The 120,000-nt window shown below is 39.7% G+C and overlaps 15 protein-coding genes across 18 annotated transcripts in view; 12 read left to right on the top strand and 3 right to left on the bottom strand.

The window, feature by feature from the left end:
• LOC111324087 (aprataxin and PNK-like factor) overlaps positions 1-2,416 on the top strand; it is a 12,498-nt gene extending 10,082 nt beyond the window's left edge. Inside the window, exons 8-9 of the mRNA XM_088763377.1 lie at positions 1,379-1,566; positions 1,887-2,416. Coding sequence (XP_088619503.1) covers positions 1,379-1,566; positions 1,887-2,155 — 457 coding nt within the window. The 3' untranslated portion in view covers positions 2,156-2,416. The remainder of the gene's footprint in view (positions 1-1,378; positions 1,567-1,886) is intronic.
• Positions 2,417-3,142: 726 nt separating this feature from the next.
• On the bottom strand, positions 3,143-6,949 carry LOC148728588 (uncharacterized). The gene is made up of 3 exons (XM_088763378.1): positions 6,774-6,949; positions 4,437-4,571; positions 3,143-3,718 (listed from the first exon to the last, which is right to left on the bottom strand). The coding sequence occupies exons 1-3, from the start codon at positions 6,894-6,896 to the stop codon at positions 3,626-3,628; spliced, it is 351 nt and encodes a 116-aa protein (XP_088619504.1). The 5' UTR covers positions 6,897-6,949; the 3' UTR covers positions 3,143-3,625.
• A 4,053-nt stretch (positions 6,950-11,002) lies between these two features.
• On the top strand, positions 11,003-15,004 carry LOC148728587 (optic atrophy 3 protein homolog). Its single transcript, XM_088724715.1, has 2 exons — positions 11,003-11,184; positions 14,269-15,004. Exons 1-2 carry the CDS (start codon positions 11,043-11,045, stop codon positions 14,586-14,588), a joined length of 462 nt encoding a protein of 153 aa, XP_088580841.1. The 5' UTR covers positions 11,003-11,042; the 3' UTR covers positions 14,589-15,004.
• Positions 15,005-16,701: 1,697 nt separating this feature from the next.
• On the top strand, positions 16,702-40,354 carry LOC111324040 (WD repeat-containing protein 81). Of its 3 annotated transcripts, XM_022927524.2 has the most exons (17): positions 16,709-16,913; positions 19,434-19,627; positions 21,439-21,622; positions 22,159-23,856; positions 24,017-24,195; positions 24,387-26,433; positions 26,754-27,210; positions 28,500-28,971; positions 29,212-29,279; positions 29,701-29,763; positions 30,205-30,428; positions 32,878-33,008; positions 33,892-33,956; positions 34,823-34,962; positions 35,315-35,411; positions 38,610-38,716; positions 39,432-40,354. In XM_022927524.2, exons 1-17 carry the CDS (start codon positions 16,797-16,799, stop codon positions 39,558-39,560), a joined length of 6,372 nt encoding a protein of 2,123 aa, XP_022783259.2. In that variant the 5' UTR covers positions 16,709-16,796; the 3' UTR covers positions 39,561-40,354. The 3 variants fall into 3 exon arrangements, 1 of the variants encoding a protein (XP_022783259.2); XR_015988572.1 differs by lacking the exons at positions 35,315-35,411; positions 38,610-38,716; positions 39,432-40,354 and having other exon boundaries at positions 16,706-16,913; positions 32,878-33,130; positions 34,823-34,894; XR_015988573.1 differs by lacking the exons at positions 32,878-33,008; positions 33,892-33,956; positions 34,823-34,962; ... (1 more) ...; positions 38,610-38,716; positions 39,432-40,354 and having other exon boundaries at positions 16,702-16,913; positions 29,192-29,279; positions 30,205-30,282.
• A 15,647-nt stretch (positions 40,355-56,001) lies between these two features.
• Positions 56,002-79,988, top strand: LOC111324072 (uncharacterized). Of its 2 annotated transcripts, XM_088724710.1 has the most exons (4): positions 56,002-57,599; positions 59,148-61,120; positions 63,850-64,171; positions 70,632-79,988. In XM_088724710.1, the coding sequence occupies exon 4, from the start codon at positions 74,869-74,871 to the stop codon at positions 76,303-76,305; it is 1,437 nt and encodes a 478-aa protein (XP_088580836.1). In that variant the 5' UTR covers positions 56,002-57,599; positions 59,148-61,120; positions 63,850-64,171; positions 70,632-74,868; the 3' UTR covers positions 76,306-79,988. The 2 variants fall into 2 exon arrangements, with proteins under 2 accessions (XP_088580836.1, XP_088580835.1); XM_088724709.1 differs by lacking the exon at positions 63,850-64,171 and having other exon boundaries at positions 56,003-57,599.
• LOC148728586 (uncharacterized) lies at positions 65,440-67,432 on the top strand. The gene is made up of 3 exons (XM_088724991.1): positions 65,440-65,816; positions 66,222-66,617; positions 66,700-67,432. Exons 1-3 carry the CDS (start codon positions 65,440-65,442, stop codon positions 67,430-67,432), a joined length of 1,506 nt encoding a protein of 501 aa, XP_088581117.1.
• LOC148728585 (uncharacterized) lies at positions 67,502-67,930 on the top strand. The gene has a single exon (XM_088724990.1). It carries the CDS (start codon positions 67,502-67,504, stop codon positions 67,928-67,930), a length of 429 nt encoding a protein of 142 aa, XP_088581116.1.
• LOC148728584 (uncharacterized) lies at positions 67,970-69,532 on the top strand. Its single transcript, XM_088724989.1, has 2 exons — positions 67,970-68,992; positions 69,095-69,532. Exons 1-2 carry the CDS (start codon positions 67,970-67,972, stop codon positions 69,530-69,532), a joined length of 1,461 nt encoding a protein of 486 aa, XP_088581115.1.
• LOC148728583 (uncharacterized) lies at positions 69,553-70,062 on the top strand. Its single transcript, XM_088724988.1, has one exon. It carries the CDS (start codon positions 69,553-69,555, stop codon positions 70,060-70,062), a length of 510 nt encoding a protein of 169 aa, XP_088581114.1.
• On the top strand, positions 77,114-78,635 carry LOC148728582 (uncharacterized). Its single transcript, XM_088724987.1, has 2 exons — positions 77,114-77,546; positions 77,752-78,635. The coding sequence occupies exons 1-2, from the start codon at positions 77,114-77,116 to the stop codon at positions 78,633-78,635; spliced, it is 1,317 nt and encodes a 438-aa protein (XP_088581113.1).
• Positions 78,732-79,193, top strand: LOC148728581 (uncharacterized). The gene has a single exon (XM_088724986.1). The coding sequence runs from the start codon at positions 78,732-78,734 to the stop codon at positions 79,191-79,193; it is 462 nt and encodes a 153-aa protein (XP_088581112.1).
• Positions 79,989-84,520: 4,532 nt separating the features above from the next.
• LOC111324071 (putative FERM domain-containing protein FRMD8P1) lies at positions 84,521-113,969 on the top strand. Its single transcript, XM_022927562.2, has 14 exons — positions 84,521-84,670; positions 86,265-86,448; positions 86,694-86,861; positions 104,528-104,629; positions 104,734-104,792; positions 105,126-105,164; positions 105,465-105,592; positions 106,873-107,061; positions 108,688-108,820; positions 110,344-110,508; positions 110,784-110,836; positions 111,800-111,816; positions 112,467-112,517; positions 113,017-113,969. The coding sequence occupies exons 2-14, from the start codon at positions 86,271-86,273 to the stop codon at positions 113,097-113,099; spliced, it is 1,365 nt and encodes a 454-aa protein (XP_022783297.1). The 5' UTR covers positions 84,521-84,670; positions 86,265-86,270; the 3' UTR covers positions 113,100-113,969.
• Positions 86,868-89,898, top strand: LOC148728580 (uncharacterized). The gene is made up of 2 exons (XM_088724707.1): positions 86,868-87,633; positions 87,705-89,898. Exons 1-2 carry the CDS (start codon positions 87,368-87,370, stop codon positions 89,476-89,478), a joined length of 2,040 nt encoding a protein of 679 aa, XP_088580833.1. The 5' UTR covers positions 86,868-87,367; the 3' UTR covers positions 89,479-89,898.
• LOC148728579 (uncharacterized) lies at positions 89,781-91,748 on the bottom strand. Its single transcript, XM_088724708.1, has one exon. The coding sequence runs from the start codon at positions 91,507-91,509 to the stop codon at positions 89,974-89,976; it is 1,536 nt and encodes a 511-aa protein (XP_088580834.1). The 5' UTR covers positions 91,510-91,748; the 3' UTR covers positions 89,781-89,973.
• LOC111324073 (uncharacterized) lies at positions 99,511-100,194 on the bottom strand. Its single transcript, XM_088762961.1, has one exon. It carries the CDS (start codon positions 100,192-100,194, stop codon positions 99,511-99,513), a length of 684 nt encoding a protein of 227 aa, XP_088619087.1.
• Positions 113,970-120,000: the final 6,031 nt, after the last annotated feature.

Here is a 120,000-nt window from a genome sequence, read left to right as displayed (position 1 = left end):
TAATACAAACAAGGTTGGCATATTGCTGAAAACATTGCATTTCTATAGTTGAACAGAGAGCATCTTAACTTGAGTTGCTTCCTTCGATCATGCAAAGAAGGAAACCCTCTGTTATCACAAATTTGAAAATTATTCATCTTGTTTTGCTGGAGACAAAAATAGAATGCTTGCATGAACTCCATTTTTGATTTTACAGCCTTATCAAGTGAATGATCACAAGTTTGACCTGTTATAGCAGACATTAAGTGCTGACTAGCTTAAGCTTGCTAAGTTGTCGGCCCAATTTATTGAAAACTGCACTGAAGTTTTCTAGTTCTCTAAACATTAGGTGATTTGGAAAGCAACTGATTTGACAAGGTTTGCAACATGGAAAGCCCCTCTATGAAAACACTGCAATTGTGGTTTTTAAATAAGTGATGTCATTGTGTTAGCTTGAAATATATTGTGCAGTCTGAAACTCATCTCAGTTCAGTAAATCATGCTAGTGAGTGTCACCACTGCGTTGGCCCAAATTGATTTAGTGTCTTTAATACTCTGACGGATCAATTCTACTTCCTTTTCATTTGTTCCTTTGATGATAGAAAGGAACTTGGTGATCTCCATTTCTTTGCCCATAATTTAGTCCGCAGATTATTATATTAATCTTTCTGCCATGATGTTATAAAAAAGTGAATACTGTTTAGAGCTTCCTTAAATTATTAAGAAATATACGGTGGCTGTGAATGGCATGTATAGATTTTTTGAAATTTTGCACAAAAATATACACATCATTTGATGTGCTGATTGCAGTTCAGTAAGAAAAACTGGGTTTAATCGACTTGTTCAGGAGTTTTAGGCAGATAAAGCAAAAAAATAAGGGTGACTATAAGAGACTGTTGTGGTGGCCATGCTGTGGGAAAGGTAGATAATTACATTTTGTTGAGCAATAATTAGGCATACAGGTAATTGGGCATGTTTTTACCACCCATCTCAAGAAATCTCACAAAATATAATATAGGAAGCTACAATCCTACAAATAATTTTTGTTTCAAAATAACAAAACCATTGTGAGCTCCCACGTGTCACAGACTCTGCCTGTCCATACTACACCTGTAACGGTTATGGATTGTGAAAGAACCCACAAACAGAGGCTGGATGTACATGTAGACCTTGGAGTGCTGGTGTGGCCAGCTTTACTTGTATCCATGCTATAGTGATGGACTGACATCATAGACAAATAGCTAGTGGCTTCTGAAGTTGCCTTTGCAGCCCAGAAGTTAGCTTCACCTAATTAATTTTGTAATTGTTACAATTTAACTAATTTGAAAAGAAAATGTTTGGAATGAGTTTACTATCTTAAGAATAATATACAATAATGATATTGCTTTTCTCTAAACAGGAAAAATCCTTTGCATTTCAAAGAGTATTTGCACCCTGACAAGGGTAGCAGCGATGATAATGATGATGACAATTATAAAGTGGCTGCAGATGATAATGATGATGACAGACCTGTTTGTCCTTATGGCTCCAGTTGTTACAGACAGAACCCCCAACACAAAAAAGATTTCAAACACACAGATACGTTAGGTAGGCTGGGAAGTGTCATGATGCCATGCCATTTTGGTGAGGTGTAGTTTCATAGCAGCTACATGAATGTCTATTCATCTAAAAAAAAACTACTTAAAAGAACTTTTATTTAAATATGATTGCAATCAATTCTAGCAGAGATATGATAAGGCTTAGTTGAAAATTGATTGAGGATGAATTTTTATTTTGCCAATAGTTTCAGTCATTACATGCAGGCTGAAGTGATTGTTCCTACAGTCTGAAGGACATAAGGTTTGATTGAGTTTGGATTCCTTACTTTAATACTGTGTTCAATTTTCATTTTTTCCCCATGATGAAAGAACATCCCAAACATAAAACAAGAAAGAAAAGGAGCATTCTTGATGGCACAAGTGATGATGATGATGATGGTCCCAATACATATGATTACAATGACAGCTTCTTAGCTGATGATACCAGTGTTGTTGAGGAGGCTAGTAGTAGCTACTCAGGGTCTGATGACTCTGACTGGCAGCCAGTACATGATGATGATGATGATGAGGATGTCAATGAGTTGCTACATGAGGCTAAAGGATTTCTACGCAGTAAGAAAATGACAAAACCAGTATGATAAACTTATACAGTATATAATTGTTAGATAACCTAAATTGTAAGTATTTATTAAATAAGTACATATACCTGCCCAGTAACTTAAGCAAGTAGAAAACATTTGTTGTAATTTGAGATCATCTTTTGTACACTTGTATTTGAAGTTCAGGAAAAGATACAGAGAAAGGTGCTTTTTGTGTTATTCTTTATTCAGAAGTTAAGTGGAAGTGATTTACTTGTATATGTGTACAAAGTAATGTAAATGAACTCAATCTGAACAGTCTGAGTCTGAGACACTTCAATGATGTTTTTTTAATGAGTTTACTATAACAGCATATAGGTCATTGTACAAGAAGATGAGCACACAATAATGCAAATTTTAAACCCAAGCTAGGCTTTAATGTAGGGTTACAAATTTTGCTTCACTTATTCTACCACCAGAGTGTTAGCCCCAAAATTGCTGGCAAAGTCCTAAATTTGAACTAAAATTTGTAAATTATACAAGAAATCAGAGGTCATGCATTTTACATCATCCAATAACCTTGTCCACTGCAAAGTAATACCCTAGTTATGACAAGAGAGGTATAAAGCATATCTCTCAAAACTTGCTTTTTTTACATCATAACATGTAAACAACTACGTGAAGGAGAAACAAGAGAAACTGAAGTGCTTTTGAAGAGATCTCTAAGAAGAGCAAATTCAACTACAAATTAGTGTAAACACTCCAATAAGCCCCACTTTACTTTACAAATACTCTAAAATATGACCCAAATGTAGGCACAAGAAAATGCTGCAGGGGAAGAAGGAACACTGCATGTTGTTCTACTACGTAAGATAATGGCAAAAATAGTCTTACCTTCAAGTTGGTCTTTTGGCAGAGGCACAGCATTACACTTTTTGACATGTGGACATTTCTTTACAGTCATGGCATTAAATTAATTTGCATATGCATCAAAGTGTCACTATAAGATTATGTCGTCATAAAATTATGACAATGTAAGGCCATGGCTTGTTCTAGTACCAATCAGTTTATTAAATGCATATCTTGTGTACATAAAATAATTTTCCATCAAAAGTATTCAACAGATATATTGCAAAATGAAGAAACAATCAAAACTTCCTCAGCTAGTAGGTGTAACCTGCCTGTACTCAGTCTGGACCCCTCTGTCTGATGTCTAGATTCATATTTATTACATAATATAACTGATGAATAGTTACAACCTGAAGCTACTAGCTGCATACAAAAGAATGAACCACAGAACATGCAACATTTCTCAATAAGGGAATTTATAGCAGTTAAACCCTGCTGTAAGCTACAAGCAGTTGATAATTGAAAATGCTGTTGAATCTTTCTGAGTAAGGTTACAAATTAAAGTTTGAAGCTCTCTAACCTTAAAGCCAAGTTTCTTCCCATGTGTACAACAAGAGAAAGTCACTATGATCTGTTAACAACCTCATGGTTGTTTTGTTTTGTTTTTTTTTCCTTATATAATTACCCATGCCTCTTGCTATCCTGCTCTTGTAATTGTTTCACCACACATCCCTTGAATGATGTCAGCCGCACATCTATCTCACCTTGCTCAAGCTTAGGAAAAAAAAAGACAATTAACCTTTTGAATGGCTATGACAAAATATGTGCATAAAAGAAATTGGTTTTCCCCTCTTTCAACAAAAAGGAACAAGAAAGAAAAGTTGCTAAATGATGTAACATTAATTACAAAATTTCTGCAGCAACCACTATACTGTGTACAGTTAGAAATTAATTGGAGCCCAGGAATAAGCAAACTGTGACTAGGGCCAGTGCTCTCAGCAAATAATTTATTTAAGACATCTCGAAGGCAAATCTTCCATATATAAATTAATTTAAAAAGCTGAATTATACAGGCAGTTTGACTCCTATTTACTATACTTATGATCTATCAGAGGACTGCTGCATGCATTGAGATGATGTCAATTAAAGCATTTTGGTTTTTTATCATTAGAAAAAAAATTGATTTTATGTTGGCATGGGTCTGTATAAGTAATAGGTCAATAGCACTAGTGACTACATTTGACATCATCTGCAAAATTCTACTGAACACATGCACATTTTCTTATGCTGTTACTTTAAAGCCTTAAAAGATAGCATCACTCTAATTTGTTTGGTATTGAGTTCCATAATTTGGCACAATATTCCTGCACAATTTTAAGATATCCAGGAAAAATTCAGTACGATGACACTCATGCACAAATCCATGTAAAGCAGCCCTACTTCCATTACATTTAACAGTGGTAACACTATCATATTGAACAAAGATACTCACTTCATCCCAGGCATACAACTCATTGTAGCAGAGTTGTGATATACACTGCCGTGTACATTTAGTAAGTTCCAACCCAACAAACCCTTGACAGGTTTTAGTTTCACAATCTTTTTCCAAGGGAAAATACCTCTTAGCCTGAAAAAGAGGACCGATAGAAGAATCCTTGTGAGACACATGGCATTTTATTGTTCATATAATTAGTCATTAATGTCTAGATTACATGTGGGATTAAAAAGATAGAACTTCCAGAGTTCTCTGGAACTTCAAGGAATTACCATAACTGCATGATTAGTAAGACAGTTACCTACCTGTCATTTGAAACATTTCAATCAATCAATCAATCAATAAATACTTTATTTACCCATGTAGTGTCAAGGAGCTCATAGAGCTCATTCAAAATACGTACATGCCTCTAAGAATAAGAATCTGAAAAACCTAATACATACTGTCAAGAGCTAATTGATTAGAAATTGAAATAACTAACAATTAACATTGAAATTTAAGTTTGTACAATAAAATTCAGTCACTTAAATACAGGTATAAAATGGTGAAGCAATAGCTTAAATAATTTAAAATTAAGATTAAAAATTAAGTTTGTACAATGAAATTCAGAGTCACTTAAATACAAGTATAAAATGGAGAAGCAGCTAAAATTTCAATGTTCTCAACAGCTTCTTAAAAAGGTTGATATTATTGGCCAGTTTCACACTTGTAGGTAATCCATTCCACAGCTGCGCACACATATAAGTGAAAGATTTTTTCATAAAATTTAAATTAAATTTAGGTGCGTACAAATTAATGCTGGTTCCTCTCAGATTATACATAGTTTCCCTAAAACTAAAAAAGTCTGTGATATATTTGGGACCATCGTTATGCAAAAATTTATATAACAGAATGAGGGATTGTTGTTTCCCTCTCTGGTCTAACGTTTCCATATTCAAGATTCGCAATAATTCATCATAAAGGGTACATTTGCCATAACCTAGCAGTGATCTAAGAATATAATAGTTTGCATCTTCTAGCTGAATCGCTGGCACTTTTCCCAATCCAAGAAAGAGGGGGCAACAGTATTCAAAATGAGGAAGAATGAAAGTTTTATAGAGCCTTAACATAACATTGCCAGGGACAAAACACCTTATTCTCCTAAGTGCGCCACTTTTAGCGTATACCTTTTGAAGCTGCTTAGTATTGTGATCCTTGAAAGATAGCATGCTATCAAGTTCAACGCCAAGTATTTTGATAGATGGCAGTGTCTCAATGACAGAGCTATGTATGGCCAGGTCATAATTGTACTTACAGGGACCAATGGGTACTGCTTGCATCTTTGTGTTGTTGATCACCAGATGATTCTCTTGAAACCATGATGATAACTGCTCAAGACCATTATTCACAACAAATTTGAGAACCATGGGAGACGTCTGAGGCATACATAGTTGTGTCGTCCGCATATAACCTCAGAGATCTGGTATGGCATAGTTCAAGTCATTTATATAAATGTTAAACAGCAGCGGTCCAAGGAGGGACCCTTGGGGGACGCCCACCATTACTTCTGAATAGCTGGAGTAAACACCGGATAACTTAACTCGCTGTCTTCACCCCAACAAATAGGAAGAAATCAAGTTTAATGCAGACAGAGAGAAGCCATATGTTTTTAATTTAGCCAATAGGAGGTTATGGTTAATAGAATCATATGCTTTGGACAGGTCCTCTGCCACGGCTATAACTGCCTCCTTTTTGTCTAGGCTTCGCCTCCAGTCCTCAGTCATCTTGAAGAGAGCGGTGCAACGAGAGTGTTTCTTCAAGAACCCAGATAGATTCGGAGAAAGATGTTCATGGAAAGCGCCGTACAGCTGGTCAAACATAACCTTCTCGTACACTTTAGAAATGGCGGTAAGAATGGAAATAGGACAATAATTTTCTTTGCGTGTATCCTCATCCTTTTTAAAGACGGGTGTCAAGTTCCCACTCTTCCATTCGGTTGGCCACGATTGGTTCATAATCAGGTAGTTGATCAGCTGTGTTATCTCCTCCGTTAGAATGGGAGCAGCGAGCCTTAAGAGACGCGGAGAAATTCTATCTACGCCAACAGCCTTTCGGGGATTTAGATTGTCTAAGACTTGACGAACATAGCTGCAACTCACATGCTGGAAGACAAACTGATCTAGCAATCGCAATTTATTTCCTAAGTAAACTTCTGCAGTGGAACATAATCAAACAAACCGAAAATGGGGTCATCAAACTGAAGTTTTCTTTCAATTTTGTGAGTACAAAGAAATTTTGGATTAGTTTCAAGTTTCTAACCTCGTGAATTTCTTCGCAAATTTAAGCAATACTCACTTGTCTCTGCTTTTTCCTGAAAGTGTAATGCTTGTATCGAAAATCTTTTGAATCAGAGAACGTTATTAATAATGCAATACAAAGTAACAAAACCAAAACACTTTGAAGCTTTCCAGCAACCATTTTCAGCGATCCTCCATGTTTGTCTTACCGCGGCAGGAACCTGGGATTCAGTCGGTTTTTTGGTCTTGACTAGTTCCCAGTGATTTTACCTTGACGGTCACCTCTACACCCGATTCGCTCGAAATTAACCGCAATCGCGAGTCCAGGGTAGTTTTGGCTCTTTGTCAGCGGTAAGGTCGCCAAACTATTGGCGATGTCACGAGATGTCTAGCCTTCGTGTAGCGGTACGTACCCTCCTGACAAGAAGAATCGGGAGGGAGGGAAATATTCCGCACACAAATGCACAAAAGGTAAACAAGTCAGACAGTTGAGATTACTTACAGACTCGGAAATAATCGAAAAATACAAGGTCTCCCGTCATTTTCCGAAACACGATGTCCCAACCAGTAAAAGAAATCCTTCCTTAGGTCCTATGCTTAGGCGTCTCAAATCGATCGGCTGAACTGTTTACATGCAAACAATTCATTCGAAACTGCTGACCGATTGCTCTTTCCAAAGATGCTTCACAACAAATGAAAACTTTTTTCAACCACAATCTCAATGGCGAGAATTAACTTTGGACAGGAGCCCATTAGACAATGAGCTCCTGCTTTGGATAACAATTAGTTTCTGACGTCCACAAGCAATAATCTTTTGTCCACGACAAATAATAGAGGATGCCATGCATGTTATTTGCCCCAGTCTCTTATTTTAATTCACCTTAAGCGTTCTGGGTATTCCCAGAGAGGATTTGGTTGTAGTTTTAAAAGTTTTCACAACTTCGCCTGTTCCTGTTCGCCTGTTCCTGTTCGTAAGTCCGGCCAAGCCTCTACGGTCATCGGTCCCCGTAACTTTGGCTTATAAATACAGGCGTTTAGTTATACTTGCAAAACTCCCTGAAGTCTACGACAGTTAGACGAAACGCGTCGGAAAATAAAAACAGTTTTACAAAGTACTGTTCGCAGAAGTGCTGCTCACTGGTTTGAAAAGAAAAAAAAAAAAAGGAATTATTTATTTTTTGGAGGGGAGGGGGGGTGGGGGATACACATATCACTGGCCGCCATATTGGAGGGGGTACACACATATCACCAGTGATATGTGTGTGGGGATACACATATCACAGGGGTACACATATCACTGCAACACCGATCTAGAAAAAAAAGGTACACACAAAGAATATAAAAAATTGGCATATAAGACACAGCCATATAATAAACATCTTATTAACCGAGCTAGGTCGGTCTGGTCTGTATGGGAGAATCTTGACCTCGGTCGCTAGTGCAGACCTCACTGCGTTCGGCCTGTACTGGCGACTTCGGTCAAGATTCTCCCATACAGACCTCCCGCTCGGTTGATAAGAACTAAGTATAATTTCAGAGCTGAGCAAAGAGTTTCCAGGAATCTGATTAGTTGAGCGCCGCGGTTCCTTATATGACGCTATATAAACCGCGTGGAGTGGTTTATATAAAAAGTTAAAATAAATTGTCAATAAATGTACTAAAATGTTATGATTTTAGAAATTTCTCTGTTCTTTAGCTCTGAAATTATACTAAAACAATTATTCGCCTCAGGTTCAGCGAATATTGTCGAATAGTCCCGGTTCCCCTCGACTTCGTCTCGGGGATTATTCGACGATATTCACCTCGCCTTCGGCGAATAATTGTTAAATAGAATGCGGTTTTTTTTCTTCCAATCAAAAGGCGTTGTGAACGTGTCTTCTGCATGTCTCTTCCCAACTAGGGGAGGGATGTAATGCAAAATTGTGAGAAGATCGTTAAAGGGAAAGTATGGTCTAGAAAACGTTTATCTCAATTAGAAGACTTTTTCCTCAGGAATAAAGGCTGACAGTTTCGAAAGAAACTGTTTGGGGCTGCGTCGGTGGGAGTAACGAAATAATTTGGATATATCAACAAAGTTGAAATGGTAAATTGGCCACCATAACGATTACAAAATCTGACGTTTCGAGCGTTAGCCGCGAGTGGAATGTTTGTTTTATTAAAAACATTGAATTAAATTATTTAATTTTATTATATTTTTTTAGCTCCTTTTAATTTTAAGGTGATGCGTACGCTTACGATATTTGTAGAATATGGTATATTGGCTCATATACCATAATGGCTGAGCCAATAAAGAGTCTTGAATTGCATTATCCAGTGATCCAGTTTTTAATAATACAAATTATCCTTCGTCAGGCAGGCGGCCATATTTCACTATATCATGTCGATTCGACACGATAAAAATAATATGAAAATATTTATGTCTTGCAACCAACCACTTGACGTCATTATGCAGTGCTTATGCTTTCAAAAGTAATCGAAAGTTTCATTTTAGCTTCAATCATATCGAGGTAATTTCTAATGTAAACACTGTATGACAGGGGCCATTTTCCGGCGCGCGTCGAATATAACAAAGCTCCAGCTACTTCTCACAAGTCGCGACATTTCAAACATTTTAGAACAAAAAATACTGCGTTGAAGCTAATTCTAAGCAATAAAGATGAATAAAAATTTTGCAAATTAAAGGTAAATGCTGAAACAAACAAAATTTAATTCGTAACAATTAACTTCTGCCTTTTGTCAGCGTTAATTTTGGCAACTAAGTGTTTGTAATCAATTTTGTCAGTGTTTACGCATACGAAGAATGATTTTCAAGTCTATCATTTCTAACTTGTTGCATACCAACTGGGGCTGTTCTTAGTTCCAAATGGCTCGTGTTCCGTTATACACCGAAGCTGGGTTCCTGTAACTGCAAAAATAGTTCGTCTCATTCCGAGGTAGCAGTGTAAAATGAATCCGTAGCGGGCACTGCGGTCTTCTTTAGCAAAGTAACTATCACTCCAGAGCTAGGATTTGTTTGAGGAAAAAACCTTTGCCCTTCAAATTGAGTCGGTGACCTAGTGCATTTAATTCTAAGGAGGATGCATTCTCGTTTTCCATAGGTTTCTCTTGACAGTTACCGCAAGAGAACCACTTGCGATTTCCAAGACGTGAACGACTGAGCGGTCGACGTTTCTTCTTGAAATTCATTTTCTTGACTTTCTCTCTGTCTTTCTCCCCAACAGAAGTAGCTCCTTCCCCTGAAGACGAGCCATGTTTTGTTTGAAACATAAATAGATGTACCACATCCTCTCGCTAGATTAAAATCCATGTTTGACTATTGCTACGTCATAACAAAGATGGCGGATTTCAATTTGAAAATGACGATTTTTGGAACGTAATTGTTCGCAACTAAAACGCTTTTAGCTCAAATGAATAGCCAGTTAGGACAATTCAAGCAAGGAACTTTTGATCTAAGTAAACTTTTCCTAGATCGTCCTTTCCCTTTAAGATTTCCACGCTCGGAGTTTGAGAATTTCACGGGATATCCCTGTTTCATGGGCTATCCTTGATGCCTTTTGGGACACTTCGGATCGTTGAAAGATTAAGATTCTGGTTGCGTTTTTTGAATGCGAAGTGGCGAAATTTTCTTCGATACGTTGGAAAGCTTTGGAAGACGAGAATTTGACATTGCCTCGTGGCTTCCTCTACCACTCTGTCACACGCTCTGTCACAGGCTCTTTCACATTGGATTATTATACGGTTTGTATAGTGGTTTAGTTGGACTTGCTTTTGAGCCCCGTAAATTTAAAGTTGTGTGAAATAATCAAAGAAATAAAGTCTTACCCTCATAATGAGTAATCTGTGCCGTTCTTGTCGCGATTTGAGGCCGTCAGGACGTTGAGCTGAAACACAGCAAAACGGCCTCAAATCGTGACAAGAACGGCACAGACTACTCATTATGAGGGTAAGACTTTATTTTTTTGAGTTTTTCACACAACTCTAAATTTACGGAGCTCAAAAGCAAGTCCAACTAAACCACTCTACAAACTCTATAATAATCCACCGTGAAAGAGCCTGTGACAGAGCCTGTGAGCCTGGGCCACCTATGATTTAAGATGGTAAGCCTGTGATAACGGCTACGTAAATGCCACAGGAACCCCAAACCATAGAAACCCGAAACCACAGATATTTAAGATGGTAAGCCTGTGCCCTGTGTGACCCGGCTCCAGTGTGACCCGGGACTGGGTTTTTTGCGGCCGGAGTCGCCTGAGTCTGAGTACTACTAGGAGGACAAGTTCATTTCGGCATACATTACGTAGTAACCAACACAGGGGAATGTATTTTCGCTATGGTTGTCGGTGCATTTCCGTTGTTTAAGTTGGCAAGTTTAGCCGTGAAACAAATTTCCAAACCTATAGCTAGCAGTTTAAAGACCACAGCGAAACAGAGCGATTTCTTTAGGAAATATGTGTGTATTTGGCCTGGGCAAGGTGAGAAACATTTAAATGGCGCTGATCTCGATCCTCATGATAAACTGCCCAGCGAAACTCCTGACTCTGACGTCCTTGACCTAGTTAAATGGAAATCATTAGGCTATATTTACAAACGTAGACTCGCTTCTATAATGTATCAAGTACATTATAATAGTTTACCTGATCAACTTACTGCCCTTTTCACAAAACGCAACATTGATAGTAATTATAATCTAAGGCGTATTAATGACTTTCCGCATGTACGGTGTAACAGTGACCTTGGTAGAAATAGTGCAAGGTACAGAGGGCCCATTGTATGGAATTTGCTGCCTAAAGCCATCAAGGATGCTTCCTCTCTACAGCTTTTTAAACAAAAACGTAGACAGGCCTCAAGGACATTAGATCGCATTCAATTCGAAAAGGAGGCCTGTGTGATAACATCAAAGCAAACGGATTTTTTATACTTTTAAGCCCTTGAAATTTCTTTACTTTTTCCTTAGAATTGTCCATATATTTAAGTAGTTCCTTTTTAGTTCCTGGCAGGTCCACACCAGCCTTTGGGTTGCCACAAACCGACCTGCCTTAACAAAAATTATATGTATGTATATATGTATGTATGTATGCTATCTCTCAAGATCCGTGCTCAGCTCATCGTATTTTTCTTCCCTAATACTTCTCAGTTTCGTTTGGTTCTTAAACATTATCCAATATTTAAATTTTACTTCCAGAGTTAAGTTATGTGGTCGCGAAAACAAAACATAGATACAAGCTTCTGGCATGTAATATATGTCTTATTGAATCACAATAATAATTTCTGTCGATTGACACTGATCATCGATCAAACAAAGCTCGACCAAAATTGTTTAATTATCAGTATTGGCCATACATGTAGCTGTAGCCTTGGGAATGTAAAGTCATGAATTTTCGACCCACTTTTGACTCATATCCAAGGCAGACAATTTTCGATGTCTGCAAGGCATCGTCTCAACACATACATGAGCGGTTAGGAGAATTTGAGACGGTTAATTGCAAACACTAGCAGGCTTTGCATATCTTTTTAGAATTCCAGTCCCTCAAGTGTTTCAATGAGGCTATGTAAACGTGGGAAAAATCTGTATATTTTTTGTGTTCTTTTTCTTAAAAATATGGGTTAATCTAAAACATCACATACAGAGCACTTTATTTAATTTGCTGGCAAAGAGTTAGATCTTCAACCACATAGCCTTTCATTGTGATGCTACAGAGAGCACCTCCCTGAGGGGGGGCTGAGGGCATGCCTCTCCTGGAAAATTGGGAAAAAGTGAAGTAGCTAAGATGTTCAGTTCTTTATTCTGAGCAGGAATTTCAACTGTAGGAAAGTGTTTGAAACAACAAATTATCTAAACTGACAAGGAGTATAAAAAAGGAATGCCATACAAATTATCTTATTCAGGTCCATTTTGGCCAATGTCCTGGAGAACAAATATTACTCTTCTGTAAAACATTTGTTTCACCAGAATGATTAATAATCATTGCCTAGCTTTTCCTGTTTTTCTTGTGGTATATGGGTTTCATTTATTCAAAATTTTTTAAGTATCTCAAAGCTATTGAGGCATTGTTACATAATTTGTGGAATAAATAAAGCATGGTATGCACTGTGGGGTAGCATGAACAAGAAATTAAAAATTTAACAAGTCCAATTTTTGCAGTTAGAGAATCAGTTGTGGGTTTTGATATTTTCTTAACAGACAGTAACAGCCTTTGAAACATTCTATAAACCACACTACAATTCTGTATTGATCAAAGCAAGAGGTCCAAGAGCGCTTGGCAAAAATTTAGAATGCAGGAATTTTAGTCTATGGCAAAATCAAACCAGGAAAAATAAGCCATTTTCAACTGAAGACTAAAAAGTAAACAACTTGTTATTTGACAAAGAGGAGAACAATTTAAGTTGATTTGAACTTTACTTGTGACTTGAACTTGACAGGCTTGAAGTTGACTCCTGACATAGTGTAACTCACAAGGAGTAAACTTTATTGAGAAGGATATTAATTAATTTTATAGGTACTAAATGAAAGCAGTAGTTTGCTCAGAATCTACCATGTAAATCAGAAATATTTAATGCAGGAGAAATATAGTTTTAGGGTGAGAAGTTATACTGCAGTTATAGAAATGTATTTGTGCATGATCCTCGCAGTAAAGAGCACTATTTAAGCAATAGTGAAAATCAGACCTGAAAAAATTCAGGCCTGTACGGGATTCAAACCGCTGACCTCTGTGATACTAGTGCAGTGCTCTACCAATTGATCTAACAAGCCAACTGGGAGCAGGTTGGTTTGTTAGCTCAATTGGTAGAGTGCTGCACTAGTATTGCAGAGATCAGTGGTTAGAATCCCGCACAGGCCTGAATTTTTTCAGGTCTAATTTTCACTATTGCTTAAATAGTGCTCTTTACTGCAAGGATCTTGCTCAAATAAATTATGTGATAGTAATTTTGAGCTCATTGAATTGTTAATGAGAGTGTGGGTAATATCTGTTATCATATAAAAGGTGATCCATTTCCTGTGACTTTAAACCAACTTCCTGGACTGTTTCTTTGATACCTTAAACCTGACAACCTTATGTGGTAGAAGAAATGTAATGCAGTTGCATCTCATGGTATGAAAGGAAGACAGACATAACCTGAGCAACATGTGGAACCTCTAGTTCAGGGAACAAACTTCAAATAAACTATTGTTGCCTAGTCACCAAGTATTACAAATGTTAATGCTGTAGAAAAAGGAAAAAAACAGGACCCAGCAGTGGACAATTATTTTCATGAAACATGACAAATTCAACAAAAATAAAATAAAAAACTTCACAATAGCAATAACAAAATTGGGACTCTTTTTTTCTTTTCTCACTGTGACTTTAAACTTGAGCTCCCAAAATGCATATATAAATACACCCAAAAACAAAATATCTTGACAATGGCTATGTTTTGTCCCATTTTCACCTTCCTTATCATATGGTAAGTGGTGACAGATACTGTCTTGTAGCACAAGAGAAACTATCCGCAAATGTACCAATCGTATTACAATAATTCTGAATTAGCTGACAAGCTAGCCAATATTTAATCCCCAGGCTATCACTGGTTGGAGACAAAGGTCAAAATGAAGTTAATGGGACTGGCTGGTCCGGAGAAAGTACCACCGCTGAGTGAACAAAAAGCAGTAGATGTTGGTGCTGAGCTCTTGGGTGAATCACTGGTGTTTGGTGTAGCAGCAGCTTTGCTTTTTCTAGAATATAGACGAGGACAGAAGAAAGAAGAGGCCAAAGAAGAGAAACAAAATGAAAAGTTGGTTGAACTTCATAGTCAGGTCAAAGAACTTGAGCTTTTGGTAGAGACTAATGCAGCTCAAGTGCGCGAGCTAACAAGACTGCTCTATAACAAAGATAGTTAACTAGTACCAAAAATATGACGTTGTAATTAATGAATTCTCATCTACAGTTTAGTTAGATGTATTTGTGAATTACTGATACTACCCCAAAAATCTTTTAAAAACCAAGTGAGGAATGCTCTGAGTATCCTTGACGTGAAAAACACTACAGAATAAGAATATTTTTGTTTCTTACTTCCCCACAATCAAATAATAAACTAATATCTGTATTGCTATCTTTATAGATAAAATGAGCTTCAAAAACTATCATTTATTTTCCTTTAACGTTTGAATGCCTTTTTTGTGTGCTGTTTTGTGTGGGACTTAGTGGTGGCATTTGCACTGAATTATTTTTTAAGAAATGTTGAAAAGAGAATCAATCAAGAAGACTTTCTTTTTAACTAACTAAATTTTAACTAATTAAAATTTAACTAAAGGTTTGAATGTCCATGTACACTGTGTAGTTAGCTTATAAATATTTTGAGGGAAGCTTCAGTCAAGATTGATGTAGCTCAACCTTTTAACAAGGTGTGGGAAAATGTTGAGATAGAAGAAGTTTTTTTCCTTCCTTTTGTTAGAGTTCAGTAGACGTGGAATTGTATGCCCCCTTTTGTGCTTCTACCTGTCCCCACCAACCATATTTTTATGGCTGGATTTGCCATAAAAGAGAAAAAAAAATACAAATCATTTAAGTCCCACCCCCCCCCCCCCCCACCCCATCAAAGTCACTAAAACATATGGAAAGAAAGCCAGAAATGAATAATGATAATTACAAGCAAAAAATAACAACAACAATGATGATGTGAATAATAATCAAATGAGAGGAAAGCATATCTGCTTCTGAGGACCATACATGGCTCATCAAAATGATGGTTGTATACTGATTACTCATTTGGATGGTTGTGTTTAAAAATTTCCTGAGATAAAGTAGGAATACTAAGATAGTGGTTTTGGCAAAGCAAGGAATAGAGATGTCTACAACTATCAGATTCAACATGGGTTTACTCCAAGGTCACGTACGTTCTATTTCAATGTCTCTTTACTTTGTATCTGAACCCGATTGCTTGGTTTGTGAACACAACAGAGGGGTACATTTTATCCAAGCCTCTATTGATTAAGATGATGCACCTACTCAAATTTTACCACCATAATGTATTTGCTGCATCTGATTCTAAGTTAATTATGATTTTGCGATGGATCTGTTCAGCTATCCAAGATATGGGTGTATAATGGAACCCCAAGACATGCAGTGTCATCCATGTCAGGAGGAGCAAACAAGTCCAAGCCATGCACAACCTTAAGCTTCATGAATCATTGGTTGTCAAGAACCCAGAGCCCAAGTCCAGTAATAAGTGCACTGGTATAAAAGAGTCTGTTATGCAAGATGAGAAGTAAGCCCTTGCAGATGCAACTGAGGTGTACCTGAAGGGACTTTTGGTGATATAAACAAGTTCCTGTTGGATTTTAACCACATGGCCACTACCAACTAGTTCTCCTTATTTGTGATTATGTTCATATATTCAAGATTTTTCGATAGACCTATGTTAAAATTCCTGTTTCAACAGATAGGTCTCATAGTAACGCCTTATCTTGTAAGTATTCTATGCATCCGGAAGTTACTACTGCATATAACAATTTCAATAATGTTAAGGAGAAATATAATAATGATCATAATGATGATAAAGATAAATTGCAGAACTATAACTATTCTATTGTTAATACTTAATTGATTCTCTAATTTAAAAATGAAGAAATGACCTAAAAACTATGCAGGCAGCTTTCCACTGTAACATACTCCTGACGCCGTGACGCGTGAGAGTGGGCTACTAAGTTACCTAACCTACCTCCACAAATATGAATTAGAACGGGAAACTATTCAGATTGAATATGAATTTTCTGCAGTCTGCCTGTTGCGTGACTTTTGTCACGCTAACCTAATTCGTCGATTTTATGAGATAACGACCGGCTGTGTGCGACTGTAATAATGACCTAGGCAACATTTCTTTTCGTTTCTTTTAACAGAAGTCATAGATACGTGTTCTCGTTCTCACTTTCACGATACAGCTCCAAGGTTATGCTTCGAGTCATGTCTCCGATTACATCAATATTTTAGTTCCGCAAAGGACTGGGGCGACAAATCTGGATAAATTTAGTAGTCCATGACCGAGACAAAGATTTCGTGTCACTTCTTACTCTTGGACTATAACGATGTGTTAATTATTTGTGTATTTTATGGAGAGGAGTTTAAGTTCCGAGGAAGTATGTAGACTGATTGAGGAGGAACTTGGTATAGAACGATCGCGTATTCGACCATGTTTTGACCAAAGTGGAAGTCGTGTCGGCTGTTTGGTAAGTATGATTTACTCGTCTAATCTTGACGTACCGTGAAATATGTTAAAGTTATCACAATTCTTGTGATTTCTTCTACAGAGGAATTTAAATATCACGAGGTTATAATTTTAGGGGGAATTCTGGAAGCTTAAATAAGGCTAGAAAATGCGATGCAACATACGTTTAGGATTAGTGCAAGCTTATGTGAGCTTATATTAGGTTTTGATTGTACTGGCCTTTTTAAATTTCCAAAAGCTGAAACGATCGAACACGATGTTTCATTTTCTGATGGAAATCGTGATATTATGAAATTCTTCCTTACCTCATATTTGCAGGATTCAATTTAAGTTTTGCTCAAAGTTTTAAAGATCTGGTAGGCATTTAGTGAAAAGTCGGATTCGGCGAAACACCAAAGTTGCTATTTGTTTTGGTAGCTAAGAATAATATGAAGTTTATTCTGGTTCGCACAGCTATATATTTCCCATAACCGCCTCCCGGTTAGCTCAATTGGTTGAGCGCCGGACTGTTGTGCGGGAGGTCGAGGGTTCGAGCCCCGGCCGGACCAACACTCAGGGTCTTAAAATAATTGAGGAGAATATGCTACCTTTCTATAACATCGATCAAGAAATGGTTAGATATTCTAGTCTTCTCAGATAGAGACGATTAAATGGAGGTCCCGTCTCCTGCATCTATTAATTAGTTAATCGGGTTATATAGGCAGGGGACGTTAAAGAACCCACTTAACGAGATTACTGTGATGTGGTCTGGCGTGGTTACTGGGATCTGGGGGGAGGGGGCATCTGTTATATTCACCTTCATTTGATTGTAAACTGCTTAGCAGTCTGGTAAAGTCCCCCCCCCCCCCCCTGTACAGTGTTGTAATGCACAATTGAAAATTTACATTGATAATTGCACAATAGAAATTGATAAAATCATTATTAAATTATTAATTACTACTTGGTCAGTTGTCCAGTAAAATGTGTTATCAATTTTTTCTTATTTGTAAAATGTAAGTGTATAATTGTTTTCAAGTTTCATAACTTGCAGGGAGACAAATATGACAGTTTTAGTGACAGTAAACTCCTGTCATAGATTCTCAAGAGCATTTCTGACACAATTTACATGGTGGGCTCACTCACCTGTCCAAGCTGTAGAGTAAACAATCAATGTATGAGGATTATGTGATATTAAATCCAAGATTTTGCACATAGTCAAAGGAGCAAAACAACCTGGTGAGAACTATCTCACCACGTATGAGATCACAGTACAGGAGTTGAACAGCAGAAGTCATGATTTTCAGTGCTATTTTCATTTTCCTTCTCCTTCTGTTGGGTCCTAATGTTTAGCTTAAGTGTACAATTTCTTCATTTTAGATTTAATTTACACTATGTGTCATATGATTTAAAGGTGTGATTGCAATAAATCTAAAGTAAATGTAACAGCATGGGTTTTGGTTTAAATGTTGTCCTCTTGATTGTCTTCCAGTCGCAGTCAAGAACGGGTATATTGCAATTAAGTCAATTATTTCTAGTTGGACGTCAAAGAAGTTTAAAAGCATTTTTCTATTAACTTAATCTTTTTTACATCCAAAAACGTAATTTCAAACAGTGTTAAGGTTTTTTTTACTAATTTATTTACTTTTTATTACAAAAAAGTAATGGTTCTGCAGGGTCCTCTGGTTACACAGGTTCTGTGGTCTGTTGAGCTGCAGTTTAGTAACACCCAATGCATAAGAAGGGCACATTCTGGAGAACTGCAAGAAAGATTGAACACTAAAAGCTTTAATTTCCTTAATTTGTTTGTTTCACAGCAAAATACTCACAATTTATGGAAATAAACAATTTACTCCCTGTTTATTCAAAGTATAAGTCCACTATTAGAATTTATGCTCACAGAAAATGCAACAGAGCTGTGAGAGTGGAGGACCAGGTGGCTTTTTGCACCAAGCCACCTCAACCTCATGTGCACAGCTCATGTGATAAAAATACCTTTTTAATTCATGATGAGAACACCAACCTAATATGGTTGAATTTAACCCAGACCCTCAGCTTTTATGAAAAATCTTTTAAGAATTATCGAGAACTATTTTAGAAATGGAATACTTCCAAACATAGAGAAATGTGCCATAAACACACATTCAAGGCATGTGAAAAGGCTGACCAGACTTAGAAGAAGTCTGCTGAAGAGAAAGAGAGGTTATGGCTTCTTCTTTGATGTTACAAATTTGTGGGAATTTTAATCAAACTGTTGCAACATTTTACTTTTTTGATGTGAAGTTGAATGAATTCTAGCCAATTTGAATTTGGTTCAGGCCTCTGGAAATTATTTGTAGAGTATTTTGTTCGTTTTAGTATTTTATGTTAGGTATTAAATACTATATTATATTGAATTTTTGTTATGCTCAAAAATTGAAAGCTTACATGAACAGAATCCTCACTCTTGTGGTACGTAACATCACACATATAATTTTGCCAATTAAAATTAATAGGAATCTTAGATTCATAAATTTCTGTTCTCGTACACCCTTTTTCTTTCCAGGTTCATGATGGTTGGCTTCAGAGATACATTTGTGGGGTCCCATTTTATGAGGAGTCAGGACAGGTATCATTGTGGAGCCCCTATGAACATCAGCTCATTTTACAGCCCTCACACCCTGAGCCAGCTGCCCCTTGGATTCGAATCAGCATTCATGTTATCAAGAAGCCAGTCAGGAGGGCATTGTTACGGAAAAGGTTTATCTAATTATAACAGTGCAATTATTTTAGTTACTGTAATAATATTAAACATAAATTATCAATGGTTCACCTGACATTGCAGTCACTTTAGATGTGAATGCAGTGTGTTGTTGCATATTTCTAGGCTTCTTCAAGTAATAAGGTTACTTGCCACCCTATGAAGCAATATGCTCCGCTATTAGATTGGTTGATTTTGAAAACAACACAGTTTACCACCTCAACCTCTTAAGAGATAAGCAATTTCTCAAATAAGTACAAATCACACACTCAGGTGAATAGTGTTGTGTTAGCTTACATGTTGCATTGTTCAAGATAGTTACATGCAAGATGCATGTTGGACATTAAATATAGTGTCGTGCAGTAGACGTGTTGTTCACTGAAGGCTACTTTAAACCCAAATAACTTAAAAAATAGAGCTTTTTGTGTGTGCTGATTGGCTGATTTTGAAAGTGATTAGCAAATGCTATTCACCTCCAAGTAGCTGAAGACTGAGACAAAATGGCCGGCATCAATTAAATTTTGGCAGAAATAATCTATTTTTTTTGGTTTCTGTTTGGTATATACTGTTCAAAGCAATTATTTTCCTCAGTGTCGCTGAAAGTGGTAGATGTTAGCCTAGCCGCTTCATGGAAAGGTTAACATTTACAGACTGAGTTTATTCAAATTAAAGAGAGAGGCTTCACCGAAATGTTTTTATTTACATATTGGTAATTAGGCTTCCAAGCAAAATTTGAAACATTTTTTCATTAATTGTAATAAGTATCTGTCATGATCTGACACCTGTCAGTTGCAGAGGAAAAATTTAAGCACATTGTACTGTTAATGTACTGGTATGGAAAACACTCAGAGATCTGATGGAAAGTATCATTCATTTCTAATGCTGATCACTCCTTGAAGATTTTCCTCAGAGTCTGTTCAGTTTTAAATGTCATGGAGCATTAAATTGTAAGTGAATTCAAATATGTGTTTTGAAGTTGTGAGAGTCTGCGTGATTGTTTTCTGCAGTGGTGTGTGTATTAATCTTGTCTCTCTGAAAACTGAAGTCAAATGAGATGCTTCTCCTAGCTAGACACAAAGGGATTTAGTGTGACTTCCTCCATCGAACTCCTTTGGTTTCTCAGGTGAAATTTAGAGTAAAAATAACCAAATTCAAGGAACTTGCACAATATAAGCAGAAGTGTATTTATAGAAGATCTCAAAACTTCACTCAACATTTCACAAACTAACAAATTGTTTTAGAGAATTCAGATATTAAATGAATGAGAGGCACATTGATTGATTTTGTTTATAAAGTCATGCTAGAGAACGCTCAAAAGAAAACATCACATGCTGCATACAGTAAGCTGTTAGTAAACACTTTTACAGGGCTGAGTTGCAAAATGTTTGCAGGGTAATAAACACAGTAACTTCTATTTTGGATGAAAATATGCTTCTGTGTTTGTCCTGAAGCATTATCTGTTTCTTGAAGCTAACAGTTCTCCTTGAGGTTTGCTTTCAAAAACTGCTGCATGCTTATCCCTTACACTTTCAAAATTTAAACATATATTTTCTGCACTGTTTCTATACATTTCTCTTCATTTTTGTTTCAGAAATTTGGTGGTAAATCAAACAATTAATCCTTCAATTTATATTTTGCTTTGCCAGAAAATGTGTTGATAATAAGTGGAGAATTATTCCTCTTTTGTCAGTCCTAAGTGTTAATTGGTTATTTGCTCCTTGGTTATAAACTTATAAACTGAAAGGAGTGGTAGAGGTCTTACAAGAAGAAATGAGAATGTTTGAAATATGTGGTTTATGTGGTTTTTCAGCTATTCTCATGCCCTTGGAAGTGGATTGGATAGTGAAGGAAAATGCACTGTATTGTCATATGCTGAGCTGGTGCAATGTGTGGCTGTACATAACTTGCAATACAGCTGGGAGAGTTCTTTGGATACTTACCCTCTAGCTGCACAGTGTGTTCAGCCCACTCCAGCTAAAAAGGAATCAGACAAGGTAATGCCATATAGAAACATTTGTGTAAAAGTAATCCAGATACCTTTAATCACACAACACCTTAGATATCTGCTTTATCAGATGTTATCTCTTTGTTCCTAAGATCCACGTCAATTGTCCCACATGATGACCATACATTCCTTGGTGGGCTAATTTTGGGATTTTTCAGTTACGCTGATTCTTTTTAGTAACTGTTTTGTTAAGACTGACAAAAATACTAATACATACTGATTACTCCATTTTCCTCATTACATGAAATGGAAAATTTGTATTGAAACGGCTGGCCACTTCCTCTAGGGTTAAGAGAGACAAGCTGGAAAGTGAGCGAGAGAGAAAAAAAAAGGTTGATGGATTAAAGTAACCGATTTCCGTCGCCTTACATCCACCTATTTCGGCCTGTCCGCTATTGCGCTCGCCACCATACTGATCAAGCGCCTGACTCAGGCCATTTTCCCACGGACAGAACTAGACATACATGAAAATAGAAAACTATAGAATAGTACTTGGTAAATGGACGGTCGTGTGTTTTCTTCCAGAATGTTGTTGATGAAATGCTCCTGCAAGCTTATGGTCTGTCAGCACGGAAACTATTGCCAGATACAGAGGGTGCAGAACAAAGTAATTTCAGTTCCACCGCTGAACGTGATGCGTTTGATGATTTCAAGGAGGAATCAGAGGGCTCGTTATTATCTCTTACAATGAAACAGAATGTTGTTCCATTTATTTGTGCGCTAGAAGGACACTCTGCTTACTTCCTCATAGAACCATACTTCCAACACAGTCTCCACGACATGGTCACATTTAGTCCGTCTGTGCTTTCAGGCTCAAATATGAGGCCCTTGTTTATGATTTACGAACTTCTTCAAGCACTTCACTGGTACCACAGCCATGGCATAGCACATGGGGCATTAAACTTGCACAGGATTAAAGTGAACAAAGGACTATGGATTTACCTTGAATCGCCAGACTTTTTTCATGGCTGCCAGCCAGATCTTGAAACATTAGAAGTGGAAGGGGTTGCTGGCAGTAATGTTACAGCAGCTCGACAGTCAGATGTGAGCAGATCACTGATTTCGAATTACACAGTAGATGATTTACCTCGTCTTGTTGAGCTATGGGTGCATGGAAAAATTAGCAACTATGACTACTTAATGGCGCTGAACTTCCTCGTGGGTCGTAGACTTGGCGATCCCAATTATCATCCAGTGTTTCCGTGGGTGACAGACTTCTCCGTCCGAGATGGTGGATACCGGGACTTGAAGAAGTCCAAGTTTCGCTTAAACAAAGGAGATAGACAGCTAGATGTGACCTACAAAGCAGCTTTGTTAGACAGCAGCCAGGATGGTGCACCACCCCATCATGTGTCGGATGTACTGTCTGACATAACATATCACGTGTACCTGGCACGCAGGACTCCGAAGTCCGTTCTTTGTGATCACGTGAGAACTAACTGGGTCCCAAATGAGTATCCACCCAGTATGGAAAGGCTCTACCACTGGACACCTGATGAGTGCATCCCACAGTTCTTTTCTGATGCAAATATCTTTGAATCTATCCATGAGGATCTCTCAGATCTGGAGCTGCCATCATGGACGCGTTCTGCAGAGGAGTTCATTTGGTGGCATCGATCTGTTTTAGAAAGCGACACAGTGTCTGCTAATTTGCATCACTGGATTGACCTGACATTCGGGTACAAGCTTGCCGGTAGAGCGGCAGTGAAAGCTAAGAACGTTTACCTCCATCTGATTGATAAACACCAGACGCTAAGCAATCATGGTGTCGTGCAGCTGTTTACAGAGCCCCATCCAGAAAGGGCGCAACCCTGCTTCTCGCACACAAATACCCTATTTCTTGGGCGAAGAGATCATGAAATCGTGGATGGAAGAATCACACGGAATTTTACACATTTAGACCTTGATATGATACTAGAGAAATCGTCTGCACTTGAAGAGTCTGTTATGTCCGTGGATAGCACAACCGAGAATGATTTTATTCTTGGCCATCAGCCCAGAACATCAAATGAGGGAAAAGAACACAACAGCAAACTAGTTCTTGCCCAAGGTAAAGAATCCATAAACGAAGATGACGTGCCTAAAGGTGCTCAGTTTGAGCCAATATCCGTTCCAACCAACTACAACCCTCTTGAGATGTTGGAAAGATTTGAAGCTCTGGAGAAGTTTAAGAACCAGTTTGGTCCTAGAAGTGAAACGTCTCTTAACAACCGTGAAGTAAAGGTGAGACTTCATAAAAGAAAAAAGAAAATGTGACCGTGTTATGGAGATAGCGAACGTAATTCTTCTTTAACCCACCAAGCAAAAGTTTGGATTTAGAAGCCAAAATCGAGATTCTAAGTTGTGTTATTTCTAATGTTGTGCTTTCTCTCGTTAATAACAGTCCGATGTGAGCGCGAATTTTGCCAAGCTGGTTCAAGCAGACATGGTAAGCCTTGGATGTGCGATAGTGGAGATGCTTCAACCTGGTAAAGTACAACTGGCTACCTGTGGACTCACCGGGAAACTGAGAGAAGCTGCCATTATACAGCTTTGTCAATCAAACGAAAAACTCCTACCAAGGTTTGTGAAGCCGTGTATGTATTTAACCTTTTAAAGTGTGGTTGTTGATTTAATTTCTCACTTAATTTCTCGATAAAAGAATATACGGTGAATGTACAGCCTTTTTAATAGAATGTGTTACCAATCTGCCGTAACTTTGCGGAAGACCAGATTTGGAATGTTAAGTCGTGTTGTTGTTGTTTTTTTATCAGGTTTTCTCGGGCTGCTGTCCAGGCCCTTCTCAGAGAGGGAAGCAAAGATTCTCATGATGCTTTGCTGCCTCGCCTCACAGCGGATCTATTGCTCCAGCCTCACCTTGGCTTGTTTCCGTTTCCCTCATATTTCAATGCGCTACACGAGTTTTTGGCTGCATTTTATCACACAGGTAGAAAAATAGAGGCAAGCATTAGCAAATCCAAGCCACAGGATAGTTTGGTATTTTTGAGAAGAGAGGCTGGATATATTGTTGAGCAAGTTGACATAGCAGCCTCCTTTCTTCCCGATTTGCTCTCCATTGTGGATGATGAAGGTATTAAACTGCTTCTTTACCACCTCGAACCATTATTCACTAGTCTAGAGACTCGGCTCCATGCTTGTACTCAGCTGTTTGACATGCTGGCACAAGCTCTTGGGCCAAAGAACACAATCAAGTCGTTTCTGAAGTGCCTGGTGAGCCTTTTTGATTCCCATGCGTTAGATGTTTACGAAGTTATTACAAAGCAGACGTTTTTGTCTCAGATCATTGTGCGATTTGGATTGGATGGATTTCTCAAACATGTCATTAGCTTCGTTGTAGACGCAGTTTCCTTCAATTCCAAAATGGAGTCGAAGGCTGCTAAAGTTGATAGGATCTCTGTCCACAGTTCAGAGGACATAACCTCCGGAATCGCTGGTACAGAAATGGAGTACAGTACGAAAGATGTTCCTTTAGACATAGATGATCTAGATTTGCCTGGTGAGTTCCTTCGAGAGGGCTCTGAGGATCAAGATGTTCCGATAGGCAGTTATTCAGTTGGTATTGAAGAATTTGAGACTGAAGGGACATTAGCAATTACCCACCAAAATTTTGGTCAAGCTCGTGGCGGCGAAGGGAAAGACGAGGTCGAGCAAGTAACGTTGTTGCCAAGAGGCATTAGTGACGATGAAGTAGAAGGAAGAATATTTCAAGGACACATTTCAGATGATGAAGATAACGCTGAAGATGACGAGCCAACAAACAGGAGACGTGTAGGCAAGATTGTTGCCATAGAAAAGATTTGTGAATTTAGTGATAGTATAGTTCTCGATGGTGGAGTAACGGAGGTGGAAGACAGGTCTTTGGCAACTGCTATTGACACTGACCGGGCCACTGCTTGTAATGATGACGACACTGTAAGCAGAGAGCCTAAGGGTGTGATTGACAATGCATGTGAAGCCTCTGAGAAGGAGAAAAATTTAAAAGAACTGGATGGTTTGGAAGTGGATGTGAAAAATGATGTAAATGAAGCACAACTTCGAAGGTGTGAAGCATCGAAAAAAAATGGTGTTGAAGTCCCTCGGGAGTTAACAGGGGAGACTGGTATCGAAACAGGAAATGAAGATAGAACCCGGCCTAGTATTACGGCACAGTGCAGTAGTAGTGACAAAGGAGATGTCGTTAGGGAGGAAAGGAACGAAGGATGTGCTCTTGGCAGTCCTCTATATGGTTTCACTGGTGAGAAGAATGGAGAATTAGCGGAAACAGAGAAAACTGATAATGGTAATGAGACTGGAGATGATAGTCTTGAGAACTTTTCTCTTCCTGAAGGAGATCCAGCGTCTGAAGAGGAAGATGCAGCGTATAGCGAAGATGATATACGAGATAATGAAGTAGACCGTGAAGAAAGTGTAACTAATGAGAGCAAACCATCAACCTATGAGATAAAAACATTCTACAATGACACCAACGACGCTTGTAAGCCTGTACAGTATGAGAAAAAGGTCTTAAAACAGCACGATGAACTGACTCCTGGGACTATATCGGCTATTGCCGCTGAGAGCATCGTTTGGTTGGCCCCGCGTCTGGGACCTGTGCTAACCTCAAAGTACATTTCCAATCAGCTTTTGACTATGTTACCGCATTGCTATATTGGATACGTGGGGACGAATGATGACGACGACGATTTGAAGACAGTGAGCGACAGCAATGCGAAATGGGTACTTTTTTGTTTGAGTAATTTCTGTACGCTTTATGGAGAGGCATTTTTGCTGAGTCAATATTTGCCTTACATTAACAAAACGGTGAGTTTAAAACGTTAGAAATTTCTGCTTAATTAGGGATCTTAAAGAATTTAACTTATGATAAGTGATTTTTTGATTTCGTGTCAGTTTTCTTCGTTATGTATGAGTACGTTTAGTCCCTTCCAAGGAACTTTCCGGAAACTTCTCAGTTGTCCCCTCAAATTTTGAAATAATGTCACTATCATTTTGAGGGTTGTTTGATGAGTTAGCCGATAGTTTTCTCATGAGTCTGTTAGTACCTGGGTAACAAGTGTACATTGTGGAATGTTTTCAGCTTATCTTATAGCAGTTCTGCGCTTTTTCTTTTCCACTCTTTTTAGATCAGAGGAGTTCAAACCAAGGTAACCCAAAGAGGAGAAGCTGCTCTGGCGGGGGTTCTTTCACTTCTCAAGTACTGCATTCCGTACTTATCCCGTGACACTCTGGCGTCAAACACCGAATCTCAATTGATGACCGGCATCTTTCAGCCCGTTATTCGCATCCTGTCATCGTACACCTTGAAATTTCCAGGCGGTTTTTCAGCGCGCCAAGCAATCTGTCGCAGCTACATCGATGTTTTAACAGTGGTTTGCTTGAAACTCGAAAGAGAATTTGCACGAGATTACATGACTGCTCCTCTTCAGCAGTTTTTCTCATGTTTTGAGCTGGAACGCATGAAGACCATGAAAATGAATGAGAAAAAACATGGTTTCTCTCCTTTGGCGAATTATACAAGTTTTAACGATGGCTTAGAATTGGATGGAGCGTCTGAGGAAAAAGATGAAGGACACATGTCAGGTTGGTTTTGTAAGTCGATGACTGACACTTAACGGTATATCGTGAACTCCTTTAGCGCGCTTTTAAACCACAGTTAACACGGCTTATCAAAGTAAAAGTTGTCATAGCGAGGCGCCAGCGGGAACTGAGAGTAAACACACCAAATTTGTGTCAAGTGCGATCAGTTTTAGTTTTACCTCTGGTTGATTGAAACAGTAAAAGAGCAAAAGTGAAGCAGTCCTGGACACTTTCAAACCTCAAATATTACGAAATAACTTTCATCACCCTACAATGCTGCAAATAACTAACGGGCAGTCGCCGGTCACGTTGTCCGGTCAAACATGCTTTTGCTCGGACACTACCCGTTTTTGGCCGGTCAAATTTTAACAGTCCGAACTCTTGCGATAGTGAACCCAGATTGCACAGTAATCCTTTTACAACTAAAAAAACAACTGAATCCAAGTCGGTCTGGCAGTAAAAATTACAAGTCAATAATTTTACTACTCTTTACTGCAGAAGCAGCCTCGCATTGAGTACGTGGAACGGTTACGCAAGATACAACCGCAATTGTCCGTTTTACTTTACATCTGGCAAAATCACTTATAATTAAATATTACACTCAGAGCCCATTTTTTTAAAGTTACAGTTTTGAATTTTTGTTAGAGTAAAAGAGTGGTCGGATTCTCCAGGTTTTGGGCCTTTTGCTCGCTTTTTGCACTTTGCAACAAATGCTACTTGGAGTATTCTCGATGCAACAAGATTATTCTTCGTGAGGGTGCTTTCCGATCATTCAATAGATCAAACAATCAATCACTTTCTTTAAGAGTAAATGATGGTATCTAGCCAAAGGTAAAACCCACTACTAACTGGGAACACTTAAATAAAGTAAATAAAATAACGGAAGACACGATGATTTGCAGTCGCGACAGGACTTGATGACATCGCGGAAATTTGCGACTGCCGGGAATTTCTCGACCACTAATTTGTCTACTTTTATATTGGTTTTTTTTTTCTTTTGGAAGCATGACGTTGTCCCTTGTGATTAGCAAACAGTTAAAAATTAAAATTTCTTTGAGCGAGTCGGTAAAGGACCGGACAAGATGTCCGGCAAACCAAGGATTTGTCCGGTCAGTACCCAATCTTGACCGGACATTGTCCGTTGACCGGCCGTTATTTGCAGCCCTGCTCTACTTGCAAAACAACTTCATCTTCAAGGATTTCGAAAGGTAAAATGACAAGGTTTCGAAACACTCACAATCTGTTATAAAAATCAGGCGAAACTCAAATTAAGTTTGTCCTGTCTATTTTAGCCGTGCTTGAGAATGTTGACGATAAAGCAACCGAAGGAGACCTTTACAACTCGCCAGTTTATGAGGAGTTATGCCACACATTCAATCCTGCTATCGCTCACCACGCGTTTGTTCCACTCTGCGGCATCATGGGAAGTAAATATATGGAGACCTCGCTGATCAATCATGACCTTATATGGAACTTGTGCTGCAGTTTCGATGCTCAGCTGTCTCATCCTACTTGCGAAGAGAACAGGGCGTCTGAGAATGAAGAAGATGAAGAAGAAAATGAAAACCACGGGGGGAATATTGGAATATCTGAGTTTGATTCTGAGACTGTGGATGGGTCCCGTGGGGTGGATAACCCACCAGAGGAGCAGTTTCCAGACAAGAAGGGGAGCAAAAAAAGTGAGAAAGTCAAGAAAATGCCCAAGCCACCCATTTGGTTTATTGGAAAAAGACTTTCTAAGACAAAGGATGTACCCACCAGCCTGTAAGTCACAATTTTTTAAGTAAGCACACAGCCCTAAATTAGACGATTTAGCCGTCACTCACATATGTAATCGTATGTTAGTATGAGGGATTAATGTGAAGGATCCAAAAAAGTGTAAAGAAACGTAGGATGTTTTTTACTTAAGACAAAATTTAATCTTACCTCCTTGCCCCTAACCCATCTTCAAGTTAGCTAATCTTTCTTCTTTGAAATAACACAGATTTCTCTTTGGTTCGTTAGACCGTCCTCTTCGTCCTCGGACCAATATCTACGCGGTAGCTGGCTAACGCACTGGGAAAACCAACTCAGTAAGTAAACCTCAATTAATTTTGGGTAACTGTTGCAGTTTTCATGTCTGATCTTTGTCTCTTTTTGTCATTGGATTGACAAAGGTAATTTATTTAGGTAATTTATTTACATGGTGTTGCCGTGGTTTTTCTTTCTTTCCTGTTTTCTTCTTTCTTTTTTGCTCTTTTTCTCTTTGTTGTTTTGTTCTTTGCCACTTTCGGTCCCATTGATCTCTTGAAATGATTATTTTTGTTTAATAAAGCATTTTCCAAGTCCCTACAAATTTCTAAAATGAGGGGATAAGCGCAGCTATTTAAACCTCCCAAGCAAGAGGGTAACCAATTTCTTTGTACAAAATAATGAAAAAATTTCCTTTTTTCGTGTTTTGTGTTTCTTAATGCTCTTGTTCTTGTTGTTTCAATAATGCTCTTGTTCCTTTAGGTTTGAAAGGAAAGGGAGGAAACAAATTCAATCTCCAACAAGTCAAACTGCAAACCTTTACCGGTATGGATTCTTTTTCTTTTTCTTTAGGGGCAGAAGGGGGGGCTCAAAGAGCAACATGATGTTACACACATTCTTGAAATAACCCTTTAACTCCGAGAGTTGCCCAATTTGAAAATTTTCTTTACGACTTCAGTACATTATCCAGTGAAAAATGGTGATAATAGACAGACCTTAGGTTACTACCTTGTTATAACATCACACTCTCTTGACCACCTTACTTGGGAGTGTGGGAAAGCTAGAGGGAAGAATTGTTAATTCGATCGTAGGCATTTAAAGGTGAACATGAAGATTTTCGGGCTGGGTTTGTAAGAATGTTTCGAGACTTGTCAAACCTGTGCTCTTCTCAGAATGACCCTGACCGAGTCGCCGTTGCAAATGCACTTAGACAGCCTCACCAAACTCTCAGTGACCTCTTCAGTAACATGAATATTTACTGCACAGGTCACAATGGACCCGTTCGTTCAATCTACGTTCAGGACAGTGAGCATTGTTTTTTGTCGGCTAGTAAAGATAAGACTGTTAAACTCTGGTCGCTTAGCAACCATGGTGATGGCACTGCCCAATCAGCAAGCTCGTGGACGTATGCTCGACACACACGACCCGTATTCCACGTGAATATGGTGGAGTCCGTGCGACAAGGCATTTCATGTGATGGCAGCCTTCACGTGAGTCATGATTATTCACTTTTTTTTTTTCTTTTTCGCACCCTGAATACTTTTATTAATGTTAAAAAATTTGCTCGTCAGTGTTTGTTTCTGTGAGTGCTTTGAGTCATTGTTTTGTTCGTTTCAGTGTACACGAATTGATTTGTTGTTGATAAAGGCTGATAGTTTCTAAAGAAACTGTTTGGGGCTGCGTCGGTGGGGTAACAAAATAATTTGAATCTATCAACAAAGTTGAAATGGTAAATTGGCCACCGTTACGATTATAAAAGCTGACGTTTCGAGCGTTAGTCCTTCGTCGGAGCGAATAGGGGAATTGTGGGTTGTGTGTGCTTTCAAAGGCAGAAAAGGAGCTACGTGACTGGTGGGAACATGGCAACGAGAAAAACACGAATAAATTAGTGGAATGAAAAGCGTTGATACCTGTGGGATTTAGACTGCCGGTTTGAAAGATGAGCTTTTGTTCAAGAGTTTTCCGGCTTTCCGTGCAAGGAAAGACCGCAGATTGCCTTGTGTTGCTTAGAATGGTTAGGTAAATTAAAATATCTAGCGACTGGTTTCGATGTGTCCTTGTCATTCCTCTCCACGTTGCGAAGGTGTTCTCGGAATCGGTCACCTAGTCTTCTGCCTGTTTCGCCGATGTAAATCTTTTTACATTAAGTACAGGTTATTGCAATAGATTACATTGGCGGAGGTGCACGTGAAGTGATCGGTGATCTTAATAGATCGCTTGGGTCCCGATTTACATCGGCGAAACAGGCAGAAGACTAGGTGACCGATTCCGAGAACACCTTCGCGACGTGGAGAGGAATGACAAGGACACATCGAAACCAGTCGCTAGACATTTTAATTTACCTAACCATTCTAAGCAACACATGGCAATCTGCGGTCTTTCCTTACACTTAGGTAGCACGGAAAACCGAAACACAACCCACAATTCCCCTATTCGCTCCGACGAAGGGCTAACGCTCGAAACGTCAGCTTTTATAATCGTTACGGTGGCCAATTTACCATTTCAACTTTGTTGATATATTCAAATGGTTTGTTGTAGGTCGTTCAGTTTGTTGGTTTGTTTTTTTCGCATGTTCATTTGTTCACCCTAGAGCCTTAGAGCACTTCCATCGGCTACTCGGTTCGGTTTTTTCGTTTGTTGCCCCTTCGCTGGATTAGTTCGCTCCTGTGTTAGCGCTTACCTGTTGGTTCCCTGGGTCGATCCCTCCGGTCTCATGTAATAATGTAGACTCGTTCGCTCAAATTGAACAGATAGATAGATAGATAGATAGATAGATAGTTTATTTAAATATACCTAGCAGCCTTGCGGCTGAATTGCGTATATTACAATAATGTAATTAAATAAATATATTATATAACGTATACAAGAATATTCAAAATTATAACAATTAAAAAATCTATGAGCTAAAACCTATCTATATTTAAAAGCTATATTTACATTATCTACATAGGTTTCTAGGAAACGGTCGTTAAATTAACTGTTGTTGTTATATTTAATGGTGGAGGCCATCATGAAGGTGTTTTTAAAACGGTTTGTCCTCCACCGGGGGATTTCGAAACGCCTGTTACGTCTTAAATTGTGCTTTGGATGGTTGGCACAAGGCAACAATTCACGAAGCCCGTGATTATCTTTTCCGATAATGTTGCTAAAGAGATTGCGGCAAATGTCTTCCATATAAGCCATAATCGGTGGAATGCCGGCAGCCTCTAAAATCTCGTGATAGTCTTGGCCTGAGCTTATAATAGAGAAAGCTCTTTTTTGAACGCGCTCTAACTCCTGCTGCAAATATATAGGTAATGCATGATAGAAAACAGGAGTCGCGTACGTTAATATAGATCTAATACAGGCCACGTAGAAAAGCACGAGGTCTTTAAAGGCTACCTTTGCACGCTTTAGCTGAACCAAAAAATAAAGTCGCTTTGAGGCCTTCTTAACAACGTTGTTTATGTGTTCATTCCACGATAAATTGCTTGAAATTGTTACGCCGAGTAATTTTGCATGCTGGACAACCTCAAGCCCTTTACCATTGACAATGACTGGAGAAAACTCCGTCTGATTTCTAGCAAATGAAATCCATAACTCCTTACATTTATCGCTATTAAGCTTCATTTTGTTCTCGGAAGACAACGACTTGATCAGCAATTTGCTGTGCTTTACTTTCTCTGCCTTTGATTACAACTTCCGATACCGTCGTGTCGTCGACATATTTCCAAATGCGAGGCGCGTTATGATCGCAACACGGCGTGGCAGACACAATGTTTCACAACTGCAGTTCAAGAGTCTTATTTGCCGGCTCTGTTGTTCTCCAGTTGTCATTTGAACCATTTTCCCCTCGGTTGGTTTTTTAATCTTTATATCCCAACTGCACTTGTGGAGCAGCTATTTTTTATGTAATCTTCAGTTTATTCAGGCTTAAGTTTTTCTTTATTCTCGCTCAAGTTGTGGGACGCGGTCTCCGATCGTTGTCTTTGGGTCGACGACTGCCCCAGGAACAATCCTATAGTTGCCATAACAACACTTCCGGCCCCCAGCAAGTGTGTGGTGGCCGCCATGGCTGAAGGAACTGCAAGGTAAAGATAGTAACGAAAATGGGTGATTTCATTTGTCAAGACGAGGGGCTCACTTGACTTCCGATTGGAAGATGTGGGTTCAAGCCCTAGCTTAGGCTGCAGAGCAGGCGTACTTTTGGCAGGCGAGTGCTCAGTATTTTCTTAGCGAAAATTATGGCCGTCATTTTTTAGTTTAATGGAAGCGAAAGACTGGAGAGAGAATTGAATTTGTACCAAGGGGTGAGCGATAGTAAAACAATAAGGAGGAAGTGAGGTTGGGGGAGTGAATATTTCGCCCCTTTCTGCTAATAAGTGTAAATGGGAAACAGAAAACTGTCAGGGAAATAAGAACTATTTCTTCTGATTACCTGCGATATACAACATCCCATGTTTGAGGAATAGTAATACCCTTGATTAATTAACGCCCTGAAAACTGATACCAGCCTGAGTGAGGGTCATCTGTTTTCTTTGGCTTAAATTTCACTTTTCACTTTTCTCTTCACGGAATTACTAAGAAAAGTCTTCAATCAATTTATCATCAGAATCGAAAAAAACAAAAAACAAAAAACAAGGAAAATGCAGGGCCAGTTTATCTCATTGAAAATCGCAATTGATATTTCGATAATTTCTCCTTGACCTTTTTATTATATGTTGGCCACATGTTAAGAATCGAAAAACTTTTCTTAACTTGAAGTAAACAAACTATTGCTTCGGCACAAAATAAAAAAAGACGCTGGGGCTATGATAAACCACGAAGGAATAAGGAAGGTTAGGGAATGAGAAAACTTACCCTTTATTGCAAATGACAAACGTAAAAACCTCAGGCTGTATTTTATTTATCTTGACGTAGTTTGTTGCAACAACAACAAAAAACAATTATTCCTTATGTGATTTGTTTTGTCAGGTTTCTTGACGTCCGTCAGCATAAATTCGTCACAGAGTGGAAAATAACAACCAGTAGTGTACCAGGTATTTGATCGGCTACTTTCGATACGGGTGGACACAACCCAGGCAAACTGGGTCTACATGACGTCGAGACTTACTGGTATAATTTCAGGGAAAAAACTCGAAAAAACTATCTTGCTAACTTTTATGTTCATGACACGGCTGGAGAGCATTCTCGAACAAGAAATCTATAATACAATGAAAAGAAGGGCAAACGTAACAATTCTAAAGACTAAAGAAATCATCTTTTGCTTATTCACAGGCAAGTTGCCTTTAAAATTATCATCACAAGCCGTGTCTTGATGTATTCGACCCAGCTTTCCTAAGTCAGCTCTTATTTTCCTTCAACAGAGTCACAATTTCGCTTTCCCTACACTTGCATGAAGATATTTCAAATGTCATTTGTTCATGAAATAAAAGAATTGCCTTTAGAAATTTACCACTGGTCGAGTATAACCCGGAACGTAATGGCCACTCTTTTCACCACACCACCGATTCAACAGTTGCCACATCGCGAATTCTCAGACGATGTAAAGAAAACACAAGTATATCATGTTTATCTAACCTTGATGTAGAAGCTAACCGCTGGAAACTGCAGCAATTAAATGCTAATAACAACCAAACTCTAACATTAAAAAGAAAACTTTGGCTTACGGCACCAAACAACGTACATTTTACAATGCCATCGAGGAATTGATTGTCCTCCTGGTGGATGGAATCCAGTGATCACCGTGTCCTTACCCCGTGTTCAAACCTAACGAAGGTTGGCTATTCAGTGATTCAATTGTGCATGGGTTACCTTCTGACGGCTACAAAGATCATACTTTTCAGGGTCTTTCAATGTTCCCGTGGATGAATGATGATGATTTGTTCTGTTTTGTTTTCTTCAGGTACTGTTCGTGATGTTTGCTGCAGCCCTGATGGGCGGTGGATCGCTTTTGGTTTCTCAACAGGGCTGGCATCTGTGTTGGATATCAGAGGTGGGCTGCTTCGTAGTCAAAGGCGCGCTCACACTGGCGACATCTTTCAGGTATAAATCATTTATTCACCTCATAGTGATGTGAAGAAATCATTTTTGTGATCATGTTTTGCAGAGTTATCGTCCGACTTTGTTGGTTTGTTTCATAAATAAATTATCCTTTTGTATAACGTTAATAAACAGTGTTATTCAGTTACAAGAACTTTTCTTCCTCAACTGTTTCACCCCCTCGCCACTACAAATGGCTTGAATTTATGTAAGTCCCTCCTTCACTTCCCTGCTACTTGAAATATCTTCTGATGCTTTATTTTTGATAATGATGTTGTAAAATAAATGCTCCAACCTGGAAATACTTCATTTTCTCACGGTATATGCTCTGAATTTTTTGCGAATGGTTTCGTAGGTCAAAGCCTCCTCGAGCTCGTCTTTTATAACATCATCTGTGGACTCTGGTTTATCTCTGTGGAAAGATGACGGTCTTCGCCTGAAAACACTCAAAGGTAACGCATTTGATAAACCGCCAGTGGTAATACTTTTATTATTTCTAGTATTAGTTGCCTTAGCTCGCTTCTACCCAGTTCAGTGTTGAACGGCATTGAATTCAGTACATAACAATGACCTTTATTGAGTAACTTCATACAACCCAGAATCTAACATGAAAGTGTATAAAAAAGTAGGAAAAAAATCTTGCAAGTTACAGTTCTCTTTTTAAGAAAAAATATCACTAACCTAAACTACATAATTATATGGCTATGAAAATAAAATTATAATGTGTTGTCTAGGTAGTGTATATCTTACTTTAAGTCTCCTGACAAAGGAAATGCAAAGTCTTCAAACGTTCAACGGAAAAGAAAAAAAAATTACTTTAAAAATAATCTATAACTGATGAGTTTAAGGAAGACTTGCTCGACCCTTCTTTACTTCCAGATCCCTGTCTTTTATGTCTAAGTTCCTCCTTCTCAGGGTTCTGGATCCCCTTAGACATAGGAACGCGCTCCGCAAAATTACAAAGGACACTTTCGCCCTGACCCCGGCATGAAATTGTTGTGGCGTAGCTCTCTTGCTTTTTTGCAGATAATAGCTCGGCTAATCTTGAATGGTACCTCAGGCATTCATTCGTCAGCCATTCCCCCCGTCGTTGTAAATACCAGTGGGGTGAAAGTGCCTTGCTCTACTTCTGTGACACGGGAGTTGTATTTTCGCTTCTTTTCAATTTCATGAATCCTGTAAATCTGCTTGGGGCTAAGGTCTCTGTATGAGTCTGCATTGGATTGACACACCCTTATATCGAAAAAAGCAGCCCTCTGTCGCTCCCAGAAACCCCTACAGTGGACGTCGAGGCGTGCGTCAGGGGCTTGGTTAGTCCCTCTGGCAAATTCTTCGCCTGTAATAGGTTGTAAAGCCGGTTCCACCTGCACATCGTAACAAACCATGTCAAGCAGCTCAGCCTGTAGATCGCGTATTTCATTGTGACGCTGAATGACTAAGCCTCCACGCTGGCAGATCGTCGCGTGGTTCTGGGGTCTCATGGGATTGCGCCTCTATTTTGCTTACAAGTGGAGCACTTACCCAAACAGACGCTGAATACTCCGCATCCGCAGTATCAGATGGATTAATGAGCCCAAGGCCTCCCATACGCACCGGTAATGTTACTAGACTACGCTCTTCCTCAGAACAGTTACGTTCTATGAGCGACGGTATAAGTACATCCGAGATTTCACGCTCTAAAAGCTGCAGTAGGTTCTCAATTTACGGCAGTGTTCTCATAAAGTTCGTCCACCGTTGTCGAAGCCCAAATGCGAATGCTGCGCAACTAGCTTGTGGCTGAGATCTTGCAACCTCCGCCAACCTCGTCACTTCTTTCACCCAATCTTCTACCTTGCTACCCACATATTGCTAAAGATGAGACCGAGAGCCCAGCGTAGCGCCAAGGTGTTTGCGTCCCTCGGTGGTGATGTTGATACCAGTCCCTGCAAACATTTCCTTCGCGCGGCCTTCCTTTTCCGGCTTGACAACAAGCCAGAATTTTTTGGAGTTAGGATAGTATCCAAGGGGCGGAATGGCCTCTCTCAACTCATCCCACCATTGCTTAACCTCTTCTAGGGATCTTGTTCCAGTGACGTCATCCGCGAACCAGCATTGTTTTGCAGTGCTTCGATTTTGAAGTAACGACATTAACTAGACTAAGTGCATGCATTGACATAGCTAAGAGGTCTCCCTGTGTGCTTCCTTCTGCAGATTTAAGCATTTCCATTTTCTCTATCGTTTTGGTTGTTTGACTTTCATTTTGAATATTTTCATTACTAGAATATTCACTTGTAAATATGATGTCCCAAATCCTTCACTCTTCTCTCTTTGATGGTTAGATCCGTTCCATTATCTCTTATTTTCTCTAGCCTCGAAAGACAGACAGACAGACAGCCTTTATTTTAGCACGATAGTAATGAAAGCTATGCAGCCTGGTCCCGTAAGTTTTGGCTCTTCAAATGTAAGTTCTTGTATCCCATATCATCCCACAACTCTTTGATGACGCCAATATTTCCTCTCTTCCTTCCACTCTCATTGCAAGGAGGATTCTCCGAAGAAACAAGCTCCAGCACCTTTTTCTTGCACTTCAAAACGTGTTTGTTTATTTGTTCTGTCCATTTTACTTTCAGCTTTCTCGCCTTACTTGACATGGCTGGTGGCCTTTGAAGATATTTCGATAGTTTTACCTTGCTTCTCTTGCCAGGAATAATCAGCAGAGGATAAATCCTACCTTCGTCCACATTTCCTTAGTACAATATACTTTTAAAGAGGCATTAGCGAGGATATAAAGATAAAAGAGTTTAAAAAAAGTTAAAAAATTGCGGACAACACGTCAACACGTCCGCTCACGTCCGCCCCGCTCACCTCACTGAATTCAGTGGTAATACTTTAATTATTTCTAGTACGAAGTGTTAGTTGCCTTAGCTCGCTTCTACCCAGTTCAGTGGTGAACGGCACTGAATTCAATAACCTTGTAACGCCTCTTTCTTTCTCTCTCTCTTTCAAATGATTATTAAAGAGAAGTAAAAGACAATCAAATTCCCGTGAAGAGAAGTATGAGAGGGTTGAGTTCCCTTGAAGACCGCCTGATTCCAGACGTAACCCCTCCTAAGTCTTATCTTCTACGAGAACTTAAAAATGACAAATCCTGTTCCTTGTATTTTTCTTACATGGACATCTCACGCAGCATCTCCGTTCTTTAACAAAATATCCAGTGAATCTGCTAGAGGCTTGGGATAGAGTACGCACGCAAAACACGTGCTTCTCTCTCAACCAACAAATTGTAAATTAAAACTAATCGTGATCATGTGATCGTGGTCACTCGTGTTTTCGCACACTTCAAGCAGTTTGCTTTTGTTTTTTTACTGCGAGTTCTCACATGTTCCTCCTGACATCTTCCATAAACATTGGTTGTTGTGATTACTTTGTGTTTGGGTTTACAACGCTCAATCAGAAAGGGATAATTTCTTTTCAGATTATTTAAAGAAAATATTAGGAGGTACCCTGCACTAAATTTGATATCGAATCGCTTAACTAAGCTTTCTTTCCTTTGTTTTCGTTTCACTTGTTGTGAATGGTAAACTCACAACCTCGGTCTTTCCAAAATCATTCAACGTAAATGTAATTGATTAACGATCGCAAAAAAATTATCATTACTCATTATCTGACAGGTCCTAGCGATCCTCTCCCTTCTCTTCTGGTGTGGGGGGATCAATTGATTTCAGCTACTGTTGGCGGTAGAATTGGTGTACACAGCTTACCGGAGGATCATTCTGAGGTAAAGCTTTTTTAGCAGTTTTATTTTCATCTGGTCTTTGTCCTTATCGCTTCTCGGTTTAGTCTAGATCAGCCCAGTTCAAGTCAACATTTCATAAAGAAGATTGAAAAATATTGTGCTGTAGTTGTGATGCACGTGTATGTATGTCACCATAAGGATGTCTTAATCGGTGGCTGAGTACCTCTTTCCTGTTTTTTACAATCCAGTTAAAGTCTATAGAGGTTTTGCACAGCAGCCATGTTGGATGGCAGGAACAATAGATCATTTTACCCATGCGAACAATTTTTCTTTCTTATGCAAACTGTTTTCATTGTTCCTGCCATCCAACATGGCTGCTGTGCAAAACCTCTATACCATGGTAATTCCTGTCAGCTTGGAATGTAAGGCTGCAAAGCCAGCGTTAATTCAAGGTCGCTATTTTGCAATTCACTTAATGGAAATACGAAAGGACACTTGGCTTATTACTACATAAAACATACGTTGACACTAAGATTTTGCTGCCGGACCTTTTCATTCAGTCAATAAGTACATAATATTTTATTGACAGACTGACCCTTAACTAACCTTGTTCCTTGTAACATCCTTTTTACCCTGTTCGCAATCTCGTCCCCAGGGGCTTCTCTGTCATTGTAAATGACAGAAAGACCTGTGGACACAAGGTTGCAATGATTTTATTTAGCCTGACGCGGTTTTTTTCTCTGTGCTCTTATCACAGGACCTTTACATTAGCCACAAGCTGAGCAGCGATGTGTTCCGCGGCAATATCACATGCCTTGGTTACCTACCACTGAACAGGCTGCTTTTGATTGGTAGCGACACAGGGAACATTGTGCTCTGTTCCTAAGCAACGGTCCTTTTAGGAAAGAAACCCAAAGCCAAATTATATCTATCTGATCCTTTCAAGAATAGAATGAAAAATTGGTGAAGCTGCGGTGGTGAATATAAGAATAAAGTACATTTCATTTCGGATTTTCTGTAGACTGTCAACGTAAAGAATTTTTCTTGTTGCGACATTATATAAGTCCATCAACAGTAATCAGTCACCAGAGAGCATTTGAGGGTATGGACAGGATTGCATCTATAAATCATTCCACTGAGTGGTGAGACTTACTAGGAGCCCTCAGAGTTAATCAGCTGATTTTGTTACATCTGTCAAATTGTTGCATTGCGTACAACGTGATTCTTTTGAAATGAAACATAGTAATAAATAGTTACTTATAGCCACAACTTAAACAGGAACGTTTGAAAAGCTACAAATTGGCACAAGATATGCTTACTTTCATGCAATCTGTTCTTTTACTAAAACGTATTTGCTGAACATTTTTTATGCCGTTGTTGTCCACATTTCATGTAACATTCTTTTAGCGACTAATTCTTACCTTACACAGTTGAAGTCCTCCTTTTCTTGTGGTACAATGAATTACGTTTTGCGCAAATATATATTACGTGTAAGCAATGTCATTCGTGAAATGTTAATTACAGTTTATGAGAAAATTGAACCAAATAGTCAAAGAGAAAAAAATTATTAAGATTTATCAAAGTGGAGTTACGCAAGATTGTATAAAAAAAGCTTACAATTGACAACAACATTAAAGAAACTATATCTTTATTAATAAAGGGATATTTTCGTTGTAAGAAGTTTGTTTTACAGTAGTTAACCATAGATGAACTATCCCTAGACCCTCAAAGCGTCAGACTGATCTGTGAGAGCACACAGGTGAAGAAAGCTTAAGAGCCAAGCGCTCTACGAATGGCTTGCGCTTAGCCCGATCTCTGTTACGTGAATGGTCGTTAATTGTATGAGGTGCCATTCCCGCCAATTTTTTTCGTAAATGGTACTTGCATTTTCGTAAATGACGCTTACACATCTATTATATGGTGCCTCGATTTTATAAATGGAGCCTATGGTATTGTAAATGCTTTTAAAATGGTGACAGTTGTTTTCATAAATGGTGCCTATCGTTTCCTAAACGCTGCCCCAACTTTAAATGATATGAGGCTTTTTTCCCCAAATGGTGCTAAGAATTTCCTTAAATGATCTCTTTACTTTTGTAAATGCTGCGTTACTTTCACCCTTCCGTCAACATGGTGGACGACCTTGTGAATGCGGCGAGGATGCTGTCAATAGCCGTTAAAATGTTTTTCATAGTTTAACAAACCCCGTAGAAACGTTGGATGCCGATGAAGCACCAGAGAACATAGATCAAATCTTAAACGCTGTTAATTGTTTGGATTCTCTGATAAGTTGGCCAGATGATGTGTATCGAAACATTTCCTCAGCAAGAAACATTCTCAAAAACTTAAGCCCAACGTCAGCGAGAACTCGTAGAGTCAACACTAGTATTCGAAGTCGCCCATCATATGACATTTCGCAAGATCAACTACAGTCACTGATCGGCCTGAGTTTCACAGTTCCACAAATTGCCGAGTTCATCAACGACAACCATCGAACGCCGCCTCGCTAAATATTTGCATCTCTCTTTATGATGAACGAGTGCCTTCACCTGTGCACATGAGGGGTTTTCCAGAAGTAAATATTCTTGAATGTGTAAAGATTCTTTTATTCGAATAACCGCTCTTGCTACAACGACCCGAATCTCACAACCTCGTGCTCTATCTCTCAACCCTAGTCTAACCAAAACAACATAATGCCATATATGGTGGCGATACCATATACGTACATAGTAACGACATTACAACCCTCTCCTCTTTGGAATCAAACAACGAACACAATATACCAAAAATAAACATAACTGAATACAGAAAAAGAGTCACAGAAAGTGTTCGGGTCCTAAAGCCCTAAAATCCTTATAAAAGAGTTCTCATATAGACGAGTGTCGGTCAAGAACATAGTTAGCAAGCTTTGGCTGGACGAGTTCGCGCACGCCGGGGGTAGCGTCTTGCAGGTGCACCAAGCAGCTACAACGGAGGACCGTCACCGTAGGAGTTCTCTTGCCCTTCACTGGGGGTCTTGAAGTCGGGCACGCTCTTGAAAATGAAGGATTCCTCGTGATAGGGACGCCTCCTGCATTTTCTGCCGTGACCATGGACCCTTTGGTCTCGATGACAGTCCGCGGTATTGGGTTATGCGGAGTGTCACCTTTCTTCTTTGTCTCGTCTCTCTTGACCAGTACAATGTCGCCTTCTTTGATAGCCGATGGCTTGACGTACCGCTTGTTGTCCGCGCGCTCCTTCATTTTAGCCTTTGCCGCTGCTTGGTCGGGCTGGCCGATAGCAGTGTCTGAGGAGGGCGTGGCGCGATAGTTCCTCAGCATTCTGCTTAATTCTTGCTTGTAGCTCTTGTGCTCCAACCTTGCTGTCTTTATTACCTTTTTTACGGTGCGCACAAATCTTTCTACTTCACCAATAACGTAGCTCCATTTTCTGCCTTTAAAAAGCACAGACAACCCACAATTCCTCTATTCGCTCCGACGAAGGGCTAACGCTCGAAACATCAGCTTTTGAAATCGTTACGGTGGCCAGTTTACCATTTCAACTTTGTTGATACATCCAAATTATTTCGTTACTCCCACCGACGCAGCCCCAAACAGTTTCTTTCGAAACTATCAGCCTTTATTCATTTGTATTTTGATTGCTGTGACTACTAACTTTTGTCTTAGCATTTTTCTATCCACAGCATTCAGAACAACGGACAATGCCGAGCCTCAAGAAACTCACAAAGGAGCTACGCCAGGAAATCGTAAGTTATCTTTTCCCTTTTCCCCCTATTAGTAAAGATCTAGGATTCCGTTTAGCCATTCTCACTTTCGCCAAAACTAGGTTTTGTAGCCACATAAACTTCATCGGTCGTTGCCTTCATTCTAAAGTTATTCCCAAGGGTTTTCGCTCCAATTTTCATGCATCTTCATTCACCAAACAATACCATCACCAAATTCAGTGCGCCCAAAATTATTTTTCACGTAACATCATGAGAATTACCATTAGAGCTATGTGCCAAAAACGTAATCACCTCACCGAACAAATCCTACATTGCCGCTCTGAACTTTCCAAAATCTGTCCAGCAGTTTTATTACAATCTATCCGCGCCAAAATCCAGGAAACTAATTCGAAACTTTTCAATCATTTGAACCAAATTAAGGCCCAAAACTTGACCAACTTATCGGTCCCCAAATCGCTAACCACTCATCACCAGAAAACCTCAAAACTGTATTTACCATTCCAGAAAACCTCTCACTTTCCGATCCAGAAAAATCCGTCCTCAGTAAGGGCTTAAATTTCGTTCCCATTTCCAAAACAACGGACGAATTCTCAATTAAACACGACGTAGAAAATTACTTCGCCGCGTTCAATTAAAAGCCTTTTTTCACAACAAAGAGGATGATTCTAACACCTCGAACAATGACACTTTCGAAACACTTCAGACTCGAAAGTCTAAATGGACTCCCCCAGAGGGCCAATTCGCATCATTAGACTTTTTTATCAAAAAATGCCGCCACGATATCAACAAACTCAATTTCAAACGTATTACCTAATTTTCTAATCTCTCTTCTGAAGAGAGGTCGGCTCTAAAAAGTCTTAGAAAACGCAAAGACAGTTATCAAAGCAGCCGATAAGGGCGGCTCAGTCGTTGTTTGGCGCATCGACCTCTACCAAAAAGAAGCTTTGCGGCAACTTTCTGACACCTCTTATTATCAAAAGGTCGACAAAGACCTCACTACCAGCAATCAAAACTCCGTCAAGAATACGATCAACCAACTCATAACTAAACAAGAATTGCCGGCCACAGCAAAAAATCTCATCATAACCACTCCTAGAACTTCTCGTATTTACTTTTTACCTAAAATTCACAAACCTAACAACCCGGGTCGGCCCATTGTCTCGGCTTGCAGTTGCCCTACCGAACTTATCTCCAGCTATCTAGACAAAATTATGGCTCCCATCGTCAAAACTTTACCATCATATATTAAAGACAACCAACATGCTCTTCAAATTTTTCGAGACTTTAATTTCCTTGGCCAAAACAAACTTCTTTTCACCATGGATATTACGTCTCTTTACACTGTCATTCCTAATGGCGAGGGCCTTCTGGCCCTTAAACATTTTTTTGATCAACGTACTGATAAGGAACCTAAATCTGAAACACTACTACGCTTAGCCGAATTAGTGCTCACACTCAATTGTTTTTCATTCGGAAACAACTTCTTCAAACAAACCAATGGTGTAGCCATGGGCACCAAAATGGGACCTAGCTATGCCAATCTTTTTGTAGGCTTTGTCGAACATCAATTTTTCAGCCAATACGACAGGTCCAAACCTGAACTCTACGGTCGCTATATCGACGACCGTATCGGCGCTACTTCCTCTACCAGAGAGGAGCTCACTCAATTCATAACCGCAGTCAATTCTTTTCACTCGGCTCTGAAATATACCTGGAAAATTTCTGACAATTCTTTATCCTTTTTAGACATCAAAGTTTCAATTGAAGGTAACGGTTTATGCACTAGTGTGTATTACAAACCTACAGACTCGCATAATCACTTGTTATATTTGTCTTCGCATCCATCTCGCGTAAAGAATTCCATTCCTTTTTCTCAGTTTTTAAGACTTCGTCGCTCATGTAGTGATGACTCTGATTTCCACCACAAATCAGAGTCAATGTGCCAGGTTTTCGATAAACGTGGTTACCCTGTTTCTGTCGTTCAAGCGGGTCACCACCGCGCCAAACTTATTGATCGACATTCAGCACTACAAAAGTCGCATAAGGAAGATTCCGACCGCATTCCACTCACTCTCACGTTTCACCCTCACAACCACTCAGTTTAATCCATCATTCTTAAAAACTTTAAATTACTTCAAAACGATCCAGAGACAAGCACTATCTTTTTCGCAGCCTCCGCTCGTTTCATTCAAACGCGACAAAAACATAGGCAATTTTTTGGTCAGAAGTTCTTTTCAGACTAATGACCAACCAGGCACTTTTAAATGCGCTCGTGCACGATGCAAAACGTGTCCTTTCATTCACAACACTGATAAAATATCGGAACCTAAACGATTCATTAAGATCACCGATCACTTCACGTGCACCTCCGCCAATGTAATCTATTGCATAACTTGCACTTATTGCAAAAAGATATACATCGGCGAAACATGCATAAGACTAGGTGACCGATTCCGAGAACACCTTCGAGACGTGGAAAAGAATGACAACGACACATCGAAACCAGTCGCTAGACATTTTAATTTACGTAATCATTCTAAGCAACATATGGCAATCTGCGGTCGTTCCTTACACTTAGTAGCACGGAAAGCCGTAAAACTCTTGAACAAAAGCTCATCTTTCAAACCGGGAGTCTAAATCCCACAGGTATCAACGAACGCTTTTCATTCCACTAATTTATTCGTGTTTTTCTCGTTGCCATGTCCCCGCCAATAACGTAGCTCCATTTTCTGCCTTTAAAAGCACACACAACCCACAATTCCTCTATTCGCTCCGACGAAGAGCTAACGCTCGAAACGTCAGCTTTTGTAATCGTTACGGTGGCCAATTTACCATTTCAACTTTGTTGATACATCCAAATTATTTCGTTACTCCCACCGACGCAGCCCCAAACAGTTTCTTTCGAAACTATCAGCCTTTCTACTTCACTGTTTGCCCGTGCCCACTTTGGAGTCACCTTCCGATGCTTAAAGCCAAGGTCATCTGCGAATGATGTAAACTCCCTACCGTTGAACGAGGACCCATTATCAGATTTCACTAAATCAGGGATTCCAAACTCTGAGAATACTTTGTCGAGCTTTGGTATGACCGTCGTTGCGGCGGTTGATTTCACAATTTCTACCACTGGGTACGTGGAGTAGTCGTCAGTAATCAGAGGGAGATACTCTTTGTTTGGGATCTCAGCAAAGTCAAGACTAAGTTTTTTCCATGGCGCTGCCGGGAGTGGTGACGTCTGTAAGGGCTCTCTTTTACATTCAGGAGTAGCAATCATGGAGGCCTCGCAAGACTTCACCTTGCTTTCAACCAGCTTATCAATATGCGGGAACCAAACTCTCTCTCGTAACAGTGATTTGGTCTTCACGAGCCATTGGTGGCCTTCATGTGCGAGGTTGATCACGTGGTCTTGTAGACTCTTCGGGACGACTATGCGGGTTCCACCTAGAATAAGGTTGCCAGATGAGCTTACGGTAAGCTCATCCTTCACCCTCTCAAGAGGGCGAAACTCAACAGCATCAACGCAGGGACGCTTGATTTCACAGTGCCAACTGCCCTTCACAATGACTTCTGCTACAGCTTGCAAAGTTGCATCATCCTGAGTGGCTGTCTCTATTTCTTGTGTCTTCAAGGCTTTGGAAGTAGAGGAGGTTGCGAGGTAGCTGACGTACTCCTCTGCGACTTTCTGTTGCCGGCTCGTTTCAGCCTCATGCTTTGCTGGGTGACGCGATAGGTAGTCTGCGAGATTAACTTCTCCTCTTCGATACTTGACTGTGATCTGGTATGGCTGAAGTCGTAGAGGCCATCTCTCGATTCTCGCAGGTAGCTTGAGACTCGGATTTCCGTAGATAGACACTAGGGGCTTGTGGTCAGTGTAGACTGTGACCGGCTTCCCGTAGATGTACAGGTGTAAACGTTCACAAGCCCAAACTACAGCGAGGGCTTCGCGCCCTGTTTGGCTGTACCGCTGTTCGGTTGCTGTAAGAGAGCAACTTGCGTAGGTGATGACATGACTGTCCCCAGTTTTCGGGTCCACTTGAGAGAGGATGGCTGCCAAGCCAACTGGACTTGCGTCGACAGATATCTCCGTATTCTTCTCTGGATCAAAGTAGGCAGTAACGGGGGCGCTTACAAACGCTTCTTTTAATTGGCTGACCGTATGGTCGTGTTCTTCCGTCCAACGCTACGATTAGCCCTTGAGGGTGAGTTTGCGCGGGGGCTCTGTCTTGGTAGCGTAGTCATGGATGAATCTTGAACAGTAGTTTGTCATCCCCAGAAGGCTGCGAACTTCTGATGCTGTTGACGGTGTCTGAAGATTTACGACATCTGCAACTTTCTTCGGGTCCGGCGAGATCCCATCTTTGGAGAACACGTATCCAAATAATTCCAACTTGTGTTTTCTCTCTAAGTCTCTGGAACACAGCCTTCAAGCTCTGGTCGTGTTCTTCGAGCGTCTTTCCAAACACTAGTATGTCGTCACTGATGTTAATTGCGCCGTCAATGTCCTCAAGCGTCTTGCGGATTACGTTTTGAAAAATCTCAGCGACACTTGAAATACCAAAGTTGAGACGTTTCTACCTCATGAGGCCCATGTGTGTGCTGAAGGTGGTGTTGTACCTTGATTCGGATGCCAGTTCAACCGCCGCCCAGATAGCCCAATGGATAGTGCGTTGGACTGTTGTGCGGGAGGTCGAGGGTTCGAGCCCGCCCAGCCGGACCAACACTCAAGGCCTAAAAATAATTGAGAAGAATTTGCTACCTTTCTATAACATCAAGAAATGATTAGATATACTAGTCTTCCCGGATAGGGACGAATAAATGGAGGTTCCGTCTCCTGCAGGTTTGGGGTAGGAGGAAGGAGGCGTTAATTTCCCACGCACGAGATTACTGTGTGATGGATGTCCTCCTGTGGGGTGGGATGGGTGGGAAGGTAAGAGCCATATGTTAGAAAACTCGTGTAAAGTTAATATGTTACCCTCGTTAAATAAAGATGTATTAGTATGAGTATGAGTTGTAGCCCTGATTGAGGTCTAGTTTGCTGAAAACTCTGGCCCCATTTAAGTCGCCGATCATTTCTTTCACCGTGGGGGGTGATACGGCGTTCACGTTTGACTGCCTTGTTTGCCTGACGCATGTCAACGCACGCTCGTACCTTGCCTAGAGATTTCGGTTTAGGTGCGACGACGATTGGGGACACTTAATTGCAAGGCGTACGGCCTTCGATACGCTCTATTACGCCTAACTCTTCGTCTCGCTTTAGCTGCTCCTCTAGCTGCTTACAAACATGGAATGGGACTCTTCTGTGTGGCTGCGCAATGGGTGTTACCTCCTTGTCGATGTGCAATTTTATCTGATAGTTATTGAGTTTGCCTAGCCCATGAAACAGGTCGTCATATTCTGCTAATAGACCCGAGGGTGTTACTGTTTCCAGTTTGGACGGTAGGAGTTTGACTTGCTGAACTGTCTGAAGCAGACTAAGATCTTGTGAAGTCTTCCATCCGAGCAGGGAGCCACTGGATCCCTTCACTGCATAGAACTTGGCGAGCAGCTTTTTCATCTCCGACTCAAGCGTGGTACTGAATTTTCCCAGGACGCCAAGGGGAACTTTTGGCTGGTATCCGTAGATTCTTACATTACTCGGTTCAAGCTTGGGACAATTGGGTAACCTGCGGTATTATTTTTCATGTGGGATGTTAATGCTCGCTCGAGAGTCAGCCATAAGTGTTTCTGGCATGTCAAGTACCTTGATCTTGAAGAGAGGCTGATCCTTCAGGGTCTTCGTGCTCAGAGAGAATGTGTATACTTCACCTTCGTCACTTGATTCGTCCTCGTTCACTTTGTTCACTGTGTGCCGGCGTTTGTTTTGGCCACTCCCTTTTCCTTTGGATCGACATACTACTTCAAAGTGGTTTAACTTGTCAAAGCCCCGGCAAGTGGCCTGATGAGCGGGACAGGACGTTTTTCCTCCAGGAAGGGGGTAGTCTCCACCGCAATTTCGGCAGTTATCACTTAATTCCGGATCTTGTGACTATCGCCGCGCGACTTCCGGTTGCGTGACTTCTTTTCAGTTGCACGTCCGCCATCTTTGTTTGTGTCAGCTTTAGCGTTCCAATTTCGTGGACTTCAACAGCTACCATGTGAGTACAATTTGTTTTCGTTTTGAGCCTCTTCTCTGTTGGCGCCTTGTTTTTGTGATAGTTCCATGGCTCTTCCGGCATCTAACGGTTGCGTCAGAGTGTACGACGGATTTTCGAGCGCTTTTGTTCGAAGCTTGTGGGAACTACCACTTTGAACAATCTGTGTTTTTATCTCGCGGTCGACGTCGGCAAATTCACAGGTCGCTGCTAGTTGCCTTAGTCTCGTATGGAAGGCTGAAATGCTCTCGTTTGACTCTTGTAAGCACCATTTGTGAAAGTGCAAACACTATTTACGAAAAACAGAATTTTGGTGGTAGTGGCACTTCATATGTAGGAAGTAAGTAAGTAAAACCTTTATTTAGACACGATAAGTATTGAAGCTGTGCAGCTTGTGGGGTCGTGTATAAAATAAAAAGATACATAAACAATAATTGTAATACAGGATAAAATAAGACTTATGTATAAACATAAGATAATGTTTATATTAATAATTGATAGTATTACCTAACCAATAAAATTATAGACCTAAAAATACTTCCTTTAGGGAGGAGCTATCTTTTACAGAATAAATTAGAGAAGTCAATATCCCTGACCAAAGGAAGCTTCTTAATTTTCCTGGAGAAACTTTTGACACTATGCGCGTTACGGCACTCGATTGGCAGATAATTCCACAAAACTGAACCTCTATAACATGGAATGCTTTTTGATATTCGATTTGAAAGGTGGGATTTCCAACTTAAGACTGTTCCTTAAATTATATGAGGTTTGCGATTTCACAATATGTGCTTTCATACAGGATGGTAAATCATTGTGGTTCATCTTATAAGTTAGTTTCAGGACAGATTGGTTATAGAAAGTTCTTAGAGAGTCCCATTTAGCCCTGGTAAGGACTTCCGCTGACTGTATATCCTTAGCGATTTTGTAAATGACTCTTGCTGCCCTGCAGTGTAATCTTTCCACTGAATCGAGGTCGTCTTCTCGGTTAGTACCTCCCCATATAGATATGCCGTACGTTACTGCAGGAATTACAACTCTAAAATAAAGATTTAAGAGATCCTGTTTAGGTAAGAATCTGCTCTTCTTTATAAGGCTTAGTTTATTGGCAAACCTCTTCTTCAGTTCCTTTATGTGAGTGGACCAGCCAAGCTTATGATTGATGGTCACACTCAGAAGTCGACTATGTGTAACCCATTCTAAGTTGTTACCTCCGAGGTATGTGGGTGGTAGAGGGCCAGTGAACGATCCTCTATAAATTAGCATACAATCTGATTTCTCTGGGTGTGGCGGTAGCCTGTTCTTCACGCACCAGTCATACAACTCTTTTAGGGATTGATTTAACGCAGCTGCCACTTCGTCTATAGTCTTCACAATACATCATACGGTGGTGTCGTGGGCATACATATAAACAGACCCTGACTGGATGGACGCAACAAGATCGCTTGTGTACAAGGTAAAAAGAGTCGGCCCAAGGACGCTCCCTTGGGGGACCCCAGAAGGCGTTAAGCGGAGGCTGGATCTTTGTCCGTTTAGGACCGTATACTGTAACCTGGATGTAAGGTAGCTCGTCAATCAGTTTAATAAGGGTCCGCGTATTTCAAATTGACATCGAAGCTTGTTTAGTAGGATGCCGTGATCTACGCAATCGAAGCCTTTATTGAAATCAATGAATGCCACGCCCACCACATAACCAGTGTCTATTGAATGTCTCCAGGCTTCCGTTAAATGGGCGAGCAGAAGCTCAGTGGAGTAGCCCTTGCGATTTGCCTATTGATTGTCTGTTACCAGGCGATAGTTTAACACATGGTCGACAGTCGCGTCATTAACACATGACTCTGAGATCTGGCTTAGCACGCTGAGGATGGAGAGAGGGCGATTGTTTCCTCTATCCGTTTCGTCGTCTTTTTTATGTACTGTCGTTAGCTTTGCTGTTTTCCACTCCAGGAAGACAACGCCTGTCTTAAAACTTGACATAAATAGGGATGCCAACGGGGGTGCCATAGTCTCTTCCAGAAGCGTGAGGAGCCTTGGGGCGACTTCATCCGGGCCGGTTGCTTTGTTCGTTTTCAAGTTCAGTATTTTACTTTTGACTGTGCCCTCATGAATGTTAATAACAGCTAAAGTTGGTATGTCTGTTGGGTCATCCGCTGTGCCTGTACCGATTTGTGGCGCCGACAGATATGCCGGTAACTGTGCCGCTAGTTCTGTGCCAATCGAGGAAAAGTAAGCATTCATCGTCTTGGCTTTTTCCACATCGCTAATGGCTAGGCTCCTATAATCAAGTTTAAAGGGCCCTATTGATTTTTAACATTTTGACAAATTTGTTGCGTCTTTCACGAGTCTCCAGTAAGCAGCTGATCGATCGTGAGGTTTTAACCTCGTTGACTTTTCTTCTGAAGAAATCCGCTTTTGCTCTCCTAACAGCAGCCGTGATCGTATTTCGCAGGTATTTATATTCGCGCCACTTTTCATTGTCATTCGTGTTAAGCGCTTCCTTGTAAAGTTTAAATCGCCTGTTCATTTTTTTCCTGATGTCGTTAGTGATCCATGGAAGTGATTGACTTCTCACTTTTATTTGTTTCATCGGTGCGTATTCATTTACAATTTGTTGGAATATTTTTCTCCACAGCCATAGCGATTCGTCCGGGTCGTCGAAGATCGTAGCTACGTGAAAAGGTGCATTTTCCATATCGCGTTTAAAGCTGTTCTCATTCAATTTTTTATAGTTGCGAGTCTGCACGAACTTAGGTGGTGGACGTTTGCAAACAAGCCTGGCAACAGCGTATACTAGATTATGGTCTGAAATTCCCAAGGGGTAGGAGCCCGCATTTCTGATCAGGTCTTTACGCGTGGTGACAATAAGGTCTCTGAGTGTGTTCCAAGTAGGTGTCACGCGGGTGTCACTAATGATCACATTTTGCATGTTAAATAACTCGAAATTTTGTTTTAATTTTATCGAATTTAACGGCGCCGCCGTTGCGTTTGAAGTCAGAAGGGACTTCATAATTGCAATTGAAATCGCCCAGTAGGAAAACATTGTTCGATTTCAACCAAGCTGCTTCAAGGACTGCGCTTAAGGTTTCAAAGAAGTCTTGTTGGTCCGGTAGGCCATACACGACCGAAATAAAGCATTATTCATTGGAAGTTTCACTTCAATCCAAATAGCTTCTATGTCGTTGTGGTTAAGTTTCTTCGATGAATTACTCTTAAGTCTTCCCCGTAGTAAAGAACGCGTCCGCCGCCTTTGAGTCCAGTTCTGTCTCTGCGAAGGAATTTCAGACCGTCTCTGTTGAGTTCAGAATTACAGTCTTTGATGTGAAGATGACTCTCTGTGATTCCAATTATGTCAAATTTACAGAGTTCCTGCAAACTCTCAGTTCATCCAACTTGTTTCTGAGACTACAGATGTTTCTGTGAGCAATTCTCAAACATTTTGGAGAATAGTCATGGCTGGTGAGTAGGTTACCTAAATGGGACTCTGTTGATTTGACATCTGTAGTACTTTCGTTCGGAGTGTTGTGCTCTTCCAGCTCGACGCTTGACAAAAATGACTTATTCGATAAGGTGGCAAATGGTAGTGTAGATTTAAGTGTACACTGTCCACAAACCCAATTTCGTGCGTTCTCTTGAATGCGGTTAAACTCGTCTGACTTGACATTTCCACATTTCAAATGGTAATTACTTCCACAGGTCGCACATACAAGCGATCGATGGTTGATCGCTACCGTTGTGAAACACTCCTGACAGCACGGTTTCTTGGAAGGTCCGGAATTTGGGCAGATATCTCCTCTAATGACTAAACGACTAAGGTTAAATGTTGAGTCGCTGTTCGGGTAGCGACATGCCCTAAATCCGAAGTATCCCTTGACTGTAAATCGAACACGTGCAACATGGCCGCAGCACTTGAGAGAAAACTTACACCACAATGAGCTATAATAAACGCGGACCGTGGAGGTTGGATTTTGTTGACAAACACATTCAAAAGAGGCAGGTCTGTTACGCCATGAGTCGAAAATACAGAGACCGTGCAAGAAAAGAGCTACCTTCAGTAGAGAACAAAGGGAGATGCGTCCGTTCAACATCTTGCTTGCAATGTTGATGTCAGTGACTAGGAGCACCGATATTTCCTGTTCCCCTGCTCTGTAAAGACCTTATTTCCTCGAATAAGCACCCACGCTTTAATGGGCACCCCGGCGATAACCACAACTGATGCTCTAACTGCTAAGAAATGGACTCGTTAACCTTCAACTTCTTGTTCATGCATACGAAAACGCGTTTATCGTGCCTTATGTCTACACATAATGTAACAAGAGCACAACAACTGAGATGCTACAAAATTTTTGAAAAATTGAAACCCATGTATCACGAGAAATACAAGAAAGTCTGGGCATGATCATTCTGGTGAAACAAACCGGGCGACCCTAAAGGCCGGAACGGTGGAATGGCGGAATGGCGGAATGGCGGAAAACGACCCCAAATCCTAAAACCAGGAACGGCGGAAAATGACCCCAAATCCTAAAATCCGGAACGGCGGAAAATGACCCCAGATCCGAAAATCCGGTACGGCGGAAAATGACCCCAAATCCTAAAACCCGGAACGGCGGAATATGACCCCAAATCCTAAAACACGGAACGGATGACAGGGCATGTTGCACAAATTTTGTACAATGACAGTCAAGTGCTTGGCTCATTCATTCTCACGACGATAACGCGCGTAACCGAACTTAGAGCAAGAGAGGATTACATGGGGTCATGCGCGTGGGAATTTATCATGGCGTGAGAAGACAAAAGAAAGTTAAAAGAAGGAAGCCGTCAAGAAAAATTTGAAGAATTTCTCCGCGACCAGGTGTCCAAAACTACGGAGCCCGCAGTTACGTGACGAGTTATTTGACGAGTTATGAGACAAAGTGGTCCACGTGCGCGTGCAAGTAGGTCTGAGATGGACATGGCAGATACATTATTCAACGAGGTGTGTTTAACACAGCTTCTTACGGAGCCCGCAAAGGGCCATTATCAAACATAATTATTTGACGAGTTACGTGACGAGTTATTTGAGAAGTTACGTGACGAGTTATTTGACGAGTTACGTGACGAGTTACCTGACGAGTTACTTGACGAGTTACGTGACGAGTTATTTGACGCGTTATGTGACGAGTTATGTGACGAGTTATTTGACGAGTTATGTTTAACACAGCTTCTGGTACATTTGCTGGCGATAAATTCCACTGAACTTAAAACACGAAGATTTATGGGTTGTCGCGTTTAACTTGATGTTGGAGCGTCGCTTGTTAACTACCGTCGCAACATTCAGAAAATTATTCAACATTCTGATAATGCTTTGGCTTTTTACCCATATTTTATCTCTTGCAATAAGGTGGACTCGTTGTTACCACAAATGTAGCTTCCATTGCGGGCCTATGTTTACGTAAATATCCGGTCAATCGCCCATGTGCTTTGAAAGGGAAAATCTTCGCGTTCATTTCAAAAAGTGTTTTGTTGCCGTGTATTGTCGTTGTTTGTAAACCCTAAGCTCGAACAGTCGGTGAGTTTTCATGTCAGTTGTTTATGTTGTAATTTCGTTTGCTTTAAGTGTGTTTTCTGTTTGCAGAAAACCTCTCCCTTACTGGTTTAGTTTAGTTTTCGATTTCAAGCACTATGTGTTTCTGTGAAATAAACAACAACAAAAAGAAATGGTTCACCTGTGTCCACTTCTCTGGAGTACAGGGTTTTGCAATTATTTTGGATTCCACGTTAGAAAACATCTCGCAGAAGGCCTAGTTCTCTCAAAGCTGAACTTGCACGGTATTTCATCCCTTGCCTGTTTATCTAGAAAAGCGTCTCCAACGTCTACAGAATGCGTGTGCTGGCTTTGTCACAAGAAAATTTGCAGGTCTCGAGGATATTATTAAGTTAAACTGGTTACCAGTTAAAGAAAACGTTGAATTCAATATTCTCAAACTCGCTCATAAATCATTGTACGACAATAATAGCTTTCCTGAGTACAGTGCGACCTCTATAAAGCGGCCACCCTCCATTGAGGGGCCACTTTCCAAAGTCCCGATTTATTTCTCAGTTAACTGCTGTATTTGATACCTCTTTTCAACGGCCACCTCTATTAAGCGGCCGCGGCCACCTTTTTGCTGTCACAAGTGTACTATTTAAATGGTTTTTTACCTCCATTGAGCGGCCAGCAAATTATCTTTCCAAGCGAAATGGTGACAGATGATATTTAACAATTATTCCAAGAGCGCGCGTTGGATATGAGATGATAGATAGCTATAATCATTTCATATCCAACAAGAGCGAGTGGAATAATTGTTTTATTGAAAACGTTAAATTAAATTATTAAATTTTACTAAATTTTGAGCTCCCTTTTAATTTTAAGCTGACGCGTACGCTTACGATATTTGTAGATTATGGCATATTGGCTCATATACCATAATGGCTAAGCCAATAAAAAGTCTTGAATTGCAGTATCCAATGATCCAGTTTTTAATAAAAGGTGATAACTGATAACAAGAAAACAAGAACTGCAATATAATCTCCACCATAACAAGTCACAAGCCACATACACGTGCAAACTTTTCACATCCGGCGCTATACAAGCATGCCAATAGCTAACAATAGATAGAGCTGAACCACTGTTTTGTTACCACCAAAATCTGTACAGGAAAACTTTATTACTACTGCACTGGTAATCTACCAAACTCCATGCTCCTCAAGTTTTGATTTTAACCATTGAATTGAAAACTCGTCTCCTGTGAAGCAGTACTCGCATGGAATTTCTAAACCATAGCCGGCCCCTCTGTTTATGTGCTTGCCTTTCACAACAGCTCTTCCTTTGTTTGTTGGCCTCTTGAGAAATTTTGTAAGCCATAGGGCCATAAGCCCTACGTGCCCTCTGTTTTAGAGCTAGAACTATGCATGGGCTGGAAATGCACTTGATGTTTTGTTACAATGAATTTTGGATTTATCTTCATATATGTTCACTTTTTTGCTATATAGAGTCAATAAAATCATGTTTTCTGCCATTCCTATCCAATTAAAATTGTACCTCTATTGAGCGGCCAACCTCTATTAAGCGTCCACGTTTCAAAGTCCCGAGGGTGGCCGCTTAATAGAGGTCGGACTGTATCTGAAACTGACTCTCCATGAAGTAACTGCTTATAATTTAAGATCATCAACAGCATCCGTACTTTTTACTCCTAGAGAATCAGGAACTTTCCAGCACTCGGCGGCAACGTTGTTCAATAGACTCCCGATAGCAACAAGAAACATTCTAGAACATAGTGTTTTTTGCCGTAGTGCTAAGAAACATTTGTTTGCTAAATATCGGTCATGAATCCACATAATATGTATTGTATATTTTAATATCTCATGATAAGTTACATTGATTAATTTTATTATTGTTATTGTACTTTTAATTAGTTACTACATATCTATTTATACTTAGATTAGATTAGTACTGTTACAGAAGAGGAGCCTCTTAATTGTTGGAATCTATAATGAATCAATAAATTAAAAAAAATTAAAAATTCTTGGTTACACTTTAATCCATTTATCGGCAGCTTTTGTCTTGGGTGGCAGATCTGGCTCAAGTAATGAAAGGCTGGATAACTTTATCCAGTGGATGAGTCACTATCTACCGGCACTACTGTATGGTCAGATAATGGAAAGATTGCTATATTACAACATCTCACTAGCAAATATAGATCACAATCTACTTAGCCAAGCACAGGATACTAAAACCTTTACAATTTTTTTTTACTAGCAGTGCTTTTTAAAAACTGGTTATTGACTTGTCCGCCAGAGAATGTTATCCAGCGGTCAGTGTAAAACGCAGACTGTGGACTTAAGACCGGGGGTAAAATGCAGACTGAGGGTATAATGCAGACTGCAGACCAGGGGTAAAATGCAGACTGAGGGTATATTAATAATAAAAAACGAGTCTTAAGGATGAAATAAAGAGTGTTCGTACCCGTAAAATAATGTCACGTCAGGACTCACGAAACACACAAAGTCCGCTTCACGCAGTATCATGAAAGTCACGTCGTCCCCAAGTCACATGGCACTATAAAATGTCGGAAAACGAGGACGACGATCTCATGGTAATTTTCGATAATTTGCGTTAATGTCTTTCACAAACTATGCTCGATACCTACAAGTTTACCTTACCTTGTTGTTGTGCTGTCGTGTTTTGCTTGCCTTGTCTTTCAAACAATTCCAAGGTCATATGAAGAATTTGAACGCTGAAAGAGTTACTCGGTCCCAGACCTATTCGCGAAAGCACAATTCAAAATGGCCGACATGTAAACAAAGGTAAGATGCAGTAGCATTGCGAGCAGTTTGGGCGCTTTTGGGGAACTTGGTTCAACAAAATGGAGAGCGCAAGAACTCGAGGTTGATAATATGCTTGACTAGGGTGAATAAACGCCTATTAGTTTGAGTTTTCAGAATTTTGAAAAAAAAATTACAGGTACGGGTAGGAACGGTCAGCATTAGATTCCATCCACCAAAACGGTCGGCATCAGATAACATAGGGTGAAGTAGACCTGAATGATTAGCATTTTCCGATCATCGTAGTGACGTCATCTCCCGACCGCACTGTAAACTTCGGAAATTACATGGCGACGTAAGCGTGAAACCAGTATGTGGCGGGCGATTGTACGCTGTAAGCTCAGACCAGGGGCCTGTTTCTCGAAAGTCCCGGTAACTTAACGGGCACGAAGCCATGTTTTAAAAGCAAAATTTAAAGGATAGGAAAGCAGGTTCTGGCACCCAAACCAGTCCTTTTTGTCTCTTTAGCCGATAGTTTTATTGTATCATTTTCAAAACTTTCGAAATCCCCATCTTGAATGAAGACAGAACAGCTTTACGGGCCCGTTAAGTTACCGGGACTTTCGAGAAACAGGCCCCAGGCCACGCATCGTTTTCGTTTACGTTTACGTTTGTAGACCAAGCAGTTCGTGGGACAAGCAGATGGATGTTTCCGGAGGAACTCACGAGCCGACCTATTCTCGAGCTACCTCACCCGATGTTATTTGGACCTTTTGCACAGGACAGTACATAACATAGGGTGAGGATTATTGTTATTATTTTGAGAATTCTAAGTTATGTAGTTCAGTGTCTATCATATACACTCTGTTTTTGGCCTTCTTTGTTTAAGGGATGGAGCTTTATGCAATATTAGTGTTATTTTTCTATGCCAAAACTTCCGTCAATTTTAACAAGTTTACATTTATCTTAATAATATTAATAACTTGAAGAACATTTTTTGAAAAATTGGTTAAGAGCAACAAATTCAGAGCAAGTTATGTACCAATCAAATCATTGCTTCTTCACCTTGATTGTATGCCCTCTGGGCAACCCTGAATCTAACTGATTGTTATGTCTCTGGGGTATGGATGTTGTATTGATAATTGTATGAATGTGAATGTTACATAATGCAACTAATGATTTACACTACAAGTGATATTTTAAATATTCTCTCAAAATTGCATGAGCTTTTAAGCGAGTGCAATTTTAAAGAATTTTCAAATATTGCAAGTAGTGTAAATCCTTAATCATTATAGCTTTCTGTTACGATTACTCATTTATTATATGACTGAGAAAATTACAAACATGCTTGCATTCATTAGCAATGCAGTTCAAATTAAGAATTAGTGATAAATTTGCCTGCTATCAGTCAATCATAAAGAGGTAATTTTCTCAGTCATATAATAAGAACTGAAACCTTCTGGTGTGCAATATTTTTAAAATCAACTTACCCCACACATGAGACCTTATGGACAAAATGGTGTGAAGAAGCTAGGTGACAAGTACTTCATGTGTGCCATTTGTTGTTGTGATTGTACTGGCGAAATGTCTTAGTGTGGAAAAAGTGAAACAAAGAAAACACAAAAATGTCTGCATGCAGACTAGAACAAACCTTATTCCAAATAAACAGCTTAAGAGAAAATTCTTGTTACAACATAATAACATTCTTCCATAGGAATATGATCCTGTTTTATCATTGAATAAACATATAGAAATTCTTCTTTTTTTTTTTTTGTAAAGCATATTAATCACAGAATATGTCATGCATGTACATTATATATATATGACACTGCATACTGTTTTGTAAATAACATGGTGTGGTTGGCTCATCAAAACTTTAAATGCACCTCAATATTTACAATATACTCTGGCCTAGCTTACTGACTTAAGTGAGTGATATGTCAGATTTTCCCAGCCAAAATGAATTTTTTCACAAGTCAGATAATTCATTTGTTGTTTAGGTTTTGGCAAAAAATTGTTAGCAAATATACTGTTGCATGCTTCATTGGAGCTCACAAATACTGTAATTGAAACTCTCAAAACTGGTGGCATTGGAAAAGTTCAATTAGATACATTTTAGATATCTACCTTTCATCATCCACACTTCGATCAGGTTTCGCATTTGCGAAAGCAAATGACAACTAAGCCCAGTTTGATTTTTATCAGAATGCTGTTTGAATTGCACCACAAATGATCCAACTACCTGGTAGTCACCATTTGTGCGCACCACAAGGAAAAACAGAGGTAAAGCATAATGGGTAGTTTTGTATGTGGCATCCAGTAGACAAATGTTGCCATATCTTTTCAGGAGTCTGTGCTGCCAGGCACTTTGATGGACAAACAGAAGGATGTGGGGATCCTGTTCTGTAGTGTGGTCTTCTCCATCTGTTGTGGCTGAAGAGACATCTCCACATGGCTGGAAGTAGATGAAGTCCTCCGGGCTAGATGCTTTCCACCGGATAACTTTTTCTGCCACATTCTCTTTATCACTTTTTGAGAATCTGTGCTTTATGGTAGCTTGTTACATGTGGCTCCTTATATCACTCAGCTTAGGATAAAACCTCTGGTTTGAGGGAGATGGCTGGATTTCATCCTTTGCTAATATATTTCATTTTTTATGTAGACAGTCAGGTGTCTCCGTATTTCATGGGTGTCTTTCATTCCCTCATTGACAAGCTTTTCAATTTGTCTGATGATCCTGTCAGCCACACACCTCATTAAATACCGGAAAGAAAGCGAAATTTTTTTTCTGATTAACCAAACATTGATTGGTACTGGCAGTTGCAGGTGGACTTCATACCGTCACCTTCTATTATCTTACCTCTCCCATGAGATGATGTGCATGGTCAGTCTCAGTAGGAAACTCTATGTAAATTCTCAGCTCAGACCTCACATTTCCTTTTGCCATATCATCTCTCAATCGTTTTGATTCTTTTGATCTTTCATGTTTTGTATCTTTTCGATCTGCAGTGAGTTTTAAATTTTAATATTAAATACTGAGAAAGAACCTTTTTAGTGTATTTTAATGTCTCATCCTGACTGCGCTTCAAATTTTAATGTGGCAATTTATTGTTGAAAGAGATTATTAGTTTTACTCTGAATGCACACATACTTGTTTACAAAGAAAGATGAACTACAGCTGGTTATAAAACCAACTGAGGAAAGCAAAAATAATGATGAAGATTGTGTATGTTCAAATAGCAGAAGCTCTTCTATTGAGTGGATGATGAAATTCTTAAATGAAGATGGAAGTTTATGTTTCTGTATGAAAAAAAAGTCCTTGTCAGCCTTGTAACTGGAAAATTTTACGGTGTTCGTCGTTTCATATTTTGAAATCATCTTTTTGGCATGATCCAAAGACTAAACGTAGCCGAATGTTTCGGAAATTTCCACGGACAAAAAAAGATTCTTTCGCTTCTTCCATTGTAAACATAGGTACCACATTCAATTCCCCCGCCAGATTTTCCCACTTGAACAGGCAGCTCATCGGAAGAGGGGAGTTCAAGTTCAACTGGCGAAACCATCAAGACTGAGGGGCGAGGGGATGGAAGGTTACTCTTCTTTATTTATCGCCTTTTTATATGTATAGCTGGCTTTTCGTACGGCGTAAAACGGTAAACCTCAAAGATACTCTCAACACTCGCAATTCTATTTTATATTAGTTCTGATGTTAGCCTTCGATGGGATAGTAAGGATAGTAGTTGATTTTAAAGTACACATGTAGCCCAAGCACATAATCATGAATAAATGTGCCTTCGCTCAAAGTTAATCCTCACCCTATGTTATGTACTTATGTATTGTCCTGTAGTACTGAAAAGTAACATCGGGTGAGGTAGCATAGAGTCCTTCATTTAAGTAAGTAGGTCCGGAAACATTCTTCTGCTTGTCCAGCGAAATGCTTATCAGTCTGCAATTCCGTACACTAAAAAGATGCCTGGCCTAGTCTGAGCTTACAGCCTGCAATCGTGCGCAACACGAACTACTGGTTTCACACTTACGCCGCCATGTTAATTTCCGAAGTTTACAGTGCGGTCGGAAGATGACGTCACAACCCTGATCGGAAAATGCTAATTATTCGGGTCTACTTCACCCTATGTTATCAAATGCCGACCCACCAAAACCACCTCGGTCGAGAGGGACTGAGATGGAATGATGGACACCTCATGACCGATTATACTTCTCAATAGTTATGAAGCTACGAAAACATGCCGAATTCATCCCGATGACTTGAGTGGAATATTTGTTTGGAAAATTGCGTCAAAACTTTACACCCGAGAAATGGTAAGTACTAATTTATTGTTTGATGGTAGTATTATAAAACGTTTCGCGCAATTTTAGGCAGATACTTCCGATATTTGAAAGGTGCCAAGGTATTTGGTAGTTTTGGTGGATGTCGGGCGTGGACATCCACCAAAACAGTGATCAAAACCAACAACAGTACTTTTTGAATTCTATCTATGGCCAATGTTAGACCTTCAAGGAAGCAAAAGAATTATATTCCCCAAAACATTAGCAGTTTACTTTCTGGCTAATTATTTCTTATAATGCACAATTGCTGACCAAACGTTCATAATGAAATCATAAGACATGAAATTAGATTAAAGTAGTTTTGGTGGATGTTTCTCTCTCCATCCACCAAAACCACCATCATGACAATTTCTGTTACTTCCATTAGAGAGGAATGGTTTGACCTGCTACTGGAGTAATTAACCACAGTTTATTTCTTTGTTCATAGATATTTTTGCAAAGTTCTTAAGTCAGCAGCTTTTATTATTGAAACCATAATCATCACATGGTGTTCAATGTAGAATACAAAAGGTTTTGGTGTGGCAATCATGTACTCTTGAAATATGATAAGAGAGAGTTTTTAACTGATTTCACAGATGTTTGCAACAAAATTCCATATCCAGAAGTTTCTTCCTCTACTTCCTCTAAAATCATTACTTTAAAATACTAAAAATCAGCACATCAGTAATTGTTATCAGGAGTCTGAATATCTTACAAATCTTTCACATTGATTTCAAGTAACCTATTTCACATGGATGATTAATTATACACTCAAGATGTAGAACAGTAATAGTTTAATGTTTGTAGTGCACAAAGCCATTTACATATGATCAAATGCGCATAACAATTATAGAATATAAAAATTACATCAGATAATGAATTACTGTAAGACCCTTATCAAATTTACAAAACTAATAAAAACCTTATCTAAATTGTAAAAAACTATTAAACCATGCACAATTCAATCCTAATTAAAGGCTAAATTAAAAAGGTGAGTCTTAAAAGATCCCTTCCAACCACAATACATTGCGCGCGCGATATGTGAAATCCACCATTTTCTCTGCCATCCGGTATTGGACATGTCGTGAAGTGGAAAGAAATCCTCGTTCATCCGAGTACATTTGCCTCACTGAGGTCTTGAATTTCCTCAATCGCGTTCCAAATTTATTGTTCTTTCTATCTGACTAGTTATTTCTTAATTATTTTTTCTGTTTGGGTGCGCAGGGTATTGTGGTTGGAAGGGATCCTTTAAGTAAAATTTTAAACTTCCTAAAATCAGCCTCGTTACACACTTTGTAAGGAAGACTGTTCCAAAGTTTAGGTGCTACACACATGTAAGCACGATCGCCTAATGTTTTCTTTGTTATGGCATTTGGTGCTTGCAGCATGAGACCCTTACTACTAGATCTTAAGTTTTATGGTCCCTTCTGCTGCAACTTAACAAGATCTTGTAACTAGATTAGACCATGTCCATTAATTGCTTTGAAAGTGATCATGATAAATTTGAACTGTATTCTAAACTGAACAGGTAACCAGTGCAGTTCTCATAGAACTGGTGTGATGTGACACATCTTTGGGATATTAAAAATAACCCTTGCTGCCGAATTTTGAAGGCGTTGGAGCTTAGATAATTCTGTAGCTGGTAAACCATATAAAATACTATTACAGTAATCTATCCGTCCAGTTACTAAGGCATGTATCAATGTTTGTGATGCTTTCTCATCTAAGCATCATTAGCTTACATTTTACAAATTATTTCCCCTTTTAATTTATGGATAGACAGTGAAAGGCCTTTGCCACTTTGGTAAATAAAATCATAATATACCATGTATTTTGTGATAAGTTATTTACCACAACATAGGACAGTTGTTGCTGAATGTTTTTTGTTTGTTTGTTTTTTTTGCATACAACATCCAAAACAATGGAGGGGATAAATTTAAATGGAAAATTTTATTAGTGGTTAAAATTAAAGAACATTGGAAGATCAAATTAACTTTATTACCCAAATTAACTTTGATTTCTTGCTTATGCCAGGCTCCTAATATTCAAAAGCATTATTATTTTTGTGTTCTTTTGTGTAACATAACCTGAAAAATAAACACAGAGAAAGGCAAACACAAAGGAATAAACTTGAAGCAAATGTAAAGTTTGATTTGAGCCATAGCTGATTGAAATACTGAGCACTTAACCCATTTGGTAAAGTTCATGTTTTTGTCAGCCAACTTGTCACAAGTCTTCCCCCTCTCCTCCAAAAGTCTCTATAAACAAATTTTACTGTGTGGTCCTGCCATGATGATAAGTATATTACAGCTCCTCAATTTCCTTCTCTCAAAACAAAGTAACTCTGAATTTAATAATGTAATGGACTTGATAAAACTCTACCAATAACTGACTGCTACTCGTAACATTAATTTCTTGTGGAGCGGCCGCTGGCCATCGCAACTGTTGTAACGCTATACCCAAGACTGCTTGCGCGAGAACACTAGAATTGTAACGTTGTTGTGTTTACGTCATAAAATTAAAATTCTCGTTTTATTTGGTCTTACCAATTTTGGTCCTTTCGACCCGGATACAAATCAGTCGCTCACGATGAGCAATAAAGAATCGTGACACTTGGTCGACGAATGTGTGATATCACCGCTTCACAGCAGCCTTGAAGTGACTCCTGAAGATTCCGTAAGCCAGGTCGATTCTGGTCATTCCAAAGCGCTTTCTCGTACTAGTTCTTCGTCGTCCTCGTCAAAAAGAAGAAGAGACGCTGAAATAAAGGCCTCCATCGCAAGCCTTCAAGCAAAACAGCTTGCCGAACGAGTTAAGAGAGACAATGAAGTACGTGAACAGGAGTTTCAAGAAGAAATGGCTCAAAGGGAACTAGACTGGAAACTTGAATGTCGAAAACGAGAGCTCGACCTACTACGAAAGAAAAGAGAAGACGAAATGGCTGTGATTTCCGCTCAAAATCAAGCTGAGGTGGCAAATCTTAAGCATGAAATACTGGGTCAAGAATTTAACGAAGGAAAGGCCTCTAATGATGAAATCTTCAAGGTCAGTAAATCTTCGCCATCTTTGAAACATTATGTAGTGCCCAGTCCTAAAGCAACCTCTGAGGTTGAACGCAAAGATAGTCCCTATACTGAGGTTGAGCCCGGGATTACTAAGGGATACGTTTTCCAAGAACTCAAGGGAGATGTTTACACAGAGTCATCTCTGGATAGAAAAGTTGTCTCATTTGAATGCTCTCCATTGCGTGCAATTTCCAAGCCCTTGCCAGTTAAGGATCTAGAGTTCCATGCAGCTCATAGGAATAGCCTCACTTTAGGCTCTACTCTGGTACCAGTTGCCCAAGCAAGTGAATCAGATATGTTAACACTCAGTACTGCAGTGCAGTCGCCTCAACGGGGATTATACAGTCCTGAAAGAAAATACTCGTCTCAAACTGCTGCTACCCCTGTTAGTCTAGCCTTGAGGCCTCCATCTTACAGAGATTTGTCTTCACCTGGTTATGTGACCGCGTCCCCGCGAAAACCTGCGTCATTTGAGAATAGTAATACAGCTGCTCTTGCAACAACCTCTGTTACTTGGTCATTTTGCCGTGGGCCTGGTAGAGAAATCCCTCCGACAGTTAGTGGGAGGATGGCAGTTTTGTTCTGGCATCAACGCCTAGTGGTAGTTGCCATGACAACTTAACCCAAACTCCTCGCAAGTCAAACTTCACTGCCCCATCAAACCACACTCGACCATCTTACGTTACACAATGGGCCCCAGCCAGCCGGAGCACATCAACCTCTCACTTTGGTGGACCTAGTAGAAATGACAGTCATTCACTACAAGTAGAAAAACCGGTTGATACATTTATTGATAAATTGAGAGAAGGCCAGGAAACAGCCTTTCAGTGGTCCTTTACTAGCTTCCAGACACATTCAAGTGTAGCTCTTCGAGCTCAAGAACAGCAGCGATTACCACCGCTTGAGCTCTTCAAATTCACAGGAAAACCTATCGAGTGGCCTAAATTCATTGAGAGGTTTCGTGGTCAAATTCACAACAAGACAACCCTCACCGACTCAGATAGAATGGCTTATTTATTCCAAAATCTTGACGGGGAAGCTAAGAAAGCAGTGGAAAGTCTAGGTGTTACAGTTCATAGTTACCCGACTGCCCTTAAGACTTTAAAACGTCAGTTTGGGAAGCCCAACAGTGTGGCCACAGCCTATCTAAATGACATGCTCAACAGTGCCTATGTACCCTCAAATGATAGGCAAGCATTACGTGACTACTATTACCAAGTGAAAGCATGTACGTCATGATGTGTAAAGATGGGTCTGTCAGCTATTCTTCAAACCCCAGAGTATCTCAGCAGGGCAACTATGAGGTTACCTATGAACCTCCGAGTAAGATGGTATGAATACATGGATGGATGCAGTGATAGATCCACCCTGGTAGAGTTTGAGAAGTGGTTACGCAAGCGAGTAGAAACACTGTTTAACCCCCTTGAAGATTTCATATGCGAAGAATGGAACAAGAAACAAAGGTACCCTAATGCAAAGCCAAATCTTAAGTTAAATTCCCTCGCCACGACAACAGGAAGGCCTCCTGACGCCCCAAGCAACAGCAGCGACTTGTCAGATTCCAAAGTAGCCCAAACCCAATCATTGAAAAAAGAGCAGGAGAAAGTCCCATCCAATGAAAAGGGGTGTGTTATCTGCAAGTACAGACACCCTGTTGCCTTTTGTCCTTTTTTTAAGTCTAAGCACCCACAAGAAAGGCGAAAAATTGCAAAGGAACATGGACTTTCTTTCAATTGTTTAAAAACGAACCACCAAGTCAAGAATTGCCCGAGTACAAAGCGTTGTCTTAACGAACGGTGCGGGCGTTCCCACCACACCCTTTAACACGAGGATCTTCGAGTAGAGTCGCGTCCTAGCCTCACCAGCAACGAAAGTAGCTTTATCCAAACATCGGCTTCTCCAAAGGAAAATGCTCGTAACCCAGAACCGGTGTCAAATTCGTTGCCCATCGTCCAGACCAACATCAACCAAGTCTGTTTTCAACCTCAGCGGAAGGTCCTCCTTCAAGTGCTCCCAGTTCGAATTCATAGTCAAGGGAACACGGTTGACACATATGCTGTCCTTGATCCTGGAAGTGACTCAACCCTGATTAGGAAAGACTTAGCTGAACGCTTACAACTTGTTGGCGAGACATATCGCCTTAACATTAATACAGTTGGCAATGAAGCTACTACTCAGAACTTAGACAGGGTAAGCTTTAGTCTTTCCTCTAAAGAACAGCCAGACCCGGTTATGGTGCATGAAGCTTGGGTCATCAAAAAACTCAACATTCCATCTTTCAAGTTGTCGAAAAAAAGGACCGTCGAGCAGTGGAATCACTTATCTGACGTAGATCTTCCTGAACTCCAAGGTGGTGACGTGATGGTTCTCATTGGAGCTGACATGGCTCACTTATTGATTCACCTTGAAGTCCGCCAGGGGCGACGGTATGAGCCCATCGCAGTAAAGATCCCTCTTGGATGGACGCTGTTTGGAAATGTGAATCAAGGCACATTGTGAAACAATTAGTGCAAACTTTCTCGCATCAGATAGAGAGACTACATTGCAGCATCAAATCGAACGATTTTGGGAGATCGACTCTTACGCAACCAAGCGAGTTCTCTCTGAGTCCACCTTGTCAGTTGAAGACAAACAAGCTCTGGCCATCCTTGAAAGCAACACAGTCAAGGAGGAAGGCCACTACAAAACGGCACTGTTATGGAAATGTGAACCAGTCTTGCCTACCAATTATGCTATGGCAGTTTCAAGACTTCATTCCACTGAGAAGAAACTCAAGAAAAACCCAGATCTAGCAGAGAAATCTCAGAATGTCACCAACGATTATGTCACTAAAGGACACGCCCAAAGGATGACAAAAGAAGAGGCCAAAGTGATAACCCCAAAAACATGGTACTTACCACACCATGCAGTTGTTAATCCAAACAAGCCTGGAAAGGTTCGTGTGGTCTTTGACGCCGCATCAAAATTTGATGGTGTTTCCTTGAATAACAAGCTTCAGACTGGCCCCGACCTGTTGAACAGTTTGGTAGGGGTCCTTATGAGATTTCGAACAGGAAGGATCGGCGTGATGGCGGACATTGAACAAATGTTTCATCAAGTGAGAGTTTGTGAAGAAGATAGAGACTCTTTGCGCTTCTTGTGGAGAGACTTAGATGAAACGAAGACACCAAGTGAATATAAGATGACTGTTCACGTGTTTGGCGCTGTGGATTCACCGTGTTGCGCAAACTATGCGTTGTAGAGAACTGCTCGTTATCAGCAAGGGAAATTCAGCGAGGATGCCATCAATGCTGTTCGACGTAATTTCTATATGGATGACCTCCTAGCATCGAAGCAAAACTGCGATGAAGCCACAGGTCTGGCTAAAGATTTGATAGGAATCCTAGCAACGGGCGGGTTTCGCCTAACGAAGTGGATGTCAAACAGCCGAGAAGTGCTCACAGCAATCCCTTCGTCAGAAGTGGCGTGCGACATTATTTACTTAGATCGTAATGGATTGCCTCAAGAAAGAGCCTTAGGCGTCAAGTGGTGTGCAGAGCAAGATCTGCTGAGTCTTGAACCAGCGAAGAGTAAATTCCCAAACACCAAGCGAGGAATATTGAGTGCCACGAGTAGCGTATTTGATCCCCTAGGCCTTGCCGCGCCCTACGTAATAAAGGCGAAAGTGATCATCCAAGAGTTGTGGAGACGTCAGATTGAGTGGGATAGCGAGCTGCCCAATGATATCCTCCAGAAGTGACAAGGTTGGAAAGAAAGTTTGAAATCCTCTCAAACGATCATGATTCCCCGGTGGTATGGCTTCCACCGCGACCGATGCCTAAAGGTACAACTACACGTGTTCTGCGACGCGTCAGAAATCGCTTACGGAGCAGTTGCGTATTTCCGTTTGGTGACTCGTGCAGATGTTAAAGTGAGCTTTGTTTTAAGTAAATCTAGACTTGCACCAATCAAAGCCTTCACCATTCCGCGTCTGGAGTTACAGGCTGCCGTTGTAGCCACTAGGCTGAGGTCTAAGATAGTGGGAGAAATCGACATTGAAATCAATCAAACGCATTTCTGGAGTGACTCCAGGATAGTGCTTCACTACCTCAGCAACACCCAGCGGAGATTTAGCACGTACGTGTCTCACAGAGTTGCTAAAATCGGCTCGAAATCGGACGTTAACGACTGGCATCACATTCCTGGCAAAATGAATGAGGCCGATGACTGCACGAGAGGGAAGGATATTCAGCAGTTGATTCCGAAATGTCGATGGATCAGTTGTCCAGAATTTCTAATGTTACCTGAAGCAGAATGGCTAAGTACTAAGGAAGTACCAATTGTGGATGAAACTGAGCTAGAAATTAAGGGCTCAGTCCTTGCTGTGTCCACTACTTCATCTATAAACATGGTGCAATGGAAGAAGTACTCCTCTTGGAGAAAGCTAAGTCGGCAGTACGCTTGGTGGATGAGATACAAATTCATTCTGAGGTGTAAAATAAAGAAGATGAATTCGCCTCCAGAACGTCAAACCATGTGTTTGAGCGCCGCCGATCTCGAAGAAGCCTCGCTAGCCTTGTGTAAACAAGCTCAAATTGATTCGTTTAAGGACGACTACGAGGACCTGCAAGCGAACCGAGCTCTCTCGTCTAACAGTCCACTACTTCCACTGCAACCAGTCCTCGTTGATGGAATTATCAGAGTTGGAGGTCGGCTAACTAAAGCTCCGATACCATTTGAAGCAAAACATCAAGCATTACTTTCCCCGGTACATCCTCAGTCTAGATTGTTGGTTCAAGACATCCACGAAAGACACTTCCAGGTAGGAAGGGAGCACACACTAGCTCTCGTGCGCCAATAGTTCTGGATCCTCCGAGGAAGGTCATTTGTTAGAAGAATCATCAATGAATGTCTTCTTTGCAAGAGAAGGAGAGCTAAGCCAACCGTTCCTGTGATGGCCTCTTTACCCAGAGAACGACTCGCCCTTAGCGAGCCTCCATTTACCAACACGGGTGTAGATTATTTTGGTCCAATTACTGTCAAGAGGGGAAGAGTAACTGAGAAGAGGTGGGGGTGTATCTTCATATGCCTTACTACCCGTGCGGTCCACCTGGAGGTGGCAGGCGATCTGAGTACTGATTCGTTCATCATGACGTTGAAAAGGTTTCGTGGGAGAAGAGGCAACCCAAAGACAATCCGTTCAGACAACGGAACTAATTTCGTGGGAGCGAACAGAGAGTTAGGTGAAGCTTTGAAGTCGTTGGGTCAGGGACGAATCACCGGCGAGCTGGCCCGAGAAGTGATCACTTGGTACTTCATCCCGCCGTCGACCCACACATGGGAGGAATATTCGAGTCAATGATCAAGCAGGTCAAAAGAGCTATGAAGACTGTCATAACTGACCAGGTATTACCAGAGGAAACACTCCATACAGTCCTTGTCGAGACAGAGGCTATTGTTAATAGTCGACCCCTCACTCCCGTCAGTGATGACCCCAACGATTTCGAAGTGCTGACGCCAAACCATTTTCTTATTGGACGAGCCTCGCCAAACAGTCCAGCTGGCCGATTTGAGGAGCGAGAAATTAATAGCCGCAAGAGATGGAGAATGGTCCAAGCGCTAGCTGACATGATATGGCGGAGGTGGCGTAAAGAATACTTCCCTACCTTGACAATGCGCCCAAAATGGAATAAAGAACGAAGGAACTTGAAGGAAGGAGATCTTATTCTAATGAAGGTTGATGATGCGCCTCGGTCACATTGGCCCCTCGGACGAATTCTAAAGACATTCCCTGGGAAGGATGGTAGAGTTTGTATGGCAGAAGTGAAAACTCCTAACGGAACCCTGATTCGACCTGCCGGAAAGTTATGCGTGTTGGAGGAATCTGTTTGAAGAGAGCGATGTTGAATTCTGATCTAATTGAGAACACTTGTAGCCTTTTCACGGAAACTGTTTGTTGTCTGTGATCCAGGTTCATTTAGGTTGTTTTTAGGTTGTCGTTCGTCTTATTGACTCACTGGGGGGGGGAGGATGGAGCGGCCGCTGGCCATCGCAGCTGTTGTAACGCTATACCCAAGACCGCTTGCGCGAGAACACTAGAATTGTAACGTTGTTGTGTTTACGTCGTAACATTGAAATTCTCGTTTTTTTTGGTCTTACCATCTTGATATTTAAACCAAACTGTTTTGAAGTTTTAATATTCTGTGATCTTTACATTTTTACCATTGCCATTTCCTCTTTGAGGTGATTGCCCACTCTTGTTCTCCCCCCTCTTGAGTGAGACGTACTTCCTCATCCAACTCATCTATAACAACAGCAACAAAAGAAAGCGGTATGGTAAAATCAAGGGATATCTCGTCAAGGCGGGGCAAAGATCACAGATATACCATAAACAATACGCTATAAATAAGAACCCTAATGCATCATTTTGCAGTGATCACCTTCTTCTTTTTCATTTTCAGACCAGACTGGAACCTCTTTAGGCGTGTTTACTTGTTCTGAGTGGGGACAAAAGAAAAAGGAATCAGCGTTGTAAACTTTTCTCCACTTATCTGTCTTTATGAGGACATTTGCCGGGTCAGTTCTTGAAATGCGGTTTGTAACCGTAGCTCGATACATGTGCGTGCGCAGGTCAGATACATGCGCAGGTCAGATGTCCTAGGGAAGTATCGTCGGTTTGTGTTTTGTGCTGATCATCTCGAAACAAGACCTCTTTCACAAAGATTTTCAAATGCCGTCTCTTTTCATATATTTCCTTAACTCCCCCCCGCAACGAGCTCGTGGATCCTCTTGATGATCTTCTCATCAAGGGGTTGAGATATTCCAGCAACCTATAGAAATAAAAAACTCGAACTGTGAAAATGCTCGCTATTTCAAGTGGGAACGCCCCAGTAATACACACCTATACGTTATTTACTCCTTTGCCATTTTTTTGTACTATATGAATGTTTGAAATTGTACTTTAACAACAACAAAGAAAACGAAATCATGGCAAAAAATGTACAGGCACTTTTATGTCACACTTTGACCGGCTTGCCCGCTGCGTAATTTTTTTCATTGACCGTTGCATTAATTCGTGTTGAACACTAAGTTACCTCGCCAACAAAGTGATTCTGATGGTCAGTAATGAGAGTTAGTTCAATGTAAATCCTTCTTTCGTACTTAGCGATCCCTTGTAAAGCTTTTCGCAAATTTCTAGACACAGTCTCCCATCTCTTTTTGCTGTCTTCTTGAATCTGAAAGACTAAAAATCACACATTTGAAGGAAAAAAATGGATGCCTTGTAACAGTAAACTGAATGCCTCTGATGCAGTGCACAAATAAGCTTTTCCCGCTGCTTCAACTCAACTTTTCTGTCAGGTTTTAAAATTGATTCATGGCGTTTATGTGGATGAAAAGACAACTTGGTGCTGGCAGTGTGTTAGCTTTGTTTCAGCACACCAACTTCCAGACAGAGAAAAAAAATCAGGAAGCTCGGAAGTGTCTTGAATAATCAAAAACGAGACCACCCAGTTTCGTTCCAGTCAATAAGCCGGTGATTATGTAGCATGAATTTTGGACCGTGATAACGCCTATCGGATTTATTAAACCGAATTCGTTCTGTCAATACGCGAGTGGAACTACCTTGTGCTCTGCAAAAAATAAAATTTCTCGCATTTTTATCTGTACTTTGCAGTCAAACTTCCGCGTGTCTTGAACGTGAAATCTTTTCTTGAACACGAAATCTTTGTGACCAGCCTTCTGTAAAAGACAAGTATATCAGCGTAAGATGAGTGATAGTGCATTTCTCAAGCTGTATATTTTTCGGAATGTGAAGAAACAGAAGTGTCATTGCGTGATGCCTTGAAAGATAAGGAGCCGACATATGACAGCTTGATAGAAATAAAAATGCGTAGAATTGCGTTTATTTTCTCTTTTGTCAGCAGCATACGTCTGTGAAAGGTTTTTATAATTGGTAAGTTCTAAACCATCTTCAATTTAGCCGAGACTGAAGTGTTATCGCGTTTGTCATAAAAGTATTCTGAGATCAATGTCATATGACCCAGTGATCGATGTGTATCTGACCTTTCGGGTTCACAAGCCATAAGTGACAGTAGTAACACCAATGTCGTGGATGAGAAAAATATGTGTATGTACAGTGCAATATTTCATTTACTTCTGCGTCTTTTCGTTTCCTTTTCTCTCCAGCTTTTCTATCTTTGCCGTGCTGACAATCGAACACTTTCCTTCCCAAAATTATGAAAGGCACACCATTAAAAGGAATTTTTTGTACCTTTAATGTCTGGTGGATATTCCCAGAGTAATTTGTGACTTCTGTTCGAGTGATCTGTTGTTAAATTGTGATGGAAGATAGGATCAGTAGAGCAAGGACGAGAGTGATACAAGCTAGCACGACGTAACGCTTTCAAATATATATGGGCATACCAGTGTTTCCGAAACCTTTGTCAGCCTTAAAGCAAGCAAACTTCGTCGTCGATCCTGTTTCGAATTCCGCAATGAGTTTATACGCCTCATCAACAGAATTTACGTATCCAAAATTATCCGCATCTTTACCATCAGGCACGCTTTAAAATTCCCGCCATATTGTTTCTGTTTGTTCTTCGGGTGTTCGGCTATGTCTCCGCGCGGATTTCCAAGAATCTTCGGTTATGATTTGCAAGTTGTTAAGTATTCCACCTCAGTCCCTCTCGACCGAGGTGGTTTTGGTGGATGGAATCTAATGCTGACCGGTAGGAACACTCCAAAGTCTTGTTTTTTATTATTAATATTTTATCTTACCCTCAGTCTGCATTTTAACCCTGGTCTGCAGTCTGCAGTCTGCATTTTACCCCTGGTCTGCAGTCCACAGTCTGCATTTTACCCTTAGTCTGCCGGTCTGCAGTCCGCAGTCTGCGTATTACACTGACAACAGTCCAGCGCTCTATCCATTGAGCTAACCGGGAGGCCTGCGCATATCTTTCCTCTTCTGAAGGAAATAGGTACTAGAAAAAGAAAGATCGGTGAGGAGAGCACAAAAAAAAATGTGTGTACAAATTTTTCCTGGTTGGAGCGGCCGCTGGCCATCGCAACTGTTGTAACGCTATACCCAAGACTGCTTGCGCGAGAACACTAGAATTGTAACGTTGTGTTTACGTCGTAATATTAAAATTCTCGTATTTATTTTGTCTTACCAATTTTGGTCCATTCGAGCCGGATACAAATCAGTCGCTCACGATGAGCAATAAAGAATCGTGACACTTGGTCGACGAATGTGTGATATCACCGCTTCACAGCAGCCTTGAAGTGACTCTTGAAGATTCCGTAAGCCAGGTCGATTCTGGTCATTCCAAAGCGCTTTCTCACTCTAGTTCTTCGTCGTCCTCGTCAAAAAGAAGAAGAGACGCTAAAGTAAAGGCCTCCATCGCAATCTTTCAAGCAAAACAGCTGGCCGAACGAGTTAAGAGAGACAATGAAGTACGTGAACAGGAGTTTCAAGAAGAAATGGTTCAAAGGGAATTAGAGTGGAAACTCTAATGTCGAAAACGAGAGCTCGCCCTACTACGAAAGAAAAGAGAAGACGAAATGGCTGTGATTTCCGCTCAAAATCAAGCTGAGATGGCACATCTTGATCATGAAATACGGTCAAGAATTTAACGAAGGAAAGGGCTCTAATGATGAAATCTTCAAGGTCAGTAAATCTTCGCCATCTTTGAAACATGTAGTGCCCAGTCCTAAGGCAACCTCTGAGGTTGAACGCAAAGACAGTCCCTGTACTGAAGTTGAGCCCGGGATTACTAAGGGATACGATTTCCAAGAACTCAAGGGAGATGTTTACACAGAGTCATCTCTGATAGAAAAGTTGTCTCATTTGAATGCTCTCCATTGCGTGGAATTTCTAAGCCCTTGCCAGTAAAGTATCTAGAGTTCCATGCAGCTTATAGGAATAGCCTCACTTTAGGCTCTACTCTGGTACCAGTTGCCTAAGCAAGTGAATCAGATATGTTAACACTCAGTACTGCAGTGCAGTCGCCTCAACGGGGATTATACAGTCCTGAAAGAAAATACTCGTCTCAAACTGCTGCTACCCCTGTTAGTCTAGCCTTGAGGCCTCCATCTTACAGAGATTTGTCTTCACCTGGTTATGTGACCGCGTCCCCGCGAAAACCTGCGTCATTTGATAATAGTAATACAGCTGCTCTTACAACAACCTCCGTTACTTGGTCATTTTGCCGTGGGCCTGGTGGAGAAGTCCCTCCGACAGTTAGTTCCCTAGTGGAGGATGGCAGTGTTGTTCTGGCATCAACACCTAGTGGTAGTTGCCATGACAACTTAACCCAAACTCCTTGCAATTCAAACTTCACTGCCCCATGAAACCACTCTCAACCATCTTACGTAACACAATGGGCCCCAGCCAGCCGGAGCACATCAACCCCTCACTTTGGTGGACCTAGCAGAAATGAAAGTCATTCACTTCAAGTAGAAGAACCGGTTGATACATTTATTGACAAATTGAGAGAAGGCCAGGAAACAGCCTTTCAGTGGTCCTTTACTAGCTTCCAGACACATTCAAGTGTAGCTCTTCTTCGAGCTCAAGAACAGCAGCGATTACCACCGCTTGAGCTCTTCAAATTCACAGGAAAACCTATCGAGTGGCCTAAATTCATTGAGAGGTTTCGTGATCAAATTCACAACAAGACAACCCTCACCAATTCAGATAGAATGGCTTATTTATTCCAAAATCTTGACGGGGAAGCTAAGAAAGCAGTGGAAAGTCTAGGTGTTACAGGTCATAGTTACCCAACTGGCCTTAAGACTTTAAAATGTCAGTTTGGGAACCCCAACAGTGTCGCCACAGCTTATCTGAATGACATGCTCAACAGTGCCTATGTACCCTCAAATGATAGGGAAGCATTACGTGACTACTATTACCAAGTGAAAGCATGTACGACATGGTGTGTAAAGATGAGGTTACCCATGAAACTTCGAGTAAGATGGTTTGAATACATAGATGGACGCAGTGATAGATCCACCCTGGTAGAGTTTGAGCAGTGGTTACGCAAGCGAGTAGAAACACTGTTTAACCCCCTTGAAGATTTCATATGCGAAGAATGGAACAAGAAACAAAGGTACCCCAAAGCAAAGCCAAATCTTAAGTTAAATTCCCTCGCCACGACGACAAGAGGGTCTCCTGACGCCCTAAGCAACAGCAGCGACTTGTCAGATTCCAAAGTAGCCCAAACCCAATCATTGAACAAAGAGCAGGAGAAAGCCCCATCCAATAAAAAGGGGTGTGTCATCTGCAAGTACACACACCCTGTTGCCTTTTGTCCTGTCTTTAAGTCTGAGCACCTACAAGAAAGGCGAAAAATTGCAAGGGAACATGGACTTTGTTTCAATTGTTTGAAAACGAACCACCAAGTCAAGAATTGCCCGAGTACAAAGCGTTGTCTTAAAGAACGGTGCGGGCGTTCCCACCCCACCCTTTTACACAAGGATCTTCGAGTAGAGTCGCGTTCTAGCCTCACCAGCAACGAAAGTAGCTTTATCCAAACATCGGCTTCTCCGAAGGAAAATGCCCGTAACCCAGAACCGGTGTCAAATTCGTTGCCCATCGTCCAGACCAACATCAACCAAGTCTGTTTTCAACCTCAGCGGAAGGTCCTCCTTCAAGTGCTCCCAGTTCGAATTCATAGTCAAGGGAACACGGTTGACACATATGCTGTCCTTGATCCTGGAAGTGACTCAATCCTGATTAGGAAAGACTTAGCTGAACGCTTACAACTTGTTGGCGAGACATATCGCCTTAACATTAATACAGTTGGCAATGAAGCTACTACTCAGAACTTAGACAGGGTAAGCTTTAGTCTTTCCTCTAAAGAACAGCCAGACCCGGTTATGGTGCATGGAGCTTGGGTCATCAAAAAACTCAACATTCCATCTCTCAAGTTGTCGACGAAAAGGACCGTCGAGCAGTGGAATCACTTATCTGACGTAGATCTTCCTGAACTCCAAGGTGGTGACGTGATGGTTCTCATTGGAGCTGACATGGCTCACTTATTGATTCACCTTGAGGTCCGCCAGGGGCGACGGGATGAGCCCATCGCAGTAAAGACTTGGATGGACGCTGTTTGGAAATGTGAATCAAGGACACTGTGAAACAATTAGTGCAAACTTTCTCGCATCAGATAGAGAGACTACATTGCAGCATCAAATCGAACGATTTTGGGAGATCGACTCTTACTCAACCAAGCGAGTTCTCTCTGAGTCCACCTTGTCAGTTGAAGACAAACAAGCTCTGGCCATCCTTGAAAGCAACACAGTCAAGGAGGAAGGCCACTACAAAACGGCACTGTTATGGAAATGTGAACCAGTCTTGCCTACCAATTATGCTATGGCAGTTTCAAGACTTCATTCCACTGAGAAGAAACTCAAGAAAAACCAAGAGCTAGCAGAGAAATATAAGAATGTCATCAACGATTATGTCACTAAAGGACACGCCCAAAGGATGACACAAGAAGAGGCCAAAGTGATAACCCCCAAAACATGGTACTTACCACGCCATGCAGATGTTAATCCAAACAAGCCTGGAAAGGTTCGTGTGGTCTTTGACGCCGCATCAAAATTTGATGGTGTTTCCTTGAATAACAAGCTTCTGACTGGCCCCGACCTGTTGAACAGTTTGGTAAGGGTCCTTATGAGATTTCGAACAGGAAGGATCGGCGTGATGGCGGACATTGAACAAATGTTTCATCAAGTGAGAGTTTGTGAAGATAGAGACTCTTTGCGCTTCTTGTGGAGAGACTTAGATGAAACGAAGACACCAAGTGAATATAAGATGACTGTTCACGTGTTTGGCGCTGTGGATTCACCGTGTTGCGCAAACTATGCGTTGTAGAGAACTGCTCGTTATCAGGAAAGGAAATTCAGCGAGGATGCCATCAACGCTGTTCGACGTAATTTCTATATGGATGACCTCCTAGCATCGAAGCAAAACTGCGATGAAGCCACAGGTCTGGCTAAAGATTTGATAGGAATCCTAGCAACTGGCGGGTTTCGCCTAACGAAGTGGATGTCAAGCAGCCGAGAAGTGCTCACAGCAATCCCTTCGTCAGAAGTGGCGTGCGACATTATTCACTTAGATCGTAATGGATTGCCTCAAGAAAGAGCCTTAGGCGTCAAGTGGTGTGCAGAGCAAGATCTGCTGAGTCTTGAACAAGCGAAGAGTAAATTCCCAAACACCAAGCGAGGAATATTGAGTGCCACGAGTAGCGTGTTTTATCCCCTAGGCCTTGCCGCGCCCTACGTAATAAAGGCGAAAGTGATCATCCAAGAGTTGTGGAGACGTCAGATTGAGTGGGATAGCGAGCTGCCCAATGATATCCTCCAGAAGAGGCAAGGTTGAAAAGAAGGTTTGAAATCCAACGATCATGATTCCCCGGTGGTATGGCTTCCACCGCGACCGATGCCTAAAGGTACAACTACACGTGTTCTGCGACGCGTCAAAAATCGCTTAGAGAGCAGTTGCGTATTTCCGTTTGGTGACTCGTGGAGATGTTAATGTGAGCTTTGTTTTAAGTAAGACTAGGCTTGCACCAATCAAAGCCTTGACCATTCCGCGTCTGGAGTTACAGGCTGCCGTTGTAGCCACTAGCCTGAGGTCTAAGATAGTGGAAGAAATCGACATTGAAATCGATCAAACGCATTTCTGGAGTGACTCCAGGATAGTGCTTCACTACCTTAGTAACACTCAGCGGAGATTTAGCACGTACGTGTCTCACAGAGTTGCTGAAATCGTCTCGAACTCGGACGTTAACGACTGGCATCACATTCCTGGCAAAATGAATGTGGCCGATGACTGCACGAGAGGGAAGGATATTCAGCAGTTGACTCCGAAATGTAGATGGATCAGTGGTCCAGAATTTCTAATGTTGCCTGAAGCAGAATGGCCGAGTACTAAAGAGGTACCAATTGTGGATGAAACCGAGCTCGAATTTAAGGGCTCAGTCCTTGCTGTGTCCACTACTTCATCTACAAACATGGTGCAATGGAAGAAGTACTCCTCTTGGAGAAAGCTAAGTCGGCAGTACGCTTGGTGGATGAGATACAAATTCATTCTGAGGTGTAAAATAAAGAAGATGAATTCGCCTCCAGAAAGTCAAACCATGTGTTTGAGCGCCGCCGATCTCGAAGAAGCCTCGCTAGCCTTGTGTAAACAAGCTCAAATTGAATCGTTTAAGGACGACTACGAGGACCTGCAAGCGAACCGAGCTCTCTCGTCTAACAGTCCACTACTTCCACTGCAACCAGTCCTCGTTGATGGAATTATCAGAGTTGGAGGTCGGCTAACTAAAGCTCCGATACCATTTGAAGCAAAACATCAAGCATTACTTTCCCCGGTACATCCTCAGTCTAGATTGTTGGTTCAAGACATCCACGAAAGACACTTCCACGTAGGAAGGGAGCACACACTGGCTCTCGTGCGCTAACAGTTCTGGATCCTCTGAGGAAGGTCATTTGTTAGAAGAATCATCAATGAATGTCTTCTTTGCAAGAGAAGGAGAGCTAAGCCAACCGTTCCTGTGATGGCCTCTTTACCCAGAGAACGACTCGCCCTTAGCGAGCCTCCATTTACCAACACGGGTGTAGATTATTTTGGTCCAATTAGTGTCAAGAAGGGAAGAGTAACTGAGAAGAGGTGGGGGTGTATCTTCATATGCCTTACTACCCGTGCGGTTCACCTGGAGGTGGCAGGCGATCTGAGTACTGATTCGTTCATCATGACGTTGAAAAGGTTTCGTGGGAGAAGAGGCAACCCAAAGACAATCCGTTCAGACAACGGAACTAATTTCGTGGGAGCGAACAGAGAGTTAGGTGAAGCTTTAAAGTCCTTGAGTCAGGGACGAATTACCGGCGAGCTGGCCCGAGAAAGGATCACTTGGTACTTCAACCCGCCGTCGTCCCCACACATGGGAGGAATATTCGAGTCAATGGTCAAGCAGGTCAAAAGAGCTATGAAGACCAGGTATTACCAGAGCTATAAATGACCAGGTATTACCAGAGCTATAAATGACCAGGTATTACCAGAGGAAACACTCCATACAGTCCTTCTCGAGACAGAGGCTATTGTTAATAGTCGACCCCTCACTCCCGTCAGTTATGACCCCAACGATTTCGAAGCGCTGACGCCAAACCATTTTCTCATCGGAAGAGCCTCGCCAAACAGTCCAGCTGGCCGATTTGAGGAGCGAGAAATTAATAGCCGCAAGAGATGGAGAATGGTCCAAGCGCTAGCTGACATGATATAGCGGAGGTGGCGTAAAGAATACTTCCCTACCTTGACAATGCGCCCAAAATGGAATAAAGAACGAAGGAACTTGAAGGAAGGAGATCTTATTCTAATGAAGGTTGATGATGCGCCTCGGTCACATTGGCCCCTCGGACGAATTCTAAAGACATTCCCTGGGAAGGATGGTAGAGTTCGTATGGCAGAAGTGAAAACTCCTAACGGAACCCTGATTCGACCTGCCGCAAAGTTATGCGTGTTGGAGGAATCTGTTGGTAGAGAGCGATGTTGAATTCTGATCTAACTGAGAACACTTGTAGCCCTTTCATGGAAACTGTTTAATTTGTTGTTTGAGATCTAGGTTCATTTAGGTTGTTTTTAGGTTGTCGTTCGTCTTGTTGACTCACTGTGTGTGGGGGGGGGGGGGGGAGCATGGAGCGGCCGCTGGCCATCGCAACTGTTGTAACGCTCTACCCAAGACTGCTTGCGCGAGAACACTAGAATTGTAACGTCGTTGTGTTTACGTCGTAATATTAAAACTCTCGTTTTTATTTGGTCTTACCACTGGTCTTGGACAGGGGCTGAGTCAATCTAAGGTAGCTCATTTTGAAAGAAATTTGTCACCTTTGGTAAAAGTACTTGCAACTCGGAAGCGGCAAAGAAGTATCTGGGACCGTGGAATCGTAACTAAAAACAATTCTGGCGAAACATCATCCAAGATATAGTTATTTATCTCTTTTCCTGGCAAAGACTGCATTTGTGTTGGTACTGTTACGAAATTTAGACCGCAACGGCTTCTCTCAGATTCTCTTGCACTCTTGGCCAAGGTGCGTGGCACAGATGGTGATATTTCTGTACAATACTTCACCGTTTTGAAAGAACTCTGACTTTCTCTGATCACCGTTTTGAAGGAAATTAAATTTTTCGAACGTCTTTCGAAAGATGTGGCAAAAATTTTTCTTGTCTCAACGACCGGCCTTAATGTCCTCAGCAGCGGCGAGCAATGCGCGATTTCCTTTTGCATAAATGTTCTTCCAGCAAGAGACGTCTCCAACTGATTTACAAATTAAAGCCTGCAACAACTGATATTTACCGTAGTGGAAGATTTACTGATCTTTTTAGGCGTCATTCGGTTCGAAGCGTTTCACGTGTAGTTTGTTTTAATTGCCGATAAGCCACGCTCGCCAGTGGACAAAGTAGAGGGAATTTCCCACTTATCTGCCCCTCCCTCAAACCGCTAATTTGTATTCTGCTAAAATCTGGAAGACGCGTGACCAGCCTAAACCAGGGTCTAGGTCTCTCCTCTCTCGCTCCAGGGGGCAGGAAGATGAGAGACCCTGGGAGCGAGGTTGTCGAACATCAGGTATATATATATGGAGTAATTAGGAGTAATTGCTAATCTATTAGTCCCCAGGACTAATGGCTGAAACTCGCCAGCAAGAAATTAAGGTGGCTGAACACAGTTTTCGGGCGCGCTTTTGCTGATGCAATTCAGCGCGCGCACAAGGATCGGATCATCGCAAAAACAAACATTTTGTCAATAGAGCAGTCATTTTTATTTACTTAACACGTATCCGCACTATCTGTGCTATTTTTCTCTATAGTTGGCGCAGTGTATTGAGGGCTTTAATCTTTTATTACAAAGACATGTTAAAAAAGTGAACGGTGCAAAGAACCTAGCAATTCTCAGCTTTTTCGTCGTTACCGAAAGAACCCGGCCCGGTTAAATGCAGCGCATGCGTAGTAAGTAAAAAAAATGCGTTTGAATAGAAAATTGCTTTCTCGGAAATATGCCTAATTTCTTGAGAACCACTCATTAGAATTTCACGAAATAAGTAACTGGAGTATTGAAAAAATATATATTTAACAAAGGAAATTCTAGATAATCGAGTGAACCTTCAACAAGGAATAATTAAAGATCTCAGTTACATTGTTAGCAAAATGGTGTTAACTTGTGAGTATCGTTATAACCTCGCATGCAAATTATAAAGAAAATCTAATGACTAGATTTTCTACAAATAAACAAAACCGATTTTAAAGGCCTGTTTATATTTATTCATGTCGCCATGGCAACAGCACTACGTCAGCTTAACTATCGAAAAAACAAAGTTTGTGTTGTTAACTTGCTTGCTTTAGCGACCGAGAGATCAAGGGTTTTAGAGAAAATGGTGAAAGAAACACAGGTATCAAAAACTGTGTTCAGCCACCTTAAAAACTCGCTAGCGGGAAATTGAACTCTCGATAGCAGGAAATTGAAAACTCGCTAGCGAGAACTGAAGCTCCCCAAAAAAAACTCAACCATCGCCTTATTAGACTCCCATACGTCTTTCAAGCTCGTCATTTAAGTTTTGCAACTCGCCAATGCTAAAAGCAGTTGGACCAAGATTTAAAACTCGAATGGCTTTTGGCAGTAACGGCTTGCCATAAATGAACTTTTCCAATCCCTTAGTTGTCCTTGAGGCCAAAATAAAGTGTCTGTTCTACGCAAGACCACTTTTCACGCTATTACGCAATCGCAAATTCAGGGAAGGAAACTGATCCTAAATGCCACATCAGAAGTAGCTTTCGAAAGCGTCAACATCTGTTTGCACCCCTGGACAACTTAAGACAACTCAAAACCGAAAATGCTTCTGCTCTTGGTTTTTATGATACAATTAATCTTTTTCTAAGGGAAACTTTTGGGATTTTTGAGTTATTAAGACTGCGCTTCTTAAAGTGTTAAACAGGAAATGATGTGAAAATACGGAAAAAGGAGAGGACTGCCTGCCAAGATATCCGTACAAATTAGGATCACTTCCTGCTCAGTCCCATAGAAAAATTGAAATGATGAACAAGATTTATCTTTCACAAACCTAGCCATACATAATCCACATAGTATTCACCGCGCGAGTTTCCAAAACGGGATTAGCTGGCGCTTGTCGCACGTGATTCGGTCGCGATAATCATGTAACTCAGGACAACCTAAAAGTGTTAGGTTATCTCTCTTTCACGAATGCAAATTCGTGAGGAAAACGTAACTTCCATGATCACTAGAGGTCAAAGATCGGTTATCACATGGTAGATTGTATGCATGACATGTTTTTCAGCGGCATGACAACCTGTGGAGTACCCTTGTAATTCCTAAGTATGCGTGAAAGATCAGAAAAAATAATAGTTCGCTCCACGAACAGCCCCACCCTCCAGAAGAACAAATATTTCGTGTGCATGGTGCGATCAAATTCAATATTTGGGCACGTTTTCTTGATGACTTCTGGCGAAGGAGGGAACTAACCAGAAATGTCTAACTCACGAATTCGAAGAAATGAACATCACGATTGTTATTTTAGAGAGAAACAAATTCCTTTCTGGTAAGACTGCTCAAAATATCAAAGTCTCGTTATCGAATAGCACCATGAGAAATCCGGCCATTTCATTAGCATGAGAAATCTTCTAGACTGGCACATTTAAAATAGATAAGTAGGTTAGGTCACGAACTTGTGATAATTGCGTCGTACTGATGTGCATCGGTTCTCACGGTTTGACGTCACACGGACAGACGTTAGTGAAACGAAAGAATTTGTAGATCGGAGTATCGAAATTTGCCTTTTTTATGTTTTTTGTGTTTCTTATTCCTTCCATTTGACCCTATTTTGGTCAAAAGAATATCACGAATAATAACACTTAGCAATTTCAACATAAAAAATTCATATAGCTTGAGACTGTAATACAACATTTTCGATTTTTAGAGGTTCTTTGATTAATCTGGTGCGATTACACTGACAAGCTGAGGAACTGGAAAATTTCCTATTTGTTGAACATAATCATCAACAACCCGTTTTTTTCTGTGTTTTTTTTTTTCCGTCTTTTTTTGTTTTGTTTTGTTTTTTGTTTTATTTAATGTTTACATTACTAGTTTCATTGGGGAAAATTACAGGTACCCTTAAGTTTTCCCGACGTGTTTATGTGTACTCGAATTAAATAACAGTTGCATAACTTTGATTCAAGAATGCAGACATTGAACTTCCATCGTATTTGACCCGTTAAACATGACCACTGACCGTTGGGAGTTAACTTTCCCGTTCCGTGATACGAAAGTGCGAAAATATCGTAAATTGCTGTGATAATATTAGTCGCGTGAACAAACAGTTCCTCTGGGGTAGGCACGGGAGAGACATAAGCCGAGCGGCATCATGGGTTTGAAGAAAGGAAGCTGCTCGAAACTTACTGAAGGGTGTTGATCGTCTTCTATGGATTTTTAATTTTCTTATTATAGGTTGTATACAGAGATTGTATATCTCCCTTTTCCGCCGAATGAATTGTTGAGCTGATACAGTGAATGAGTGGTAAAAGCCATTTTCGTCAGAGTGGGGGAAAGTATTGACCTTGTGGTCAACTCCCTTGATATCCGTTTGGCTGTGGTGGTAGAGGAACAGGAAAACACAAGCTGTGAGCCATTCAGCTGATTAATTTGTCTGATTTTTATACGTACACGTTTCGAAGAATTCTCCCCATTTCTTCTCTGAATTTGGCGAGACTACGCGTCTTGAAGGTACGTTTTTGTGCCGAACGTGTGATTGTGTTAGTGAAGTGATTTAGTATATTTAGGAAGAGGCAAGATTATTTTGCGTCTTTGTACATTTCTCCAAAACTCAACTCGTGAAGTCAAGCGCGCTTCCTGATAACATATATATCATTTCTGGAACTAGCCGCTAAAGGTTAGGAATCTGAAGGGTTTGTTCAGAAAATGGATGCCTGCTTTATGGACTGGAATGAATTGAAATAATCATCTTTTGAACACAGCTTAATCTTAGAGTTGTCTATTAAGCTTTTTTTTTTTATGCACAGTGTTTCGATTGCGTTTACTATATGTAAATGTCTTGCATTAATATATTTCGAAATACACAGATATAGTCAAAATATCTTTGTTCTTTTGAGCTTTGATTAATTCAGGAACACCAAACTTTGGACGTCATTTTGTTTTTCGAAACGGTGAACTTTATTCGAAGCTTCCATTTGCGGAAGCCCAATATTTTTTAACTGCATTCAGTGTGAACAAAAACTCTCGTTTGGTAGATATTGAACTCAGTAAATGTCAAGTTACCAAACCTTTCGAGATATTTGGATGTGTGCACAATATTTTCACGTATTCGTACGTGTTATTTCGTGAGTAGTTATTCAGCCGTTGTATATTATTGCGAAAGAGATGAATGGTAAGCTTGTGACAATTTTAGTGCATCACAATCTCAACGTAACTCGCAAGTAAGTTGTGGACAACTGGTGTGTTTTGGGGAACAATTTACATGCTTGAAGTGGTTAGGTCGAGAGCAAATCGCTTCTGTTTCAGAGGCCAACATTTAAAAATGATGAGAACAATTCGATTCTATGTCAGATGACTGTTTTGGCAGCTGTTTGGATGACCTAGAAAATTACCTACACCTTTATTCCGTTTCTGCTATAGGATTCAATCAAGCAAATTTAAATTTTCACAGGGCAGATGAGATTGCAGTTTCAGTGTGTAAAGCAGTAAATTATCTTTAAACTCCTTGTCAAGAATGTTTTTACAATCTTTTGTCTGACTTGTGACCTTTAAGATTACCTTTGCTGAATAATTGGCCTGCATGAACCATTAGGTGCCACCACTTGTGGTAAATGATGTCCAACTTTTTTTTCAATTTTTAACTGTTTGATTTTTGTCTGTGAAATGAAAGGGAATTTTTAATGGGGTGATTTATTCAATTAATCTTTTAATTAAAGTATTTTTGGAAAAAAAGTAAATTAACTTTGTTTTTGGAGTTTTCTGTAATTCACTTTAAATCCAGACCATGTGTGAGGGAGCTTTTTCAGGAAAGGAAAAGGAAATTTGGAAACTTTGATAAAATTGTTTCTTATTGCAGCCTGTCTTTCAGGAAGTAATTCAGGTTTTTGAATTCTCAAATTGTAGCTAGATTCAAACATGATTATAATTGAATAAATAAAGGGAGAGCTAGTCAGTAATTAACAGTACCAGCTGTAAGTTACAACTTAAAATTTAACAGCAATGTCACAAACATCTCATTGCTCCCTTCATTAGGTCTTTGTGTATGTGGTAGAGATTGATATTATGTTGTGTTTTGATCTTCCAATATCAGCTTTGGGACAAGTTGTTACAAAGGAGGGGTTAGATCATTTCAGGTCTGATTTTCACTATTGCTTAAATAGTGCTCTTTACTGCGAGGATTGTGCGCAAATATGTTTCTATAACCACAGTTCAGATAATTATATGAATTTCATATATTCGTTGTGTTTGGAGAGGGGTCAGTTTCCAAAGAAGCGGTTGTGCTACATCTGTGAAGGTTATAATGCGATAATTTGCTTTAATCAAAAGAGTTGATAATGTAAATTGGCTACCAATGGTGTAAATTGGCTACCGATGGTGTAAATTGGCTACCAATGGTGTAAATTGGCTACCATTAAGAGTTTATAAAGCTGGCCTCAGTTGTTTGAAGGGTGGATAATGCTATACACTGGATAAATCTCTATTCGGTGGATAGCGCAGTACGTTTTGGTAACACTTATCTGCTGGATAGCGATTTATCCATTGGATAGCGTTATCCGCCCTTTGAATAACCAGAGCCTGATGTTTTGAGCATTAGCCCTTGGTGAGAGCAAATCAAGAGGCTGCTAAGAGATGAAATTATAAGATTGTATTTTTTGAGGAGAATCAAAATTGTTTCCATTGCTTGGTTAAATGTAAATCTAACTTAAGCTTAGGAATGGCAGAAGAGATACTGGTACCTACATTTACTAAATTCCCTTTATTTATACATGTCCAAATGAATGGTTGCACTTTTTTGTAAAAACCCTTTTGTTTCAGAAAGCAATGGCTACAGGGGCCTTAGAACTTTCCCATGTGAATCGGGAAAATATTACAGTCGCACATCCAGATTTTCCAAGGCTGCAATCAGAAGAAAGTGCTGGTATTAGAAGACCTCCTGGTATAAAGAAATCTATATCATGGGGAAACCGATCTGATTATACTCGGTCATTGTCTCCACAATGTAAGTCGTAAAGCTTTTTTAAGTCACTCCATTCAGTTACATGATGTAGTGCGTAAATGTAATGCTGCATAATGATTTGCAAAATCTTAATTAAATTGGGGAAATTTGTCTTAATCCTGTTTGCCTCTTTGAACAATGCAAGCAAGTTACTGATGAGGATCTTCACAAGAGGACAATGTCAAGTCATCGGGAGATTTTAGGTTTTGAGTTGAAAATTTAAATGATATTATTTACATTTCTTTCAGCCTTAACTGTAGCTGTATTTCTAGTGGAGAAGTCAGGCCGTCTGTTAAACTTGGAGGAGGGAAGAAACACTGAGGCAGGGACAATTAATACCATCATGTCAGAAAATCTTTCTCTTCCCCCTAGTGCCTCTCAGGTGTTTTGTGTGTGGCTTATTTCTCCTCTTTTACGTAAGTAAATCATTATTATGTCCATTGAGTATTACACTCTGTAACAATTCCTCCATTTGTGGTAACTTGAGAGATACAAAGTCTATGACTAATGATCAAATGTGTAATGTAATGTAATCTTTATTTAAACACAATCAATTCATCAGCTCATTAAAAATACATATAACATACCCTTAACTGGTAAACATTGAGATGTCAGTAACATGAACCAGACAGTAACCCTTACCAAAATTAAGTATACTGCAAATAAGATACACAAAGTATACTTTCAGTAGACTTGAAGTATAGTTTGAGGAGCTACTAAAAGTATATTTGTAATAATTATACTTGTTCCCACCTGAAATTGGAACACCCAAAAGTGTACTTTAAGTACACTTGAAGGGTACTGAAAATTTTGCAGTACACTTCAAGTATACTTTAAGAGTAAAACCACTGGTGGCAAAGTGACAAGTACAGTGTACTTTAAGTGTACTAAGAATGTATTCAATAAATATATAATTATATGGATGGCTATACACGACTTTCATAATGGTGGATGCCTAGGGAAAACTGGCACTAGTACATGGGGCCGAGGCCAACCAGTCAAGTGCAAAACAAACATGGCGCCCGAAGTTAGCGATAGTAGCGTGAAATTGAGTGAGAATGATATACCAGGAGCTTCTTTGTGTGGTCGAAAACCCGAAGAATTGAAAACCGATGAGTTGAAGTTTTGGCTTAGATGTCATGGGGACAATGGGAAAGGATTAAAAACGAAAGCACAGCTCGTTAAAAGGTACGTTTGCTTGCATTTGACGCGATCTATACCATTGAAATGATATCCTGACTTGTCGTTTCTATTTTCAGAATCAACGATTATATTTCATCGGGAAGAGATAAAAAAATATTTGATCCTGATCCAAACAAAATATATTCCCAAAGAAAGGAATCACAAAGTACAAGCGCCGCGAATGACGACTCGACTTCTTGCACAACGCAGCCTTTAAAATATCCAGCAAACGATTGGAGTCTGTCTCTTCAAAAGATGCCCGTATTTACGAGAGCTAATATTGATGTACACATAGCGAAAACAGGGAAAAGAATTGCCAACAAAGACCAGCATAGCATCCCAACTGCGTTGCAAAAAGGCAAGAGATTCGACGATGACGAGTATCTTGAGGAAATACGTTGTGCTTGTGACGAAAACTACTTCTATGTGAAAGCACAGTGTTGTCACAGTTTCTCAAAAAACGATCTGCCCCATCAATTAAAAATTGCCCTCAATATAATATCTGGTAATGTGGAGCATGCGGTATGCACTTGTATATCAGGGAATGCTGGACTTTGCAACCATATGATAGGACTGATGTTTAAACTTTGTAAGTTCACCATATATAAATGCACAGTGACTACAGATCTTAGCCATGAAGCTGACCAGCAAGCCACCCTAGCTTGCACATCTAAGTTGCAACAGTGGCACCAGAAAGGAGGTGGCAAAAAAATTAAGCCAGAACCAGTCATGGAGATGGTTATTGAAAAAACAAAACTCAACGATACCAAGACTAGGTCTGGGGTAAAGTGTCTACTCTATGAAGCAAGAAGGAACTGTTTGCATGACATGAAAGCTGAGCAGATACTGAGAGCGACTCTTTCAACAACTGAACCAAACTGTGGCTTTACGCATATGTCAAATGTGCAAGTACAAGAGAGTAAAGAAACAAAGTATGGTAATTGTCCCAAAGGGTCATACACATCTTATCAAGTGGGGTATAGTGAGGCAAACTTTACTGCTGTTGCAGATATTAATACAATAACAAGACTTGCACTACCTATTGCAGTCAATCTGGTCTATCCACAATTGCCATTGAGAAATTCAGATGAAACTCTACAAATTCCAGATGGTATGAGTAATGATGAACTTTCCTTTCTGCGTGGCTTGGAAGTAGATGAAAAAAAGATCAATGAAATTGAAAATGAATCAAGGGAACAAGCCAATTCTGCAAGATGGTCTGAAGAACGAAGGTGGAGGTTTACTGCTTCCAACTTCCACACTATCTCAAAGAGACAAAGAAACCACGACAATTTTGCTGACTCCCTTATAAACCCTAAAGAGGTCAAAACAGTTTATACTGAGCATGGGAAAAGGTATGAGTCAACTGCTTTACTAGAATACCACAAATTCATGTTTCATCAAAAAACACCAGTAAAAGTTTTACCCTGTGGATTGGTTGTGTCCAAAGATTTCCCTATTCTTGGGGCAAGTCCAGATAGTAGGGTCATTGATACTGGTTGCGTTTACCACTTTGGAATTGCTGAGGTGAAATGCCCATACAAGTATTTTAATGTTCATCCCCTCAATGCTGCTGATGATTCAAAATTTTTTATGGAGAAGATCAGTGATAAACAATGCAAATTAAAGGAAAACCACATGTATTACTCACAAGTTCAGGGGCAAATGGGCATCACAGGTGCTATGTGGTGTGATTTTATTGTATACACAAAAGTTGGCCTCTATGTTCAAAGAATCTCTTTTGATCCAGACTTCTGGAATCAGCTCAGACAACAACTAGTTAGTTATTTCTTTAATCATTTTATCCATTTTGCTGCTAAGAGTTACAGTGAACAACAGAATGATAATTAGAATTTTTTTTTAAATATTGAGACTGATAGTCTCTTACCGATATTAGAGGAAGTGTTACAGAAAGTTACTGACAAATAGTGACTTATTTGTATTTTTGCTCATTAAACATATTGTATGCAACCATCTTCAAGCCAAATTGAATTTTTGCTCAAATTTTTCTGAAAATTTTTGATAGCTTTTTCTCTTTTTGCTCCACGTGACCAAATTAAATTGATTGTACAGATTCATTAATTAAAGCTTTGTTGGTTGATTGGTAGAAGTAGTGACAATAGTTATGAATAGAGTTGGCATTGCCACATCAATCTTGTTGAGTTAGTTTATTATTTTGATACAATAATGTAGTTTCATTATTTAAATGTACATTGTGATAAATTATCAGCTTGTATCTAAAAAGAAATTAAAACAGAACATTATTTCTTAGTTATTAATAATGTATTATTAGTCATAATTACTTAATATGAATATCAAATTGAATTTTGTTTTGGTCAAATCAAGTTAGATTGAAATTATGTTTGGTTGAGCATTGCATAGAATGGCACAGGCTGCCCACATTTGATTAACTATACCAAACTGATGCAAAGGGACTACTCGATCCCAAACATGAAAGTTTTTTATTTTATTTATTGCTTGTTCAATGTGGATCCTAAGGCTTGCAATTTCCTGAGTTAGTATGACATTCTCTGCATCCATTTGAGCTGATGCTCCCAAAAATGGTGGTAGATTTAGTGAAACCCCAAGTGGAAGCAAATCCTGGATTGTGAATCCTTTGTCAGCCATGACAGAGTCCTTTTCATCAAAAGTCATATCCAAAAACCCACTTCTCTCAACTATTTCTCTGTCAGATATAGACCCAGTATACAATTGACTAACAAATGTAATGGCACCACCAGGAGAAATGCCAACTAAACCCTTGAGAGTGGTATGGTTTTTGTAGCTACTAAATAACTCTGAATTTTTCTGCAAACTGCTTGGCATTTGACATTTCACTTCGGTGCAGTCAATAATCACTCTTGTTGACTTGTATTTCTCTTTAAAGGACTCAGGCATATTTGCATCAACATCTTCTCTTGTTGGCCATATATTAATAGTTCCTAGCTTTAGGAACATGTAATTTATCCATGTAATTATTATTCTGCTAACAGTAGATGGAGAGATGTGAAATAAATGTGCCAAGTGGTCCTCATGAAAACCTTGCCTTAGCCTACACAACACTAGAAAATATTCATCTAGTGGTTTGAGTGTCCTGGATCTCCCTTTCTTCAGGTTAATTTCCTCACTTTGCCCAGAATCATCAGAATAGTAAAAAATCTCAGTGTTTGTATTTGACGATAGCCAGTAATTGATGTTTTCACCCAATTCCCCTGGATCAAGGTAATTGTAGATGGCCATGAATGAATCCCAATTTGAAAATCCTGTATAAAAGGCACTAGAATCCTTCATATTTTGAATATTCTCCAAAGAAAATAATTTTCTTTTCAACTCATTATTTTTTCGCTCCAAGTGCGAGACCTTTAATGTAAGATCTTCAATCTTTTGATTTAATGTCTGTATAGTTTCTCGTAAGTGTTCTTCGTAAGGAGTGTAGTCAGTTTGTGTCCCAAAGTCAACACTTGTTGGTTCAATTTCATCGATAAAGGCCTGTTCTTCTCGTTCTTCGATGGTCATATCTTGAGCTGGTTCCTTTTCTGTTTGCCTCTCCGTACGCTTGTCAATAGAGAACAGCCTTACTTTTGGTGGATTCCGTTTTCTCGGCGAAGTGCGAACCCATGCAAACAAGGAAGGCACGACTCCGGGCTTCAACATGTTTTTCCCTGCCAGGGTTCTTTTAATGTCACTTTCCCTAAAATGTCGACCACAAACTACCGTTGTTTTCCTTACTTTAAAGTTTCGTCCTTCCTCTCTTCTTATAGCATGGATCCATTTTTTCTTTAGTGTCTTGTCTGAAGGAAAGGTGAAGAAAGAAAGCTTTTCGCCGTCTTCGCCATGGACGTCTCTCGCAGTACACTGTGGTACACAACAGTGACTTGGCATTGCTCGTAATTAATTCGGCCAATAAAACCACAAGAGTAAAAGGAGATTATATCTTCTTTCTATAACGGTAAAGCTGTACTAAAATATTGTGTACTTCGGAAGAAAAAGTATTCGTTTTTAGAACTTGGTAAATATTCCAATACAAACTCTTATGTTTTACAGCGAAAGATGACTGGATGGCCTCGCTCTCATGCAAAGTTCGATACCAGTGTTCACTCGTCGCCCGCCATTATGAAAGTCGCGTATACAGCTAGGTTAATTAATATGTACTGTCAGGCATGCATGCAACCACTAGTTCATAATGCATTCAGCAGTGTTGTATGCTTGGCTGAGTCAGATTAGCATTCAAACTAAAGTATGAAATTCATGTCTCTATTCATTTGGTGCAACTGACCATGACAAGTAACCTAAATTTTGTATAATGCAAGACTGCTTCTTAATTGTCTTTTAATGCAAAAATTTATGTTACAGTGAAATCCACCATTGGATTATTTTATTAATATCATAGGTGACAAATCACTCCTTAATTTTGGCATGAAATTTCAGCATTAATTTTTAATTTCACATGTGAAATAACAAAATTGCCATGGTAACATCTCTTGTATCTCAATCAGAGCCAAGATGGTATTGAGATTTAAGAGGGTGACCCTTGAAGAAGTTACAAAATTAAAAGCGGCCAAAAATTTAAATACGCAAAAGAGCACAATTAACTGGGTGCGAGTTTTTGAGAAGTGGTGTGATGAAAATAGCCTTGAGAAAAACCTGGAGATGATTCTTTCCGAGCAGTTGGATAAAGGACTTGAGCGATTTTTCGCCTCCATCCCTTGTGAAAAGATCTAGGAATTTCCTAGGAAATCTGAAGATTTTCCTATAAATTTCCTAAGAGTATTCCTAGGAAATTCCTAGGAATAAGGTGTGAAATTTCACAGTAAATTGGGACAAAGAATTCAAAGAATTCCTCGAAATTTCCTAGGAATTTCTTAGGATACACATTTCACTTTTGTCTCACCAAGATTAGGTCCTTCAGGAAATTCCTAGGAATTTCTTAGGAAAATAGGAAAAATAGAATATAGACACTTTAACAACTGCCCCACAAAGTGGAGGTAGGGTGCCTGAGACATCCAGGACCTTCCACCATTGGCAGCCAGCTCCTAGATGAAGACCGCTATCATGGCTGGCAAATTCAGGCGACCCAGCCATGAGCCCGCACGCAGAAGGAGTAAAACAGGGAAAAACGCTGACTAAAATGCTAACAAAACTGAACAACATCCAATGGACCAAGAACACAGGAATCCAGGTGCATGCCAGACCGCTGGCTGTGCCGGATAGCACTTGTGTTCCACATTGTTAACTCCATTAAATTGCACTTAACACAAAACATAACACCATATGATAGGAATTGAATTGAATTTATTATATACAACTCAAGTAAACATTATAATTATCAATACTTTTTGTTGTTACTATAGATTGTACATGAATATATAAAATTACTTGGAATACAAAACAAACTAAAAGATCACTCAAAGGATTAATAAATTGACAACTTTGGATTCACATATGTCAATTATCAGAAATCATGCATGGCCGATGCGATTTGAAAAGTTTGAATCAAAATATACATTTTTGGCAAAATCATTGTTTTCCAGTGGAGCATGTTTTCATTCAGGCTGATAAAATGCATGCACAAACATGTCAATGCTATTTTGGCATCTGAACTAATTAATGTGCAGATTGTTATTATTATGTGATATCATATTAATTGTTAATTAGTATAATTTCAGAGCTGAGCAAAGAGTTTCCAGCAATCTGATTGATTGAGCGGTTCCTTATTTAACAATTATTCGCCGAAGGTGAGGTGAATATCGTCAAATAATCCCAGAGATGAAGTCGAGGGGATTATTTGACAATATTCACCAAACCTGAGGCGAATAATTGTTTTAGTATAATTTAAGAGCTGAACAAGAGAGAAATTTCAAAAGTCATAACATTTTAGTAACATTTATATGCTATATAAACCGCTTCACGCAGTTTATGTAAAATGTTAATAAATGTTTAAAATGTTGACTTTTGAAATTTCTCTGTTGTTCAGCTCTGAAATTACACTAGAACAATTATTCGCCTCAGGTTCGGTGAATATTGTCGAATAATCCCCTTGACTTCGTCTCGGGGATTATTCGACGATATTTGCCTCGCCCTCGGCGAATAATTGTTAAATATGAACAGTGTCTTCTGATATAACCTTGCAACGCTGGTGTCTCTCATGCTTTCCATATCTTCCGAGACAGTTCCTATATATTTTGCAGAGGTTTTATATTGGATCTTTGTCATATAAATAAACCACTAGTGATGTGAATTTTCACGAGTGATTTAGGCATACAAAAAGACTATGGGTTAATAAAAGCTTTAAAGTGTACTCTAAAGCAGAAAAGCTTTTTTCTAGGGCAATGGAAAAGGATTGGTCCGCTGTAACGTCGTCACCCCGCAAAATGGCGCTTCGCTTTGTCACATGAGCAAAAGTTATGAAAAACCTTTAACTCAAAATTACCTGGAACAGGCAAACTAAGTTCTTGCTTTGTAGCTTCACCTTTAGTACCTTTAAAATGACACAAATAAGAAGCATTTATTACCATTATTTTCAGTTAAAACGAATGAAACTTAGAATAGGTACTTTTAAAGCTAAGCTTAAAATTCTTACATTATTAGTATGGATTCATATGTTCTGCAATCAATCGATAGAAGCAGAACTGATAGACATGACAACGACTAACCAAATAAAAGTGTAATACTTACTATGAGCAGAAATGACTTTCGCCTTGAAAATCTGAGTGCCCTCTTTTACCTCTTATGGCGACATCCATGACATGTCCTATTCGTGTTGCGATTTCTTTGCCATAACGTATTATGTCTTTGTCTTTTAAGACGCTTTATGCTATGACATTCTTCGATCCATTCGAGAAGAACCCACATAATGCTGGGAACGCTTCAAAACGTTTAGATCAGAGAAGACAACAGCAAGACTCAACTGCAACGCACAAAACTTTCGAGTAAAGGTCGTTGTAGAGGGGAATAGAACGTTGAAATGAGTGGCAAACCTGGAAACTTCACCTTATTGGATTATATTTGGTCATGTGTCAGTCATGTGAAGATTTTGCTCATGAAAGAGTGGGACTAGTGATCATGTGATCCATTCAGCGCCATGGTCGCCATCTTGTGAACGGTGATCGAAGTAGCGATAAATGACTTTTAAAGTTAGTGTTAATGCCTGCTAGTATGAACCATGGATGGGAATGAACATCAAATTTACAAAGTAGTTAAACTTAAAGGCCAAGAGAAGTAGGAATGTACGGCTTGTAAACGTGTTCTCTCACGCCAACAGACAATGGAAACTCACATGCGCTCACATGTGCTCTGTTGGACCGGGTAAGAAAATGTAATGTAGTGCTTAAGCTTAAATGGCGCATTTTACAATGTCTCAATGCACTTCAAGCTTACATTTTTGTCAATGATGCTTGCAAGTTTCAAAACCAGTTCGGAAAAACTATAGAATTGATAAGCAATTCTCTTATGAAAATGGCAATTAAGCTTAAGAAATTAGTTTCAAAATCCTCTCTTCTTCAACTGTTCCTTCTTAACCTACACCTATTCTTTTATTCCTCTAGCACTTTTTGAAAAGAAGCATCGCATTAATATTTCTTATTCTCAATGTTTTAGGTCTGACCTGAAAGCAAAGAGTGTCACTGAAATTTTGAAGAAGATTATGCTTCTAAATGGCAATTCCAGAAATCATGCTATAATAAGATTTCCAAACTTTAATGGTGTCTGTGGTTAGATATAAGAAAATATAACTTTTTAAGTCTCAATATGCCAGATTTGAAATTTCCCATCGCTTCAAATAAGACTTCCTTGTCATAATATCTAAGTAAAGATATGTTCTTAAGCTTTTTGTATAAAATATTCTAATCTGGCAAATAAATTGATACTTGATACTTATCTATATCGAACTTAAGTTTACTGTAAATGGAAAGTATTTAGAATTCACCATATAATTGGAACAAATCAGGAGACAGTGCAGAACTATGTTGGCTGAATTTTACACATTGTGATAAACCATTTTTCAGGGAAGCCTCAGGTTGATATAACTTTGTATTTCAGTGTGGCCAGAGTCGCTGTCCTTGCAGTATAGCACTTTTTATTATCTGACTGGAGCACTAAACACATGGATTGAAAATCCCACTTGAATTGGATTTGATTTAGTTTTCTGCTTGTATTCTTTACTGCAGTAAATTTTTATTTCAATTTATTGTGATATGCAATTGAAGGGTAAAAAATTAATGTTTTACTGGAAATTGTATAAGCCTCAAGAATATCTGCTGTAAAATTAATGAGTTATAAATTATAACATAATATAAAAAAAAAATTGTGGTATATTGCAAGTAGTGACTTTTTTAAACATCTAAAATGGCACTTTTCTTTCAAAAACTAAACTCATAAGTATAATTCTTAAAAATTAAGAAGGTTTTATTTTAAAGAATAATTTTTCCTAGTAAATTCCTAAGAATTTCCCAAGTATCAAGAATCTATATTTTTAAGTAAATTCTACCTGTAATCATTCCTAGGAATTTCCTAGGAAATTCTTAGGAACCTAGTAATGTTTGTTCACACCTCCAGAGAGCTTAAATGTTTTTAGGAAAATTCCACTGACTCCTAAGAAATTCCTAGGAAATTCCTAGGAATCCTAGAAAGCTAGGAAACCATTTTGCAAGGGATGTGTAAACAAGACATAATTTGTCACCCACAATATTAAAAGGTAATCAAATGGTTTTCTCGTGAAATTTGGAAATAATTTCACTGGTGTTTTGTCAAAATTCTGATCATTTTGACAAAACACGTGTGAAATTATTTCCTAATTTCACTTGTCGCCATTTGATTACACATACAAATTATAACAATCAATGACATGCAAATCAGAAATGACCCTGCAATGTTGGACAACTCAGCAAAAACCATTCATTGTTTTAAAAGGAAAAATATCTATAAAATGGACTTCATCATTCAATAATGTACAACAGAAAACAAATTTCATGAAAATCAGCAGTGTCTCTTACAATGTCTCTGGTTGGGATTAAAGCCAGAGTATAAAATTTGTAGTCATAAAATGCAATAAATTATAAAAAATTTACTTCACTATTTAATAACTACAGCAGTAAGGGAGTCTTGTGCAAATAATGCTAGAAAATAGTCCATCTACTAACTATTCAATCATATCTTATTAAATGTTAATTCAATCAACTGAATTGTTCACTTTCCTGGTAGGTTGCCAACCATTAGTTTTGCCCTTGTGGTTAAAGAACTAATTTTGTTTTTTAGGGCTTGCTTGATTGTATATGCCTTCCCCCCTTGCTTTACTGCAAAATCTGAAAAGAAAAAGAAACAAAAGAGCTTAACTTACTGGCCTTACACATGACTTGTTACTTTGGGAAGACTCAGACCTCAAAGGTCTGGTGGTATACCAAACAACAAGGAAATGTGGCCACAAAGCTATAACCATGTTACAGCTTGCATTTTTTAACCTTACATCTGATTGACTTTTTCCTTGTCAGATAACATTTCAGAGTTAATTTTTTCAGATTTGCTTAGAGAACCAAAATCCAACAACTTAGCTCCATATCACAAGATGACAAAAAGAAATGTGCTCAGACTCACCACTGTTAAAAGTAATTGTGCACAAGTAGAAGGCATCCCCATACTGTGCCTCTTTAAGGACATCTTCCCTTGATTCTGAAGTTGTCTGTTTTGAGGTGTAGAATACCATCATCTACAAACTGAACAAAGTAGTACACTGTACAAGCAGGAAAGAAACCTAAATTAATAGAAAGTTTTACATATTAAAAAGAGAGTTAAATAGTATGAACAGAAAGTTTTATTTCAAACATGTGCTAGCTCTTAATTGAAAAAATATAATGCCCTAATTTTGACATGAAGCCTTGTTCAGACAAATTGAGAGGTACTGTATTCATTTTAAAGTGTTGTGGTCTCCAGGGTCTCTCCCTTTTTAAATCACCTGCGGTGTGCACACATGGCCCAAATTTGAAAATGAGAGGGAAAGCCACGAATAGACAAATCAAAAACAAGAAAACTAAATACATGTCATTTTTGCATTCTCAGTACAATTTGGGGGATATTTTGGAGGCAGATCAATCTCTTTCAAAAGACCTACAATGTGTTTCTGGAATATATTTCACAACAAATTGAATTAAGAGAAAATCAACCAGTAAACGATCGCTATCCTCCAATCTCTTTTTGCTCATGGCAAAGGCATCTTAAGCTATGAACCCAAGGATTAATAGTTACAAGTAATTGAAATTAAGCGATAAAAATCATTTTGTAAGACAAATAGCGAAATTCAAACTACCTTGACGATGTATGCTTGATAAGTTATACATATACATTCCAAATTGCTTCGAACAAAGGATACTAATTCAAAGTTAACACAAAAGGTCACAAACCTTGATCCTTCAATCATTTGGGAGCTTTATGCGATCTTCGAGAGTTGGTATTACCTTCCTTTGACATGGTTAAGTAACGATAAATATAGAAACACGTACTGTAGCTGAATGACGGTTAGCTTGGGCCAACTTGACCTTTGATACAAGAATAATTGATTTTGTGCTCTTTGCTGGTGAAGGGGCATTGTGGGTCGTATTGTCATTGGGGCATGTGGGTCACGTTGGTCACTGGGGTCATTCAGGTCAGCAATCAAATGAGCGAACATGGTGGATGATAGTGAGAACTTCAAAGGTCTATATTTACAATATTATGCGACTCTTCCACACATATGTTCCGAGAGCTACAAAATATAGATGGAGCAAGGAACTAAATTAATGAGCGAGAGAGAGGAGAGAAACCTAACAAAAAGTCGCATTGATTTCTGTAGGTCCGGGTAGCTCAACCTTGTCTTTCTTTTTGGATGATTTTCAGCTGCCTGAACCAAAACAATTTAATGATAAAATGAAAATTAACAGTTTTTCCAACAGTGGTGATGAATTTGAGACCGAAAGAGTTAAAGAGCTCATGTCAATGAGTGACAATCCGGCTCGATTTACTGATTTGGTCAGGGAAGACCATAGTGGTGTTTCTTATGCTGACGATTTTCCAGATGTTGTTGAAACGTTAGCTGAGGAGGAGACTGATGAAAAGAATACCAATGAAGAGACCGACAACGGCAGTGAATCATCTGATGATAATTTTAACCGACCTCTCTATCCTGGATGTTGTCTTTCACCTCGAGGATCAAATGTTGTATTATTTTGTGCAGAAGTTTTGACATTCCTGCAAAGTGTTTGTTTGGAATATGTTGCAATTCAGTGGAACATATATGGATGCCCATATTGTCTTCATCTTGGTGAAACTTTGAAAACTAGTGAAAGTGAGCACACCAGGGCATACCCCTTTCATATAAAAGGACATCAAAATGAAGAAGAGGGACATGCAACAAACAATTATACCTGCCAGGACAATTGGGAAACGGACACACAAACAAACACTGCTATTTTATCAACTGAAGCATCAGTACCTTTTCAGTATAGCTATTTCCTACTTATCATCGGTTATAATTACACTAGTGCGAGGAATGTGGGCAAAAAGACTTGATAAGCTTGTGTAATAACTACTCCATCTCAGATCAGAACTAATTTATTCAATAATCATAGTTACACAATATGCTAATGTGAATACCTGTGATATGATTGGATACTACATTTCTCCTATTGTTTTAAAGGTCCACAGTCCCTTTGTGGAAATTATATGCCAACGTGTAATCATTTTAACAATCATCTATTGTAATCACTCAATACTATTATCACAAATAATTATAACAAATATAACGTGACTCAACAATAACTAAGTTCATGACTCCAGCTGCTTTTCTTAGGTGTACAATTGGAAGTCATCAAATCGTTTAGGCAGTCGTCATTCCCTCTGTTGTCTAGTTGGTATTTCTCATAGTGGTTCTTTCTCCTTTTCCTGCTTGATTTGAGGTGTCTCTGTTGGCTTGTCGTACCGTGTCATTTGTTCTTGCTTGCTGTTGGGTTCTTCTTGGGTCTCAGGGTTCTTTATGTCTCTCAGACTTTCTTCTTTATGGTCCTGTTGCTTGGTGTTCAATGGCGTTGTACCGTGTTGTACCGCGTTGTTCTTCACTTCATCTGCCGTGTTGAGAACTGAGTTAACTAGTTTGAAGTGGCTAGCATCACGCGATATGGTGTGTCCATCTGTGGTTCTTCTAGCTGTGATCTTTGATCCCTCATTGTCACACACCATGTAGAATATTGGTTCATATGGTGTGCTCCATTTGTTCTTTCTTTCTTGCGCAACCAATACATAGTCTCTGATCAACAATCTCTTCTCTTTTGTTTGAGTGTTCTCTCGTTGTTTTTTCATTCTTTCCTTGTACTTTGCATCATTAACATTCATCTGTTCATCTTCTGATGATTGTTGGTTGGGTGTTGAGTAATCTAATTTGGTCCTGATGAATGTTCCTCTCATCGCTTCATATTGTGAGATTCCTGTTGCTGGGTGGGGTGTCAGTCTGTATGCAGTCAGCATGTCATGAATTGCATTTTGGCTTTCCAATTTATCTTTACCCTGTAGATGAGCTATTCGTTCAGTTTTGTTTATCATCTCCATGAATCTTTCCATTTCGCTGTTAGCTCTTGGGTGGAGAGGTGTCACATTGTGAGTCTCAAATCCTTCTTCTCTGGCAAAGTCTTTGAACTGTTTGGAATTGAACGGTGGTCTATTGTCTGTCTCTACTCTTCTTGTGGTTCCATAAGTAGCAAACACATGTTTTAGCCTTTCTTTGTTGACTTGGAATGATGTTGACGGTACTCGTTCTGCAACTGGGTACTGGGTTCTCTTGTCGATGATTACTAAGTTGTAGTGTCCATCAGGGTATGGGCCTCCAAAATCCACTGATACAATGTCCCATGGTCTGTCTGGGATGGTGGTATTCTTGATTGGTTCCGTTTGTTTCTCTCTTGTAGCTACTTGACATTTGGAACATTGGTCAATGGCATTGTCTATCATGCTGTTCATGTAGGGGAACCAATACTTTTTGCGTAACATTTTCTTCGTCTTTTTCTTTCCAAGGTGCCCTAAGCTGTGTCCCATCTTGACAACTTTTCTTTGCAGTTTCTCTGGTAACAGGATCCTTTCTTGTCTGAAGATGAGTCCTTCTGCTGTAGAGAGTTCTTGCTTGATGTGTGTATATGGTTCGACATCTTTGTCTTTTTTTGTGTGTGTCCCAGTCTCCTTTTGCTATTTGTTGGGCTAGTTTCTGCATGGTGTTGTCTTTCAGCGTTTCTTCTCTTATCCTCTCTAAGACTACTGAATGTTCAGCTTCTACTGTCCACTTGATGACTTTTTCTGTTCCATCGTCCTCTGTTTCGGGTAACGGATGCCTTGAGAGGTAGTCTAATGGATCAGCTCAATCTTTTCCAGGTTCGTAGATTAGTTCATAATCTACGTCTTGCATTTGCATAACCCATTTCTCTATTCGGGGAGGCATTGACATCTTGACTTTATTGAAGAGTGGGAGTAAAGGCTTGTGCGCTGTTACGATGGTGAATCTCGGTGCTCCAAGTAGGTATACTCTCAGTCGATCTTTTGCCCACTTGATCGCTAGTGCATCTTTCTCCGTGGCTGTACTTCTTCTCTGTCTCAGTCATTGTACGACTTGTGTAGTGGACTGGTTGCATGCCGTTCTCGGTCTTCTGTAGTGGTGCTGCAGACAGTCCTTCATTGTAACTGGCTTCTGTTCTCAATATGATTTGCTTGCCTGGGTCGAAGTATGCCATAGTCTTCTCATCCGATTAGTTCTCCTGTATTTTCTAAAATGCCTCATGTTTTTCCTTTCCCCAATGGAACTTGGTTTCTTTTCTTGTTAGACGATGTAATATTGCAGCAATGCTTGCGTAGTTCAGGATGAAGTTGTCTAGATCGATAGCCCACCATTCCTAAGAAGCTCCGAACTTCTTCCTTGCTCTGAGGTGCTTTGCATTCTTTAATCGCTTTCACTTTACCTGGTGATGGTTTCAGTCCATCTTTAGTGAAGATGTGTCCAAAGAACTCAATCTCCTCTTTCTTAAATTCACGCTTGTCTTCATTGAATGTTACTCCATGATCTCTGGCTCTTTGCAACACTGTTCGCAATACTTGTTGGTGTTCCTCTGCATTTCTTACACCTAGAAGTATGTCATCCCTTTGATTTAGGCAGTGAGGAATGTCTCCAAATACTTTAAACATTAATACCTCATCGAATACATCCGGCAACAACTTGGCGCCAAAGATCAGTCTAAGTGGTCGATAGTTGCCCCATGGCGTGCTGAATGTTGCCACCTTTCTGGTTTCAGGGTCCAGTGCTAACTGATGGAATCCTTACTTGAGGTTAAGTTTCAAGAGTACTTTGCAGTCGTGTAGGTGATAGATGAAATCCTCAATCTTTGGTGCCTGTATGCATCTGTTTCTCTTTGTGGATTGATTTGGGATTCTCATATTTATGCTGGCTCTTATCATGTGTGATTCTAGCTCATTCTTGTTCGTCTCGGCAAATTTTGGTTTTGGCTGGACCACGAGAGGTGAGCACCACATGATCGCTTCGCCTGGTGGTACTTTTTCAAAGATTTCCTTCCCTACGCCTTCGTCAATCCATTGTTTCAATGGTTGCTGCAAGTGGTAGGGTACATTTCGTGGTTTCTGTGCCACCGGTTTTGCTTGGGGTTCCATTTCTAGTTTGACTTGCATCTTTTCTCCAGTTTCTTTTTCCTTGAAGCAGCCAATTACATGAAATGTGTCACTATACTCTGCCAGTAATGCTTCAATTTGGCTCGATGTTTGGACTTTCTTAATCCTTAAGTTGTTTCGCTCTTTAAGTGTTCCTTCCTGATCAATCTTGAGCATTCCTAGCTCGGTAAGTGTGTCTTTGCATATAAGTGGTGGCGATCGAGTCTATCTTCCTTTGATGACTAGGAATTTTGCTGTGATTCCTCGGGTCTTTGTTTCTGATCAGTGCTGTGAATTCACCCTTGACCTCCAACCTGCTTTGTAAGGTTTTCAGTTTGGCATTAGAAGGTGATAATTCCTGTATTTCTTGAGATCTGTGTTTGAGTGCTCTGAATTGATACTCATCCATTATGTTGATGCTGTCTCCGCTGTCCGGTTCCACATCTGCATCTAAATCAGCGATTCTCAATCTGACTGTGTTGGTTTTATTACTTGATTGTACTTTCTTTGCTTCATAGTTAAGGTGATGTGCTGTTTGTTGTAGAAATCCGTCATCTGAATCCTCGCTTGAGTCTGTGGTCTTTTTCACACGTGGCTGTTGTCGTTTCTGCTGTGGTTTTGTGCCTTTGTTGCCTTCAGTCGTTTCTTTGCTTGGATTGCTTTTGCAGCATTTCGCAAAGTGGTTGTACTTTCCACATTTCAAACATTGCTTTCCATATGCAGGGCAGTTTTGACCTGGTTTGTGATCTCCGCTTTTTCCACAGTAGTGACAGGGTTTCTCATCTCTCTTTTTATTTGATTTTGTTTTTGACTTTTCATTTGATTTTGTTTTGACTTTTCATTTGATTTTGTTTTGTCTCTTTCCTTGATGTTGTTTGGGTCTCTATTGCGGTTTTCCATGAATTCTCGTGACGTTGTGCTTGTTCTTCATGTCCTTTACTTGCTGGCTGATGTCATTACGTTGTCCCACTTCCTCTATGAACTGATCCAGATTCCATTTCCTTATGCATTCCTTTATCAGGTCTTAGTTTGGTATGGTTTGGATCAAGTGCTCTAGGATTCGATCATCCAATTGACCGCCAAATTCACATTCTTTAGCTTTTTCTCTCATTCTCGCCATGTAGCTTATGATGCTTTCGTTGGATTGTATACGTTCCTTGCTAAACATGTATCTGGCGTGATGCTTATTTCTCTTTGGTAGGAAATGATTATTTAACTTTCTCTTGAGCTTTGTATAATCATTATCACCGTCCTGTGTTGGGGTTTCTGGTAGATTTCTGGATAGTTTCTTTATCTCTGTCCCACCGTAAATCTTCAGTGCCGAAACTTTTTCTTTGATTTCACTAATTCCTGGATAAGATATTTCTTCTTTGAAATCCTCCAGCCATTCCTCCCATGCGTGTCTGATTTGAAGTCGGTCCTCGGGTATATTGAATTTCTCAATTCAAAGTGTTTTCGAGGTCGTAAAAAGTGAATATTTCCCGCTGGATTCGCTGCTGCCACTCCTTCGTTGTTAGCCATGTTCGCCAATTGATTGATTTCGCAATTCACACGAGTTTGGTTCTTTCAATTGATTTCCTCATTGTAGCTTTTTACTTTTGCGCTTGATGCGGCTCGCTTCTTTGTTATGAGTCGATCTTGGATGTTTCTACTTAATTTCGCTTGGTTTGCTGCCTAATGTAACTTGTTTTTCGATCCCGTCTTGTCGCCAATGTAATAACTACTCCATCTCAGATCAGAACTAATTTATTCAATAACCACGGTTACATAATATGCTAAATGTGAATACGTGTGATATGATTGGATACTACAGCTTGCAGATCAATAGCCTTTGGCTTGGAATTTTAGGTGTAATGAATTTTTTACAGGAAGAAAAACATACTATGTAGTGTTAGTAAGAGCAAATGAAACTGCTCTTACTGTCACCAGAGAGTAATTTTACTTAACTTTATTTTTTCTTCAGCATTGATCCTATTGTCACATTTTGTTCCCAACAAAGAAAAATTTGCTAACCTATGTGCTATACTTAAGAGTCTATTAGTTTAGAACTGACCAGGTCCATGTGCTTAATTACATGTACATGTATATTGATTGTATACTGATACATGTATACTGATATGAAGTTCCTGGCATAATGCTACAGTTGATTATTAGTTGAAAATTCAGTGGAAATGTCTTTTCCTTTCACGATTCTTGAGATGGATGTGTTATACTCAGACTTCAAATGTTAAATTTTCAGAACTTCAGTTGAAATCTCATCACAGGCCATTCCGTCTACGTCAGGTATGGCCAGAATTACTCAAGAAATTTACAAACACACCTGATGAAGTTTGCGAGAAAGGTACAAAATTAATATATAGTACCATTTTAATAGTGATTACAAATACTTTTTCTCGGGCCTAAATTTCTGGGTTTTACAAGGGTTTGTTTGTTTTTCTTCTTCAGATGAACCAATTCTGTGTTATCAAAGGAGTTCATTTTTTCCTCTTAAAGAGGAACGGAGAGTAAGTGTCCCAGAGACTATAATGAAGCATTTTGAAGTTATAAGGTGCTTAAGCTTGGATTTAAAATGAGTTTCACCACCTTGCTGCTAATTTTGTCAAAATTGTGCATGTAAATTTTGCATTTTTGCTTTTATGAAGGTTGTAACAGGGCATGTTGCTCTCAGGGAAGCTTGCTTTTTTGCCTTTATTAAATATATCCAAGGAAAAATAAATTGAATTTATGGATATTGGGATTAAAAGTATACATAGCAGTTTTCAATTTTCTTTTTAATTATAATAATTTAAATTGTATTTTCAGTGTGGCTACATTTTGAAATTTTCTTTTTGTTACAGATTAAAGATGACAGAGTTCTTAGAAGATTATTTGAAGAGGTGATTTAAGATATTCATTCTTTGTTCCTTTTGTAACATACTTGTATGGGTATATTGCAGAATCCAGTCACATTTCAAAGTGCATTACTTGAAGAAAGTACACATTTACATCTTTAACACAAGAATGGCATGTTTGTAATTTACTTGGCTGAAAAAGATAAGCCCAATGCATGTAATTTTGTATTGGTATTATGGTCAAAGACCTGTTTTGATTAATTACATGTATTAATTACATGTACAGAATGTAGGTGAAACTTAGCCGCTCATTATATTCAATCTCTCTTTTGGGTTTAACTTTAGGCCAAACACAATGTTCTTTGTGGTAATTACCCTATCAGTTCCAAAGATGCCCTCACATTGGGAGGAATGCTAGCTTATATAGACAATGGCAAATATGATAAAGAAGAACATGCTCCTGGCTGTTTCAAGTAAGGTTGATATCTTTTATTCTCACTAATCACATACACAGGCATGTTCACTCAAATGATTCTTCTGCACATACATGTGTAGCCCTAATCAACATTTTTTGAAACATGCAGCTCCCTTCTCAATGTCACATTTCCTTCTTGTGGTTTGATTTTTTCATCACCAACATGATGCCTAGGTAGAAGGGGAAATCTTAACTTTTGTAATAGTGCACAGTAAAGTGCAATGAAAATCCATCAGATAGAAATTAAGAGCAGTGGCAAGGGTAGTTATGGGAGGGGAACCAGGTGCAGGGCATGTCAATTTAAAAGTAGGGTGTAATAAAAATTATGAGTAGAGACAGTAAACTTTTTGACATACTTAAACTAGAAAACTTATTACAAGAGGTGAAGATTTGTCTTGATGTGGCTATTACAGTGTTGTTATGCTGAAGTGACAGTTTAGCTCATAATTTTTATGCTTGAATTTAACATTGGCTTTTGAACTTTTTCTATCTGCCTTTTTTAATCCTGAGAAACTGTTGTTTCCTTGGGAAAAGTATTTAAAAGGCTCGTTCACCTTTGGAATGTAAAGTAGAACTTCTTAATTATCCAGGCTCGTTGGGACTAGACAAAATAGTCGGGGTATTCAAGGGTCAGGATAGTGGAGAATATAGATATTACGAGGAGCAAAAACTGATTAGATTAAGAAAGCAGTATTTAATCATATGAAACAATAAATTTACATATCATTTTGAAAAAAATATGGTCTACTGTCTACTGTCTACTGTCTACTGTCTACTGGGAATACCTCTACATGTGTGTATTAACAATTAAAATTGATAAAAGATGTTTTTATATTGGCCTAAAATGTTGAAGTCAGTTTGTTTTAAAGAAGAACACTGCATGCACATTGAGAGTTCCATCATTCCACCTGGCATCCAGGGCTTTATTGAGCTGTTCCCTAGGTGCAAATTTCACTGATTTACACTTCAGTCCTTCGCTGGTCTCTAAGTTGTCAGCAAACTTCAGTATTGTGATCATGACTAATAAACATTCCTGACAAAATTGGAACCAGAGAAAAAGTCAGGATAACTGAGAAATAGCAATAATCAAGGTCACGATAATCAAGGTTTGACTGTAGCAAACAATTCTAATGAGGGCAATATGGAGGTGTAAATGTAGATTGGAAATTTTGGTTTTCTGAATGGTTGATTTCACTACAGCTTGTCATCACTAAATGTACATGTAAACTAAAAGGGTGTCTAGTTTTGTGGTATTCTTAAACATATTTTCTGTTGTAGGAACAAGCTGACAGACTATTTACCTGCATTTGTCTGCAAATCCAGTTGGCCATTCCTTGGTCGATCACCTAATTCAACTATTGAGCAAAAACTCCTCCAGGAATATCAAAATGTCTCTCAGCAAGTTAAAGATGTCAAAGCCTGCCACAAAATGTTCTTGGAGTACTGCTGGAATTTTTCATTTTATGGGTATGTTGTATATAATTATATTTCTTTTTATTTCATGATTCATTGTCAGAGCCTTAAGAATATTTCATGCAAACTTTTCACCACCCAAACATCAGAGCACAAAGACTGAGAATGTTTTTACAACATACTTTATAACAGACACACACCAGTTGCCAAATTTACACCCTGAGTTGCTAATTTAGTGGCCCAAATTGCTCATCTATTCACCATGCAGTTCACAGCATGGCTACACTAACTGGGGTCAATTAGATGAAACACTTAAGCAAAACACCCAAAACTCAAAGCTGAAATTGCTGAGTTACAAGGCCTCAGGACAGACCTAGAAAAAAGGTCTGAAAAATCAAAGAGTGAATTCTTGAATTTCAAGGTGGCAAGGGAAAGAGCTAGTAACAGCTTTTTTTGCAATCATGAGCCCTTGACTGTGGATTAGAGCAATCCCTTGAAATAGGCTGGGACTGATCACCTTATTTTAGATTGCAATCTCGTGACTTTGAAGAAAGCACTGCATGAACAACAAAATTCTAGTTAGCAAAGAAAGCGACTAGCAGTTGCTGTAAATAATCGAGGAATTATCAAGGAGTAACATCCAGTCATGGTAACTGGCCCTGGCAGTTGCATTGAAAAGCAAAGACTCGCTTTTATGCAGTGGAGGACTGTAGAGCATGGTGGTTTTCAGAGGTCCAAACAAGTGAAAGTCGGAAGAAAAAGCTGTCAATTTTGTTTCTTTTTCATACTCGTATAGTTCCATCAATGCAAAGTATTTGCGTTGTAGATTGAAGCATTTCTGAGCTAAATGGCTAAACTTGTTAAGTAATTGATAATGAATGATGTTGAGTTATATGTTTCAAACTAGCTCAAGGCTCTGTTGTTTGTTGAAGTTCAAGACAATTTAAAAGTTCTTTGTGTCACCTGAAGTATAGGTTAACTGTTGAGATTGAGTTACCGATATATATTTTCTATAGATTAATGTTATGAGGTTGGTGGTTTTCTGCACAATCCCCCCATGTAATATCTCAACTGTATAGAATATGCAGGATGTATGAAATAAAATAGTTGAGTTTTTACTTTTCCAAAATGTGTAACTACTATCAATTACATCGCAAATTTTCGGGCATAATGCCAGAACAGTCATAACACCAGAAAAGTTAGTTGTTTTTACGTGGTGAAGTTCTAATCTTAGGTTTCATAGGGCCTTGATTGTTGTTCAGGATAGAATTCAAACATGTTAAGCCCACCTTCCAGTGATCTTTTCGAGGAAAGTACCAATACAGAAAGGAGAAACATGCCATAGTTTGTGTGAAGGCCATCACAATGACTGGCTTTCCCAGTCATACCATACGTTTTAGTTGTCTTTTCAATGCTTCTTTATAAAGGGTTATTCTTTGTCTTCCTTCGTTGCAAACTTTGTCATCACTACTTGTTTTAGCCCTAAACACCAATTTGCCTAAAGGACTTTAGTTTAAATTCATTGTTCTGTTCCTGCACTGTGATTGGTCAGTTTAAGTGACCCTGGTCAGTGTAGCCACTTGGTAAATAGAAATGCAAAAGAATTCTTTAACAAAATTCTTTATTTTCTGAAATTGTTGTTGATGTTGATTGGTCAATGTATACAATTGATTCTTTCAGGAGTGTGTTCTTCCGTGGCCAAATTGAACGACCCACATCCTCACTTCTGTCAAACATCCTAGGGAATTCTGACCTTCCCGTTAGAGTTGCTATCAACAGAGAAGGTGTCCATGTGATTGATGACAATAAAAATGTAAGCTTTTAATTACTGATTAATGTGAATTTTCTTTGCTGTGGCTTCAAGAATTTTGCTTAGCTTTTATTTATGAGCACTGAATATTTTTTGTTCTTATTACTAGTTACTGTCTGCTGTTGGCATATTTATGATCCGATTTTAAACATTTTCATTCTTTTGTTACCTATGCCACACTTTAGGCAACAATTTATAAATCTCAATAAATGAAACAAAAGCAGACCAAAGCAATCACTGCTACTGTCCACACTGCTCCTGGATGTTACTAAAACTGGTAACGTGGAACAGCGAACGGCGAACGGGGAACGGGGGTACACGGTAACCTACCTGAGAATTCAAAATGGCGGAGTAAACGATGTTTACAAACACTGATTTTATCGCTAGGTCGCCGCTTGCAGCGAAATTAGACGACTCGCTTTTATTTAACTATTGCCCAGGCGAAGCCACGAAGCCTAGTATTCCTAGGCGAGAATTCGAAGTCAACGTTTCTGCAATGGCTGCCACCATTTGTTCTGACATCTCTCTTTGTTTTCCTTCCTGAAATCTGCATCTTTTGGCAGAGTTTTGGTATGTCGGTTGTTTGCATTGCCCAACAGCATTTTTTGCTGATAAGTAGCAAGGAGGTAATATCTTAGATTAACAGAAATGAGCTAGGAAACGTAATAACCAGTCTAGTTGTAACTTATTAAAATTACTACATGCAGATATCTGCTTACCGTTACCGCAAAATAACATCAGGAACATATCTTTGTATCAACCCATAAACTTCCATGTAAACAATAGAGAAATCAAGCATTGACAGAACTTTTAATAACATTTAATTTAACAGGAAAACATCAGTTATGTCTTCAAGAATGTAGGTGTATGAATTCACATTCATGCTAATGCTTACAATAATATTTACACTGCATTGATCATATTCAAGAGAAAGTGATTCCCATAATGGGCATGAAAGTCATTCAGCTGTTTGCTTTACAACATTGTTGACATTGCTAGGTTGTAATGGTGAAGATAGTGGAGGTAAATTTCATTACCTTGCAGTAAAATTGCTCTATGAATATAAGAATAAATGCCGTGAGCTTGTAGTTCTGAGTTGATTGTTCAAATGTTGTGCATGAATTGTATTAAGATACTCACCTCTCCGAGGATTTGATTTCTATGCAACCTGCAATGTGTGCCGTACAAAAACTAAATTTATGAGGCACTCAACATTTCATAGTAAAATCCTTCAATAAGACCTACACTTACCATCCATGCTTTTTGCTCCGATGATCGCGTTCGAAGAGCACGTACTCAAAACTAGTTGCCAGACCCTTTTAGTTCCCTTTACTCCGCCATTTTGAATTCTCGGGAGGGTTACTGCTGTACACCCGTTCCCCGTTTGCCGTTCCCCATTCCCCGTTCCCCGTTACCAGTTTTAGTAACATCCACTGCTCCTTCAACAACTTGACATGCAGAGCTTACTGAAGGTGTCAACTTTTTTTGAGATTTTTACAGCTGACATCTTCCTTTGTACTTCACAGGATATACTTCTGAGCTTAGCATTTGAGGAGTTATCTTGGGACTACACGCCTGCCCCTGCACATGAGCCTGGGTGTTTGGACACCTTTTGGTTAGAGTTTGATGCTCCTGATGGAAGCAGTGATCCAGAAGAAGCAGTGCAAAGGTTACAGATCTTCTCCAGACAGGTGATGGTGGACAGCATTTTCAGTTGAACTAAAAACATGAAACTCTTCACATTTACAATCATAATGGTAATTTTCCATGTAAAGGATTGATGAAGATTTGAAGGTGGATCTACATCTTCTTGGGGTAGACTAAGAAAAAAATGTTACCTCTGGAGGGAAAAATGAAATGGGTAATGCTTTGGAACTGGCTTGCAAGACTGGCCAAACAATATGTGTCGAATTGTTCATTAACAGTGGTGTAAGATTTTAATTCTTTTTCATTATCTAACTTGTAGGCAGAAATGATGGATGCCATGGTAGAGTCTTGTGTTCTTTGTGATGAACCTGGGTAAGCTACATTCAATTTGTCAACGACTAAGTTATGATTAGTAAACAATTTAATTAGAGCCCATCCATTGACTGCTTCTTTGTTGACTTGCTGAGAGTGAAATTGTAATTTAAAGGGTTCCTGCTTTTATATCTTTGTGAGATGTTATATGTGTATACGTATTGTGATGCATTAAGAGAATGTCCACAAGAAAACCATGCAGGGGGTGATAAAGCTCAAATCATGGATTTGGCTTAAACTTGGCACACATTGCTGAGTATCATAAGTTAACAAATGTATGAAAATAATAGGTTACAATATTTCATTCCTTGGGATATATAGGGTCCCACTGGGAAAATACTCTTTCCTGAAATCAGTCGCCCCAAAATTTTATTACTGATTTTGGAAGTCCAATGATGGCTTTCTCTACTCGTGTAGGAATAATGATAAGAAGTGGTTGGTCATCAGAGATATTGGACCTTAAAATACCCTTAGTTTCTTACTTTGTCAAAACCAGAAAAAGTTGTCTTTACTTAAGGGAGATGTAAGGGAAGAAATGAAATGAAAAAGTTAAAACAGTTCAATTTTCTTGAAGCCTGATAGATATAGAACACAACCCAGTTGACTGAGTTGGCAGATGGCTTTTTGGTTTGTCACAGCAGCAATGCCAACGTAGCTAATTAATTATGCAAAAAATGCAGGAAAAGGGGGTTTTCCCAGAGGGACCCCGTATCTCCTAGGGAGTTAAATATTTTGACCAATTATTTTCACACATTTATTAACTCGTGATACTTAGCATTTGTGCCAAGTTTGAGCCAAATCAGTAATTTGAACTTTATTGCCCCTGCGCGGTTCTGCTCAGTTTTCTCGTGGACATACCCTTAGTCAATTTAAGGTCTATTCTTGATCAGTTTTGGAAAGAGCCTAGTCATGACAGTTTTGTCAACTAACGTCATCACTGTTTTCTCTTTTTTTGATTTGCAGGCCACATGGAACACTGGGTGGGTTATGTGCATGTTTAAGAATATTTTACTTGAACATAATGTTGTACTCGTACATGTATCAGCTTTAAACTGTTAAAGGACTGCCATCGGGAGAAAGTAAAACTTACATTTAACTGTTTTGGGCTTCTTTTGGGAATATTGTGTCATTAAATAATGATTTTGTCAGTGATGCCCCCTACTTGTAAATGATGTTCCTGTCTACCCTGAAAAATGCTTAAGTTGAATCTGTATTAATTGGCTCCACTCTAAAGCGGGACCACTCAAATGAAACTAGGAATAGTATTTTATAAGTAATTTTTAATCAATATTTCTCTCCTAAAATGAAAGAAAGGAGTATTCTTGAGCAAGATGCTATAGATTACACTAATTTGTGGTTAAGCAGTTAACTTGTATGAAGTGGTCACCCCATCATTTCCTGTGGGTGAATGCTAACCGGTAATACAAGTTTGACTCCATCATTTTGTTAAGGCTAAATCAGACTTGGAGAAAATCCCAGAACAGTGATTTATGCATTTTATGATGAGTTGAGGAGTTACTGAAAAGGAGTTTCATTTCTCCTGGGTCATCAATGACACTTAATTAAACATTAACTGATAGTCCATCTGATAATGACACTTATCAAAATAATGTGTTTTGTGATCATTCAGCTGGTAAAGTAAGATGTAGAGTGGACCGGCTCAGTCTCTCGACTCTTGAAGGTTTGTGTGTTTGTTTTCTTCCAACTTATTTCTGACTGCAGTAAGAAGTGTTGTGTAGTATTTAGGGTTTGGATAATACACGTAAGATTTGTGTTGGAAAATGTCTTGGAGTAGGGTGAATCATCTACGACATTGTACATCCCTGGTTTTTATTTTGTAGAGTGTACAGAGTATGAGAAGGGGGTATATCCACTCCATCTGAATAGGATGCCAGTCCCTCCCTTCTCCCAGTGTTTTTCAGGGTTTCTCTGACAGCTTACTGCTTCCTCTGAATACTTTAGGGTGGAGATAGGTACTGTGAGAGTGGATTATTTTGTCTGCAATGACAAGGTCAGAGTTTGAACTGAGCATGTTAATCACTATGCCACTGATTTTCCAATTTTGATGTGCATGTGTGTAGACTCCTCGTACACAAAGTGAAAAAATGATGATGAGCCTAACATCATAACTTCTTGTACCTGCCAGTTACTAATGTTTGGTTTTTCGGAAATTATTTTAGGGACCTTGGACAGAAAGAAGGGGTCTAACAAGTCTTTCACTATGTCCAACCCCTTCAGGAAAAGGCATTCAACAGGTCATTAAACAGACGGAGTGTATATCTTAGTTATGATGATCATCCCTCCAGTTGATAAAATGACGATATGGAGGCTGTCGTCAAAACAGTAGGATATAAGGACATGAAAGTTTTGTATAGAAGTCTATAATCATAACAAGTTTAAGTCAAAGGTGTAAATAGTTTCTTCTGTATGGATGCTACAAGACTAAGATTTAATGTTTTTCTGTGTCACTATGGTGACTCTAATATTTGGTTAGTGGCTTGCGAAGTAGGGGCTGGATAACCTTCAGTGATCTTATTTCGAGAAGTTGATCTTGCACCATATCATAGTCAACTCAAGTTTCAATTATTTTGTTTTGCCGTACTCATCTGTCGCTATAAACTTTTGTGACTTTATGGGAAAACAGCAGTTTGTTTTTTTAAGGCCATATTGAAGCGACTCTCGCTGCCGGTGAATTTTGCTATGTTCTCTCGGTAGATTGTCCTCACCTGTCCAAGAAAACTTTAGTGAGAGTAACATTGATCTGAAACCCTTAACAGTTAGAAGTTAACGTGTTGTAGCTTTTAGATCATACCTGTCCTGTTCCTCTGGGGTAAAAATTTGTAGAAGGAAGCGCTTATATCCAGGTCGTTGAAGTCGCGTGCAAGTCAGTTCCGCTTGAAATACTCAAGAACCTTTTTCAGTCACTCTTGTAACTTAGTTTTACCTTATAAATAACTGGTCAATGAGATTTCCATGAAGCATATTTAAAAGATTTATTTTTTAATCAAACGTTGGTAAAGGTTCAGGATTGGTAGTAGGTTAGTAAAGGTAGTTCACAAAACGTTTTAAACTAAGATAAAGAAAAAGAAGAAGTGTTGAAAAATAAAGAAATAAAATACGGTTATGTGGAAAAGATGATTGCAGGAGTGGATTTATAACAGGAAGTAAATTAGCATGTTACTTCCAGTGTTTACTAAAATGGTCCAATCGATAGACAACGTCATGTTTATCATTACCTTACTAATTTGTGCGCATGAGGTTTTGATGAACGTTAGGTAACGAGAGTAAACCAAAATGATGATGTGGCTATGAGAATAGCGCTTTATACTATTACCAAAAATAGATTTTGTTACGTGATAACTTATGAGACCCCCCCCCCCCTTCCCCCCGCACAGACTCAGACAAACATTGCGACCAGCTTAAGGAAATGTATGAGCGAGAGCTGTAAAATTAAAACAAAACGACGGAAAATTTCGTCAAAAAATGACTTGGCGTTCAAGAAGGAAGCGGCATGGTTGGTACCAAACACTGTTGTTGGGGTGAGTGTAAGACAGACTCAAGATATGCAGATAAATGGCCAAAATCACTCAAAAGAGTGAAAGGAATCGGGGAAGAAAGTATTCATTCCTTTCCCAAAACCTTCGCGAGACATGGCAAAGTGCAAGCGTTGGCTAGCGGCTGGCTTGTTTGTGTGAGTTTTTTACGGAGAAAAACATAACAAGAAACACTGAAGATATATTTGTGCTCTTCACTGGCCCGGCGAAAAAGGTCCAACAGTCGAATTTCCCCATCCACTGAAGGCAAATCTAAGAACGGCAGCGCAAGTAAGTTGAGCACATGCTCCTAAGAGGAAATCACCCAAAGAAAGAGAAAATCCAGCGTCAAAGAAACAAATTATTCAGTGACAACTGCATAAACATTAACTACATGAACTGGCATTTAATAGAAACCCAACCAGTATTGAGCGAAATATACAAATATCCGCCGCTCGTATCTTACAAGAGAGGGCGATCGCACAAGGACATATTCGTGAGGGCCAAACTTTGAATAGGCTATTCTAAACACGCGCTGGGGAGTCGTGTAGGCCTGTCAACCCCCTTTTTACATTGTTTACATCAGAATTTTCTTGAAGAATTTTGGCAGCAAACCATTTTTTATGATCGATTGCCGGATCAAGGGTGCGATAATTCCCGCATCTCATACAGTCTGTACAAGATCTCGTTTACTGCTTAATTTTAAGCCCCTACATTTTAACCACCGTTTTAGCTGGGCTACAGTGTATTCTTCCGGTTCTCTTTCAAATTAGGAGCCAGGAACGCCTTCCTCTTCGGTCAGAACTGTAAGGGAATAAGCGAACTACTCGCCATTTCCCTCATCCTCAGAGACCAGGGGCTGAGTCGATTTCAAGTTAGGGCATGAAGAGCCCCTGGGGACATTGTCTTGCAAGACTGATTCCAAACGGTCGCAGTCGTTCTGCCATTTGATTGGTGCCAGAAAATCTTTGTGTTTTTCTGCCCAATCAGAGTAAAGTGTGCCTTAGAGTCCTTTCGTGTGTTTTAACACGGACATATGCAAGTAGCTCAGTTGCTCGCTATGTTTGGTTGCACCTTGCGACGGAGATTTGCTTGAGGTGAAAAGTTTCAGTCTCAGCACGCAAACGGTAAGAGAAATCGATCAGATTGTCCGCGAAGATCTTACCGGAAATTATACTGAATACTTTCGCAGGTATCACTAGAGAACGTGTTTTAAAGTTTGCGAGGTTGGTATACAAGACGATGGTTGCAGTCATTGATATGTCGCTTTAAACGTTAAACGAGATTTAAGCTTAAATCTTTCTAGATTTTTTGCATAATTTGCTGTGACTGAAACTTTGTCAATCCCGTGAAGTTATTTCGTCGCACGGGCCACGCAGATATGTCGAGCAACTGGCGCTTTCGCCTTCGTAGCTTTCTGCTTTCTGTGCGCGCCAAAATCAAATCTTAGTAGTAAAGTGGTTCACAATATGGCCAAGCTTGCAGAGAACGTTAAGTTCGTGGACGACCTCCAGCAAGTGCTAAGAGAAAGCTTAGCTGTGTTTCCGGTTAGCTAATTAAAACCTGAACAAAAACTTACTAACGAGAACATCGTGGGAAGGAGAGATGTTTTCGGGCAGTTACCGAAGGGGCTTGGAAAGAGTTTAATCTTTCAACTGCTGCCTAGAGTGTTGAAATTCTTGAGCTAGGAAGGCCACGGATTCTCTTCTTGTCCCTTGGTCATTGTCATTTCACCTCTTCTGTCGATTGTTGAAGACCAAGTTAAATACCTTTGATCACTGGGAATCGATCCGATGCTGCTTTCAATCGGAAAAACAAAACTAGACCAAGAAATAATTGATGGAAAGGGCCGGTTTGCTTTATTGCAAATGTCAGCTTAGTGGCACCACAGGTAACCCAAGCTCTGTCACAGGCTCTTTCACGGTGAATAATTAAATCGTCGATACTGTCCATCTTCACTGTTTTCAATGGATTCTTACAAATATCCTCTTACCCGGGGTACCTTAGTATGTGTGAAGAGTTGGTCTTAGAAGACTATGGGGAGGACCCGTTGAGAGAGATTCGACTAGAGTCCATGTTGACCGTGCATTAATTGTCTCTCAGCTGTACAAGAAGTTCCTTCCACGCATTAGAAGAATTCCGAACGGCCGTTAATTTGAAATTCTCGCTGGATTGGTTGCTCGACAAATCGACATTTGTGGGATTTTTTTCGGTGAACTTAAAGGGCAACTATTTGGCTTTCGTGCTGCCGAGTTTTGATTCGAGGGAAATTATTTAAGTGTTGTTTTCGAGCGATTTGGCGAGCATGTGTCAACAGAAGTTTCTGACCTTCCCGTATTTTATGCATGGTAATTTAGGGCGTCAAGCTAAAACACATCAAAACGGCCTCAAATCGCGAGGAGAACAACACAGACTACTCTCTACGAAGGTAAGACTTTATTTCTTTGATTATTTCACACAACTTTACATTTACGGTGCTCAAAAGCAAGTCCAACTAAACCACTATACAAACTCTTTAATTATTTACTGTGATAGAGCCTGTGACAGAGCTTGGGCCACCTGTGAGTAGTACAGGGTCATCTACCCACATCTAATAAGCAAACGTTTCCACGCTTCGCTTTCCTTTTTTTTCAAGCGAAGATGAGATTAGACAAGGCCCAACTAACCTCGTTTTCACGTTTATCGCTCCCAGTCTCTTCTCGTTATGCATAGGGTGTATATGTCCGTGTTAAAACACACGAAAGGACTCTAAAGCACACTTCACTCTGATTGGGCAGAAAAACACAAAGATTTTCTTGCACCAATCAGATGGCAGAACGACTGCGTCCGTTTGGAACTACCTTACCATAGGAAATGAACAATGCATGTAATGAACGCGAATTTCAAAAATTCGCGTTAATTTTATGTATCTTAATTTACCTAATTATTAATTAAAATGAAGTTAATTTGAAAGCATCGTTATTTAAAGACACCTTTATTAGAAGCAAAGCTACAATTCCTCTACGTCACCGTCAGAGTCGGTTGACTCATCGTCGTTTAATATTAAGTTCAAAATGTCCTTAGATTCATCAGTGTAGCGATCGTCTTCTCCGAGGGGATAACTCACTTCAACTTTCTTGCGCAAAATGTCTATCGCATTTTTGTCATCCCATTTCACAGTCACCGCAATAGGTATTTCTAATCCACCTTGAACAAGTGGAGATGGCTTATATTTTATCGCTGTGACCTCTCCTTTAATGACTGTTTCTCTCTGCAGTGCGTGCCAAATATATCGGCTCAATTCTACTGGAATATGTGCGACAGTAGAAGAAAATATGGTTCCTGGCAATATTGTTTGCCCAGCAACTGCAAACCGGTCGTGTTTATTGTCTTTCTCTTGCTTGAACGTGAGCTGTTGCTTTAAGGTTTCCAGCTTGTACGATACACGTGATAGCCTCTCGAAGCAGTGTTGAATTTCAATGTGGGAATAATTATGCAACATACCGCACGGAAATTCGCGTTAATTAAATGCATGTAAACATAACTTTTGGAAAATTCGCATTAATTCTATGACGCGTAAATTTTGTTCGCGTTACTAACATGCTTCGTTATATTCCTATATCAAGGTACGGTGGCCCGGAAGGCTCAACGCAAACAAAAAAATATACTGCAGCAAATAAAAAATGTACTGCAGCAAATAAAAAAAATCAAAACGCAAAGAAAAAAAGTACCGCAGCAAATAAAAAATGCAACGCAAACAAAACATACTGCAGCAAATAAAATATGCAACGCAAGCAAAAAAAAGAAAACGCAAACAAAATAAATTGGAACGCAACGCCAAGGAAGACTGAGTAATAGTTCTTAGTTTCCCGCCAAAACAGCATGAACTGGAACTCGTTTTTGGTTATGGACGAAAGCGATCTGCGTAGGATTATAGAAGATTACTTTCATCAAGGGTATGAAAATAAAGTTATTATCGAACTTTTAAAGGAGCAGCATGGTACTGTCATAAGTTCGCTGCAAAACATGGTTTCGGAAAGGCGAACAAGCAAAGGATGGAACGAGTGTTGGCGGGAAACTAAGAACTATCACCCAGTCTTCTTTAGCGTTGCGTTCCAATTTTTTTTGTTTGCGTTTTCTTTTTGTTTTTGTTTGCGTTGCATATTTTATTTGCTGCAGTATTTTTTGTTTGCGTTGCATTTTTTATTTGCTGCGGTACTTTTTTTCTTTGCGTTTTGATTTTTTTATTTGTTGCACTATATTTTTTAGTTGCTGCAGTATATTTTTTATTCGCTGCAGTATATTTTTTATTTGCTGCAGTATACTTTTTGTTTGCGTTGAGCCTTCTGGGCACCGTAATAAGGTAGTCTTGTAAGACAATGTCCCCAGGGGCTCTTCATGCCTTAACTTGAAATCGACCCACAGCCCCTGGGTCTCCGAGGATGCATTTCCCTTGTAGCTCTCAAAGAAGTGGAGTTTGTTTGTATGAGTCACGCGGGGGGTCTAAAATATCATGACGTCATCAGTATAAAGCGCTATTTATTACCCTTGGAGATGGGCACGAATGGAAGGTACGAACTTTAGCACCTTTCAAATTTTCAGTGTCTTTAAACACGAAGGCGCACTATAAAAGGAGCCTTAGGTCCCACTGGACCATTTGTCAATCAACCGTCGTGTGATGTAGAACTCTTAGAGGAAAGTCAGCTTGAGCTACAACTACTCCAAAACAGTGAACAGCGGGCGCATTCCTCAAAATTGTTTTATGTCTTGATCACAATACGAGAATTTTTGAGATTTGTATTTCCTTTCTCCAATAGAAACTGTCTTTATTTGTGGCGGTAAATTTGAGATCGAAGTAGGTGGTTCGCACGTTACCTCATGCCACCATGCTGGTGGAAGTAAACAATAGATATCTCATTAGCTCCTTTTGTTCGTCTACCAGCAAGACAAGGCAAGACAACTTTATTTAGCCAGGGTGGCCCAGTCAGCTGCGAGGCTGGTATCCTTAGGGGCCCTTAGCATTTAAATTTGACCCGCACACGTTAACGGTGAGTGACAAATGAGCCTAGGTCTTCCCAGGAAGACTTCCTTATATAGCGCGCCTTCGTGTTTAAAGTCTTAGACATTTTTGGGGTGTATCTTCCTGTTGATCTTCATACTTGTCTTGCGGCTTCTCATGATGTTGTCCACTTTTCCAAAGGCTACCCAACCAAGTCCAATCCTTCTCCTAATCTCAGGAAGTAGGTCACCATCTCATGTCAATGTCTTTCCTAAGTAGACATAGCTGTCTGCCTCCTCAATGGTCTTGCCATTTACACCATAAAAATGAAAATAACCGGCGCCGTAATAATTTCCTTTAACTCCTTTCATTGGAAAAGCCTCCAAGTCCTTTAAACTAAAGTAAATTTGTTTCGGCAGCAATGCCAAACTGTCTCAATGTCCATTTCAATTGCTATCACAAACTATAATACGTAAAGGAAATTTCAAGAGGATTTCATTGCCATCAATCAAAACGCAAGCACCTCATTTACTAAAAAAGGATGTCGTGAATTATTTAGCAGACTGCGGGGGAGGAGCTCAGTATGAATATGGAACATGTAAAGCTGATTGCAGATGGTGCATTTTGGTTAAGAGCTCATACTATTCAACAAC

Source organism: Stylophora pistillata, chromosome 6, assembly GCF_964205215.1.
Source record: "Stylophora pistillata chromosome 6, jaStyPist1.2, whole genome shotgun sequence".
In the NCBI taxonomy this organism is placed as follows: Eukaryota; Metazoa; Cnidaria; class Anthozoa; order Scleractinia; family Pocilloporidae; genus Stylophora; species Stylophora pistillata.
The sequence above is the reverse complement of the archived record's forward strand: the minus strand, read 5'-3'. Positions and strand labels throughout refer to the sequence as shown.

Excerpts from the sequence above, each read along its gene's own strand:
- LOC148728588 (XM_088763378.1), bottom strand. The coding sequence starts at position 6,896 with ATGGTTGCTGGAAAGCTTCAAAGTGTTTTGGTTTTGTTACTTTGTATT. Across the intron at positions 4,572-6,773 it reads TCAGGAAAAAGCAGAGACAA|GCTAAGAGGTATTTTCCCTT; the intron begins GTGAGTATTGCT and ends CCTCTTTTTCAG. Across the intron at positions 3,719-4,436 it reads AGTTGTATGCCTGGGATGAA|CTTGAGCAAGGTGAGATAGA; the intron begins GTGAGTATCTTT and ends TTTTTTCCTAAG.
- LOC148728587 (XM_088724715.1), top strand. The coding sequence starts at position 11,043 with ATGGTTGTCGGTGCATTTCCGTTGTTTAAGTTGGCAAGTTTAGCCGTG. Across the intron at positions 11,185-14,268 it reads GTGTATTTGGCCTGGGCAAG|GCTATCACTGGTTGGAGACA; the intron begins GTGAGAAACATT and ends TTTAATCCCCAG.
- LOC111324040 (XM_022927524.2), top strand. The coding sequence starts at position 16,797 with ATGGAGAGGAGTTTAAGTTCCGAGGAAGTATGTAGACTGATTGAGGAG. Across the intron at positions 16,914-19,433 it reads GAAGTCGTGTCGGCTGTTTG|GTTCATGATGGTTGGCTTCA; the intron begins GTAAGTATGATT and ends TTTTCTTTCCAG. Across the intron at positions 28,972-29,211 it reads AAGGATGTACCCACCAGCCT|ACCGTCCTCTTCGTCCTCGG; the intron begins GTAAGTCACAAT and ends TTGGTTCGTTAG.
- LOC148728586 (XM_088724991.1), top strand. The coding sequence starts at position 65,440 with ATGGGTCTGTCAGCTATTCTTCAAACCCCAGAGTATCTCAGCAGGGCA. Across the intron at positions 65,817-66,221 it reads GTCCCATCCAATGAAAAGGG|TCAAGGGAACACGGTTGACA; the intron begins GTGTGTTATCTG and ends TCGAATTCATAG. Across the intron at positions 66,618-66,699 it reads GAAGTCCGCCAGGGGCGACG|TGCAAACTTTCTCGCATCAG; the intron begins GTATGAGCCCAT and ends TGAAACAATTAG.
- LOC148728585 (XM_088724990.1), top strand. The coding sequence starts at position 67,502 with ATGGATGACCTCCTAGCATCGAAGCAAAACTGCGATGAAGCCACAGGT.
- LOC148728584 (XM_088724989.1), top strand. The coding sequence starts at position 67,970 with ATGATTCCCCGGTGGTATGGCTTCCACCGCGACCGATGCCTAAAGGTA. Across the intron at positions 68,993-69,094 it reads TCCACGAAAGACACTTCCAG|AGAAGGAGAGCTAAGCCAAC; the intron begins GTAGGAAGGGAG and ends CTTCTTTGCAAG.
- LOC148728583 (XM_088724988.1), top strand. The coding sequence starts at position 69,553 with ATGAAGACTGTCATAACTGACCAGGTATTACCAGAGGAAACACTCCAT.
- LOC111324072 (XM_088724710.1), top strand. The coding sequence starts at position 74,869 with ATGGCTTATTTATTCCAAAATCTTGACGGGGAAGCTAAGAAAGCAGTG.
- LOC148728582 (XM_088724987.1), top strand. The coding sequence starts at position 77,114 with ATGGATGACCTCCTAGCATCGAAGCAAAACTGCGATGAAGCCACAGGT. Across the intron at positions 77,547-77,751 it reads TATCCTCCAGAAGAGGCAAG|CCTTGACCATTCCGCGTCTG; the intron begins GTTGAAAAGAAG and ends CACCAATCAAAG.
- LOC148728581 (XM_088724986.1), top strand. The coding sequence starts at position 78,732 with ATGGCCTCTTTACCCAGAGAACGACTCGCCCTTAGCGAGCCTCCATTT.
- LOC111324071 (XM_022927562.2), top strand. The coding sequence starts at position 86,271 with ATGGCTACAGGGGCCTTAGAACTTTCCCATGTGAATCGGGAAAATATT. Across the intron at positions 86,862-104,527 it reads GCTTATTTCTCCTCTTTTAC|AACTTCAGTTGAAATCTCAT; the intron begins GTAAGTAAATCA and ends TTAAATTTTCAG. Across the intron at positions 105,593-106,872 it reads CATGCTCCTGGCTGTTTCAA|GAACAAGCTGACAGACTATT; the intron begins GTAAGGTTGATA and ends TTTCTGTTGTAG.
- LOC148728580 (XM_088724707.1), top strand. The coding sequence starts at position 87,368 with ATGGCTATACACGACTTTCATAATGGTGGATGCCTAGGGAAAACTGGC. Across the intron at positions 87,634-87,704 it reads AAAGCACAGCTCGTTAAAAG|AATCAACGATTATATTTCAT; the intron begins GTACGTTTGCTT and ends TTCTATTTTCAG.
- LOC148728579 (XM_088724708.1), bottom strand. The coding sequence starts at position 91,509 with ATGCCAAGTCACTGTTGTGTACCACAGTGTACTGCGAGAGACGTCCAT.
- LOC111324073 (XM_088762961.1), bottom strand. The coding sequence starts at position 100,194 with ATGGAGATGATAAACAAAACTGAACGAATAGCTCATCTACAGGGTAAA.